Below are 118,505 nucleotides of genomic sequence, written 5' to 3' on the forward strand. Positions count from 1 at the left end.
ATTAGGTATACGTTCTACTCTTGATATACGGCAAGCTCTTCTTAGGTAGTCCATTTCAACCGTGTCAACTTTTTTCTTTCCTTTTGCTGTCATTTGCCAACATTCTGCTCCATATGTAAGAATTGGCTCTACAATTACTTTGTAGATAGTCATTTTAGTTTTCATAGTAGCTTTGTTGGACCAAAGTATCGAATTCAGAATTTGAACACTCTTCCTGCCTTGTTGCACTCTATAGTCTATATCTCGTTCCGTTGTTCCTTTACTGCAGATAATACTTCCCAAATATTTGTATTCGTAGCACCTTTTCATTTGTCTAATTTCCAAATCCGGGTCTTCGTCTTCACTGCCTATTCGCATATATTCTGTTTTAGACATATTCATACTCATCCCCCATTTTTCGTATTCATCTTTGAGCTTTCTAAGCATATAATCTGCATCTTCTTCACAGCTTGCAATTAGTACTTGATCATCTGCAAAGAACAGCGTTGTCAGATAATGGTTGTTAAGCTTCAACCCCATTCCCGCACATTTTTGTCTCCACTGGTGCAGTGCTTCTTGGATATATATTTTGAATAGGGTGGGGGAAAGACAACATCCTTGTCTCAAGCCTTTCGTTACTGTAAATACCCTTGAGAAAGTATTTCCTGTTTTTACAGTGCTTTGAGGACATTTATAGATGTTCAGTATTGCTTTTAGATATGTTTTACTAAGGTCCGTTTTCGTCAAGACACTAAATAAGAGTTTTAAAGGAACTGTATCATAAGCCTTCTCCAGATCTATAAATACCAGATGCGTAGGGAGGTTTCGAGCTGTTCGTTTTTCAATTACTTGTTGAAGGGTAAATGTGTTGTCCACGCACGATCTTCCTGCTCTGAAGCCGCTTTGTTCTTCAATTTCTTTATACTCCTCTTCTATTCTTCTTTTCAATATACGACCATATAACCTTCCCAGCGAGCTAGTTACGCTAATGCCTCTATAATTTCCGCATTCTTTTCTGTCTCCCTTTTTATAAATGGGGCTAATGTGGGCCAAATTCCAATCGTCTGGAATCGTTTGGCCTTCAATTAAGCATTTATTAAAAATATTCACTAAGCTTTCCAAAAGAGCATCCGGTCCATGTTTCACCAACTCGATGGGAATGTCTCCAGGCCCGGGTGTTTTTCCATTTTTCATTTGTTTCAATTCTTTTTTCAGTTCTTCTTTGTTTATCTTATGCACCTCTGAGTTTTCTGTCATTGAGATATGGTCAGGTCTTTCCATAAATTCGTGCCTACTTTCTGTTAATAGCGTTTCGTAATATTTTTCCCACTTTTTATTTTGAATCAGGTTTATATTTCCCTCATCTTTTCTTTCTTTTCTAATACTTTTTATGAATTTCCAAGCTTGTGTCACTTTGGTTCCTCCTAAGCATCGGTCCATCTCTTCGCATTTCTCTTCCCACATTTCGTTTTTTCTTTTAGTGACTTCCTTCTTTGCTTCCCTGTTGAGTCTGCTGTAAATTCTGCGGTCTTCTGAGTCTTTCGTGGATAGCCATGTTTGATAAGCTTTTTTTTTGTCTTTAATTAATTTTCCTACTTCTTCGTTCCACCACTCAGGATTTTTTCTTTTGTCAGCTTCTTCGTACCCCAATGCCTCTTTGGCCGCCTGATGAATGCAATTTTTTATATCTTGATATTCTTTTTCGGCTGTTTCTCTTCGAGTTAAGTGAGTTAGTTTTGAGGCTAGTCTAAGTTTGTAGAGGAATTGTACTGATTCGTGTTTGAGGCTATCAATATTATATCTTATCTTTGTGGAAGCTACTACCTTCTCCTGTTCAATTTTGTTCTTGTTTACTTTCCTGTAGTGTATGGTTATTTTTGCGACCACCATATAGTGGTCAGATCCGCATTCGGCACCACGATACACCCTTACGTCATTTGTTTGGAGCCTTTTGTTTTCTGGTTGGATGAGATAGTCGATTATAGATTTTATCTTTTTCTTTGGTTGTTCCCAGGTAAATTTATGTATCTCTTTGTGCTGATAAAATCCATTCATTATTTTAAGCTGTAATGTTTCACAAAGATCGATGAGTCGCTCTCCGTTGTTGTTTATTTTGTCTTCACCATATCTTCCTACCACATTGTCTTGTAATTTTTTGCCTACCCGAGCATTGAAATCTCCTAATAGGCATATTTCTTTGGATCGGTTTACATGGGTCAACACGTCAAGCAATTTGTCATAGAATTCATCCTTAACTTTTGTATCAGAATCGTCACTAGGAGCATATACTCCTATTATAACTATCGTCTCCCCATGTTTCTCAAGATCCATCATAATGATCTGCTCGTCTATCTCTTCCCAACTCTTGATATTGTTTTTGAGTTTTGTATGCACGGCTATAGACACACCTCTTTTTGCTCTTAATGATTTTTCAACTCCACTGTATAAATGAATATAGTCGTTCTTGATTTCATTTCCCTTTCCTTTCTTTTTTGTTTCTGTAAGAACGCATATGTCTATTTGTTGTCGTTCTAATTCTTGAAAAACTTCAGTTTCCTTGGTTCTTAGACCTTGTACATTCCATGTGGCCAATCTCATAGTCCTTTTTCGTAGCAGTCGTCGTCTTTTGTTTCCGTCCTTATTCCGAGGCTCTTGATCGAAATTTTTAGCAAATAACTTTTTTCTAGAAGAAGGGGTGCTGGCCCATCGTTCAAACCCCCAGACTTGGAGGACCAGGATTTGTGAAGAGTATGTAGTAGGAGTAAATGTAGTGACCCGTCTGCCCTCGGAAACCTAATAGCCATTCGGGGTCGGAAAAAAACGAGAGTTAGCCAAGAGAGGCTGATAGGAAAGATTAAAGACATTTTACTCAAGACAAGTTGAAACAGAGTAAAATGTGAAGGCCCTTATGATCCGCCAGGTGCGTTTCATAAGCGTATGAGTATTGATACAATTTGTGTTCCCGCTCACACCTCGGGGTGTTGACTACAGACTGTATGGCTCGTCCAGCATGCCATAGCATAGAGGATAGGGTACACGTCATTTATACAATGCAGATACCCCAGCTCCATGGCCTGACCTCTATATAAATGGGAAACGTTATATAAAAGTATTACTAATGCTCATAACATTCACTATTATTCAATCCATCCAACTCTGCCCAATAGCATTCCTCGACTAACCTTTTCTCCTTCCAAATCATATGCTTCCAGTATTATTAGAATTAAAATTCATGATGGTTGCTTTCCACCCATCTATTTAAAATAGCCCCTTTTGCTAGTAAAATAGTATTTCAAAGCCTCTTTTGTGAGTGTGGCAACACTTCAGTGGGACTTAATTCACATATTTTTCGAATGTCCAGACACATGGGATCATCCAAAGACTTATTATCCAAATTGTACAAACGACGGGTCCAGTTAATATATCATGTTTAATTGCCCCATTCAACAAATCAGTGTAATTGATTTTCTCAGGAAAACAAAAATAAATATTTAGCATAAATAGCTTAAAAAGTTTTGAGGTAGTCACTAAAATACAATTGATACGCACAAGTATATACTATTTAAAAATAGGTATATTACAATACATTTAATTTTAAATCAGTAATATTCAATTCATCTGTGGCTAATGAACATAGTTCGAAGCCAAACCTCTCCGCGCATACATAACTGCGAACAGGCTAATATTTTGGCTTTGGTGTGTTCTAGCCTTAAAAAAAGCTATAATCAATCCTACACTTTTTAAATCCTGTTTTAGGCCATAAAATTTTTGAATTGTGGCGTTCTTTAAAAAATGGTGTTTGGAGATAATTAATTTCTTTATTAAAATTGTTTTACGTGATTTTTTACAAATGTATATTTGTCACAAAATAAGAACAAAGACGCCATAGTGTAACAACTAAAAAATACAGTCATTCTGCAGTAAATTATAGTTAAAAAAATACTTGCCTTCATTTGAAAAATCATTCTTTAACTTTCCATTAGACACTCTTCATTGTTTTTGACAGAAATCAACTTTAGCATGACACTACCCTAAATCCTTGAGACATATTTATAATCTGCAATAACTCCAACTGATTGATTATGGCGCTATTTACCTCTATTCTCTCGAAAAAACTGACGGAACAAAGGTTTTTAGCCATCGACACGGTTAGAGGAAATCGTTTACAAGAAGTATCATTACAATATCTGAAAATTATGAGGAAAGGAAGCAGAGGGACATGATTACAGAAAAATTGATGATCAAAATATAATAGCAGTAAAATGGAATGACAATCATAATTTAGTAATGATCTGTTAACTCTACAGGACTGCAACCAATCCGTCCTGTAAAAGCGGTATTCCCCCTAGGAGAAAAAAATGATCCAGGTATGAAAAAAATAGACAATGTACCTCTGTGATACATTTAGAAAACGCATTGGAACATCATTGTTACAAATTTCCTATTCTCGAGGTCGTCCATCAGCCAATGAAAATACCTATATTCGCTATGACCGACTAGACCATTTTTTAGTGATTCCACAGGAAAAACGAACTCAATGTAGTTTGTGCCATGATAGAGTAAAAATGAGTTTGCAAAGAGTAAATTATATTGTTTACTATATTTTGCACAGTATTTTTTTACTTATTTTACATAAATATATAAGAAAGAATAAATGGAAATCTGAGGATTCAGAGCCAATTTATGTCCATAATGAAGACATAATAAAGAAATTAATATAGGTCAGTGACAATTATGGTAAAGTTTTTAAATCAAAAATGGCTAATGAATGTAAATTACAAATTTAATTTAGGTTAGATAAAGTTTTAAATAGTAAACTATTTGTAGAGGAAGAAGAATTTGCAACACTAAATAAGTTCTTCAAACTACCACCAAGACGTTTGTATACTTGGATCTCTCCACAAGATCAACCAGGAAACATAATAAGGAATCAAATTGATTACATAATGGTAAACGAGAGATTCCGTAATGGATGCCTATCGGTTAAAAGTTACGCCGGTGCTGACGTGTCGTCAGATCATATTCCTGTTATTGGTAAATTTAGGTTTAGATTTAAAGAGGTTACAAAAAAGAATAGTAACAAAAAATGTAATATGAGAAGACAAAAAGATATTGAAACAAAGGAGACAGTCGCACGGATTCTTTCAGAAAGGCTAAGTAGCATGGCATGGAGGAAACATATGATCCAGAAGAATCACTCCAGAATATATGTAAAACCTTTAACAAGATCAGAGAAGAACATCTAAAAGAAAATAAAGAGAAGAGGAAAAGTTGGATGAATGACAATATACTGCAACTCATGGAAGAAAGCAGCGGCGGCTCGTGGTCTAAAAAAGTGGTGAAGATGAGGAAAGCTTGCCAGCGCCAAAAGGAGTTTTGGTACCTACTTCGCGCCCAAATCTCATTAAAAATTCGTTAAAAAAAATGTATAGAGTTTAGGGCACTTATACTAGATACGATTCGGTCTGCTTGCCTGGGCTATTTTAGTTCTGAACCTTGACATTTCATTGAGGGTTTTTGGCGATCAAAACACCACGCCTGCTAAAACGGGTTGGTGAGTTTCAATTCAGCCGCCCACTCTGAGTCAGATGCTGATTGCAACCGACCACTCTGGATCAGACGCAGATGTTTAAAATACTGGTTGGTCGACCATGTAAAAGAACATCCATTTTATCTTTATTTTTCCAATGCCTAAACGGAGTCTAATATATTACACACCAAGTCATTAATTTAGCCACCATTTAATATAGTCTTCTGCAGATCATCATGCAGGGTAGAGTCGATGGCAAAAAGGGAATAGCTAGAATTGGGAAATCATGGCTGCGAAATATTCGAGACTGGACAAACATGACTGTAGACGAATTATTCCACGTTGCAAAAGACAGAGAAGCTTTTAGAAATGTGGTCGCCAACCTTCGTTAATAGAGACGACATAGGAAGAAGAAGAAGTCATTAATGGGATTCATGTCTGTCTAAAATTATTTTTGTCCAAACGAAATCCACGAGAACACTTTATATCCGAAAACCGAAACAAACCACAGAGAAATGTATTAATAAAGTGCACTAAACAAATAAAATTAATACTGTGACTAAACTAAACTAATAAATACTATACTATACATTATATGATATAAAAAATATCTGTATAATAGACTAAATTTCAAAATATTGTCGCTGAGAGAAATTTTCGAAAAATAGGAATACCAAATACACATCCAACAGTGGGTGAAGGGGGATAATATATTTTTAGACGGAATTGCACTCACCAGTTTTCTCAGCTATCACTACGGATAGGCTAACGTCACGTTGCCATGGCAACCGTGAACGTTTATGCAGATGGCTTTCGCATTTCAAAAATGATATTCACCTATTCCGGAATCCTACACGGCTAGTGACACACGTCAGGACTTGACCGTCAAGTACGTACCGCTAATAAAGCTAGTTGTCTTTTTTAATTTTTAGATTAATTAAAAGAGAATAAATAATTGATTTCAGAATTTAGATATAATAATGTTGCTTTCATTTTTTATTTATTTGTCTCAATTTAATTATATTTTTTTGGTGAACCTCACCTTCACCTACTTCACCTGGCCTGTCGCCGCTGGAAGAAAGAAGAAAATCGAATAACAAAAGAATGTACAAAAATATTCAAAAACAAATAAGAACCGAAATACGAAAGGCCAAAGAAAATTGGTTAAAAACACAGTGTGAAGAGATGGAGTTGTTGGAACAAAAATACGATACATTTAATATGCATAAAAAGGTAAAACAAGCAGCTGGTCTTCAAAAATCCAACACAGCTAGCAAACTGCAAGATCAACAGGGGAACATCAATTCTGGGTCCACAAATTCGTTTGAATGCAGAAACAGCGGTTGCGGAGTTACGAGTAATTTTGTTTCCATCGAGGTTAACGGTGTCAGTTCGTCTGTTGTTTCTTGGTCACACACACGGATTCTGATTTGGTCAGAAATTTTTACCATCATGGGTTTGAACTTTGTAGCTTAACGGTCCAGTGGTTTCAATCATTTTGGAAGGAAGCCACTTTTGACCACCTGGAGCAAATGACCTTGCAAATACAGTCTCGTTTTCTGGAAAACATCTGGGTACTGTTTTGTGAGGATCTTTCATCTCTTGCTTAGATAACATCTCTTTTCTAGGTCGGGTTGTAAACGATCAAATAATGAGCCCAATTTTCGCCCCATTAATATTTCTGATGGGCATCTCCCCGTTGTACAATGGGGTGTAATGTGCTGAGTAAGGAGATATCTGTGCAATGCTAAGTGTTTGTTAGTTTCTGCATTCCTGTCTGTCATTTTTTTAGTGCATTTTTTACATTTTGTACCATGCGTTCCGCTTGCCCATTACTACTTGGATGGTACGGTGCAGCCAATGCTTGTCTAATAAGGTTTTTCTTTAAAAAATCTTGAAACTCAGCTGACGTAAAACAAGTTCCGTTATCTGATACGACGACATCTGGGAATGAGTGGCAAATAAACCCCGTAATACATCATACATCTATAGTTACAACACTAGAGGTATTTGGAACGATTTTAACCTCCAACCACTTCGAGTACGAGTCTATGATAATCAGAAACATTTTTCCTTTAAATGGACCGGCAAAATCGAGGTGTATTCTTGTCCATGGAGCTCTGGCCCACTCCCACGGATGGATTGGAGCCCTTTTTGGCATGTTTCTAGAATCATGCCACTCGCTGCAATTATTTACTAGGTGTTCGATTTGTTTGTCTTGATTTGGCCACCAAACATATGAGCGTGCCAGTGACTTCATTTTTACGATTCCAGGGTGTGCTGAGTGTAGCAAATTCAGTATTATTTTCCTTCCTCCAAGTGAAATTATTACCCTTGTACTCCATAACAGGCAGTCTTGATAACAGCTAATTTCGTTTGTACGTAGTCGATAAGGAGTATATTCGTCTGAAAATTTAATTTTCTCATCAGGCCAACCTTTCCAAGCCCACTGCAAAACTTTAGATAACACTGGGTCTTTCTTAGTCTCATTGACAATGTCTTTGGCACAGATTACTTTTTCTGGGATGTTCTCAAGCATCAAAACGTCATCTGAGTTTGGTGGTTCTGGCGCACGTCCTTTTTGTGGCAATCTGCTAAGATCATCTACATTCTGAATTTTTGAACCTGGTACGTAACATAATTCGTAATCATAAGCAGATAACATAAGAGCCCATCTAAGCATTCTGGGTGACAGTATCTCTGGCACACCTTTTTTCGGATTAAAAATACCCAACAATGGTTAATGGTCCATTCTTATGCCTATTTTCCTACCATATACATATTCATGGAATTTTTTAATGCCGATATTATGGCCAGTGCTTCTTTGTCGATTTGGAAGAAATTTCTTTCAGTAGACGATAGAGTACGGCTATGGTACGCCATTGGATATTCACGTCCCTCATCATCACGTTGACTAAGCACACAACCTACCCTGTAAGGGCTGGCATCACACGTCAAAAATAAATCTTTTTGTTCACTGTAATGTTCTAACACAGGTTCTTTCGCTAAAATTTCTTTTAATAAATCGAAAGCTTTTTGTTCTATGAAACGCCACTGCCGGGAACATCCTTTCGGAGCAGTGCATGTAACGGATTCGCAATTGTTGCCTTGTCCTTTGGAAAAACATGATAAAAATTTAAAAGTCCAACAATAGCTTGCAACTCGGTTTTATTGGTTGGCGCAGGCGCATCAGTTATGGCCGCGATTTTGTCTTTAGTGGGACGTAAATCGCCTTCACTAATTTGAAAACCAAGAAACTCTATAGTTTTTGTTCGAAAAACGCACTTTTCTTTGCGCAAATGCAGTCAGTCTTCCTGGAAACGCGATAATACCACGCTCACTTTTGAATCACAAGTCTATTTCTGTGCTACCGACTATTAGCAAGTTTAGCAATTTATCGACAAATGTTTTTGAACACGCTTGGTATCAATTACAAAATGGTTCAGAGATGGTGTCAACAAAGTTCATATAACATCCCTCGTCTAACAGATCAGCGCAATAAACAAGTAAGTGACCCACTCGAACTAGCAAGGAGAATCAAGTTCGTCCAAATTTTTTTAAATGATCTGTCTAAAATACCGTCACACTACGCTCGAAAACATTCGTCTAAACTATATTTGGAACCCATATTTCATACAATTTCTGATGTTTTTAATTGTACCTTTGTAGAAAGCGTTCCCTCTCTTAGCAGAAAGAAGTTTTCAGCAATTATTAGTCAACAAAATATTTCAGTTTTTCCCAATAAGAAGGACCAGTGTAACACGTGTTGTAACTGCAGAACTGGGAACATAACAGAATAAGCATGGCAAGGTCATCAAAAACGTAAACAGGACTCGAGAGATGAAATGGAAAAAAGACAAACGTGAAGCTGTTAGGAAATCAGTTCACAATACAATTAGATTTCCAGGCCGTAAAATTAGCTCCCTTTACACATGCAAACGCGTTTTATTACAAGACCAAGCTTGCCTGGCACAACTTGACAGTGTACAATTTGGCTACAAAACATGTCAATTGCTATTGGTTTTCTGAAGACCAGAATAATCAGCTTGTTGCATCAACATTTACTTCTTGTTTACTAGATTTTCTTTCAAGATATTGTGTAACAGAGAATAAAAAACCTATAACAATTTTTTCGGATGGGTGCACATCTCAGAATCGGAATGCAGTTATGGCCAATGCCCTTTTAAATCTCAGTATGTTACATAACGTAACAATATACCAGAAATTTTTGAAGTTGGGCATACACAGATGGAGGTGGATTCTGTACATGCATGCATTGAAAGAAAATTAAAAAATAGAGAAATTAAAATTCCAAGTGATTACATATCTATCACAAAAGAAGCTAGAAAACTTCCAAACCCATATGAGGCTATTAATTGTGATTTCCGTTTTTTCAAGGATTATAGCAAAACTTTAAAGTATTCTTTTATTCGCCCAGGATGAATAGTAAACGATCCAACTGTTATGGATCTATTGTCTACAGTCAGTTAGGACATATTAAGGTAAAACTTGATCACACGGAATCAAATTGGACTGATCTTCCTGTAAGACCAAAAAACATCCCACCAATATCCAAATATCCTTCATTACTTACCGAACGATGTAAAATTTCCAAGGTAAAGTGGCAACATCTACAAGAATTAAAAAGTGCCATTCGATCGAACTTTGTCACTTTTTCTATGACAATTTGCCACATACTGTTTAGATCCATTTAAAACTTTTTATTGTTTAAGTTTATCTGTTACAAAAAGGTTCTTTTTTATTTAATTTGTATTATATTATAATCATAATACATAGAGTCCTATGTAACAAAATATTTTATTTCAAATTGTCCTAACTAACTCACTAAATGTTTAATGCGAGTAAATCAATTTTTGTTAACATTCACTTTTACGTAATAAAATTTAAGTAATTACGTATTTTTTAACCGTCCCTATATAAATATTTTTCAAATAAAATCTTGATCTTGTATAATAAACTGCCTAGTAATATGTAGGAAAGTCAACTAGGAAGATTTAAATTTGAACTAAAACAATTACTTATTGAAAGACCAATCAGATTTGAATGATTTAAATTTATGTTTGTATATTTTGAATTAATGAAAAAAAACCTTTCTGTATTAACATAGATTACTTAATGAAATTTTGTAACTAAAAATATCTTATTTAAACTTTGTAAAACCATTGTTAATATCGCACTCATAAAACCAACATAGCCACGGCTCTTGGTTTATTAATGTGTATTTGAATTAAACTTTTATATTGTGAAATTAATAAACTGAAAAAAAAATTAATCCAACAAACTAAACTAACAATATAGAGAACACTCATCCTACCAGTGCTCACATATAGACCAGGAACATGGACTATCTTCAAAACAGATGCAAATCATCTGCTTGACTTCGAAAGGAAGAAACTAAAAAAAATTCTCACAATCTGTGAGAATTGTATTTGGAGATGGCGATATAATTTCGAATTGTACGAGAAGTATAAAGAAATAGTTATAATTGGTTTCAAATGAGTGTAGAGTAATAAATCATGAAGTGTCATAAAATTTGCCTGAATTTCGGTGTCGTCATGGGCGTAGGCAAATGGACGGATGTCAACTTCGTCGTCAAAAATTGATGTACCTCAAAATATCATATTTTGGATATTTTGTGATAACCAATTTTATTTAATTTTTCGATTAACTTATTCTTCAAACTCGTATTCCATTATATGGTCATTAAAGCTAATTACATTTTTATTTATAAAAACAAATTCACTTCCTTACTGAACGAATAAAAGCATTAGAAGAAACTGATAAGGGTATGACGCACCTCCTAATATTACTAAGAACTAAAATAAATCAACATGAAGACTAATAACGCGTAATGAGGTTTTACTTACACTTTCATTATAATCCCTCTTTTATTTTATTATTATCATTCGACATTCGACATTCGAGTTAGTAATTGTTACTACACCAATTAAACGTACAGTAATATTGTGATATAGAAATAGTGAAAAAGTTATAAAATGGCGACATTTACTCCAAAGAAAAGAGGTGTAAAAAATTCTCCGCTATCTGTTAGTGAAAAAGTTATAATTTTAAATGTATATGATTGCATAAAACACGATCACCCTAGTTTGTCTGTGCAAGAAAGTGTTGAGCGATGTGCCCGAATAACTGGAATTGGACAGTCCACGATTTTTAAATTATTGCGAGAAAGAAAGATATCAGGCCAGTTAAGTCCATGCAAGAGAAAATCAGGAAGACCAATAAAAATCTTAGGTGAAGACACCAAACGTGACATTCGAAGAAAAGTTCATTCGTTTTATTTTAAAAAGGAAATACCCACCCTTGACAAAATACTAATGGAGATAAGCCAAGATAACGATATTCCTTTGATATCCAGAAAACTTTTATGGAAAACTTTAAAAAGTATGAATTTTTCCTGGGAAAAGCACAATCGAAAGGCAGTATTACTGGAAAGTGATGAAATCATTTGCTGGAGACGAAAATATTTGAGAACTATAAAACAGTACCGCAGAGAGCACAAGAAAATTTTTTATCTTGATGAGACGTGGATAAACGAAGGTTATATAGTCCAAAAAATGTGGCAAGATAAAAATGTAACAAGTGCTCGCCAAGCTTTCATAGAAGGCCTTTCGACGGGTATTAAAGTGCCTTCGGGAAAAGGGAAGAGGCTTATAATTGCTCACATTGGAAGCGAAGAAGGATTTTTAAAAGAAGGTTTGTTAAGCTTTGAGTCGTGTCGGACGGGAGATTATCATGAGGACATGAATTCGGATGTCTTCGAAGACTACTTCGGGGAAATGTTAAAATTTCTTCCAGCTGATTCGGTCGTGGTTATGGATAATGCAAGCTACCATTCAAGGCGCATAGAGAAGGTACCAACTTCAGCTTGGAGAAAGCAAGAAATTATTAACTGGCTGTCAAATAAAGGTATTCAGTTTGAGACGAATTCAATAAAGAAGGAACTACTAGCCGTAGTAAAACAACATAAATCTCGCTTCATAAAATATGCCGTAGAAGATGTAGCAGAAAAGTATAAAGTAACTGTGCTACGCCTACCGCCATATCATTGCGAATTAAATCCCATAGAACTTATATGGGCACAAGTTAAAGGATATGTTGCAAGGCACAATACCACATTTAAAATGAAAGATGTCAAGGTATTGTTTGATCAAGCCATTATGGAAATCACATCAGAAAACTGGCAAAAAGCAATCCAGCATGTTTTAAAAGAGGAAGATAAAATGTGGGAACTGGACAACTTGGTCGATCAGGTGGTTGACCCTATAATTATAACACCAGGGGATGATGACAGTTCTTCGGATGAAGACTATAGTGATGTAGAATTGTAATAACGTATCCAGTAAAGTTTTTGTAGTTTTTGTGAATAAATTGATTTAAACTCCCCACAAGTGTTTCAATATGTAAAGTTCATTCGTGTGTGTTTGTGAGTATTTCCCGATTTCGGTTCGTATATATTTTATTGTTACATTTTATATTTTTTTAATAACACTGTTCTGCTGTATTACATTTTTATTTCCTTTAATATGATTTTTAAGAATGCATATTCTTTTGTCAATTAACCCACTAGCGCGCCTCTGGCTCAGTGTTTATCTGTCGATAACAATGGACTAATCCCTTAAAACAGGGTGATACCTACCTGCTCTTTATGAAACGACAGAATTTTGCAATTCGGACGGAATTTATTGACGGATTACCCTGTAGCGCTTTTGAATACTTCATGAGATTTTATTACTCTACACTCATTAGAAATAGATTATAATAGTAGAGATGTAATATCTTTCATAAAAATAGGTAGGTTTAGATGGGCTGGAAATGTGTCAAGAGCAAATTAAAATTACCCACGACGAACCCTATTAGCGGTACCAGTAGGAAACAGGAGTAGAGTAGACCAAGACAGATAGAGGGTCTGGACGAGGTCGCGAGGAAGATCGGCGCAGGAAACTGTTAAGGCTTATCCTCGAAAATACTAACGGTAAAATTCAGTGCGATATCTATTTCAAAAATATCTTTCTTTACGAAACAAAATCCATTCACGAAGAATATTTTACACGTCATCTTTTACTAAAGTTGGGCTTTTTACCTACTTACAACCGGACACCCACCCCCTGTAGTGAAAAGTCTTGGGTCTATACAATAAAGCGAGCGGGAGGTCTTCTATTCAGTGCAATTATGGGGTAATTAAAATAATACGAGTATACCAGAGTAATATTATTTATTAAATAATTAATTCACAACTTAGCAAAGGTACATACAGGTATGTATAACAAGATATTTTGAGGTCACAGTATTGCCGAATTCGTTTTTTTATGTCTTATATTTTCTTTTGTTTTTTTTTTTGTTACTTTTTTACTGACAAATTGGCTTTTAACGTAGAATTACAGTTTGATGATAAATATTCTGAAATGGAAAATGTTGAGATGTGGCGAATAAAAACATTTATGAAATTAAAATGAAAGGATTTACGCCTATTAATAGTGCGATTTATAAAATTAGTACTTGAAGCCCAAATCGCGGGAGGAATATGTGCATCAGTTTTCAAATATTTATTATTTACTATATAATTTCTAAATTGAACCACTTTCACTTCTTTAGGTAATAATGTATCTGTTTTGACAACTAAATAGGTAATTAGACAAAATAATGAGTATTATTTTGAAATTATTAATTTCAAAACAGGAGTTTTAAGAATTAGAAGGAGGTAGTCCGGGCCCAGTTGAACGGTCAAGCTTATTCCAGTGGAAGCAATAAGGAGGATTATTTTTCATTTTGGCTCAGCTAACATGCTCTCTCTAGCACTACAACCCATGAAACTGTGGGAAAAAGCATGCTTTTATTTACACGGTTGTGAAATGAGACGATTAACAGAGACATCGAAGAAAGATATGAAGCCGAACTGGATGCAATAAAATATGAGAATAGTAGGTACAGTCATGGATGGCATACAACGAAAGCAGCTCAAATGGTACGGACATGTCCAATGAATGAAAGACAGTACCTGTATGAACACATACAGGAATTCAGAAGAGACGACTACCTTAGAAAACACGGATGGAAGGAATAAGAAACTCAATGAGCTCGAAAGAACTTAAAGAACAATGGAACAACCGAATTAAATGAAAAATGGACGTCGGAAGACGTTTTATAGGGAGTATATCATATTATAGGTACATTATTATTACAGCAGGACTGCCACAAAGAAGTGTCTTTACCTTTTGTATACGTGTTATATTATTGTTCTAGAAAATAATACAATTGCAACATTTACCGATGATACTGCTATCATAGCAATATGCAAAACCAGCGAGCAAGCGACAGAAAAATTACACAGATGTTAATCAAATATATACTCCAGGGAAATAAGCAAAAAATAGACCATGTTCGTGACACTTAATAATCCAGGTCGCTGACAACTTTTTTAGTTATTGTAGACCTTATAGGAAGAAAACCTACTTGTTTCCTGCCTTGAATTTGGAGCCGTTTTCTAATTATTAACAATTTAATGCAAAAAACGCGAGTTTTTCTATGATTATTAATGATACTAGTATTAAAAAATTGATTTTTGGAAGAAAATTATTTTTTCACGAATTGTTTAAACAAACTAGACCATTTATTAATTAATTAATATATAAACAAATTACATATTTGTAATTTACGTAGAAATTACATACAAATTAAAAAAAGAGTGATCAAAATCCATTGAGTAGATCCGGAGATATAGAAAATTTTATTAGTTTAAAATTGTTTGTTCGGTATTTAAACGCCATGGATTTGTGGGTTCTTCCTAGTCACTATTTGAACTACATTTTCGAAAATTCGTAGAAGGTCCTGTAAAGGTACAATGTTTGTGCAAATTTTTTAACAAAAAATACAAATCCCATTCTTTAACATGGCGTCAATGAGGTTCCTTAATTATTATAATCAAATTAGCTGTGAATTAACAAAAAAGCATGGCTAACTTTGGCCCAAATTAACCTAGGCCAAATTTTTTTATTTGAAAGTTCGGGTGAAAATACTAGCTTTTCGAATGTAAAAAAGATTTTTTCTAGGGACAATGTTTTTAAAGTTATTCTAAATGTTTATAAACTACATACTTTCAAAAATTTGACATCAGGATTTTTGACTATAATAAATTATTTTTTTATTTTTTTTTTAATGCTTATTGATAGTATGAGTCTTTTGCTTTCATTTGTCACCCACAGAATTACCCTATCTTTATTATTTTCTATCTTATGTTATTGTAAAAAAAAGGTCTCTGAGATAAACAAATACAATAACTTTTAAACTAATTAATATATCGGTCCCACATTTTGAGGGGTTGTTAAGTACCCCAATACCCAACTTTGGGTGGAACTCTAAAGTTTAAAGTTTAAGTTTACTAAAAGTTTTTAACAAATATGAATTGTCACTTATTTTGCAGTTTGCGAAGCAACAAATTGACTTTTCAACTTTCAAAAATCTTATCAATATTCTAAAAAATAAAATTTTGTAATTCTATGTCAAGTATTTAGCTTTCTAATGGAGTGCAAAAAATAGAAAAAATCGCGTTTTTTGCATTAAATTGTTAATCATTAAAAAACGGCTCCGAACTTTAGGCAGGAAACAGATAGGTTTTCTTCTTATAGGTCTACAATAACTAAAAAAGTTGTCAGCTACCTGGATTATTGAGTGTCACGAGAAAATCCTTATTACCCTGGACTAATATGACTGGACAAGCAAGTGACGAAACAAACTTCATATATTATGTAAACTTTACTAACAAAAACGTTTAAAATAAATATTCCAATAACTATAAATAATCAAATTCCATATTAAAATACTTCAAAATATTTGGGTATTACTCTTTAATAAGCCCTAATAATGTTATTCAACATTATTTATGAGAGGGTGTATATTTCTTACCTACCTGTCGGCGAGAATCCAGAAGCTATCGACAAAGACAGCCTGTACTGACCGAGAGAGAGAGTAACATTTAGCAGAACTTTGAGATTTTTTAAAAAGTTTATACCAAATAGCTGCTTTGTGTTACACTTTATGTTAAAAATAAAAACAGATTCGGAAAGTGGGTTAAATTCTGTAGTGCCCTATTTCAAAAAATAAATTTTTACGTTTATTTTAACCAAAAATATTTGAAAAAAAAATATTGTTTAAACAATTTATTAATTTACAACCAAATAGTGCACTAGAACTTTTTAAGACCTTTCATATAAAAAAAGAATCATCTCAATATCTGCCATAGTTTTTGCGTTATTTGATATAAACTTTTACATTGGATTTTAGCTATGCCCAGAATCGCGAGGAACGGCCTTAACGCTTGGCGATAAACAGACGCGACTGGGGAAGGTCGAGACTTAACCAGGCTGTAGCACCACTGATTATGAAAGGAATGACATTTTGACCCATTATTAAGTTACGTCGTCGAAAGTCAGAAATCGAAGTTTAAGTCAGCCTAACAAAAGCCAAAAAGGCGATTAACAGTTAACACAGAAATATTTATGTGGTAAATTAAGCGATTTAATATTTACGTTCCATTTTTAAATGTGATACGTATCCTACTGGCGATCAAATAACGGTAAACTCTCTCTTTCTTCCCTAATGTTCATTACAGCACGGCGATAACCCTACCTACCAAAACAAAGTATCTCCTGTATGTTAATTTTTTAGACTTCCAACACTGTATGAATATAAATATTGGCTTAATACTAGAGACAACTTTGAATGGATTCAATTTTCAAAAACAAAAAATTGGATGAGGAGTTATTAAATTATCAATAAATAAATAATACTACAGGTAGTCGATTATCTAAACGGCTATGATTCATGCATGCACAAAGTACAAAATGCTTCGACGTTATACTGTATCCAGAAATTTAGTGTCTCATTATAAAAGTTATTTTAATAACAGCTGTAAAACTGAATAATCCCTTGTAAATACTCTATTGTTGTAATTATCACAGCTACCAAAGCTGCCAGGACCGGCATAATAGCCAAGCATAGCACGACTGTATATAGGTATATATAATCAGATCAAATATTATCAATAAAGCATAATGTCAAAAAACTCTTTTTATAAACATACAAATTTCCCATAATTATTGTTATTAATCATTATTTTAAGTCTCAACGAAGAAAATGTTTTGTGTGTGTTTTGTGTTTTATTGGCACTAGTTTTCACACTGGCCAGTCAATTTCATAATGATTTTTTTAGACTATAACTAACTTAGGAGAGTAGTGTCTGTGTTAAGTAAATGTCTTGTTACTTAAGTAAAGTCGACTTCATTGTCTTTACAAAGACACGCTAATTGTATCTGAACGTCTGAGGTCCCTTCGGTGAGTACCGATTTACTCGTTTTAAAAGGTTCATATTTATTCATGTTGACTTGTTATGTTTAAGTTTTCCGTTTCATGTCTGAAAAAGTTGGCAAAAAATGGGAAATATTCTTTATTAATAATTTTACGAAAAAAAATTATTCTTCATTAAAGGTTATGCATCACATAGAAATCATTAACAGATAATCTTATAAAATATTAAGTGGTAGATAGGTAAAATCAAAATTATTAATTAATACTGAAGAGGAAAGTGATTTTAAATTTAGATATGCAAGAAAATGTAATTTTAAAATGTTTGTAGCTATTAAAAATTATGTCCAAGTTTAGATTCATGGCCTTCTAATAATTAAATAATACATTTAAAGTAAAATGTAAATAAAAAAATACTTTTACATTTGTTGATTTTGTATATTGAATAAGGTAAATTAGAAATAAAATTAAAAATTAATGCACCTACTGATACATCATTAAAAGGCCATGAATCTAAATTTAAAAATAATTTTTAAATCCTACAACCAAATTAATAACATTTTATGCTGCACCTAAATTTAAAATCACTTCACTTTTAAGCATAAATCAATATTTTTGATTTTCGGTGTATACCATTTAAACTTTTATAAATTTGATTATTGATTTCTATGAAATGCAGAAATGTTTATGAAGAATAGTTTTTTTCATGAAATTAATAATAAATAAATTTCCCATTTGTTGCCAACTTTTTCAGACATACTTTATACCTTACTAACAATTAAAACACTTCTTTCCTTACATGAAGTATAAAATATAATCATATTTAGTTATATGTATATATCTACATTAATTCATTTTAATTTTCACTTCACCATTTTATTATTTCACTTGCAATTTTTTTAACAAAACAAAAATTGTTTGACTTTCAAAATTTGGATATATTTAATAAAGAATCGAGACAGAAAATATAATAATTAATTAATTCTAATACTCCATCAGTTTATGTATTGTTTTCCTTAATAATCTAGATATTTATTTAAATTAAATATGTAATGTAAATGACAAATAAAATATAAAATTCGTTAAGCCGGCCCTTTTTACTATTTACCTAAAGAGGCAAATCCCTTTATGGCTTCGACTTTATCAGCGGGATACTTTTAAATTCTGCATAAGTCAATTCTTATAATTGTGAATGAAGTTAATAATTTTGGAAGACCGGACGTGCAGATAGTTTCAAGGTCATAACCGTTTAGAAAATTCACAAGCTCTATATACATTACTGAAAAAATATTTGTACCCATACAATGAAAGCATACTTTTCATACCTTTATTAAAAAATATTTGTTACAAATTACATATAAGTATTTTATGAACTTAACGCCTTTGTACAAAGATTGCTTTTAATTTCCAAACTTACCTACTTTAAAAGTATCAAAAATGTTTACCTAATTCAATTATTAAGTAATGACAATAATACATGTAAATGTTATTAATATGACTTTCATGAATTCTATGTTGGAACAGCTTCAGTAGTTTCAATTGTTTTAAATTACATAAGGTGGCCCATGTTTCATCTGAATGTGACATAATTTTTAAAATAAATAAATTTGGAATTGACATAACTGCTAAAAAAAATATTCACTAAATCACGTAAACATAATCATAGAACTATCTTGTTGAATGGTGTCCACAATACTCAACAGCACTTCAATGTCATTACAACTATCAACTTTTCCAGGTGAACCAAGCAGAAGTGCCGGTTTATTATTGATAACTATATGATATTTATCATCGTCGGAATTAAAACATACACTTCTCTCAAGTTCGGCTTTATTTGTGAAAATGATAGATGCTATCTTATTGTGTCGTATTATGACTTTTATCTTCCAAGAGGGTGTAGGCAACTGCATGTTTTTAACGTCATTAACAAGCTGATGAAATTTGTAATTAAGCTTGCCCTCTCCAGCTGGTGGAGATTTAGCTACTTTTAAGTAAAATATTTTATGTTTTGTCTTAAGTTTTTTCATGAAATATTCTTCAGGGTTGCATTTTGTTACTTTACCATTACTTACAACCATTGCTTTATTGTTTTCTTTTTGTTGAATTGGTAAATTGATTTTAAATGAGTTTTTATCCAATTTTAATGAAGACTTTTTGCTTCTAATGGAATTTGGGAAAGACTTTGTTTTATTTAATGGGTTTATTTTAATGGGTTTTTGACCAGATTTGTTGATTGTATTTTGAGATCTAAGAGCACTATTATGTTTTTCTGAATTTAACTTCTTAACTTCAGATAAAGAGTTTTTGTCTTTTGGTTTTGTCTTTTTTTGATTTTTGACGGCCTTGATAGTTCCAAAACCTAAAAAAGAATACATAAAATTAAATAAATCTATAAAGGATATGACCTAAAAAGCCAAGATAAACTGAATACAGCTAAACTGCAAGAGATGGGGCGCCAATAAATCTTAACCTGAGATTTATAAAGGACTCAAAAAAGTCAGAAAAAATATCAAAGAATTACATAAGCAAAACTACTAAAACTAATATGCTTACCAAAAAGTTATATCCCCAATAAAATAATGCAAAAAAGTTATATCGCTAACAAAATGAAATCATCAAAAAAAATAGTGTAAGTACTTCAAAAAATCTATTAATTTATTGTTTATTTTGAAATGACCTTATTTTGCTTCAACACAAGCGGCAAACCGTCTAAGCAGTTCACGTGTACATGCCGCATGTATCATCTCCGGCGTAATCAGGGTACCTGCTTGTCTAATTTTAGTTTTTGAATCTTCTACACGTAGGTTATTCGTTATAAATGATACCTTTTAAATAGCTCTATACAAAAAAATCTAAGGGTAATAGTAATCTTGGATGCTATCGGACAGGTCGGTAATTCCAATCCATCTATTTGGAAATGTGGCATTAAGGTAATCGATTACAATATCGCTGATGTGGGGGTGCGCCATCTTGTTGTCTTACCGTAACTGCTCTTTAGCGTAAATGAATATTTTCCAGTAACAAAGGTAGCTCATGTTTTAGAAAATTCAGATTCCCTATCTAGTTTGAAAGCGAGTTTCCCGTAACCAGTACGGATTTTCCACTGACCAATAATGGGAGTTATAGCGATTTACAAACCCATTATTATGGAAACGAGCTTCGTCACTTAACAAAATTCTAGTTAAAAAGTCATGAATTACTTAAGCAAGCTCAGAGGGAATACAAGTCTCTGATTAAGAGGTCAAAAAGGAGCTCTTGGAGAGCCTACTGTGACAATGTGGAACATATGCAGCTAATCTCCATCATGCCCTCTCTAAAGATCCGACTCTGGGAGTGATTCAGGTGCGTCTTCCCAGTGGAAGTCTATCTCCCACTCACGAGGATGCTCTAAGGACACTCTTAGACACTTACTTTTCAGAGGGCACGGATGATGATACTGCTATAGCTACGATTAGGTTCCCGCGAATTGAGGATGGAGAAGGAGGTAGTATCGTACACGAAGGTGTGCTGAGCTTTTAGGGGTTTCGCCCCCTCTAAGTCACCAAGCGGGGACTGCATTATGCCGGCTCTACTTCAGCAGGGTCTGGACCTTATTGCCCCGCACTGGTCAGGATATTTAGGGCCTGTCTTGCAATAGGGTGTATTCCTTTACTCTGGCGAAGGACTAGGGTCGTATTTATTATTAAACCGGGTAAAACCGATTTTACCCCTGCTAAATCTCTTGGCTTGTTAGACGGCCTTGCATCATCTTGTCTACAGGGTAGAGCGGGTGCTAGATCGGAAGCAATACTACCTGGGTATCTTTATGGATATTGAGGACGCCTATAATTGCGCTACTTTTGATTTCATGTGTGATATTACGGAAAGGCATAGGGTTGGCTGCAGCTTGGTCACAGATAGCTGCCTACCGAAACGGTTGTCCCGTTCCAGTGTCGGCATCTCGTGGTTGCTCTCATGGAGATTTGTCTCACCCTGCTGTGATACGGCAGATAATACGTAATATTTTCTTGGGAAAAATTACCTACTTTTAACTCACAGCCAGACAAAATTCATGACATGGGAACTTAAGTATGGGGTACTTAGACGTAATAAAAACAGTTTACAAGATAGTGTAGTCGCTTCTTGGTACAACAACACTAACAAAAATTTTAAGGCCTAGAAAAATTAAATGCCACAGAATGTCTCAGTCTGATATAATAAAAACAGATGAACGTCAACATCCCATATCGAGCACTAAGAAGGCTTAGCTCACACTGCAGTTATGCTAATGTGTATGTATAAATTAAATCTTAACTATTTTTTAACATAATTGTAATAATTAAAGTTGTGCTCTGTAGACTAAATAAGAGATATGACTATTAAATAAAGACACTGACAGTGTAAAATACACCCTCCTATATCCCTATCATATTCCATGTGAATTATTCATTATTCGGAAGATTCAAATGGCAGTCTTCTTTACGAAAAGAAACTTACTGTTTTCTCTTTCACCCGTTTAACTAACTTATTTTAATTTAATCGCCAATCTACAGATAAGAAGGCTGTACAGAAGTTTCACAAAACTTTTATTACTTAGATGGTTATGAAAGTTAAATAAAAGTTTTATTAATTACAGCTTGATTATAGAAATAAATTCAAATTACGAAAGAGTTCTCAGTAACGACATTTAAAATTTAAAAAACAACTTTTTAAGGGAAGTCTGACATTTGTTGGGATAAATAGAGTAGATAGTTTGTCACCTACATGAGATAATACAATCCGAACCGTTGATTGCTACTTTATCTCCAAAGATCTAAAAAGATTTGGAAATTTAACAAATCCTGCTACCTGGTAAAGATCTAGTATACGTATTTTAGGAAAACGTAAACGAAAAAAAGTTAGTGTAGATGTAGTTAAATGAATTATGTCGAAAAAGTATAGTCGCGGTAGCATATATTGTAGAACACTTTAAATGCGGCGACGTTTAATCCATTCTTTGTTACAACCGACCAGATGCCGTTTTAGTAAGATAAGCATTTTAGTTGGGAACCAGTTTGTTAGTAGAGTGTAGAGTTTTGTTTGCTACTATTTAATTATTTTGAATAGTGATGTGGCGTCAGTGGGACAATGTGTTTGAAAAAATTGCGTACGATAATAACACTCATTTTAGTAAATTTTGCTACATACGAAATTTGGCTTCGATGAAAAACTGTTGGTACAATCTTATGATTTAACAGAAATACAACTTTCAACTATATACAAAAGAGTGAACCCTATCATCGCAAAAAGCGATGTAACTATAAATGTGCAAGATCTATAGATGTTTCGCTTATAAAACTATTAAAAATCAAAATATACAATTGCTACATAGTCCAGTCAGAGAGTTGACCCCTAAAAATCATACGAACAAGCTGAATTTTTCAGAGAATATTAATTTTGGAACCCCAAAAAAGATGCAAAAAAGTTTACCACTTTTACCCCCGGGCTTCCCCCTAAAACCCCCCTCGCAGGGTGGTAAAAATGCAAAAAAATCGATTTACCAAGAATCTGTAAAAAATGTAGCTGAGATAATTTTAAACAAAAATGTTTATAACCATTTTTTGTGTAGCATGAACCGTTCTCTTAGAAACAACGCTTGAAGCGACCGCCGATTTTCCATGTCAGTTACGCGCGCGAAATCAATGTTCAATAAAATATGTATCAGCGGGACAGTAAAAATTCGATATCTTTTGATCCAAAAATCAAATCGACAAAAATCAAGATGCGTTTTAAAGTCAAAAAGTGCAGCTTTCGTATGTAGTTTTTGTATTTTGCCGAGAATAAACTCAGTTTTTATAAAGGTGTTAAATAAATTAATGTGGCGCGATTTTTGCCATTTTTTACCATTCTCGTGAGATCAATAAAATTAATAACTGTCATTGACGACCAGTTGTAGTAAAATTTCCATTTTTAGAGATCAATCTTTAAAACGTATGGCACGAAATTTTAATTTTAAGTTGTGGTAACAAATATGAGGCATTTGAAATATGAATAAAAAAGGCAGAATTTAATGTTTTACATTACAAACGATCACACGTCAGGGAAAATGCATTTAAGAAGACTGTTTTGGGTGTAGTTTATCGCAGAAGTTTTGTTCTTTTGAAAAGCGTACTAGTGTAATTAAAAAAAAGTTTTAAATGTTTTAGATCGTTTGTTTCTAACTAAAACTTCATGCTATAGGTTTTAAAGGTTAGGCTATAGTAATCGAAACTTTATACTGACCAGTCAATGAAAGGGATATATTGTATTGACCTCGTAAGAATTATAAAAAATGGCAAAAATCGCGCCACGTTTATTTATTTAACAAATGTATAGAATCTGAGTTTGTTTGTGCATAGAATTGCATAGAAAGCTAAACTCACTTGAGGTCACTCGAATCAAAAGATATCGAATTTTTAACGCCGAGCAGATACAAACTTTATTGAACATTTATTTCGCGCGCCTAACTGACATGGCAATGTTGAAATTGAATTAGGAAGAGTGTTGGACCGAGTATCAACCCTTGAGAACTCCAAAATCAGTATTGGACAATTGACTATTCACCCTGTTAATAAAATTATGTTCTTCCTGATAGGTAATCATTAAACCACTTCAGTAATATACCTCTTATGCCTAAAGTATCCAATGCTGTTGTTGTGCTGCTACTCTGTCTAAATTGATACTAGCCTTTATATAAGAAATTTTCATTGTCTAAATGGTGCATGAATCTATTATTTACACATGTTTCCAGAATCTTGGATAAGGCTGTTAAAAGTGATCATTTATATCACTAGACATATCAAAGAACTAAAATACAAATCTACAAGACCATAATATGACAGCAGATAGTCAGCTATAGATGTGAAACTTATTTGGCTCTATAAAATGAGAACAACAGGTGGCGAATCAGATACAATTATGAAATATATAATATATATAAAGACATAATATTAGTATTCAGTGACCTAAAAAACCCTGAGTAATAACTTGTAACTGATAATAACATAAAATTCTAAGAGAAAAGGTCCACCCTGGACACCAGGTAGCTTGAGGACCAACATCATTATCACATTCGTCTTGAGTAACCTCGAAAACCCCTGAGTAATGACTGTTGACTGATTTGGAATGAAATTAGCCTACTCCAGGAGACGAGGTCCATCCTAAGCACAAAGTAGCTCGAGGACCATTGTCATTATCATATTTGTATTCAGCAACCTCAAAAACCTTTAAGTTAAATTGAACTCATTCCTATAGATATTTATTGAGTTGCAAATTTTTCATTTCTGTGTACTTTGAAAATACATTTTTTTTATATACAAAATGCTATTTTCATTTTATCACTATGAATTTTGTTTACAAACTTTCCTGACACTTTCCAGAATTGAATGCAAAAAGTTGCACAGTGATTCATCTTGCTGTAGAAAACTCATTTCCTCACCTATATATGCAGTTGTTTAATTTTAAAATTCTTGCCCCCTATTTTTTCAGGAAAAACAGCATCCTCTAAACAGCTTCAATTCTGTTTAATACAATCATAGGGAGTTCGACCTCCAGGTTATTTAATAGAACTCTGTAGTTAGGATAAAGATTTATACCATAATGAGATACACAGTGGGTTAGAGATTCATATTCCATTAGTAGAGTGGGTTCCAACAAACTTATTTACAATTTTGCAGACATATTTTCAGGGACATAGCTGGAGGAACAAATTCAAATATAAAGAATTCAGCTCCCAGAACAGTACATTTTAACCTCACAAATACTAATACATACCAATAAAAGTATATTTTTCATTTCAAATTTGCTCTTTTCACACCAGTTGCAATGAAAAAATTGTAAATTGTTTGCTATAGTGAAACTGACTAAAAAATTGATTTTTGTTTCATATGTCTTAGAACTGCCTTGCTGATTTTTATGAAGAAAAACATGACAATTTCAAAGTGGCTGTAAGTAATTAAAAAGAACTCCACAGAAATAAAATGAATAGGTTTGGACAATTAACACCTGTAGAAAATCACACATATAATTACCTTCTAAACTGGATCTATGTAAAGGTATTCGTAAAAGTTTATTATCAACAGCAACCTCCTTGAGGGTTACGTTCTTAACAGTGAACTTTCCTTTTTTTATGGATGGTTTTTGAACACGTTTTTTCTTAGGGATAGTTAAATCCCAGCTCTTAACATCAAAACGTTTTGAAGCAACTTTTTGTCTTTTATCTTTTCTCAGTTTCATATCCTAAAAGTAATCATAATTATTATATTTATCAACTCAACATTATAATACATACCGTAACATTAACTGATAGTAAGAAGTGTTATACATAATTTTCATGCTATTTTCCGGAATTGTTAAGAATAATGATTTAAAAATAATATTAAATGACAATTTTTAAGCGTTTTATTTGGTTTTATTTTGGCTTTCTTCTACGTCAATGTCAAATATAGCTTGGTTTGGTTTTTGGTTTGAATGATGCACAGGACGTAAAATTTTTATTTTATTCAAAGAACATTATATTCACTTTATACAGGGTGGAAACTATTTATGGAATAAATTATTTCTGTTGTTTTAAAAAGTTATAAAATACGCTGAGACCCGTCGATTTTTATATATAAATTTGCGCTTTTTATACATAATATTTTAAATTTATAATTTTTGTTTAAACAGTAATAGAGTTAATGAAATGTACTGTTAAAAAAAATCAGCAATATTTTATTCAGGTAATAGTACGAGCACTGTCAGGTCTTTATTTGGCGTAGATATTTTAATAGGCCAATTCCAGGTTATACAACAATTCAATGGATTTTCTAAAAGATTGAAACAGTGGTTCCTAATTGTAAAAGTACATTTGTATTATTTAAGAAACATAACAAATATGTGATGAAAATTTCTAAACAAATAACTATAACAAATGTTCAAACTATTCTCTATTTTGTACTAATCAATATCCAAATCGATTGTACAATTCCCGTCTAACATTAGCCAGAAAGAAGGCGTGGCGCAATTTTTGCACACTCTGTATTACCTTCATTTTTGGACAGAAAAAATTTTGCAGTTTTTTCGCAAGGGGTGGTTTTTATAAAGGTAGAAATTGGTAAAAAATTAAATCACAATTTAATGTAACTGTGTAATTAAATAATTCCAAATTGCTTGAATATACAATAATTATATGATTTTTTTTCTAATAGGGTCGTTTTCACCCCTAAAAAATTAAAAACAACCAACGGCATATATCCAGTTAACTTAAGACCAAATGTTCATGCAAATCAGTGGAGACAAGATATTCAATGACATTGTTTTAATTATAACTGATATACGAGGTGAGATTTAGGGGTTAAACTATAATAAAATCTTAAAATATATTGTGTATTGTTAATGTTACAGTTAGGTCCAATCAAACAATTATTAAAACTGTTTTTGAAACCAAATTTTTTCTTCATCTGGAGTTGGAGAAAAGTGGAAATTAATGCTTCGATTCTTTGTGTTTCGGTTAATGGAGTCATTATTTATTTATTTGATGCAATAAACCACGCTTTATAAAAAAACTCAACTCGATTTTTAAAAACTAGACTTTTTGCTATAGTTCTTTTAGTTTTTATTATTTTGGTGGCTAATATGGGAATTTATTTTTGTTTTTTCATACTAAAAGAACATCAGTACCTACTAAACATGTACTTATTGAAAAACTTCTTTTAAAAGTATTTTAAGAATATATAATGATAATATACAATGAGGATGATATGAACACAGAATAATAAACAATCAGAATGCCCACTCTGCTTGTCAAGATAAGTACGCGCAGACGGAATCAGCCACGAATCAGCCATGTTTTAAACGGAACCAGTGCTGTGCAGTGAAATTTTTTCTTGTGTGCATAGAAAAATTAACCCGGTTTAATTTATTTACGGCAACCATAGACATAATATATGCACTATTTTATACGTACTTTTAGTCGAAGAATAGATTAAATTATTTTAAATTTACTAAATTATTAATCTCTAAAAATTTAAATTAACAGTTCTCTCATAACTTGTCACACATTTCTCAATCCGAGTCTTGTTTCCGTTTAAAACATGGCGATCGCGTGCTGACACACTTCAAAAGCGGCATCTGAAAGTGGGCATTCTGATTGTTATTTTTATTCTGTGATATGGATCCCCGATCATCCGCAAAATATACAATATTTAAAAAATAGAATCAGATATAAATAGAGTATATTATAATAAATGAAAAGTATGAAAAATGAAGAATGAAAAATCGTAATTTAACTCCAGAAATGATCAATAATGTTCAAGAAGATTGACGTCATTGTTTCAATTATTGTAAAGAAGCAGGTGGGTGAACATTTAATTTAAGCGAAAAGCAATGTTTATTTTTATTAAATAAACTTTTTTTTGTTTTTTGACAGTAGTAAATTGTATTTTGAAAGGCAATCAGCAATTGTTGAAAATTCTCGATATTTCGTAGAATTCATCGGTGCGGGACCAGCAACCAATCGAATTTAGCGATAACTATTAGTACTCGATTTCGAAACAATCGAAACCCAACCAGTAGTAAAAGTCAAACTCAAAATGGAGGCAGCTGTAAGAAATGTTAGGGATAAAGATAGTAATAATGTGATATATAGTTAAATATACTTAAATCTATTTCAAAATGAACTTTAATAATTGTATAAATAAGTGATCGAAAGATTTTGAAAATGTTCCAAAACTGTTCTTATATGTGTTATTCCAAGTTCATTGTAATATTAGTGATTGCTTCTGTGTTGACATCTATACAAAGCTTAATACAAGGTACATGATGTTCTTTTATTCATATTTTACACCTCTAAATCATTATATTAAAAGAGATTTTAGACACAGGACTATACCGTAGGGCTAAAAGTTTGACTAAAAATTAATAAAAACAATATAGGTTGTCTACTACTTATTTGTCTATTTTTATTTGTTTTAAAAAATGTTGTTATGATCTAATAATAATAATTTTTATTGTTTCCTAGAGTGCGTTAAAATGTTTGAAAAATAAAATCTATTAACATTAGGGTTGGAAATTCAGTTTATTTATCACTAAAAAAATATTAGGTAATCATGAACTTTATTAATTTGAGTTTTTGACATATTCCATCCCATTAGTAATCCTATTAGGAGTAATTTCTATTGTTTAAAATATTGCAAAATCAAGATTTAGGTGACAATTTTGTTTGTATAATCAATGGAGATAAAATAAACATATGATAATGAATATTCAGTGCCCATTTAGATAAAATGCTGTATAGATAACATATAATTGTGTAGGTATTTACTTTATGTTCTATTGGTAGGTACAAATTAGATTAAATATACCTATCTCTTAACTCTCTATATATATATATATATATATATATATATATATATATATATATATATATATTCACTCTAGGTGTAATCTATAATGAAATTTATTACTTCTTGTTCAAAGTTATTCTTTGAAAACTGTACAATGCTTTGCTTTTTATCAAATATTTTAATATTTTTTGGTGCAGTAAGGTCACAATTTCAGCACAAATACAGGTAGTCTAGGCACAGAAGAACATTGGGAAGAAATCAAAACAAAAGTGCTTGAAGTAGCAAGAAAGATCATAGCAATGGGTATAGACGCATATAGTAACACACTTCACTATCATTTTTTAGTAAATGCTGTTCGGGACTAGTTCAGGAATTAGATTTTTCTTAAATTCCCATACCACTAGGGAGCGCTTATGTGATCTCCCCTTCACCACTATGTCTACAACATTGCTTGTCCATAAACTACTGCTGCTTCTGAAATATGAAAGAGTGGGACTGGAAATGCTTAGCATTAAATTTTTGGATTTTATAAAATTAGAGATCAAGTCCTACTAATGCACAATTTTTTTTTGTAGAAAATAAAATATTTTTTAACTTTTAATACCTTTTAATAACTGAATCTTTTTAGAACTCTAAACAATATTGTGATTCAATTTTTTAATATAAATCTGTAGCAATCTATAAATAATATATAGAAATTTCTGCAGTCACCATCTACAGGAGTATTTTCACCATCTAGTAAAGTATACTAGCTGTCACCATTTCTCCTATTTGAAATGTTCTTCTATATTCGTTGATCATTGGCACAAAAAAAGAAAAAAAACAAATAGAATGGTTCAATGACAAGTGTAAAAAGCCCAAGAACACAAGATCTATATGGAAAGAAGACCCATAAAAGAAGAGCAATCTTCTTTCTGTGGTTCTGGATAAATTATGCCTAACAGAGAAAAGAAAATATAAAATTAAGAATCTTAAATATTTGCTATTTGGTTAGGTTAGCTTAAAACAAATGTAATTATTGTAAAATTTAGTTTGGTTAGGTAAATATCATAATAAATTATTAAAGTTTCAACAAAAAAGTTTGAATGTGAAATACAATTAATTTTCTGTAAAACATTTTTCTAGGTAGTACTTCACCCACCACTCACCAGGTAGTGTAAGCTAGATTGACATCAAACTCTGATTTTTTTATGCTCACTGTTAGTTATGTGTTATAATATTCATAAATTATAAATAACTAGCTGACTCGACAAACTTCCTACCACCTTAAAATTAAATAATGTATCAAAGCTTTTCTTTCGAATCTGTTCTCTGGAGTAACTGAAATTTCTGGATAATGAAATGAATCCGGTCCATGTTGCAATCTGGTTTTTCATTGGTTTGTATGTTCAATGGTGGCTTCAAGGCCAAATGTGCACAGATTGTGTGCCTTCTAATAAAGTTGCAGATATTCCAGATGAAGCCAAAACTAGGCCTACTGCGATCAGATTCTTGTCAATAACAATACAATTAGTAATGTTTTTTTCCCTCCAGGAGCATCAAGGAAGTTAATTTCACTAGATCCAATGTTCACAGCTCCTATAAAAGTATTATATGCCATCCTTTGTTATTACTTGAAATGCTTCAGTGTTGAACTGTTGTTCTCTTTGTAACTGTTGGTCTCTTTCATATAAAGTCACAAAGGAAAGTGAATATCATTTATTTACTGTCAAATCAGGATGACGTATCACTAAACTTAAAATCTACCATGTTGTCAAGTCTCTCTTTAAGAAAAGGTACATAAAAAAACTATGTCTTGAAAATAAACCTATTTTTATTGCGAATAACCCGCATCAACCATAGAAGGTTATTAGCGGTGGTACACTTCCCGTCATATAAAACTGGTACACTTTTTTTCCCCAATGTAAACCTGTGTTCAGACTGGACACAATGGTTCGTGAATCAATTCATTGTTGCCATCACAGATAAAGGAATTTCAGTAAATTTAAATAAAACGTAAAAAATAATGTTAAAAAAAGTATAAAGTTTTTAGATAGGTATTATTTTTATTATTAACAACAAAAAAACCGTATCGAATACATTTAATAACCACAGAGAGGATTGAGTTAATGTCCAAAATGTTGAACGATATTTAAACTTAGTGTATTGGCACAGGGAACATCGGAATGCATCTACTGTAATTTTATACTTCAATTACTTACAGAAGACAAACTGTTGACTGTATGTTATGCCAATTAGTTTAGTAACAGGCAAACTACCTAAATTAATTTATTATTTATTACATAAACGATAAATGTGAAAAACTAACATTATACTTTATCCTACATAGATTATAAACTGATGTTATCAGTACGTGAAAACTTTCCGAACATATCCGAACAATTAAACATAAAAAATATTGCTTGCCATCAGTCAGATTTGACAAGTTTGTCAAAGTGAACTTTTAAAGATGCCACGTCAATTAAGTCAGTTTGATAAAACGAGAATAATTTCAAAAATAGAAGATGGTTGGTCTATTTGACAACTGGCTCAAGACTTAAATAGAAGCAAAACCACAATCCACAACATTAAAAAAAATGGGAATACGAGCAGACTTTGGATAGGAGAGGGAGTGTTGGCGACCAGTTATTACTACAGTCCAACAAGATGAAACATTAACTAATTATTTAAGAGCGTATCCCTTCCATACGGCAAGGCAAGCAAAAGTTAATACAAACTTTAATGCTTCTAACTACAGCATTAAGGAGAATTATAAGAACAGATTTAAAAAATTGTGGAAAACAAATTTAGCGAGGAACATAAACAAAGTAGACTCCTATTTGCTTTAAATTACGTTTTAAATGATCCAGTAAATTTTTGGGACCGTGTAATTTCTACTGATGAAAAAGTATTCCAGTCTCATTATAATGGCCATATTACAGTTTATAGACCGCCTCGTAATAGGTTTAAAGAAAACTATATTTTATCAAGTGATAAGTCCGGACGGTTCTCTGTAAATGTTTGAGCTTAGATGTATAGAGGAGGTTTAGGAATGTGTTGGAGAATTAAAGGATGATTCAATACTGAAACCTATTTACATATACTAGATAATGTAATGTTGCCATCGGTTAGGGAAATTTTCCCCAACAATAATTTTATTTTCCAGCATGACAACTGTTCAATCCACAGAGCCCACCGTGTACGGGATTACCTTATGGAAAATAGCATTGAAGCTCTTCCATGGCCCTCTAAAAGTCCAGATATTAATACAATAGAGAACGTTTGGGAACTTATGATCAACAAAATATAAAAATTAAATGTAGTTCCCCAAAACAGGGATCATTTATGGACCATCATTGAAGAAACATGGGAAGGCTTGGCCGAAGATGAAAATTTGTCACTAAATTTAATAAAATCAGTTCACAGAAGATTACAAGAAGTGACATATATTTAAATTCCACACTTGTTCACTGCAAAAATTATTCATTTTTTATTAATTTCAAATTAAATTTTAAATTTTTCCAGTGGGTTTTATTTACTGTAGTATTCCACAACTCAATACAGATTTGTGCTACATTTTACGAGAAACCAATCACACCTCTCGATTTGAAATTAAACATAATAATTTAAAGTCATGTCTAGATTTATTATCTATTATTATTTTTGAATTGAAATGTTTTCATAATTTATAATAAAACATGAATCAATGTATGGGTACTGAGATAATGGAAAATTTCAAAATTAATAGAATTTTTTAAGATTTATGTTTAAATAAATGTTTAAATATAAATGTTACTGACTGATCGAGAATGCTTGATATTGTTTTAGAATATACTAAAAACTTGCGACCTGCCGCACAGCCCTGCTTTTAGCTGGTTTTATTTAATATTTTCGTTGAACTGGCAACGTTGCCTTCGAAATTAGAATGACACATGTGAAAAGCTCAACTTACACAACTTGAAAAACACGATTTTCGGTTATAAGAGTTGTACCAGTTTTTTATGACGCGAACGGTACAATATAGACTATAATATATTATAATGGTTAATATAAAATTTATACTATTAAGTTTTTACAAAGTTGATTATAATTTAGAATTTTTCTTGAAGTATCACTTATATTTGATTATACAATTTTGTTTTCTTTAAAAACTTAATGATTTTGTCACAATCTGCACTGTCTAAAGTGCACTTTATATCACTTAGTAGTCTAGTAGCTTGTCTTTCCATTTGATATAATGGACAGCCTATAACAATGTGGCCTATATTATAACAGTTATATTGGTGTCACAGGCGTAGCATATTCTAGGAGGTTCCTTCCTTAGTAGGTGTTCGTGTGTCAGTCTGGTATGTCCTATTTGGATACAATGTAGTACGACCTGGTCCATTCGCTTTACTAAATTTGGAGTTTGATACTATTTATATTATTTTATTTATTGAATTCTATTTTATTCTACTTTATTTTAATTTAATTTTATATTATTTTACTCTATTTTATTCTACTTCATTCTAGTTTATTCCATTTTATTCTATTTTATTCTACTTTCTTCCATATTATTCTAATGTATTTTTTTTGTAATAATTTTATTTTATTGTAATAAACACTTTCTGACTTATCGCTAAACTTAAAATCTATCTAACAATATATTATACAATGTTGTCGTCTCCCTCGAATAAAAGGTAGCTGTTCAATGTTGTTATTGGTGGTCGTTCAGCTTTTTGCGTTACATTTTCCCGCGTGAAATAAAGTTGTCCATAACTGGGTGGACAGCTAAATTAACTACAGTGTATGGAAAATGAAGAGATTCTCTAAACCGCCTATCCATATGATATGTTGAAATTTCATCGTTATTATTTGGAACCACAATACCAAATACAGCTATGTCGTTATGTCAATTTATCAATACTGACATTTATTTTTTTAATCATAGTTTCCTTTGTTAATCATATGGCGCTATCTATTAGCTATATTGCGATTTAAAATGACGGAGAACAGAAAAACTATATTTAACATCTTTCCATACAATTTTTGAAATTATCTTTTACACAGACCTTCTCCTCATAATAAAAAACACGACAAAAAAAGAATTATCTAATTTAGTGCAGTCGTTCTGAAGTTATGCTCATACAAACATTTCAGCGATTCATTTTTATTTATATAGATTATAGATGTACCCTGATGTGTAATAACCTTATTAGTGTTGATATTTTCTTATTACTCAATACTGTTAACGGCACACAACTCTTTCTAGAAAAATGATCAGAAGTAAACTTCAACCCTAACAATAGTTTGCCTAGTTTTACAAATGTGGCACTAGAAAAAATTTTAATAATAATAACCAAACTAGAGAAGTATGAGACATTGACAACCAAGAACACGACTGAATATTAATAACTGAGTTATTAACATTATGTGCTTTACATACAGTTTTATGAAAGAACTTTGGCACAATTTGTTCTCGATATGGCTTCATGGATTAGAATCATTAGAGAGATTGTTTTTCATCAACTACAAAGAAGAATATATAAACTTTACAATGGGAAAAGAAAATGGATGGAGAAGGCAGGAGCATACAGAAGGCGGATAAGAGGCAAGGAAGCAGGGTGAAAGGATACCGGGAAAAAAACCTGGAGAGATAATAACAGATAATCTAAAGTTGGAAATGGTACCAGATGAAATGCAACCTAAATATAATTTCCAAATGCAGGAACTAATAAAGAGAAATTGCAGAGATATGTATTTAAAAATTATATCAGATAACCAGGTAGTATTAAAGGAATTGAATCGGATTGACTCACAAGTTAGTTTGGAACTGTCTTTAGAATCCAATTCGGATCAGAGTAAGTAACAAAGTAAGTTTACTCTGGGTGCCTGGACATATTGGTAGTGAAGGGAATGAAGTCTAAGCTTCCTGTTGTAACATAGTCAACTTCATTTTCATTGTCAGAGTCGTCATACTCTATTTTTTTTGTTCATTATCAATCCAAACATTCTTCCATTGCTGATGAAGATTGTAATCTGTAATATTACCTAAATAATTTTTATTTTAAAATGTAGGGTATATAACACATATTACTCTAAATAAAATTACACACTTATAATGCCACTCAAATAAGAACAGTACATTAATAGTCGCTGTGGACTCATTAAAGTTTCAATACACACTAAAGCGACACAATACCAACGCCAGAAGATACCTAGACTCGCTAACTGGTACAGAATTTGCTCTGGCCCTTTTAAATTCCAGTTTTTCCTGTATTCCAACTTTTCAAGGTATTTTTATTCTTTCTCATTATATGGCCACAATATTTACTAATGTTCCAACTAATTTTGCTTAGTCATTCAGTGATGTTGAGTTTGACAAGGATTAAGACATTGGTACTTTGTTGTATGTTGATTTCATCATCCATGACTCTGCAGTGGTGACAATGAGACATATGAGTGTCCTGGAGTCTTTTCTTATTTCTTCTTCACAATTATTGTTGTTAGTTATTTTTGAATCTAGGTATATAAATTCCTTCACGATCTCAATTCCACCAACACTTGCCAGGGCAAGATATCTTCTTTTGATCTACTAATTGCAATCAGTTTACTCTTTAATGTGGTGATTTTTAAACTGAGTTTATTGCTTATTTCACTTAGCTTTGAGATTAATTCATAAATTTCGTCTCCTATCACTCCTGTGTTACCTAGGAGAAAGAATGCAACCTTTTCGTAATCCCTTATGTATCCAGAAACATTCACTCAAGTATATGCTACTCTTATTTTGGCTTACGCAGATGTGTACAAATTGCCAATAAGGTAGACAGACAATGAGGAAGTCTCATCATCTCAAGAGAAGGCTGAATAGTAGAGGATGAATTAATCTGGTAGCTGGCAATGCCGGCTGCAGTCCATTAACATATGCATCTAAATTAATCTACTGACGTTTAAAGTTAAACAAGTTCAATTTATATTTACAACGATCAAATACTAACATACAAATATTTACATTTCATATAGAATGTTCATAAAATATCATATGCAATCGTGCAACATATGATTATTTTTTATTTTTATTTATTTAATACAGGGGATAACCCCACTAACAGTTTAAATTACAATATGGATTAGCTAAAGAATTAAAATTAAAATCGATTATATCTTTTAAGAAATCTCTTAAATCTAAATTGCTAAGTGAGTAACACATGTGCAACTATTTGATGACCTGTTATGAAGTATGTATAAACTGTGCGATAGTTTTTGGACAATATTTAAATGTTAAATGTTTCTATTGGTTATGGTTTTTAATTGATTCTTACATAACATGCAAAAAAATATATTATATTTTTTTTCTCTCTTGCTTAAGATGAAAAGCAGAGGTACTGATTTCTTGAAATCAGCACCAACTGATCTTCGGCATTTTTTCTTTCTTGTATTTTATGCATATATAAATTATATATTTTGTGTATTGTATGAATTTGAAGGAAAAATAAAGACCTTTATTATATACAATATCACAGTTAGGATTCAAAACTTGAAATTACTTATAATATAAAATCAATATTAAAAAGTTTAATATTGATCAATGTAAAAAAATGATTTTTAAAATCTTACATACTAAAAAAAAACAAAGTATAACAAGAACAAAATTCAACAATCCCAATATCCATATCACAAAGCAAGAGATCTTTTTAACTGAGTTAAAGTTATATTGAAAATATAAAAATCGCGATCATTTAATAGCCCCATGTAACTATCCAATGGGTTGTGAATACCATAGGTTGTTCTGTGGAAAGGAATATTGAAAACATTATGGTACCATAGAGCTTGATGGGGAACATTGAAGTTAATCTGGCTTAACAGGTTTGGACAATCAATAAATCTATGTATGATCTTATATATGGTGGTTCTTGAGTGAGGGTAAAGATAATTGTTGTTCGAAAAGGAAATAATCATGATTTTCAATAGTAATGTGGATCTCAAAAATTTATGCTGGACTCTTTCTATGGTTTCAATATTGTTATGAAAATAGGGTGGCCAAATAACTGAACAGTATTCCAAAATAGTTGTAACTAAGCAACTATACACTAATCTTGTTGAATTAATGGAGAAATACTTGCAATTCCTAGTAACGAACCAAGAAGTTTAGATGCCTTTATTGAAATATTTATGTGGTCACAGAAAGTAAGCTACTCATCGAAAATAACACCCAAATCCTGAATGGAAGAAACATAATTCAGTGGCTGATTATTAATAGTTTAGCTTGTTCAAATTCTATTGACTTTACGAGAAAAACTTATAAAACAACATTCTTTTACATTTAAGTGGAGTTTGTTCTGATTGCACCAATTTTGTAGTCTGTCATCTTGTAGTGTAGTAAGGCTTGATCTTTTAAACTGTCTACAACTTTCCAAAATTTTAAGTCATCTGCCAACATTAGACATTTGCTATTTAGGAAACAGGAAGTGATGTCATTAACGAAGATATTAAAAAGAAGTGGAGAAGTGTGGCCTCCTTGAGGAACTCCAGATGTTACTGTGATACTGTCAGATAGATGACATCCTATCTTGACCCTTTGACTTCTCTCAGATGTAGAGTTTTTAAACCATTCAACAAACCTGCCATGAAAACCTACATTTATTAATTTGCCTAAAAGTATTTGGTGATCTACACGATCAAATGCTTTGGAAAAATCTGTGTATATTGCATCTACCTGTTTACGGTCTTCCATATGAGATAATATATCAGATTGATAGCAAACCAAATTTGTTACAGTGGATTTTTTGCTATGAAAACCATGTTGTGATTGAGATATTAAGCCTTTACATAACCAAGAAAGTTGCTTTGCTATAAGACTGTCGAAGAGCTTAGGGATTGCAGATTGGTGCTTGGCTTTCATGATTGGTTCTTCAACATAATCTTCAACTTAACTCTCCATGAAATAGTCCTCATCATGTGCAGGTGTGCTTTGACTGGCGCATCTCCAATAAGCAAACCTTTTATGATTCTGAACTGAGTCTAATATGTTTTCTGCAGTATTTTATTTCAGTGGTATAGGAAATATTTTTCCATTCTTCAATTTCTGTGTCCACCATTTGATTATGAATTGAAGTCTTTTGGGTGTTTAAATTTCTGTGCAACCTCTAAATATCACTGGATAATAGTTTAATGTGTCCCTAAACACCTATGCCAATTAACATAGAGTGCTCTGAAAGAGTACTTATTATTAGGCATTTGCAATATCTGCTACAACAGCAGATAATATTTGGAAGAAATCGATTTGAAAGTATTGACTACTGGGCTTACATTATTTGATTTTATATATATACACACATTTTATTACACATGACTTAAATATATGTGTTGTAACAAATCTATATTGGTTTTATTTTTTCAGCACATATTTTGGAATTCACAGTGGAACCATCAGATACAGTTGTAGAATCAGGTCAATCAACGGTCCTTGACTGTGTTGTAAGAGCTTCCCACCATCAATCCAGTGTACTTATCCAGTGGTTGGATCAGGATGGATCAAAACTGACTTTTATTGGTGATTCATACAGGTAATGTATTATGAAAATGTAATAAACTTTATCTTTGACTCATCTGATTTGTTATTTTTTGAAGTATATCATTACATAAATGTCATTTGTAAAAATCATTTGCATCCAGTAATTGATAAACTATACATCATGTAAGGCAATAAATACAGGACAATGTGTATAAAATTGTTTTTATGCTGACCTACTACTAGACAATATGTCATTTGCCTAATAATGTGTATATTCATTTTTAAATAGGGCATAGGTAGGGAAGTTTATTTTTTATGACACTGTTGACATACATCTGAATTGTGCCTGCTTAACACTTTATCATATTTTATTAATGATTAATGAAATTAATTTTCATTCTAATTTTTTCTTCAATTTCTTGGGAATTTAAGTTCAAAAAAGGTAGACTAATCATACAGCATGTCATACATACCATAAGAGTATCTATTATATTAATACTCACCTGTTAGGAGTTCCATTGTAATATGTATTTTTTTAAGAAGGTTGAAATATTAAATAAAAATAAATTTTTACAAGTAATGTGTTATTATTACCAAATAAAATTAGAAGCATGTAATAATGATATATTTAATTATATTATCACAAGGTAAAATTATTGTAAATATTACTTATTTTTTTTTATTCTTGTTTTATAGATCTCAACTTACCAATGGATCATTATATATAACTAGTGTGATAGAGGAACAAAGATTGACTGGCAAATACCAATGTATTGCAACTTTGCCAAATGTAGGATCCATAGTAAGCAGGATAGCCAAATTGAGCATAGCCAGTAAGTTATTTTATATTTATTTTGTATCCCTGTGCAAAAAATTTTTCAAGTAATCAACAATATATACTAGCTAACAGAGTTTCATTTCAGGGTCTTTTTTAATTTGGTATAAAAGGAACTAGCAGATGATTGCCTAGATTACAGTGTCCTAGTGTTGTTTTTAATTTAATGTTTATGATTAACTTCTATGAAATCTTTTTAATTTCTAAGATTTCTCATTCTTTATGCATCAAAAAGGATGAATTCAATGGCTCTCATATAAACTTTTGTACTGAACATCAAACAACCTATCGTTAAGGGACGGCTCATTGATATTTGAGTTTGGGGGAGCCAAAACTAATACAAAATTTTTTTGATGCCTTGAAAATTTGTTTTATTCCAAATAATGATCTCTAGTGACCTATTGTGATTTTTGAGTAGGATCAAGGACGATTGGGAGTTATACCTACCGTACAGCCAATAAATCGAATTAAAAATATTATTTTGGACAAACACTCCTTTGAACTCAAATCAGATGCAAATCGATATTATTATAAGACGTTTTAAAACAGAAAATCCAGTTTTGATCGTTAGGACGATTATTTGTTCGGATTGCGTCATAAAGGGTCTTCCAATAGGGATTTCCGAACTTTAAAAGTTGGTAGCGGACATATTGTTGAGCCTACATATATGTGAAATTTGCTCTCATTTATCCAGTCTGTTTTGCTAAATCACTATGGATAGATCCAGAAAATCCCCTTTTGGACGTTAGGAGGATTCTTTGTTTGGATTGCATCATAAATAAGGACCTTCGAACTTTGACAGTTGGTAATGGCCATATTGTTGAAGCTACATTGGTCAAATTATTATTACTTATTACAAGAATAGCAGAGGAAAGTGGAAGATTTTGGTTTAGATTTTAATATTAATAAGACTAAGAATATGATCATCAGTAAAAGCAAAATTACACCTGGACAACTGTTAGTCAACCAATAACCAATTACTGCTATCTGGGCACAAATTCGAATGCTCGGTGGGAACACTCGACGGAGATAAAAGTACGGATTCAGAAGGCAAGATCTGCGTTCATTAAACAAAATGAAAAAGATTTTCAGTAGTCACGATCTACAACTCCCAATTAAGGTTCATCTGCTGAGATATGTTTTCCCAAATGGTTTTTTTTACAACCATATTGAGTATAAGAATAAAAGATTTTCCTTAAATTGTAATTAATGTAGTTTCTTTCTATTAGCTATGTCTAAAATATATTTTCCTATTATTTTGCTAGATCTAGTAGGATTTCAAGAAGAACCACGTGATTTAAGTGTATATGTCAACCAACGTGCATATTTTGCTTGCCACGTCATTGGAAATCCATCTCCGAAAATTAGATGGCTCAAAGATGAAAGGCCTCTTATTATAGATGATGTAAGAATGGCCATATTGCCTTCAGGTGCTCTGGAAATTGACGAAGTTGTTGAATCAGATCAAGGATCTTACAGGTAATGTTTAAAATTTTTTCAGCAATCAAATAACTTTATATTAATTAACTGCTTCACATGTTGCTTGGACCTTTCTGTAAATATCGGATTGTGCATTATTAAAAGTGAATGTAACTTTCAGAATTTATATATTTTTTTTCAAAATTCATGACATAATTTACACAACTTTAAAAAAAAAACGGAAAAAAAAATAATTAAATGTTTGGGCCTGACCATGCTCAATTTGGTTGTCGATAGTTTTTCATTCTATAGACATTAATCATTCCAACTATTTTTTAGAAGTATTTCTATCTCTAGTTTTTTTTATATCTTAGTTCTTGTGTTATCTCTTCATGTTTTTCCGATTTAATTATTTGGATTTAACTTTAAAGTCCAGATATTACTTACAAATGTTTATACTCGGATTTACCTATTAATACAAAACTAATGTTGAATGCCACTTCTCTTCTTCTCTAGATTAATAGTTTGTATGTTAATTTTCGAAACATTTTAAAATTGTAAATTTGAATTCATTATCAGCATCATTTTAATCAAATTTATAGTTAATCCAGATTATCTTTCATAATTTTATTTGAATATTTTCAATACCTTCATGTTTCAAGAATACAAAAATTGTTCCTTAAATATTAGTAACATTATTTTTAGTTCTACCTGTTATAATTATTATTCAATAAATTGTGGTAGATTTATAGTTGCATACATGAATAATAATAAATAATTACTTGTTGCCTAAGGCTATGTATGCAAATGGGAAATTCCAGTTATAACATTGTATTTTACAAATGGAATGCAAATAAAAACAATATAAGCACAATTTCTCCTTTGTTTATTTTTTGCTTAATCTATCAAATTTATAGGCTATCCTACAAAATAGTGTAACATGAACATTGCCTCAAATGAACCTCAATGGAACAAAATATTAGTGTTTGACAATGTTGCCACGTCCTTATAATGTAAATGTTAAATGCGTCAAATATAAAGAAAGAAAGCTTTTAAAAAGTACATTTACAATATATATATATATATATATATATATATATATATATATATATATATATATATATATATATATATATATATATATATATATATATATATATATATATATATTATTTTATGGATTCAGAAAATTTTTAATTTATATAAAACACGAACGATTAATTATTTGTTTCTTTCGATATTAATTGCAGTTAATTATTACATTTTTTTTTTGGAGTTTCCCCTTCGATATTTTATGGATAGATTTGGCACTAGAGTCAGATCCCTCCAACCCACTAGTTGTCAGATTGTAACAAATGTTTATCAGATGAAAATAATTACTTGCCGTTTTGGAGTGTGCGTGTCCACATAATTTACCTCTTAATTAATCAATTAATTAATATATATCTGAAGAATACTGGCAGAATAGACAGGCTTGGCGAACGGGAACCACCCAAAGGTGGATTATGCTATGAACGGGATATATATATTGTGACGATCAGGGTTTATAGAAAATAATTTATAAGTTATATACTACATAATATTAGATATTTGGTTGTTTTAAATAAGTTATATACTAGAGAATTTAATAAAAATATATTTATGTGAGGGTATTTTTAATAAATTAGCATATAATAAGTGTAAAAAGTTGTATTTTAATATTGTAAATATATATAAGTGAGCCATGTGCTTAGGCAACCAAAAATACTCTCGGAGATTGACAGATATTTATACTCTGAAGTGACGTTTAAGAATATTTACGAATATAAAGTGGGTTATAATAATATATTGTTTGAAATGTGTATTTTATTAAATTAGAATGTTAAGTTACTAATTTAATTATATATTCTGATCTGAAAAGCCTAAATGTAAACAAAATTATTAATAGAAAAGAATGGAATTCTCTGGATCTCCGGAGATGGCCATGTTTGCGAAATGGTTTGTTCCAGAAAATTCATACAAGTATGAAATAGAACAAATTGGAACATGATCTCTTACGAGATGGTTCTAGAATGTCCAAAAGATATAAATACCCGTGATTTGGATTCAAGATGGAGTTTTTGGCAGTTTTAGAAGTTTTTAGTCAGAAGTCAAGCAGTTTATTATGAAAGTTAGTTGGAGTCAGTGAATCAAATACAAATAGTCAAAATGTTTAATATAGTGAGTTAAATGAAGATTAAAAATTATGCATATAATTTAATGCACATTTATAATTATACACAAATAATTATTGAAGATAAAAAAAGGTATATTGGAAGAAATTAAATTACATTATGGTTGGAGATTAGTATAAATCAACTTATAATAATTGGATATTGGTATATTGAAAAGAAGAATAAATATAAATGCTGTTTGCTGGTTTGGTTGGTGGTGTATAAATGCTGGAACTATATCTTAAATTAGTAGAAGCTGATAATTGGAAAAAGAAATTTCACAAAAACAAGGATAACCGAAGTACGAAGACTTTCAGTGGTGATTAGAATATATATAGTGGAAAACAGTTCATTTAGGCATTCAGTGAAAGAAAGGTACAAAATTTTGTTAATATAATTTAGTTAATATCATAACAATTTCAATTTTGAAGATAGTTTGTTTAAATTTAACATTGTCTATAGAATTTAATTAGTTTTATAAGAATATCAAATTAAAGATAGTTTATTTTAAATTTACATTGGCTAGGTTAGATATATATGTGTGTTTCATAATAGTTATAATAAAGATAATTTAAAAAAGTACTTACAAACTAATTCTTTGAGAACCGCGATAAAAACCCTATATATTATATTATTAAAATTACTCATTGCTCATCATTCAAACAAAAAACACATCATAACAATTTGGCACCCAACGCGGTGGCTCTCTATTTAAAAGAATTAGTTTGGGAAGATAAGTGCTCTCATATAATTAAATTAATTATCAGTAGAAAGGAAAAATTATAGATTTTATTTTTAATTATATTTGAACAAGTAAAGTCTCAAAATGTCTCAAGGAAAGAAAGGTACAAGAAGCAAAAAGAATGAAGAAGATGTGGAAGTAGAAACACAACCTATACAAGAGGAGAGTTTAGTTCAAGTTCCACAAGATACTGCAGAAATGAATCCAGAAAGAGAGGAAAATGTCAATATGGCAGCTTTGATGTCATTAATGATGCAGATGAACAAGACAATGGAAGAGAATACAAAAGAAATCAAAGAACACATAAAAAAATTGGAAGAGAATTCAAAAGAAGTCAAAGAAGACATGAAAAAAATGGAACAGAAATTGGAAGAGAATTATAGAAAATTAGAAAAGAAAATAGAAGATAATAATAATAAAATTATAAAACAAATAGAAAAACAAATGGATAAAAAACTGGAAGCTGCAGAGAAAAAAGTAGCAAATGAAATAAAAAATATACGGAATGACTACAAGAAAAGAATAGAAAATGAGAGGACAGAAGTAAAGAGGATTATTCAAGATAATAAGATAGATATAGAACAGAAAATAGAGTTACAGAAATGTAACTTAGAAGTAAAAATTAACGAAGACAGGAGAAACGCAGAAGAAAAATTAGACGATATACAACAAAATATCCAAATAAATAGTAATCAAATAAGAAATGTGGAACAGAGAATAGATGATATTTCACAAATGAGAGACATAGGGAGACCTTACTTAAATTTAACAAATGAGACTGGGATTAAATTCTCTGGTAATATAAAAAATTTGCATCCTAGAGTATACATAAATAGTTTAAAACATAAATTAAGATTTGTGAATAATATTAATGATATTAAAGATTATATTAGAATGACATTAAATGACAATGCAGCAACTTGGTTTGCTAGTATTGAAAATGATTTAGATAACTTTCAAACATTTGAAAATAAATTTTTAAATTATTATTGGGGTGAATTAGAGCAAGCAAAGTTTAGAGAAATTCTATATTTTGGAAAGTATAATCAAAATTTAAAATCAAATATGGTAGATTATGCATTGAAATTGATAACAGTTGCAAAATATTTAGAACCACCACTTAGAGAGGATGAAACAGTCTTAAATGTATCTAGACATTTTGATGCTGATGTTGTGCAAACCGTAACTGTACAAAATATTCAAACAATAGATAGTTTTATTAATTTTATTCAAAGAATACAAAGAGGCAATATGACAAGTAATAATAACAACAGAAAAAACAATAATAACTTTCAATATAATAAAAATGATAATCAACAATCATATAACATTAATACTAGGTATGGTAATAATTTACAAAATTTTAATAATAATAACAGTAATCCAAATAGACAGAACTTTAATAATAATACTAGTTATAATAGACAAAATTTTAATAATAATACTAATTATAATAGACAACATTTTAATGACAGTACTAATAATAATAGACAAGATTTTAATAATAGAAGAAATACAGAGCGACCTAACTATAACAGACAGGTAAATTGTGTTCGAAGGAATAGAAGCTGTGAAGACAGGAAACAAAATAGTACAAGGCAGGAAAATGTGAGTAGAAGTCATAGTAGGGAAAGACATAGGACATCAGATCCAAGTGGTCAGATACAATCTGACAATTCTAATAATCAAAATTTTGTGCAGTAAACTTTCTGAATTACAAGTTAGGCCATTGCTATTATGAAAAACCTTCTGAATTTATTTTTTTAGATGAAGAGAAAATTATTGAATCTATTAATTTAATTTATATAAATGCTTTGGCCAAAAATAAAATGATTAAAATTATGATAGATACTGGTTCAGAAAGTACATTAGTCTCGGAGAATTTTATTTTTAATACATTAAAACTATCAGATATAATAAAGATTCCAAAAATTAAAATTATTGGTGCAAATAATAAGAAGTTGGGTGAAATTGATAAACTAGCCAATTTTAAAATTAATATTCTTAATAAAGAAATTAATATGCAAGGATTTATTGTCAAGGATTTATGTGTTGATATATTAATGGGAAATGATGAATTGGAAAAGAAGAAAGTAAAGATAGATTTTGAAGAAAAAATGGTAACTTTGGAAGGGCAAATAATTAAATTTATGCAGAAAGATGAGGTGGAAGAAGGAATAAGAGTTGATAGGATATTATTAAAAGAAAATAATGATGTTTATGAAGAAGAAATGTATTTTGATGATAGGGAAATGTCCCAAAAGAATGTAAAGAATAATTATTGTAGTGAATATTTAAGGAATGGAAATTTTAAGCAGATGGATGCCTACGAGGCGGAGTGCGTAAAATTGGAAGCAAGGAATAATGAGTACATAATGAAGAATAATGTTATTTGTAAAAAAGAAGATATGATGAAAGTTTTAAATTGCCCTGAAGAATATAAATCAATAGTCATTTCCATATTGCAGCAACACAAGGGACTTGTCAATAAAGAAAATAGAATTGCACAGAATTATATCCATAGTATAAAAGTTAAAGAAGAAAAAGATTTTAAAACAAAATCATACCCAATACCATATAAATACAGAGAAGAAGTAAACAAAACAATTAATAATATGTTAGAAGATGGGATCATTGAGAAGGCAGACACACGTTTTATTAACCCCATAGTAGTAGTACGAAAAAGATCAGGTGAAATCAGGTTATGTTTGGATGCAAGGAATATTAACAAGATTACTGAAAAGCAATTTGAAGCACCAATGAGTATAGATGGAATATTAGGAAGAATTACAGGAATGTCATTTTTCACTAAAATCGATTTACAGCATAGTTTCTGGTTAATACCTCTAGAAAGAAAAAGTAGACATTATACAGGATTTCAGATAGATGGAGTAGTATATCAATTCAAACTAGTACCATTTGGACTTCAATCATCTTGCAGTGTTCTATGTAGATGTCTTCATGATATTTTGGATCAATATGAACATTTTATAATTCACTACATTGGTGATATATTAATTGTTTCTAAAACGGCTGAAGATCATGAGAAACACCTAAAAATTATAATAAACAGATTAGATAAAGTTGGACTTAAAATAAATCAAGAAAAATGTACATTTTTTCAAAAAGTAGTGATATATCTAGGTTATAAACTTAATACTAACAGCTTACTGATATATCCATTTTATTCAATAGACTTGATTTGTTAAATAGAGGGTAGATTTCATTATTTTGAATCAATTTGACATCATACTTGTTGAATTTTGTATATATGGAAATTAATTTGTACCCTAAAAATCATAATTTGGGGTTAGATACTATAATTGCTATAAAAAATGTCTTTCTAATATAATAAAGTGGAAAAACTTACCAATTTATATTGATGAAGTTATTTTGAATGGAAATAATTCCTAGATTTTGTCTATAAATAAACAGAACACAATATAGATTATATTTTTAATTAAGGTTATATTTTATTCTCTGATAAAATCCATTCTCCATTTGACATGACAGTTTGACCATAGAATAGCCGAACTGTGCAGCGTTGTTCTCTGTTTTGATATAGACAGCGAACAGGGATGTATTTAACACACTTTAAATAATAAAAAAAAATTGAATTATTAATTTATTAAATTTAATAAGGTATGAGAAAATTAATATTTAAAAAAATAATAAGTAAATTATTTATTTTAAATATTATTTTTGGGGTATTGTGACGATCAGGGTTTATAGAAAATAATTTATAAGTTATATACTACATAATATTAGATATTTGGTTGTTTTAAATAAGTTATATACTAGAGAATTTAATAAAAATATATTTATGTGAGGGTATTTTTAATAAATTAGCATATAATAAGTGTAAAAAGTTGTATTTTAATATTGTAAATATATATAAGTGAGCCATGTGCTTAGGCAACCAAAAATACTCTCGGAGATTGACAGATATTTATACTCTGAAGTGACGTTTAAGAATATTTACGAATATAAAGTGGGTTATAATAATATATTGTTTGAAATGTGTATTTTATTAAATTAGAATGTTAAGTTACTAATTTAATTATATATTCTGATCTGAAAAGCCTAAATGTAAACAAAATTATTAATAGAAAAGAATGGAATTCTCTGGATCTCCGGAGATGGCCATGTTTGCGAAATGGTTTGTTCCAGAAAATTCATACAAGTATGAAATAGAACAAATTGGAACATGATCTCTTACGAGATGGTTCTAGAATGTCCAAAAGATATAAATACCCGTGATTTGGATTCAAGATGGAGTTTTTGGCAGTTTTAGAAGTTTTTAGTCAGAAGTCAAGCAGTTTATTATGAAAGTTAGTTGGAGTCAGTGAATCAAATACAAATAGTCAAAATGTTTAATATAGTGAGTTAAATGAAGATTAAAAATTATGCATATAATTTAATGCACATTTATAATTATACACAAATAATTATTGAAGATAAAAAAAGGTATATTGGAAGAAATTAAATTACATTATGGTTGGAGATTAGTATAAATCAACTTATAATAATTGGATATTGGTATATTGAAAAGAAGAATAAATATAAATGCTGTTTGCTGGTTTGGTTGGTGGTGTATAAATGCTGGAACTATATCTTAAATTAGTAGAAGCTGATAATTGGAAAAAGAAATTTCACAAAAACAAGGATAACCGAAGTACGAAGACTTTCAGTGGTGATTAGAATATATATAGTGGAAAACAGTTCATTTAGGCATTCAGTGAAAGAAAGGTACAAAATTTTGTTAATATAATTTAGTTAATATCATAACAATTTCAATTTTGAAGATAGTTTGTTTAAATTTAACATTGTCTATAGAATTTAATTAGTTTTATAAGAATATCAAATTAAAGATAGTTTATTTTAAATTTACATTGGCTAGGTTAGATATATATGTGTGTTTCATAATAGTTATAATAAAGATAATTTAAAAAAGTACTTACAAACTAATTCTTTGAGAACCGCGATAAAAACCCTATATATTATATTATTAAAATTACTCATTGCTCATCATTCAAACAAAAAACACATCATAACAATATATATATATATATATATATATATATATATATATATATATATATATATATATATATATCATATGCTCTTACCCGATTTTGAATATATCGAAGCATACAACATATACATTATAAGGACATGGTAAAACTATAAACACCAATATTTTGTTCTGTGGAGGTTTATTCGAGGCTATGTTCATGTTGTACTGTTTTGTTGGATAACCAATGTATAGCAATTTAAACATTCAGATCAACATGGCGCCAAACATCTTTAACATTAGGTTATCTCTGAACATAACAATTTGATTTTGTCTTAGTGTTAGTTATTTAAGATATTTGTTTTTTTTTAGATGTAATGCTTCTGGACTGAGCTCATATAAATTGAGCAATAAAGCTATTTTGCACATAAATAGGGACCAAGAAGAAGCACTACATGTAACGCCTCCTACTTTTATTGCAAAACCTTTGCCAGGAACATTTGTTGAAGGGCAAAACGTTTCTTTAGACTGTGCAGCTAACAGTTTTCCAGTACCTACAATTACTTGGTTGAAAGATGGTTATCCCATCGATATGAAGTAAGTTTTTAGACGTCTTATGAAATATGTGACTAAAAATGAAAATTTCTTATGGTATTACCCACACCAATGATTTCTATGTTTTACTATATCTAGCTATAAAAGCGGACATATTTTCTTATATATTTGCGTAAATTGTAGGTAAATATAAGGGAACTTATATTTATTTTATTGCGAAACTCTAATTATCTTTTAATGTTGTACCTGCCTGGTGTTTATTTTGGTTATTTAGGGAAATATCTCTATCAACATATTAAAACAGTTGTTTGTTAGAATTATGTTTTATGCGTAGAAGCTGTACAAAACAAATAAAATAATAAAAAAAATATTAAGTAGATAAAAAGTACATAAAAATAACCATATACAATACGGTCGCATTAATCCGAACCCAAGGGCGTCCGAACGACGCGGTAGTCCCAACAGGCTCGCGCTACTCCTGCCTCCCCCACGATTGAATCGGCATGAATCAACATGACGAACGTCAGTTTTTACTTTCCTTGCCCATCTACGTATTATTTAGTTCTGTTAGTGCTTTCGTATCATGACGGCTCCACGTAAACACGTGACTTTGACTATCGAACAAAAGACCAAAATTCTCAAGTTGATACAGCAAGGAACTAGCTACAGTTTCATTTCAAAACAGTTCGGTATTGGCAAATCTACCATTACGAACATTAAGAAGAATAAAGAAAATATCGAAAACTTCGTCAGCGAAACGGAAAGCGGTCCAGGGAAGAGGAAAACCATGTAGAAGAAGAGGTAGAAAGTGCATTATTCATGTGGTTCAGACAACAGCGGAGAAAACATGTTCCGGTGAGTGATGAAATGTTGTGTAAAAAGCCCGTCATTTCCATCGTGAAATGTCACCAAATCATCAAGCTTTTAGCGCATGTAAAGGTTGGTTGGACAACTTCAAACGACGTCATGGAGTTAAAGATCTCAAAATTACTGGTGAGATACTTTCGAGTAATGCCGACGGCATCGAACCCTTCCGAACTGCGTTTGAAGAACTTGTGATTAAAAACAATTTGACACCTGAGCAAATTTACAATGCAGATGAAAGTGGGTTATTTTGACCCATGTTACCAGACCACACATTGGTTTCATCTTAAGAAAAGAACGCTTTTGGTCAAAAAATTATGAAAGAAATGATCACCTTTATGCCTTGTGCAAATGCTTCAGGGACTCACAACCTTCGTTTGCTTGTTGTGGGGATAGCTAACAAGCCTCGTGCATTCAAATCTGTTGATCTTCCCGTATGGTATCGAAGGCAAAAAAATGCATGGGTGACAAGAGATTTGTTCTTGGATCGGTTCAAAACTGAATTCGTCCCTGATGTTCTCATGTGTCATCTTACACGTGTGAACCTCCCTCAGGAGACAGAGTTGCTGCTGGACAACTGCCCTGGTCATCCATCCGCTGATGAACTTCGTTGTGAAGATGGTAAAATGTTTGCCATGTTCTTACCACCCAACACGATAGCTATGATTCAACCAATGGACCAGAATGTCACCCAGAACACAAAATTGCGCTATCGAAAAGCTTCACTCTCCAACATTCTTGCTGACGAGCGAAGTGGAACGGATCTGGTAGTAGCTTTGAAGAAAGTTAATCTCAAAGACGTCGTTTTCAATTTGGCAAATTGTTGGTCATCCATTTCACAACGTTTGATTCAACTTTCTTGGGAAAACTTGAGCCCAAACTTAGTGGATGTTGACCACTCTTTATCCAACGAAAAGTACATCATTTTAAGCCCTCTTATCGCTCAGCTGGCTCAAGACAACACGACAATAATTACTGAATCTGAGGTTCGAGAATGGGCATCAGGTGGCTTTGACAAAGAAATTGACACACAAGAAAAGCTCACGGATAAAGAAATTGTAAGGGCCATTCAAAATGAAGAAACGGAAGAGTAGGATGTCATTGATGAACTACATGCTTCAAAACCTTCTACTGCTGAAGCTGTCAAAGCCCTGAACACGGCCATCAGTTGGACAGAAGACAACCTCAACAGCAGCGAGGAGATCATGATACTGAGGCGTATAAGAGACAGAGCGTTTGGTGAGCACGTCGAGACTGGCGTCAACACTTTCATTGTGTTTTTGCAGTTTTTCTTCTCCCAATAAAAAAAGTCATAGGTAATCCGAACGATGCGATCATCAGAACAACCTGTTTCCTCGATTCTGTTCGGATTAACGGGACCGTACTGTAATCAAATTATGTATTTGTCTTGTAATTGATTAAGCCAAAACCAAGGGAAAAAATCCATTCAATAAAGGTTTATTATTTTCATGGAAATAAACCACAATTGAAAGTTAAAGTAAGTTTATTGACGTTTCAATTTCCACTTCGGAAATCGTTCTCAAAATACAAACATTAGCACTACGTTAACCTTAAATTGTGGTTTATTCCCATTAAAATAGTAATTACTTTAAAATGCCACAAGAAAATAGCTTCAAAACAATATAAAGTTTTAAATGTACAGGTTGGTATCAGCGAATGTCTTATTCTTAATATATTAGGACTTAGGTCTCTTATTTTCTAATCTTAAGGCTGTACTAATATTTGTGACGTTGATGTTCAATGCCTTGCGTTACAGGCTAATCCTTCACTATGCATTCGTGTAACATGCTTATTCCATTCTCGTCTTACTCAGTGTACATCCTGTATTATACAGAGATCTCTCATTTGTCTCTTAATGTTTTCCCAGCAATAGATCTCTCTGTAGTAATAATATAATAATACAGATTCTGCTCTCGTTTCTATTGCATAGCGAAAGTCCTTAAAATACTTCACTAACCACTGCACATATTAAAGTTAAGAAAATTTCAGCTTTTTTATTGGATTTACTGTAGCAGAGTCTTCAAAAAAGAAGGATAAAACATTACAGTGAATTTTTCTTTGTTTCACTATACTTTGAATGCAGACTTTGCGGGTTCTTTTACTAAAGAATGACTGGAGGAACTGTTTCCCCGCGAACAAGTTAATGATTTACGGACACTACTTCATCTCCACTTCCATAAGCAGGCAGCTGAACATGTTTTATCTCTTGTGAACAAGACATAAATCGAAAGTTAATGAAACCATACTAGATTTTCTTAAAAATGAAATCACAAAAACTTCTAATTCCACTCCTATATCTGGCGAACAAAGACCAAAATTTCCACTTGATTCACAGACATGTAAATGGGACTCTTTCGCTATCTTATACAACCATATCGGGCAAAGTGTAACCAGCATCGTAGCGGTATCGTTAGTACTGGCGTAACTGGCTGCTAGTGCTAGGTCACGACTGAATTTCTTATTCTCACGCATTGATGTTTTCCCCGGTAAAATTCTTTCAATCCGCTTTGCTTAGAGGCATATGGCTGGACAAACAAACAATTGGAGTATGTTTATTTTTGAGACGCAATTCTAAAAGTGCTAAATAGGGTGAGATTTACAGAGAAAACAATTTAAAAAGAATAACGCGATTGCTTTTATTATATGCAATTGAGAATGTATAAATAAACATTTAGATTATGCCTTCACGTTCGAAGATTTTAATTGTTTCTTTTTCGAATATTTCTAAGAATCGAATTAAAACCTTATACAGGATGGTAAAAAGTTCTACAATTTCATCTATTTCTGTCATTACTTTTTTTAATTAATTATACCATTTTATCAAATATGCATTTAATACATGCTTTTATTCATTTGTTTAAATTTATTTTTTCACTTATTACTTAATATATTATTTTCTATAAATTCTGTTTAAGATTCATAAAAGCCTTTTATGTGAGTTAAACATGTTACTATATTTAACATATTTAGTTTAATATACTGTGCACATTTTAGCGACTTGGATAGCCGGTTTAAGCTGGTTGGCACAACTAACTCTTTAAGAATAACAAAAATCCAAGAGGGGGATGGGGGCACATACCAGTGTCGAGCTGAAAACCATGAAGACAGTTTGGATGCATCTGCTTTAATCCATATTCAAGTAAGTTTAAACAGATTTTAACACAATTTTAACTTTTTAATTAATATTGTTCATTTTTATAAGACAAAAGTTGTTTTGATATACCTTAGCAGCTGGCAGCTATTTACCGATAAACTTTGGAATGAGCTACTTTATTAATACATTAATATTTTATGTTCACAGGTGCCTCCCAAATTTTTAAAGAAACCGCAAGATAAAATTGAACATCATAATAATGATGTTGAATTGGAATGTGCCGTGTATGGTGTACCAGAGCCAGAAGTACAATGGTTCAAAAATGGGGAATTGGTGAAATATTCCAATTACTATAAATTAGTCAATGGGTAAGTAAAAAATGTGGATCATTATTATTTAGTCACTTATATCCACTATTTGACACAACTTTTCGATGTATTGTTATGCCCCCATTAAGGTTTTTATTGGATAAAATCTAATCTAACTAATTGAATGGGATTTTTGAAAACAATAATTTAGGTATGAACCCGTCAACACTATCAGATGTAGATGGATTTCATAGAGGTGCAAATTGGACACTTGGTGATTATCGAGTTGCTTGTTCTATTTATAGATGGGTACATGTACCAGTAGGCTGATGTTTGTTATATATATATATATATATATATATATATATATATATATATATATATATATATATATATATATATATTTCTGTCCTTGTTTAAAATTATAAAAAAAAAACTGAAACTCGTCGATTGTTATATACAGTACGTAAATCTTTCAGCTGGACATAGGTAATATACTTTGAGTCGAGTGTGGCAGCTACGTTTTTTCGAGTCTATGCCAATATCCTACCACACTAAGCGCTAGCCTACAATTCGCTGGATAACTCGACAATCGGCACCTTTAGAATTATGTTAGCTGTATTATCAAGGCAATTCTTTGTCAGAATGTGTAGATCTATTTGCTAATACTTTCGAAAATAGACCCATACGTCGTAGACGAATAATTGCAAATATTTTGAAACGCATTATTGTTTATAAGATTGTTCAAAATGCCACAAAAGAAAAGAGATGTCCGTGGAAAGACAGCAGAAAATCGAAAGGAGAGATGAAAGTATTTGTGCTGCCATTGAGGTGGGTAACTCCAGAACCACTAGAAGTGTTGCCGAAGAGTTGTAGGTCCGCATACCACAGTTAATAAAATTTTTAAAAAATATGACTTTAAGAGCTTCAAATATTCGAAAACTCAAGAGTTATTTCCCGGAGATCAATTTCGTAGAATGGAGTTTTGTTAAGCTGCAATGAATGCATCTCACGAAAATCATAGTTTTATAAAAAATATCCTTTTCACCGATGAATCATCGTTTTCAGTATGGGGTCATCACAATCCTTCCAGAACGCGGTATTGGTCTTAGGAGAGTAAACATCGAAATATTGTACATCGGACCCACCGTCCTCAAAAACTTAATGTGTGGACCAGCATTTTACATAGCCATGTAATTGGGCAATTTTTCCTTAAGGGAGTTCTGAAGTCAGCTAAATGTTTTGTTCTTTTACAAGATAACATTATTTCAGCTGTTCAGAATCTCTCAGATGTACGTTTAGAAGGTGTCTGGTACCAACAGGATGGCTGTTCCGTTCGTAATGGGCGTATCGTGAGAACTTATTTAAACACATTTCAGGATTGCATTATAAGCGGAACAAACCAAATAAAATGGCCTGCAAGATCTCACGATTTGGCTCCCATTTATTTCTTTTTCTGGGGACATATTAAATCCACAGTTTATGGCGTCGAACTCTAGAAGGCTAAGTTTGATTTAGAAAATAAAATAAATGCTTGTGCTACTATTACGCCACAACAGCTTGCAAACGTAAGACAAGCATTTTATAATACAGTAGTCTCTCTCTATAACGATTCCCTATATAACGATAATTCCTCTATAACGATAATTCCTCTATAACGATGAAAATAGTAAACGTTGGTTGGTTCGTCATAAGAACAATGTATTAATTCTTTCTCTATACCGATATCGTTCTCTCTTTATAGCGATAACTTTTTAGCGTTCAATAGTTGATGACAAATGTGTTATTGTGTTTAAAGTTCAGACTACCTGAGTCACGAGTGGCAAGGTCATTGTCCAGCGGTTGTTTTGTTTTACGCTTAAGGAATACGGCCACCCATTCTACTCTTTCTTATCAAAGAATTAAGTGACTCAAGTTTATTGTTCGGGCGGCTTACCTAACTTATCACACAGATGTTGTCATCTATTGACGACTTTTCATTTCCAGTTTGAGTTGTGTCTTAGTATGTCAACAGTCAACATGTTTTCGAAAAAGCGTAAAGTGCTCTCGGTGGAGGAAAAGTTATCGATAACTTGAGCAATAGAGAAAGGTGAAAAGCAATCGGATGTTGTTCGCCGGACGGGACTGTCTCAGTCAACTGTGTTTACGATATGGAAGGACAGAAAAAAGTGGCTTAAAGCGGAGATGGAGGGCGGTAGCAGGAAGAAGTTGCGGAAACCTCAGCACAAAGATTTAGATCGCGCTATGCTTCAGTGGTTCCAGCAGCAGCGTATGAACCATATTCCACTTTCTGGGCCTGTGGTCAGGACAAAAGCTGAGTTTTTTGCAACTGAACTTGGAATTGAGAATTTCAAGGCATCTGAGGGTTGGCTGAGCAAGTGGAAGCTGCGGCACAAGATCAACTACAGCCAAATCAGCTGAGAGGCTCGCGATGTTAACAAAAATGTAACGGATGATTGGCTAGAAAACGTGTGGCCTGGACTAAAGGCACGATATGCGTCAGACGACATTTTCAATGCGGATGAGACTGGATTGTTTTTTAAAATGACACCAAACAGAACTTTAAAATTTAAATTGGAAAAATGCGTTGGTGGAAAGCTCTCTAAGGAACGTATTACAGTTTTAGTGGCCGCCAACATGACAGGTTCGGTTAAGCGAAAATTGTTAGTGATAGGGAAGTCGAAAAACTCGCGTTGCTTTAAAAACATAAAAAATCTAGCGGTGACCTATAAAGCAAACAAAAGTGCGTGGATGACCTCGGAAATTTTTGAAGAAGCGATAAGAATAGAAAGAAAGGAAGTGGGATATCGAGCTTAAAGGGAAAAAAATTCTTTTGCTTGTAGACAATTGTCCTGCTCATCCTGTATTGCGCGACCTTCAAAACATCTAACTCTGTTTTCTGCCAGCAAACACAAAGAGTGTCCTTCAGCCCATGGACCAAAGTGTCATCAAGAGTTTGAAAAGCCATTACAGGAGAAGACTTTTGATGGAATTGGTTGAGAATAATGGAGATCTTAAACTAAACATTCTTGGCGCCATCCTAATGATTAGTAAATCCTGGGACGAGGTGACGAGCAATACAATAAAACATTCCTTCAAACACGCAGGATGGCTGGAAGATCAAGGATTGACTGATGATGAAGATGACCTGCCATTAGATGTTTGGGCCAGACAGTTTGAACTTACTGTCACCTACGGACCGGAAGAGCTAACAGATTTTGAAGAAGTTGATGAAAATGTAGCTACAACATCTGGACTTTCTGAGGAGGACATCCTGCAAGCAGTTCGTGTAGAAGAAGAAGAAAACAGTGACTCGGAAGTGGAAGCAGAGCCAGAACCAGCTCCGACCCCTCAGCAGGCATTGGATGCGGCAAAAGTACTGCATCGATTCTTCATCCACCAGGAAGAGGATATGAGTGCTGTGGAAGATTTGATGCGTCTTCAGGACAAGGTCAGGTCAGTTCTGTGGAAAGGGAAAAAAGACAGACCAAGGTGACAGTCTTTTTTGGTAATGTAGGCTTAATATATTTTACAGTAGCATATTATTTTTTTTTATTGTACAGTACACATCTTTTAATTGTACAGTCATTTTTTATACTGTATTGCTTATATTATTCGTTAATAAATCTATGAGGAATACAATGTTAATTCATTTATATTCGTTTTGATAATTTTTTAAAATTAAAATAGGTTATTTAGTACAGTATTATTAATATTACAGTACCGAATTTTGTCTCACTCTGTATAACGATCTCTCCTTATAACGATGAAAATTCCCGGTCCCTTGCATATCGTTATAGAGAGAGAGGACTGTAGACTAGGTTATTGTCTTGCAAAAGAAGGTGGTATATTCGAACCTTATATTTAGTTTACTTGTTATTTTGTTTGGTAGAACGTATTGTTTGTTTTTCAAATTCTTTAAATAAATTATTTATTTGTGTTTAACTACTTTTAGAATATTTGATCAACTAAAAGGCATATATCGAGCACAGTTTAATTTAATCTTGCCCAAGTACTTTCGATCCCTAGATCATCTTCAGGGGCATTTCGTCAATTGCGGCCTATCCGACAAGAATAAAATGTCATAAACATATAATTGTACAACACACTACACTACACAAGGACGAACAAACACTTTAAAATTATTGGAAAATAGCTACATTGCGTACAGAAGCCGGAGACAGAATGATTCAGAAGCCGGAGACAGAAAATTCTGTCTCCGGCTTCTGTACGCAATGTAGCTATTTTCCAATAATTTTAAAGTGTTTGTTCGTCCTTGTGTAGTGTAGTGTGTTGTACAATTATATGTTTATGACATTTTATTCTTGTCGGATAGGCCGCAATTGACGAAATGCCCCTGAAGATGATCTAGGGATCGAAAGTACTTGGGCAAGATTAAATTAAACTGTTCTCGATATATGCCTTTTAGTTGATCAAAGTTCATTTATCCGAGCATTCAACCTTACATTTATTTACTGTTAGAATATTTTTTCGTTTTTCGGTGGGAATAGCCCACAATAAAAATTTTCAAAGGTTTTTAACTGCATTGTTGAATCGTCTGCGACCTTGACGACAGCAGTGGGCTCGAGAAAGCGCAGTTGCCATACTTATCTCAATGTATATTACCTACGTCCAGCTGAAAGATTTAGGTACTGTATAAATGTGCGCTTGTTAAACATAAATTTAAATGTACAGGATGAGTCACGCAAGCCTAGCATAGTCCAAAAGCTTTATTTTTAATGGAATACCCTGTATATATTTATATTTTAAAATGACCCTTAACAAACTGAACTCAATGAACTATATCATGTAGGGTCTATTATGAATTTTACAGGGTGAAATTTTGAAATTATACGGCGTGGAGACCACTTATAGAATAAAATTGTTTGTGTCCATATTTTAGAAAATTATAAAATCACGTCAACTTTTAAATTCAAATTTGCGCTTTTAAACATAAATTTAAATTTACAGGGTGATACACGCAAGTCTAGCATAGTTCATTATTTTTGTTTTTAATGGAACACCCTGTATATTTGTATGTTTTTTAAATCTCCTTAACAACCTTAACTGAACAAATTATTTTATTTAGGGTCTATTATGAATAATACAAGGTGAAATTTTGAAATTTTGTTTGATAATGTACACCTAAGTACACAGGCGTGTGTCAAATAGTGGGTAATATCTCGGTAATTATCTTTAAAATGTTTAAATATATTAAAAATTGTAATTTTTTTAAGCTACAATTTAAAAATTATGGGACTGATCCCTTTAGACTCTGGCCTTTTTCAATGTTTCGCAACAAATCAAGCAGGGAATATTCAGGCTGTTGCTAGTTTGAAAGTTACATCTGCTTCAGGTATGTATGTGTTTAGTTATTATAATGTTAATGTTATTTATAAATTTAATGCATTAATCTATCTTTTCCGAAGCAATATTGTCGTCTTCTCCTAATGTAAACGAATACGTTGAGTTACTTGATCGGGCAGTTCAGATTAATCTGAAATATTAGCACATCGAGTTGGTTATACAGTAAGGAAAGATTTACGAACAGTTTTATAAATATTAAATTTTCTTACTTTCCCATCCTTAAGATTGGGATTCTTATCCTTGCTGTTGCCTTTTTTTCCTAATTGTGGTAATCTCTTGTTCATAATTTATTTATTCTAATGTTTCCTTGTCTTCATTCCTATTCCATCTTTTTGATTGATATGCTTCTCTTTTTTATTCAATAATATATCCACTTTATGGCAATTCAATTAAAAATTTAACATATCTTAACACTAATTTGAACACAAATCGGTGTGGTTATTAAAATTGACAAAAAAGAAGTTATATAAATTCATATTGTTAATAAGAAATATGTCAAAATAGTGTACAGACATTAATAATCTAATATATAAAAATCTACTGTAACAGTGTTTGTTATCGAACTCTTTCGAAACGACTTTATGAATTTTTTTAGGCCTGAGAATAGGTCGTAGGCTGCTTTTTATACCCCTAGGTGATAAGGGTGAATCTCTCCAGAATATATTTTTTATTTCTTGTACACAATTTTTTTTTAATCTTTTTATGCTTTGGCATCAAAAAATACATATAACCCTAAATTTTCACAATTCTACCACCAGCTCCCATTTTTTAATAACGGTATTAGTATTTTTACTTTCATCCACGGGATGGAATCGCTTAATCATTGTCGTATGATAATTTTTTATGTATTTAACACAGTGAAAGTCCAAAGTTTTATTTTTAATCTTTCAGTTTGGACTGATTTGCTATATCATACCTAAAATAAGAATATATTTATCCAAAACTACTGATTTAGATAACTACTAAAATAATTTGAACATAAAAGCTATCACTTGGTCATATTGTGGTGAAATGTAGAAGTTCTTATTCATTCTAATTAACCCAGGTGTTTCTAAATAAACATATAACTTCTACAATAATATAATGAGAATAACTCACAATTTTAACATTCAGATCAAACGTCGGTGTTCAAATACATTTTTTTAATGTAATATTTTTTAAATTATTTAATTAATTTGTGTCTTAAAATTTGTATTTTTAAGGCTCTCAATTTGAGATCAAATATAGTACAAATTTTTATATCACTTCACTGCCTCGTCTCATTTACGCACGTGATTTTTTCCTAATAAATCCGTTGGCGTCATTAATAAGATTTATATGTTGTCAAAGTCCATCCAACTAATTAACCATCTAACCGTTTTGTTTTTAATTGGTACAACATATCTGAAAATTTCTAATTAGAGTAGTTTGGGTGGTACAATTTTCATGTCCATGTTTTAATTAATTTAATCTTTATAGTTTGGCCTCCAGATGGAAAAAAAAGGAGACTGCCTCTAGACAGTTATAACGGTTTAGATGTAGAAAATTAGAACAGGTATAATTTGAATGGCATAACCAAAAAAATGGTTTTTATTGTTGAAACAAAAACGTAGCTTAACGAACAAAATATAAAAATAAGAAAGTAAAACATTCTTCTTCTATTTATGGTACCTGTCCGTTACCGATGTTGGACACTAACATGGCTATTCTGACTTTGTTGATTGCTGCCCTGAAAAGTCCGGTAGTGGTTAAGTTAACCATTTTCGCAGGTTATGCAGCCAGGATATTCTTCTTCGTCCTGGACATCTTTTCCCATGCACTTCACCTTGAAGTATGGTCCGAAGTAGGTCATATCGTTGTTCATTGCACATTATATGTCCCAGGTATTCTAGTTTGCGACGTTTTATGCGTCAACATGAAATCCTCAACATGCGTTCATAGCACCACATCTCAAATGCTTCGAGTCTCTTCAGTGATGCTTCAGTTAAGGTCCATGACTCCACACCATATAAAAGAACGGAGAATACGTAGCATTTTAGTAAACGAACTTTTATTTCCAATTTTATATCGTGGCTGTTAAAGATTTTTTTCATTTTAACGAAAGCTGATCTTGTTTTCTCGATCCTTATCGTAATTTCCGTCGATTGGTCCCACTGTTCATTTAAGTTTGCACCCAGATAACAGAAGTTGGTGATTTGTGTTATAGATTGTTGGTTAACTAGTAATTGACCAGGTGGTATCCTATTTTTGCTTATAACCTTGTATTTGGTTTTTTTATGTTAAAATCAAACCCAAACCTGCTACTTACTTCTGCCACCCTGGAGACAAGTGTCTGCAGACCTTCAAGACTGTCTGCAAAAAGGACAGTATCATCAGCGTATCTTATGTTGTTTAATCGTTCTTCGTTTATAAGTATTCCCTCGTCTATGTCCGTTAGCGCTAGGTTCATAATGTGCTCTGAATATGTATTGAACAATAATGGGGACAGTATACATCCCTGTCGCACACCTCTTTTTATTATTAGTAAAACATTACAAAAAATAAAAAATCTGAAAAATAGTGAACTATCTATGAATGAGAAGTGATCAGTTTTTCCTGGTTTAATGCATAAATTCAGATTGCAATTTATGTAATGCACCCGAGTATTAGACTTCTAAAAATGTTTGCACCTTCTTTTTCCGGTTTTGTCATGCTTACCTTTATCTGTATTCGGTATCTGTCCATTAGACCATCCATAAAATCAACACCACCCATATAACTGTTATATTCTTTGATTTATTCTTTGATGATGTGGACAGTCCACGTCAATGTACTGCTTTTTTTTCTTTCATAACGATCTGCTTTGTTTGCTTGTTGATAGTTTCCATAGCTGTTATCCTACATAAATGAAAGCTAGACTTTTTTGTATTTTTCCTACGCACTGTAATTAGTTAAACCTTCTTCTTGTGCCACTCCTATCGGAGATTGAAAATCATCAAGGCTATCCTGACCTTGTTTACAGCTGACCTAAAGAGTTCATTAGTGGTACAGCCAAACCACTCTCTCAAATTACGCAACCATGACATTCTTCTACGGCCTGGATTCTGTTTTCCTTTTATTTTTCCTTGCATTATATTTTGAAGTAATGCATATTTATGTCCTCTCATCAGGTGACCCAAATATTCCAGTTTTCTTCGTTTGATCGTTGACAAAATTTCTGGGTCTTTTCCTATCCTTCGCATTACTTCAAAGTTTGTAACTCTTTCAACCCAACTTATTTCAGCATTCGACGGTAGCACCACATCTCGAAACTTTCAATATTTTTTATATTGTTCTGCTTGAGAGTCCAGGCCTCTACACCGTATAATAGCGTGTTAAATACGTAGCCCCTTAGCATTCTTAATCGAAGAGGGATGCTTATATCTCTGTTGCAGAAGAATTTCCTCATCTTTATGAAAGTGGCCCTGACAATTTTGATACGTCTTTTTATTTCATTGTTTTGGTCTCCAGTTTCGTTAATTGAAGTACCCAAATATTTTTAACTTGATACTTTTTCAATTTGAATACCTTTTATACTAATATGTGCTGGTTGTGTCATGTTCTTACTGAAGACCATATACTTGTTTTTTTTTATATTGATACTTATGCCATAATTGTTGCAGGCAATATTTATATTTGTAATCGTTGTAACTCTTCTACTGTTCTTGCGACTAGCACAGTGTCGTCTGCGTATCGAATATTATTTACAACCTCTCCATTCGTTTGCTTGCAAAAGGGTTTCCTGGCAGATGCTTTCACTATAAACATTAAATAGCAGCGGTGACAAAATGCATCCCTGTCTTACTCCTCTACGTATTTCTATTGCTTGTGATATCTCATTTTCTATTTTGATTTTAGCTTTCTGATTCCAATATAGATTGAGAATTATTCGCAGGTCTTTATTATCTATGTCCTTTCTTTCAAGAATGTCTCTTAGCTTATCATGGCGTTCTCTGTCAAACGCTTTTTCAAAATCGATAAAACATGCATGTACTTCCTGATTAACGTCTAGGCATCTTTGTGTAAGAACATTCAAACCGAAGAGAGCTTCTCGAGTACCTAATCCCTTTCTGAACCCCATCTGTGTATCACTAATATCTGAATCCAACTTTTGATAAACTAGGTTGTGGATGACTTTTAGAAATATCTTTAATAGATGGCTCATTAAAGATATTGTTCGATGTTCTGAACTAGTTCTGAATTAGTTCAATACCATATGCCATCCCTGTATATTCCACAGCATGTATATCCCCTTTCTTCTATGGTTAGTTGCTTATCTTTTTCAGCTGACAATTTATAGTTACTAATTCGATTGGCTCGAATAGTTTCCAATGAATAAATATCTCTTGTGCGAAGATACACTAGCAGTGACAACGATGTGTAAAAATGATCAATGTAGATAATATAGTTTTTTAAATAAGGGATAGTCTGAGACAAACAAGTAGCTATATTTACGCTGCACCAAGATCAGGATTTTCTGGTAGGATGTCATCATTACTAGCTAAATTGTAAATTTCGAATCTGTAAAAGTATCCGTAGATCCGTAGAAATCGTATAGGACAAATAATTTTATTCCCGATTTATAATATTTATCAGGCATGTATTACCGTAAATGGAGTTGCATTTTTGAACAACACTATCTCTGTCGGATAATCATTTTCTACTGAATCTAATATTTATCATACTTCTTCATTGGTCATTTTAGAAAGATCATATGCTTTACGACTTTTACAAAGTAGTTTCATTTTTTTTTATTTTATACACTGTCGATCCATACTTATCGTAAAATAAGTCAGGCAATATTTATCTGAAAAAAAAACAAAATTATTAATATTTTTCCGGTGGGTATATTTTGTATAATTTTTTCCCATAATTACCTAAATTCTTTAATATCGCTTCTAAACGGCTAGACAAATTGGGGTTAGATGCCCAATTTGTTGATAAATATAATGGTCTCAATGGCCTTTGTGGACCGTAATTATTCACCAATGCTTTTGTTCAATATCACATCCCATAAAGAGTTGGTAAAAAGTTTATCTAATCCTTTAAGTAAGATTAATATAATAAATGAGTTGATTAAATACGGGTTTAATTATCCCAAAACAGCAAACATACAAAATTAAAACAATTAAATTAAAAAAAATTAAAAGTCTATTGATTATCAGATAAATTGAGTCAATCGATTATCAGATAAATCGAAAGTCTATGGATATAAAACTCTTTGAGAATGTTTATTAAAAAGTTCAGTTTTATCTACCAGTCATATTGTACACCACGATGGCTGGTCATCACTGGCTATTCCTCGAACTTCTAACAACTCGAACTCGAAGCAAATTTGCTTGTCTTGAAATTTTGAGCCACGGCTCACTGGCCCGAACTACACAAATCAGCAATCTCCTTAGCACTTATTGCAATTTAGCGGTGCCAACACTAAACAAATAGACTCCAATGATCTATGCTAAATTATACACTTGGGGTAACAATTTTCTAACTCACTCCTAAATAAATCAATAGGTACAATTATTTTAACAAACACATATTCAAATCAAATTACAAATTTTTTACATAAGGTTGACAAATTTTACAACACACGTATGTACAGCTGGTTCCTAAAAAAACTGATATGACTCTTAGTAAGATTTGATCATTTTGAGCAGTGTATTTGATTGGTCTGACATTATATTATATTTATTATGACAGACAAATAATAAAATAAACAAACAAACAACAAACAATTGATTACATATGTTAATTCATAAATTGTAATATTAAGATTATTTTTAACAAACTCAGTGCCACAAAGACAATTTCCAATGGCAGTTAATCTGAAAAGCTCAACGTAGGTGGCGCTTGTGTAGTTGGAGGTCACGTCAACTCTTCAAATCAATTTACTTAGTAAGTAAATATTGCGTTTATTTGGCTGTGTGAATTTAATTTGTGAAAATAAAATGCCTCAATATTGTGTTGTGCCTTTGTGCTCATCGAGAACATCAGGACACAGGTTTCCCAAAGATATTCTGATGACAAAAAAGTGGATTCTACAATAAGAAGGAATAAATATGTGCCGACAATAAATGCATGTATTTGTTAAACATACTTATGTTTTTCTGGAATATTTAGTTGCAGCCATATTTACTAAGAATTTAACAGGGAAAACCCTGTAGTTGGCTGTATGCCATAGGTATCACATATTAAAATGAAGTAAAGACTTCTGTTGTATGTTTTTATATTAAATTAATTTAATATACTAACATACAAAAGAAGTCACCACTGTTACGTTACATGACTGTATTAGCTCAAACCCAAATAAAAAAAAACTCACTATAAAACTCAGATGGAACATAAATATTTTTATTTTGGTCTGAGCTATAGAAATAAAACATTAAAAAGATGATTAATATAGTTTACCTTTCGATAAAGGCTTCCTTTTTTCCAGTAACTTTGGCATTCCTTCTCCTTAATTCGTTTTTTAACGCACAAACAGTCCATTATCTGTATTTTTCTGCCATAATTTATTATTTATTAAATCGTAAACAAAACACCATATACAAACTTCACGAACTGTCATAACGTTAACCATAGATAAATAATATTATATGACGTTGACCCCCAACTACACTAGCTCTGCCAAGCGGGAGCAACGGCGTACATAGTTGCCATTGTAAGATTGGACAACTATGATGGGGCTATCTTATACTAGACCACATGCAACAGATTTACTAGGAAAATACACACAACTTTTAGCAGTGCTGGTTAATGATGTTTTGTAAAATAAGGTTAATTTTAAATAAGGCAATTTAAAATTAATTAAAATATAACCACACTTAATGTGACGCACATCCGCCTGGTTCGGGTTTTCCCATGGAACGGATTAAATAAGATTTTTGCATTAAGTCTAAATATATGCCTATTTTTAATATTTTCTTAAATAAAACTATAAAATTTGAATGATCTATCTATATTATTTAATAAATTTAAAATAAGCTTTTAGATACGTCTTTTAGTAAAATAAAAATAATAATAAGAAGCAAAACATATTTTCTAAAAGTTTTTTTTAATGTTTTGATATATTTTTTTATTTATGCATTGTGAGTATTTATTTTAATTTTATTTTTTTTTGTTTACCTTCCGTTCGTTCCTACCTGAAAACTATTAACCCGCACGTTTTGCATGTGGCATGTATCAATACATAGAGAGAAGGAAACCCAAGAATCCACATCCGAAGAAAGTCCCCTCGCAACAATCCATATCCCTCTTTTCCTCTTTGAAGTCAGACTCTGGCGCTTCGCTCAGTGATATTGACTTCACGCACTTATCTTCGAAAAATCCAGACACCCATAAGTTCGATCCACATACCGCTTTTAATTCCCTCAAAAGTAGTGAGTCGAACGATACTAATATCAACCTAGGAGATATTCAATATGCTTTTACTCCTTCCCCCCAAAAACCCATCGTAGCTGCCAATTCGGAAAAGAAACTGGAAGACGGATTACCAGGACCACCTCGGGATTTGAAGGCACCAATGGTAAAGGCCAGGTTCGTCATTTTGAGCTGGAAGCCGCCGCTGGAAAATGGAGAAAACATCCTCTCTTATTCCATCTATTATCGACATGACGGCAGTGCCAGGTATGTTCAGTATTCAGTATTCTTTAAGTAACTAATAATAATTTAGAGACGTGCAAATTAAAGATATTTTTTGTAACGTTTTTCATTCCATTTATTGTGGTACAGTGAAACTTTTCAATAGTCACCATTCTCGGGGATCAAAAGCTGGTCGTTAAAGAGGAGTAGTCGTTTGAGAGAGAACATAGAAAAATTAAAGCAACTGATGTGCAGTTTATGTTGTTTATTTACATATAAAATATAATTTTAATTAATTGTAATTTCAATTTATCAGAAACAAACAATGACATCAATTTAAGAATAGGTTGCATACTTAGGGATTAGTTTCATTTATTTCTAGTATTTCTTCAATACAGTCGTTGATGGTCAATTCTCCACTTTCTGTTGGCACATCACTGTCAATCAAGGAAAATTGTTATAAATCCGCAAATGTGTCTTTGATGGTGGAAAATAGTTGTGCAAGTGAAATATTATCCTCTTCAAAATCATTCGCATCTACATTACACATAAATCCGGAATTAGCAACGAATTTTTTATTGACATCGACGACAAAGTACGCCAAACCACTGTAACCCTTATCAAGGCGTTGGTTATGGTAATGTTTTTCTCTATTTCTTGAAGAGGACAACCACTGTCTATACATTGTATGGATAATGTCTTGGTCTATAGAAAATGTCACACTGAGAGTGCAGTACGGGTAAGATACGGCAATGCTTTTCTTATGGAGAATAAACGCGCAGGGTTGTCGGTTTTCTCCAGCTGTTGATTGCTCATTGTCTCACAGGACCGGCTTGGATAAAATGCATCTGCCGGCAGTACGAGTAAAATATTTTATATCATGTATACGTATACAGTAGAATAAAAAGGCATTAAGAGTAACATTTGAACACCTCTTTACAAGAACAACATACAATAACTGTAGTTTTAATGTTTTACATAAAATAGAAAAAACCTACATAATTTCTAGGAAAGAATTTGGAAACTTGGAAATGATATTATTTATAGATATTATAAATATATAATATTCAAATTTCCAATTCTTTCATAGAAATTAGATTTTTTCTATTGTATGTAAAATATTAAAAATACAGTTATGCTGTTTCTATAAATAGGTCTTCATTTCTTTTGTAAAACTTGTGCTACAAATTACCATCATTAGCATAATCACCTAAATATGGCCATAAACTTGTTTGTCATAATTAGTATTTGATAAACTCCAAGCTTTCCCTATTTCACCCCCAACCCATCCTTAGGGTGAAAGTGCTTTTGAAAACGAAACTACACTTCAAAATTTAGTCACGAGTTTCAACAGAGAGCATGGAGTCCTATAAGTTTAAATCCGGTGAATTATTTAACGGTTGCGCTAAACTCGTAGTGTTAAATGTATTGTGTTTTTTACAAAATACAGAACAACTTAATGTAAGTGCTGCTGTAAGACGTACTTCGTTGATGATTGGTGTTAGCGAAAGAAGCATTTACAATTTCAAAAAAGAAAAAGAACAGAGTGGAACGTTGAAATCGCCAAAAACGTAAAAAACGAGTGTGTCAATCAAATTCTAGAATATTCACATATGACAAGGGTGTTAGAAGTATTCTAGAGAATTGTTCATTGTGAATTTTTTATGAAAAATTTGCCGCCATTCTTAAAGCATATACATAACTTTATACAAGGTAATGAGAATATACAGCCGTTGTCTCTTTCTACTTTATACAGACTTCTGAAAGATATTGGATTTGTTTATAAGAAACGTGGCCAAAGAAGCATCATGGTGGAGCGAGAGGATATTATTCATTGGCGCCATAATTATTTGAGAACTATACGACGTTTGCGAAAAGACCATTGCAATATCATATATTTGGACGAATCGTGGGTTAATGTTGGCCAATCTATAAATTACGAATGGTGCGATACTACGATACAAAACAGTCGTGATGCTTTTCTCAAAGGTTTAAGTACTGGCTTAAAAGCACCTACTAAACGAGGTCCACGATATGTTTTATTGCATGCAGGTGTTTCAGGAGGTTTCCTTCCTAGCACACAGCGTGTTTTTCTGGCAAAGAAAAATGATGGCGACTATCACGATGAAATGGATGCCGCATATTTTGAGTCGTGGTTTAAGGAGACATTAATATCAAATTTACCAAATAATGGTCGCAAGAATGTCATTGTAATGGACAATGCATCGTACCACTCCCGTAAAGAGAGATTCCCTAACAATTCCTGGAATAAAGCTGCAATCAAGGAATGGCTAGTGGAAAAAGACATTTTTTTCGAGGAGTGTTATTTGAAATCCGAGCTATTAGAAGCAGTGCGTGCTTTTAAAGATCAATACGATAAGTATCATCTTGATGAGTATGCTTCACAATAATGTTTATATTTTAAGGCTTCCTCCATATCACTGCGAATTGAATCCTATAGAAATGGTGTGGAACCAAGTTAAGCGATATGTAGGTACCCATAATACCACTTTTAAAAACGACGAGGTACGCCAGTTGATCGACGACGCGTCACAGTGCAAAATTGGCGCAATTATGTCACTCATGTTGTTGAGAAAACGGAAACTGAGATGTGGACTGCGGACAACCTGCAAGATGACGTAGACCAATTGATAATACACGCGAACACAGGGGAGAGTAGCGAAAGCGAATCCGACATCTCGGATGTAGAGGACGACTTTAGTATAATTAATTGAATATCTGTGAGTAACCTCAATTATTTTACACTGTATAACCAATAAAATGCATTTACCAGTCCAATCAGAGTATGGGCTTTTCGGATATTGGGCTGGGTGCACGGAAATCGAGTTCCCGGAGGTTCCACCCTGTATATTTATAGCTATCAAGAAATGTAATTTAAAATATATTTGTTAGTTTAATAAAGTATACAGTTTTATAATAAAATTCTCGCTAAAAGCTTAAGGTCTTTTTATTCAAATTCATGCCTCTTATTTGGCTACTTGAAGGCAATTATTTTATCAATATATATATTTTATAATAAATAACAGAGCCCGGCGTAGAGATCTGGGTACGGTTCTGTGACTACCACTTGGACCTGTTTGTATCGCCAAGCACAAGGCGTGAAATCCAGCAATTGTGCATTCCTATATTAGCCGTACTGCACTTCCGATGTGACATTTTCTATAGGGTAGTATTGGGTGAAAGAAAAATAAATTTAACATTATCCAATGCAATCTTGGAGTTAGATGTAGCATTATCTAGAAACAATCTATTTTTTTATTCTGCTTTTTCATCTTCGTGTCAAATTTGTGGAGCTATGTCGTCATAATATCTACTTCCCATGCCTTTTTTTGTAGATCTATTCAAAAAACAACTTATCGATGTCTTCTTCTTTTTATGTAGAAATGACTGTCTGTTTATCAATGTGCCTCCAGTAAGTTGTCGTTCCATCGTTTTCGTGGTCTTCCTATTGAGGAACTGTCTCTTACCGTCTTTACTACTCTATTTGTTGTCATTAGGCTTATATGATCGTTCCATTCTACTCTTCTATTTCTTACCCAGTCCTTGATGATTCTCCACTTATCGATGTGTGCCCCCTTAAAACATCGAAGATTGTTGCGTTTGAGTATGATAAGTTGTTCCTTCTTTTCACCTTTCTTATTTGCACAGAACAAAATTGTAATTCGTTGTTTTGCAGTTTTTCTTCCAAGAAACTTCCAATGCCTGTTCTTATTTTGGCACAATAGTAGAAACCCGGCTAGTCTGCATTAAACACATCTTTATAAAGAGACATAATCCTTAAAAATAGCAAACAGCTTTTCTTTTTAAGATTTTACGTTTTCGCCGTTAACATCAGCGGATTCGCCACATATTGTCTTGAAAGTATTATCTTGTCGACCAATCATTTGATGCGTTAAAGTCACATAATCCTAGGAATTGCGCAACTTCGAGGGCTTTGACTTGAATTATAGGTCCAGATATTGGCAAGTTTATGTTTCGAGCCTTACAAAACCAATTGAACACAGCAAGTTTCTTGGTTTTAGTAAATTTTCTTTTTTGGTTAGTGTTACGACCTTCTTGAAACAAATTGCCAACCCCTTCTTTATTTTGTAGCAATATGGTCACTCGGCTCTTACTTACTTTAAATTTTTCGGCCAACTGGTACACTTTTTCACTTTCGCTAATTATATCCATTTTTTTTATTTGATAAAGAGTCGTTTCCTTTTCCCCGCCATACTCGTTAGTTCCAAAACGACACTAATACCAAAGTAAAAAAACTGTCAACTATTACGCTCCATTCAAAAAAAAATTATAAGCATTAAGCAATACTAGTTAACACAAAAGTTTAAAACCGAACTGAATGTTAGAACCAGATCTTAAAACATTGGGATATAAATTTCATAGATCTGTCTAGCATTAAGGAATTTGTACCCTATTTATATTTCTTAAGAATGGTTTAGTGTCTTTTATTGAGGCTGTTTTTATCATTGACGGGTCTTAGGAAATTCCCGTGATGAATTCACGGAATTATTAATTACGTCCCGTCATTGCTATGTATTTTCTGTATAATCGAAAGTTCTCATTTTAATTGAAGATCTACACTGAATATTGTCTAAAAAAGGGCATTTTTCAGTCCTGGCCGTTCGAAAATTAATCAGATCTTTACACCAAATTTTTGAAAAAGCGCAAGAGTTCAACATTGATTTATACTATCTGTTAGTAGCCTTAAAAGCAGCATATGATAGTATTCTGATATCAAACCTGTACAACACTAAGACGAAGACGAAGAGATTAAGACAAGACTCATATCTTCAACATTTTGTTAGAAAAGTTCATTTGGCAATTTAACGCCATAAATGTCAATTTAGATACATAGTAGGGAAACTGTGCCTGTGTCTGATTGACCTAAAGAAAGCGTTGAGTACAGACATAAAGCGACAGAGTAAAACTCAAATATGTAATCCATCTTCTGTATAATAGAGAAGTTCCCCGAAATATTATAAAAACTATCTAAAACATGTACCAAAACAAAAAAATGGAAGTCAGAATAGATGGACAACTTACAGAACCCATAGAAATAGGCAGCGGAATAAGACAAGGGGATTAATTGAGCCCCATGCTCTTCAATTTGATCATGGATGAATTCATCAAAAGCGTTAACAAAGGAAGAGGATACAGAATGGGAAACAAAGAAATAAAAATACTGTTTGTTACGGAGACGACGCAATATTGATAGCCCAAGATGAAGATAGTCTGCAAAGACTAGTCCACAGATTTAACATAAGAGCAAAAGAATTTAATATGACAATCTCATCTCAGAAAACTAAAACAATAGTACTCAGCAAAGAACCCACCAGATGTAAAATAGAAATCGATGGCATCAGTATTGAACAAGTATTGGAAATAAAATACCTGGGAATTACACTGCCTAGCTATGGAGACCTGGACAAAGAAGTGAGAGATCAAGTACAAAAAGCAAATAGACTGACAGGATGCCTTAATAACACTATATGGCGAAACAGACATATTAACACTGAGATGAAGTCAAGAATTTATAAATGACATATGCCTCAGAAACAAGACCCGACACAGCCACAACGCAAAGGTTACTGGAAACTACAGAGATGAGAGTACTGAGAAGAATTACAGGAAATACATTGAGAGATCGAAAGAGAAGTGAAGACATTAGAAGAAAATGTAACGTACAGTGTATAAATGAATGGATACAAAATAGAAAAAGAATGGAATAACCACATAAGTAGAATGGAGTAGACCCTTGTCGTCAAAATAGCAAGAGATAAGTCACAAATGAGACAAAAAATGTGACCACACTCAAACCAAAGTAAAACTAATTTTACTAATACCCACACATATAGTGGACAAAATAAATCACAACACTTCATAATCGCAAATAAAAATACTTATTTAACAAACGTTTATACCACAAACATTATTAAGACATTACAAGTTACTAATGTGCCAGTTCTCACATGTGGAACATAGGAAGGAGCCCTAACCAAATTCGATGTGTTCCCTTTATCGTCTTTGAAAGAAAGATGTACAGATATATTCTGGGTTTCTAGTTATGAGACAATTCAAACCCACAGATCCATTGTGGATTTCACACTTCTACTTGTTAAAAAAAATGTTCTTGCTGGCATGTGATTTGAACCACGAATTTCGTAAACTAGACTCATTTACATTCTGTCAGCACACTCAGCCATTGAGTTACACAAGAGGTCGATAGCTGAAAGAAAGATCTATGTATTTATATACCGGTCTCAATGAAATTACGATAAGGGCCAATAAATGAGCTACACCGAGATGTAAGTTCTCATCTCTTATCGTACTACTCATCAATCGACAGACTCGGCCCAATTGAAATAGGAAATTAAAAGTTGCAGATACATTTTAGATTTTAAACTACAACGTTTATATTTTTGTTTTTTGGGCTAGCGCGTGGTTTAAACCATAAACCCACTAAACTACTCACATCGAATGAGCTCCGGTGGTTATGAAAGACGCCGAGAAGATTGGTGTACCTAACCGGAAAACACAAACATAAAAATGCTTTTAATTGTTAATCATTGTTTTGCTTAACAAAATTTCAGACAATCTATTGACTGTTTGCATTGAAGATGTAGTAATTCTTTAGTTATCTAACACCGAATATTATATTTCTATTGTTCTAGTTTTTATTATAACATTGTGAGGCTTATATTATTCTCGTATCTCTGAAGATACAATTTATTTTATTATAGTGAATATTTATCATTTACATTTACTGAAAGGAAATACTCAATAGATGAACAAATATACTAAAGGTATTTATTTACAAATTTATTTATTAGGGAACGACATCAAAATACAAATAGATCAAAATTGGAAGACCGCATTGGTGGTCTTCAACCAGGAGGAGTGTATCATTTTAGAATAGTTCCGAATAATGCGTTAGGACCAGGAGAATCTTCAGAAACTTTAACGGTTACCCTTCAATCCGAAGAACATGTCCCTAGCTCTCCTTTAAACTTCAACGTATACGCTACGAGCCCCAGAAATATTCACATCAGTTGGCAACCACCTGAGACTGCAAACGGACACATTTCCAAGTATACCATATATTATATGGAGGTAAGTTTATTTTGCGTTAACCTAATAGAAACGATGTTTCTTTTTTTTACTAAATAATCCCGCTTTTTGACTTTTTCTGCTTTTCCTATTTTCTAAGTAGTTGAAGATAATTCCTTGAGAATTCCAAAATACAGTTGCAGCATTTTTTTCTGATGAAAAAGGGGATTTTGTCTTTCAAAATTTGAAAGTCTTTTGTTCAAGTAGTATATGCCTAGAAAAAAGAAATAGTTATTCTTTCAATTTGAGTCAAATGAGATCATTTTCGCCTTGTCCGAAATTATTATTATAAATTATAAATAACTATTCAGTTATGACCTGTTCAATTAATCCTCTTCATTCCTTTCCAGGTTTAAATTTAAAAAGGTTACAAAAAAGAATAGTAACAACAAATTGATATGAGAAGACTAAAAGATAAGGAAACAAAGGAGGCAGTCGCATGGATTCTTTCAGAAAAGCTAAGTAATATGGAGCAAACATATGATCCAGAAGAATCACTTTAGAATATATGTGAAACCTTTACAACAAGATCAGAGAAGAACATCTAATAGAAAATAAAGAGAAGAGGAAAAGTTGGATGAATGACAATATACTGCAACTGATGGAAGAAAGAAGAAAATCAAAGAATAACAAAAGAATGTACAAAAATATTCAGAGAAAAATAACCGAAATACGAAAGGCAAAAGAAAATTGGTTAAAAACACAGTGTATATAGATAGAGTTGTTGAAACAAAAACATGATACATTTAATATGCATAAAAAGGTAAAACAAGCAGCTGGTCTTCAAAAATTCAACACAGCTAGCAAACTGCAAGATCAACAGGGGAACATCATCACAGATAAAAATCAAGAAACATGCATATGGACCAAATACATACAAGAACTCTTTGATGATAATAGGTCCGAACAACCTCCGTCCTACATATGTAATAACCACTTACCAATCACATCAGATGAAGTGGAAAAAGCAATATCACAACTAAAAGATGGCTCCGCTCCTGGACCTGACAATGCATATGCTGAACTCATAAATTCAATAACATATATTTAAACGGAGTAATACCAAGATCGTGGCTGAAGTTTCTAGTTTGTAGTTCTCTCGGATCCTCCTGTACTTAGACTATTTATCATATTTTTGGCCATTCTTTTATCGATTGCACCATGTGTTGTTGGGTTATGATTTTTGCTGGTGCAAAACGTTCCATACGCTTCTCATGAGCTCATGACCAAACTCAGTCTTCCAAGCTTAATCAGCTTTACCACATTAGGTTCTCCGTTTAAATATTGCCAGTTAGGATTCGTTCGATTTTGTCATTAACTTGTTTTGTTTGTGGCTGAAAGCAGCATACATTGTATTTGTTTATTTATTTTCATTACGTGATTTCTATTCAATTATTAAAACAAACTTGATTTTGCAGACAAGTTCTTCAATAGAACACAATGTCGACGTGACTGACCTGAATGACTTAAATTATGACTTAAATGGGTTGGCACCATTCACAGAATACACTGTTTGGGTAGTTGCCCAAAACGAAAACGGAGCTGGAGGAGCGACTGAAGAAAAAATGGTCAGGACTTTCAGCGCGCCGCCATCTGAGGCCCCGATTAATATTACTACCGAACCTTCCAGTATGGTAAGCAAATACTCGTTTTTGACAATAGGAAGAGTAATTTGTACAGTTATAAAATTTCTAAGACAAAGTAACTTTACTGGATATCACAGTAAAAAATTTTAGTGTTTCATTGAAAAATACCTAAGTTACTTAAATCTGTGTAATTTTAACCTGTGTGTTTTAGCATGCATAATCATTGCCAATATCTAATGAATTTTTCTTTTTATAACAGAGTATTACAGTACGGTGGGAGCCACCTCCGCCAGAAAACCAAAACGGTGTGATCTTAGGATATAAGATAAAATGGAGACGAGTTGGTAGGGGAAAGGCTCTGACTCATACCACACAACCAAGCGAACGGCATTACGTTATTAACGATTTGGAGAAAGGCGAACCATATCAAATTCGATTATGGGCGATGAACGTCAATGGAAGTGGTCCTGGGTCCGAATGGGTCGAAGTTGAAACTTTTGAAAATGAATTCGACGAGAATAATGTTCCCGATAAACCTGAAAAAATTAAAGGTATTATTTAATAATCAACTTAGATTGTATTTTAGTATTGTATAAATATCTCTTTAACATTTATTAATGATTAATTGTTTTAGTAATATTTTATTACAAAAATAGGTGGTTAAAAAATACAAATTTTTTAGTGCGTCCAACGTTTGATAAATTGTATGTAATGTGGTATCCTCCACTCAACCAAAAGACCAGGGTACGTCATTATTTGCTTGGTTGGGGTAAAGGAATACCAGATATGTACTCCCAGGAATTAGATGAAAGAAATAGGACGTACGTAATAGACCGATTGGGTACGTAGTTTTCTCCTTTTTAATATTTTCTTGTGATACTGTTTAAAAATATATCTATTGAAAATAGTTCTAGAAGCACACAATCAAAATACCTGATTTAATAATATTCAATTAAAATCTTTTTAGAGCCCAACTCTGAGTATGTACTCAGCTTGAGAGCTAGCAACCAAGTTGGTGCGGGTGCCCCCATTTATGTTCAAGTGAGAACTCAAGATGAGCCACCTCCAGAGCCTGCTGTTACCCTATACCCACCTATGGGATTGAAAGCGCAAGTTTTGAGTACTAGTTCAGTGGTTTTATATTGGACGGATCCCACTTTGAAGCAGAGTCAAGTAAGGATTTTTTTGTTTAATATACATAATTCAAATAAAATAATTTGTTATTAAAAAGAAAATAATTTAATAATTTAAACTTACAAACGGTTGCCTCTAATTTTTTTCAGTACGTTGGAGACAACAGGTATTACATAGTTAAAATCGACGACAAAACTGCGAAGAAACCTAGATTTATTAATGTCACTGATTTAAATGTAATGGTTGACGAGCTTAGACCTAATACTCTTTATGAATTTTCTGTAAAACTGGTTAAAGGTAAGTACCAAGATGGATGATTTTTATTGGCTTTGTTTTGTGTTGTTTTTATAAGTAGTTACTGTAAGTGCCAGTTTCGAAGCTCCAGTGCAGATCCTAATTGTCGTACCTATTCGACCTGAGCACTCTGTTAACATAATTATCCACTCCGTCAGTTGCGCAGCGGTAACCGTTAGGCACTTCGTATAGTCAATTATTGTTACTTAGTATTATTCTATTATAACTTTTATTTAAAGTGCTTTAGACGTTTTAACCTGAAATATTTTTTAAAGTTTATAATTCTTTCAACAATACAAAAGGTGAACTGGACACTTTATTATTATGTGAAATAGTAGTAGTGTGATTGTGAAAAATAAAACATCTGAAGAAACATGTGAGATATAGACGGCAAAGGCTGACAACGCTATTTCTTGATGAGATATATGTGCACAGGGGCCACATGGTGGTGGAATGGAATTCATTAAAAATACCTCATTAATATTTAAGTCTGTGGTTTGTTTCTAAAAAGACAGAGTCACACCCAAGAAATTTACTAGAAAAGTCAGCAAATACATCTTCTTTTTTGGTTGATTATCTCGGCCTCGCGGTAATCCAGTAATCAGTATCTGACAACCTCACACGTCGATTCTAACCTAACTTTGTTTATGTTTGAATAATAATTTTTTCCAATTAACTTCCAATATATATTTTTTTGTTTTTCTAATTACAATAAAAAAATGTTGGATTGTTATGAAGAAGTTGAAGAATCAAATTAATTAAACAAAGATTGTTTAAATAATTATACAGCTTTCAAATGAGACAATTTACATTTAGAGCGTTAAAAGGTCTATAACATAGCAAAAAATAAGTAGTTATATTTTGTTAATTTATTTTTAACAACATTAAATCATCTTTGGGATTAATTGTATTAATGGATTAATGGAAATTATTAATGGATTAATGGTATTTATTGCTATTTTGCAGCAAGGGTAATAAATTAAGATATTTTTAACCTCTATTCGTATATCATAGGAAATTTAATCATTATCTTTATTTTATTTTTGTACAACTTTGCTCCAAAATGAATAGTTTTAAAGTTATAAGCAAAGAAAATAGAAAAAAATCGATATTTTAGTAATTTTTAAAGATTTTAATTTTTTTATTAATGTTCTGGGCATATTTGAGAGGAAGCATAAGTCAATTATTATCCGAAAAATCCGAATGCCACCTTTCACGGCTTATCGATTGGTAACATCGGAATTCTCGAAATAAAAATTTCGTCTTCCTTAAATTTTCCTATGAATGAGTATCATTGTGTGTTTTATACACTATAAATTTGAAGGAATGCAGTGGACTAACGATTCGATTTTGAATTATAAGTGCATGTCATCTATATCCGTGTTCTTTGCTCTGTAAAATTCACTCAAACAATTGTGATTTTTGTGGTTAGTCATGATGTTTGGGAATACTTTATTATTAATGAGCTCGTCATTCGTTGAGACGAAATATTAAAAATGTCTTCTTCTTCAGATGCAAATCCATTAATGGATGTTAGCGATCACATTTTCCATTAATTCTCTATTTCTTGCAATATGTATCAGAGATTGTATGTCGTTAATCCCTGTCCATTGCCTTATGTTTCGGAGCCAGGACATTTTCTTGCGTCCAATTCCTCTCTTGCCTTCAATTTGACCCTCGATTATAAGTTGGAGGAACTCTTATTTTTCATTTCGCATGATGTGACCTAGATACGCCGTTTTCCTTTTCTTGATGGTTTCAAAAAGTTGGCGTTCTTCGTTTATTCTTTTAAGGACATCTATATTTGTGATTTTCGCTGTCCATGGTATTTTTAGGATACGGCGATAGAGCCACATTTCGAAAGCTTCTAATCTGTTCATCTCCCTCGTTTTGAGTGTCCAGCCTTCTACGCCATATAGCAGCACTGACCACGCGTAGCACTTAGTAAACCTTAGTCTCAGTTGAAGATCGAACTCTGAACAAGTCAGTACCTTCTTGAATTTTACGAAAGCTTGTCGAGCTTGCTCAATGCGACATTTTACTTCCCTGTCCGATGCCCAGTCTTCAAAAAGCCACGATCCCAGGTATTTAAATTTACTCACTCTTTCAATGGACTTGTATTCAGTGTTATGGTGGAGTTTTCAAGTGCATCCAAGTTTAAAAAATTATTTTAAAAGTATTAAAAATTTAGTGGAAACGAAATAAAACCATTGGATTCGTCGACAGGAATAATGCCATTACCGATAGCCATCTGGAGAATTCTTTGACAGAAAGATAATTGGGCAATGCAACTTACTTGTTGCTCGTTAGTTAATGTCATTAACTTAAGCCCATTTCCTTCTATTGTGGATTCAGCTTAGGTACATTTGTTAGAACTAATTGCTTCACTGCATCCCGATCATATTAAATTTCACGTTCCAATTCTCGATTGAAAACGTCGCTCAATTCACGATTTGGTGATCTTTTATTTATGGCGATTATTTCAATTTGACTAAGTGCTGCATATGACGTAATACATGACTTCGGTCAAAAGCAAAGCCTGAGTATATATCTCCTCATTCGTCTCTAGATTGTGATTCCTTAAACTGACACGAATTCCATGTCTGGCATGTCATCTTTGTAGCCAACCAAAAATTATACAAAGGTTACAATTTAAAGAAAAATAATGTGATGTTATCTGGTAACAATTTTTAAACTTTATTATAGTTAAACTAATAAATAATTATTTTGAGATAATTAACTATTTTATTTTAACTATCTTGTATTTATTTCAAATATTTAAGAGAGTATTATTAAAGTGTTTAAATTATATTAATAATTTTATTTCATAAACAAAAACTCTGATTTTAAATAATTAACTGGATTTTGTTTTATATCTATAGTTTTTTAACGAGACTATCGTTATCAATTGCATTAACAATTTTGTGGACAATTCTTTTATGGTAATAATGCCTTATATTTTTTATGATACTCTGGTTCATGGGTTTGGAAGTTATTTAAAAAAAAATGAAAAAAAAATTAATTCAATTTTTCGGAAATCTCCAAAGTCATCCATGCTTTTTGATTATATATTAACATAATTCACTTCTAGAGATTTAACTGCTTTAAACAACGTGGATTTTTTTCTTCCCGATGAGGAGTAATTTCAATTTTTCTGAATCATTCATCTTTGCTCCAATCAGAAGTTTCATCCTTTCTTTACTAGTTTTAACACAACAAAATTTATCAACTTAAAAGTTTTGAGAGTTTTGTTTGACAAAAAATTTGAAGAACAATCTTGTTTCATCGCAATTAAAAACGTTTTTTGAATGATATTCTTTTCAATACATTTTTCATATAATTTCAGTCCAAATGTTAAGAGTTCTCCTGCCTAACACTTGCACTTTCATCAGACACCGTTTTGAAATTAATTCCATTGCGGGTTTTCCAGGAACACAACCATCCTTCACTAGATTGAAAATGATTTTAATTAAATCTTTGGGCAAATTGTCTTTTTGCCCTTTGCATTATTAAATTTCCTGATATTGGTATGTTTTGGTGCATACGAACCGCTTTAAACCATCGAAGAACTGCTTCATTTAGTACGTTCCTCTTACAAACAAACCCGTACTCTTTTTCTACTGCTTGGAATGTCTCTCTCTCTCTCTCTCTCTCTCTAAGGGTACTACAACCTAAATTGAATCTTGGCCTCCTCCAAACTGTGCTTCCAACCTTGCCGCTCCCGCTCCGATCTTCACCAGGCTCTCACCTCTAGCAAATTTTGCCTGTCTACTGCCACTTCATCCTCCCACCTTCTCCGATATGACCAGCCTATCGAATTCTCGGAAGTTTAAATAATTCTGAGATCGGTGCCTCTTTGAACAGTCGATAGAGTTTATAGTTGTACCTGCATCGCCATACTCCGTTTTCTGTTAATAGGTGCAAATATCTTCCTGACTAATGACTTTTCTTTCAAAGACTTTCAGCTTTCTTTTTATATTTTCTGTCATCGGCCATGTCTCGCATCCTTAACATACTATTAGTCTGGTAATAGTTTTGTAGACCCTGACTTTCGATGTTCAGTGTGTGTTTTTGGAGCAGAACACATGGGCGAGTGACCAAGGCACTTCACTCTCTGCTTATCTTAGTTTGGCTGCTTTAATCATTGTCAGATTCTCCATACATCATGACCAAATCTTTGTTATTTACAGGTTAACGCCCTCGTAGACCGCTTAAAATCTTTTTCTCTATCTGCGTAGTTGACCTTCATTCTTCTTTGTAAGAATCCAAGTTTTTTAGTCCCATAGGGTACCACAATGTCCTACTACTTTGTAAACCTTGATTTTTTTATGTTCGCTCAGCAGCCGACTTCTAAATATTTTACTTAGAAAAAACACATATTCACATCTGCTATCCTTGGCTTTATTTGTTCTTTGATTGAATTGTTGTTGCATACCTAGATTCCTAAGAATTTGAAACTGGAATAGTGTTTGAACCTTCGTCGTCCAGTGTGATATTTGTGTAATTGCTCTTTTATCTCTCTTCTGTTACGACTGTTTTCAAGATGTTGGTTTTATCAACGTTTATCTTCAGCTCCATACACTCAGCAGCTATGTTATCGACATAAATAATATTGAATTAGTCTGTTCAATAATTTTTTTACCATTTACTTCATTTTAATATAAGAGCTGCAAAATTTATCATTGTGTTTGACTGCATGTATATTTTAATAATGAATATGAATTTATTTTAATTATATAACAAATAATTTTAGGTCGAAAAGAGAGTTCATGGAGTATGGTTGCTCACAACCGAACTTGGGAACTACCATTAAACGTAGCCCCCAGAGAAGTCGATGCCCATTTCAAAGACGAAGAATCACAACTTGTTGAATTAACGTGGCAACCGCCAAAGACTTACATGGGACGAATTACCGGCTATGTAATTTTGTATACAGATAATAAAAGTCTGTCGGATACAGAATGGAACGCATCGGCAGTAAAGGGCGACACTCATTCCAGCGTTTTGTATAATTTAAAACCGTTTACTCAGTATCACTTTAAGATACAAGCCAGAAATAGTAGAGGCTATGGACCATTCTCAGAAATTGTTTCTTTTAGAACCGGACAAAGTAAGTTTCTGATCCATTATTGAAATAAAAAAGTAAAATGTACTAGTTTGTTCTATAATTTGATCCTTAAGACTGTAATCAACATGCTACTGCAATTAGCTTTATTGCAAGTATTATAAGAGTACTCGGGAAAATACATAAAACATTATATGAAAAAAGCGCTTAGAACTATTGTTTTTTATTTCTGCTATTGACACGTCTTCCTCAAGTGATATATTTCAACTGTATTCGACTATTTGTGGATTCTTAGAAATTCAGCCTAAAGCCCTTGTCTTGTATGTGAAAATGTTCATCGTTGTTTACAGTATATGTCCATAATATGAATTGCATATGGGAAGTGTGTGAATAATGGACACACAACGATCAGATGCGTTAAGTCACTTCTTGTGCTACAGTCCTTAATGAATCTTGACTTCCCTTAAAATATCTTACCAGTGTTCCCTATTTCACATATCTGGGCTGCAACCTGAACGAAGATTGGGATCACTCGCGTGAAATCCATATTAGAATCACTCTTCAACTTTTTTTGCGTGTCGTGGAAGTTTGGATCGTTTCAGAGGCCACCGGTAAGAAAATCACATTTTTCGAAATGTGGTGCTACCGTAGAATGTTACGTGTTAGTGTAGTATCGTGGACACATTATGTCATCAATGAAGCTGTCTTGCAAAGGATAGGTCAACAACAACTACTTTTAACGGTAAAACAAAGAAACTTGTCATTTGGTCACACAATGCGAAACGAAAAATTCAATATCCTTCATTATTATGCAGGGCAAAGTGAAATGAAAAAGAAGACCAGGTATACGACTTATTTCGTGGCTTAAGAACTTGAAACAGTGAACCGGAAAAACTATGTTGGAATTATTTAGAGAAACCATGAATAAGGTTTTGTGGTCTAGAGTGATTACCAACGTCCAATGGGTACCCAGTTCAGTTCAGATTCAGACCAATAGTTTCCTATTCAGGACCAGTCTCTCCATGTCTTTATTCCCAGTACATGTAGATCTGCTTCCACATCATCCACGGAGCATTTTTCTGTCTTCGGCATTGTAATTTGTACTCTCTCATTTTCATCTGTGATGCTCAATCTTGTTTTCAAGTTTTATCAAAATCGTTCTAAGGCATTTGTGTTTTTTAATGTATCAATTCTCTATTTAACTTGTATGTCTTATTATTTTTTCTGTGATATATATATATATATATATATATATATATATATATATATATATATATATATATATATATATATATATTAAGAATATCCTTATGTTTGAAATATGTGCCAGCTAGAGTCATGTTTAAATATCCTGCAATGTTTACGGTTCTTATTCCATTATCATTCATTTCTTCATGTAGGCTATACGGTGCTATGGTGGGACGATACATAGGCTCTCTTTGGACTTTCGCATTCATAATATAACCAACGATATTTTTATGTCATTTATGGGGCACTTTCTGTAAGCCTCTCCATACAATTCTTCCTTTTCTGCGAAAACCTGCAATCATTTATACTTTCAGTTCTGTTTATATTTTACCAATAAATTCTGGCGCCTATTAAAAATAAATGATGAATTTATGAATTTGTTAGAACGTTATCCTAATAACGTCCAATATCAATCAAATCATCATATTTGCATAGAAAGTTACTAATCGAAATGCTTACTAAATAAATACTCAATAGAAGTTAAAATATAAGGGAATGGGCAAGAAGGCCTGTTAAAAGTAAAAAAAAATAAAACATTTACCTTTTTATTTTCTTTTTATAAATTATAATCTTAATATTACTTTTTTTATTTTTATTTATTTTTTATCTTTATTATCACTTTATTTATTTTTTTATTATTTATTTTAATAGGTGTAACATCGTCTTCACCTCAAGGCCAGCAGTTAGGTTAGGATTTGTTTTATTTTTCATTATACTTAGTTAAAATTGCAAAAGCACTATAGATAATAATGTAAATATGTAAGATAAACTATATGAATGGCACTACATTTATTAATGTTTTAGATACCAAAGGAGTCTTTTCTAAAGACATACTTCTATATACAACTATAGCTGGATGCTTATTAGCAGTTGTGACCATAACTGGTGTTGTTATTTTCATTTGCTGCAGACGAACCGATAGTAACACTTCTCCAGACAGAACAAAACAGGTAAAATATATTTGAAAATGGAAATTTCAGTTTCGTCTGTTTTATAGAACCGTTATGCTTTAATTGATCAAAATACAAAATGACGTTTAGAGAGGTTTATTTAGTATTCTACTATCTCTCATAGTACGGACGTCTATGACACAGTTTAGTCTCAGAAATTTCTGTAGATGTTTGCAGAAAGTTTTGTGTTTCTTGTAAAAGCAATTTTTACATTAGTTACGTAGCTAGGACAAACGGCTTTATATAAACTTAACCTCAAAAGTTTTGCACCACCAAAAATTATGCTGATTTTAATAGTTGATTTTCTCGCAAACGGATTTCCTTAATTTTTTTTATTATTTTAGACTTTCTTTAGTATTGAGGTAGTATTTCTTTATTACTGAGGGGCAAAGATTTACTCAAACTTCTCTTTTTGGCTTATACCGAGTGGAAGAAAAAAATTTTTTTCTTACGTTAAGTTTGAGGCACCCTGTAGGGAGTACAGGGTTTTTTAATTTCCCTGATATCTTTAAAACCAAAGAAAATATACGGTTTTATTCTTTAACATGTGTTTTAACTGAAACAATACTAAATTAACAATTAAAGATAACAACACTTAAAAACAGAAAGCAAAAACGTGTTTCCCCTCTACTTTTAATAATAGCTTCACATCCCCTACGCTTGCTGGATATTAAGCTGGCTATTTGATTTTGGTCTATAGAGTTTCAGATATCAATAACCCTAGTTTCTACATCTAACAGGAAAGCAGGAAGTGGGAGACGAAGTCTTAATCGTCTACCGACAATATTCCATAAGTAAAAAAAAAGAGGTTAATCTTTGTAAATGGGTATATTTTATAAAAACCGTTAAAAGGGCTGCATTAAAAACACGAACGTTTTCGGAACAACAGTTCCATCATCAGGTTAAAAATATAGGTTACCATGCCTGAGCCACCAAAATATTAAGGTAAAAACCCTTTAAAATATATAATGTTACCAAAGATTGTACATGATGTTGTTAATATTATTTGATGTTTAATATTTTAATTAAATTTTACTTCAGGTAACATACACCCATGCTTTAAGTGAGTTCCAGTGTCCGGAGAGTAAACCTCTTCAAACGGACTTCAGCTGGTAACTGAAGAGGTTTGTAACAGGTTGGTAACTCCGTTTGAATAGGTTTACTCTCCGGACACTGGAACTCACTTAAAGCATGGGTGTATGTTACCTGAAGTAAAATTTAATTAAAATATTAAACATCAAATAATATTAACAACATCATGTACAATCTTTGGTAACATTATATATTTTAAAGGGTTTTTACCTTAATATTTTGGTGGCTCAGGCATGGTAACCTGTATTTTTAACCTGATGATGGAACTGTTGTTCCGAAAACATTCGTGTTTTTAATGTAGCCCTTTTAAGGGTTTTTATAAAATATACCCATTTACAAAGATTAACCTCTTTTTGTGATACGTGGTATACAGCCAGCTGCAGGAATTATTTTCCTTGTGGATTAAATAAGTGTTCAATAGAATTCATTTCGAGACTGTGAGGGGGTCAATTCAATCTCTGAATATTTACCTCGTAAATATATGCTCCTAAAGGAACAACGTGTTCAAAGAAACAAAAGTTAATGTACTTTTTGCCCTTTAAGAGTTTCCACGTAAATGGAATCCATCCTTTCTGTCAAGGAAATTGCACACCAAAAAATCACAGAACCTCCATTAAACAATCTCATCTCTCTTATGTTGCATCGTGCATATGCAAACCACTTACCTGGTCGATGCTATTGTTTTTATTTTACCATATTGTATCATTTAGACATACTATGTATGTATGTGTGCAGAGGTTTGGCTTCAAACTATGTTCATTAGCTACAGTCTTATTAGTGAAATATTACTGACTTACAATTAAATGTATTGTAATATACCTATTTTTAAATAGTATGTACTTGTGTTTCCCTGAGAAAATCAATTAAGAGATCATACATTGATTTGTTGAATGAGCTAATTAAACATGATATATTAACTGGATCCGCAATGTGTAGTTTGTGCAATTTGGATAATAACTCTTTGGATGATCCCGTGTGTTTGGTACATTCGAAAAATATGTGATTTAAGTCTCCCACTGAAGTGTTTCTACACTCACAAGAGGGGCTTTAAAATACTCCCTTTTTAAATAGATGGGCTGGAAAGCAATCATGATGAATTTTAATTCTAGTAATAGTGGAAGCATATGATTTGCTATTTTTATTGCTCCTATTGTTTGTTTTCGTACTTCAGGCCCAACATCACCAAAGCCTGATATTTCTATATCAAAATATTTGAATTTCAGTTCTTGCTTGATAATTACATCTACTTCAAGCTTGTATCTCAGAGGTATCTTTGATATTATCGAGAATTTTTTTTTAGAGTTAGAAATCGTCGAATTAAAAAATTTGGCTATTCTATTAAATTGGTGTAAAAGTCTTTGCAGATCGTTTTAGTTGTCTACTACTAGCAATGCATCGTTGCTCTAGTATAAAATGTTAATCTCGTTTTCTTCCATTTTATATCCATTTATTTAATTTTCTTTTTATTTCGTCCATGGTTATATCGAATAAAAAAGAGCTCAATGCATCTCCCTTAATGTAAATGTTATAAATGTGAGATACTTTGTTAAATTTAATAAAATTTATAAAAAAATATTTTTTGAGTCTATATCTCAATTCAGGTCAGCAGTATAAAAAATATTTTGTGCTTTAGGGTTACCAAAAAGGATCGAAGAATGGTCAGAATATTCCACCCGACCTCTGGATTCATCATGATCAGATGGAACTAAAGGCTATGGAGAAAAGACACTCACAAAACGACGGTGCTAGTAGCAGTGGAGCCATGACGCTACCTAGAAGTATAGGTGGTAACGATTATGATCATCACGAGTCAGTGAATACAAATTCTTTGGATAAAAGCACTTATGTGCCAAATTATGTATGTAAGTATTTGTTTCGATATAATTAATTGTATTATAATTAATAAATTTACAATATTGTAAATTCCTAGTAAAGGTAGATATTTTTACTACCATTTGTAACATCAAATAGTGTTTATAAAGTATTGTTCTGTCTCTCGTAGTCCTGTTACATTCGAAAAAAATATGTAATAATAAGTTTTAATAAGTTTTTCTTTGTAATAAGACGTACTGATGACGTATACAGGACATATCGTGGATTATATTACAGTGGTAATTTTAATAAAAGAATAACTATTTTCAATGTTAAATAGTATTATCACTCACTCCAACGGATGTGCTTGACGAATGCTCGACGAGAACTTACTCGGTGTTACTCATTGATCCCTACCATAATGCATTGAGACGAAAGAAAATCGGACGAATTGTTAAATAATAAAGCTGACAAAATCAAGCAGCTATTGGCGAAGGCAAATAAAAGTACAAAAGAAAGAATTAAAGATGCCTCAAACCTTGTAATTACTTGGTATCGAAAAAAAGATTAAGTAAATCCTAATAAAACGACCCTTTCATTCACTAATAGGAAATAAACAATTCCACCCCGACCATGAATATAATACCACTATCCTTGTCAAGAAATTGAATATCGTGAAGTATCTTTGATCAGTGTGCTCTCCGCAGATATCAGCTCTAATGCAACAAAGGCTCTCTGACCCGTAGGTTTAATATCCTGCCTTAATGTCATTATATAGAATAAAAATATCACAAAGAAAATTTGACATATATGAAACTTAGTTTAGGCTGGATAGCTTAGACACGAGTTGCTTGACTTCTACGCAGAAGGTCGGGAATCGAATCCCTGCGCCGCGCCGGCTAGAGCATCTGGATATTATCAAATATTTACAGGCTCCAGGTCGACTCAGTATGAATAAAATGAGTACCTTGGGTATAACCATTCGTAATAATAGGCGGTTAAAGCTTTGGCCCTGTTACCTTCCATGTATACCGTAAGCCCAAGAGATAGAGACTATTATTATGAAACATTAGTAAACAGTGGTTTGTTGTACAGATCCGAGAATTAAGACTAACCAAAGTATATAAAAATAAGATTAGAAGCTGTTGAAATGGATGCAGAGAAGATCACAAAGGATTACAAGAACAGACAGAATCAGAAATGATATTAAGAAATGATGGGTATTGAAGCAACCATTACCATAAGTAATGAACTGAAAACCGACAAAACGTCGGAGAAGAAGAAGGCCAAAGACCAGTGACTAAAGCCATAGGTGCCAGAAGCCTACGGAAGACAGAAAAAGATTTGCCTGGGAGGCAAAGTGTTGGGACAACGTCAATTTTAATAATTCGTAAATAATAGTCCGATTACTTTTTCTTAATAGCAGCAGCTTTTCTAGGTTTTGGTGAACTTGCGGCAGCCTTGGCGACGATCCTTGGCTTAGTGGCTGTGGTTTTTTCGCAAATCTGCTTTTATTTGATTTCTTCGCTTTGGTTGGTGTTTTTACTTTGGCCTCTGCGTCGGAACTGACTTTTGATAAACAAGATAAAACTGTTCTTAGCATATAATTATATTAATTGTTATCACAACTAATACGAAACATTTAATTGTTCATTTGTTTCCACAGCTGACGAAGTACATAGAAACTCCTTACGTTCGAAACCAATTTCATTTCCTGTGGACAGTAAACCTCCCAGGGAACGTAAGTATATGTTGTGTATTATGTCATAATCAAATACTACACAAATAAGTGTACAAAAGAGTATTTATTAAAATTGAATCTCAATGAACCAGTGAAATTGAATATGAATATTTTTTTATTTACATTAAACACTGAATTACAAGATCTACAACTGTTATATTATTTACAGCCATAGCAACCCCCATAAATACGGCGACGTTAAGTCAATCTAGCACAGATTCAACTCCTTCCAGCAGACAGCCCTATGGCCGGTCTCAGTATTCATTGCCTTCAAGACCTCAGGTGCCTTTCGATTCTACGATGCCACATACTCAAGCAACTGAAAATGTGTATATTAGTCACCCGATAGCGCACAGCGCACAAGAAGCCAATACACCTCTCAGCTCAGGATACATTGGGTAAGTTAGTTGTGAATTTTACAAGGTACTGCATTGAATATTTGAATGTGGCAATAGTTATGGTAGCCGATACGATAGGTGTGGGAGCTAGCACACTCACTTCAATTTAAGTAATCTAGACTAGAGTTTTAGTAAGTAAAATCTCGGTGCTTTCTATAAACAAAATACATATTGTTCGTTGCAAGATATTTCGGATTTAATCTTCTAGGTATAGTTGTATACAGGGTGGAACTTATATACTGATACATTTTATCAAAATTACGGCAATCCCACAAAGTAAAAGAAAAATACATATAAGTAATACTTTTATATTAAAATATATAATATATTTAACATAGTGAAAAAATACAAAAAAAAAATAATTTTAAACTTAACTATCGTCTACATTTAAATCGGTGTCACTATCATCGCTATCGTTTAAATCTATAACTACTCTATTTATAATGTTTTGGAACTGTAAGTATTTTTCTTCTAGTTTTTTGACATGCTCTATACATTTTTTATAATTATCTGCTGTATTATTAAATTCGGTCTTAATTAAATTTACAACATTCGAAAACGATTTAGGAGAATTATTATTTTTCCTCACATTACTTTTTAATCGAGACCACAACAATTCTATTGGATTCAGTACACAATAGTAAGGAGGTAATCTTAATACTTTATGGCCATAATTCTCAGCTGGCCTAGCTATTCTTCTGCAAGTTGTTTTAGTTTAGTTCTAGCCTAGCTTAGCTATTCTTCTGTAAGTTGTTTTTTTGTGTAAGAATCCATAAAATATATTTCATGTTTTGATAAAGATTCTTGAATTTCAGCTTTATTTGAATTAGTGTTTGGAATTTTACTCTTTAATCTACAATGATACGGAGCATTATCCAAAATAATAACGCTATTTATTTTTAATTTAGCTAGTAATTGCTGCTCAAACCACTTTTCAAACAAAGTACTGTCCATATCTTGATGATAATCTAAGCGACAATCACTTACACTCTTAGCAGAGAGTAATAAAGCATCTTCTACCCATCCTGATTCTCCCCCACAATGTAAAATACAAATTATCTTCCCTCTAGAGGAAGGAACATTGGTGACGCAATGTTTACTACCATCGGTTCAACATTTTTTAACTATATCGTGGATGTCGAACCAAGTTTCATCCAAATAATCGAACCTCCACTTTATTAAACGGCTGGATTCCATAACTGCCTGCCGTTTATTCGTTGTTTTAAACATAAAACCATTAGATTTTAAAAACCTCCAAAAAGTAGTTTTATGACACTCGGGGATTATTTCTTTGTTTCTTAATTCACTCAAAAGTTTGTTTAAAGTTGGTAAGTTATTCACTGAATACATATGATATATTGTTTCCCGTATAGCTGATAAATAAAAATTCGGTAATACTCGATGGGCACCAGAATCCTTTCTTTTTTTTCGCAACACTGGACCGTCTTTTAAGTTCGTACACAATGGATCGTGGCACTTGTGTCAAAAAACCGTCTTTTTGATCGCTTCTGATTTAACCATCGTCGAAAGAAGACATAATAAAAAATATGTAATTTTACTTTTTAAGGAATTCTGCTCGCAATTCTGTGTTTTTTATGAATTACTTAATCAGAAAATAAATTTTCTAATTTCTTATAAACATTGACATTTCGATTTCCTCTCCGGAAATCGTTTTCAAACAAGATTATTATACAAATTCTGACAAATGTATGCATACATACATGGTACAATGGCAACTAGAAGCTTTTGGCGACGATTCATAATGACTTAATAGGGTGAACTGGATTCCGGGGTTCGGGCCTCTACTTGCGGCTCAATGCTGATGCATGGCGTGGCCGGGCTGACGAATGCCTCCTTCTCCCTCGGACCCGCATGCTCATTCGGGGCGAATGCTTAAGACGGACGGACTCAATGTTCATTTTGCGGGATAGGTAAGGGAATTTTTTATTACGAAAAGGATGAACATGTGTGTGCCCGTTTAGGATCTTTCGATCCTCTTTGGGCTAGCTTTGAATATGTTGTTTGTTGTCGTCGAAAGCAAAACAGTCCGAAAAATACAACTGTGGCAGCGGTGTGTGTGGTGGAGCTTCTTGGAGGCTGTTGAGATGGAATCACTACTTGAATCAGAGGCGAGAGGTTTGTCTGGATGTGATGTTCTTTCCAGAATGTAGTGTATATGTTTTGAGCTAAATGCGACAGGACCGTGTCTCTAGTTACTATTGTTCCTGCAGCCGTTTTTACGTCTATACCCAACTTCAAAACTAGTGTATTGCACTAAAATTTGTCATTGGGTATTTTCGTTAACGGCCAGGCCTCGTCAGATTTCGGGAGGCGACCTGCCGCAGATAGCCCAATGAATGTGTGTGTTAGCATGACAGTGATGGACCCATTTCGATGTAAGTTTAGTTTCGTCAGTCGCCTAGACAGACTCTTCCGACCTCAGAAATTCGTATCATGCACAGGATTACGTTGTCGGCCGGGGGTCTCAGCGGCGAGGATACTTCAGTAGCAGAAAGAGGACCCCTTTCACTGTCATGCTAGTGTGAGTGTTGAGTGTGTGAATATGTTTGAGTGTGAATGTGTATGAGTCTGAATCGACAGAGACGAAAACCGTGTTCTCTAGTGACCATTGTTTCTGCAAGCCGTTTGTACGTCTGCCACAAACTTCAGAACTAGTGTATTGCAGTAAAATTCGTGTTATTAATCGCTTGCGTTAACGGCCAGGCCTCGTCCGCATTCGATAGACGGTTTCGGCATCTGCCGCTTCAAGTGAGAAAATAGTTGCGGCTATTTTCTCAGGGACGGACAGGTATCGTTGAGTAGTGAGATTGGGAAACTGCAAAAACCAATCTTCCCCTGTCCGGGCTAAGGAAAAAAATTGGGCTATAGGTAGGTGCGGTAAGCTAACGGTGTAGCTTTAAGGATGTCAGCGTATTCACCCGGGAGTTCGTCAATGCAAGCCTGCATTAGAACGGACGGAATATGAAGTTTTTTGATTTTGGCCTTCCGGGATCCTTACGTGACCTAGATGAGAACAGGAACTTTTTAGGGTGTTATGAGTGATAGATGGGGGGTCGTTGATTGGTCTGAGTTTTAATTCTCTCGATAATTGTGGCAACATTTGCGGTCTTGTGGATTTCACGGGATGAGAAGTCCCAGGGTTTCCTGCATACACTACGCAGAATTCTGCGCTTCGCAGCGAGCAGTCTTTTCTTTTGATAATTTCTTAGAAGGCAGTATAAGTTGGACTTATGTATACTCCAAAACGGACCGAATGAATGTTTTGTAAGTGTGTACGAGAGTCTTTGAGTGTGTTTTTCCAATTACCCCTGTAAGTGGTGTGAGAAGACGGGCTCGGTTTCTGGCCCTATCTTAAGTTGCCTTTAGATCAGGTTCTCAGTTGAGTGTCCTAGTGAATCTTCTTCTTCTTCTTCCTTTGCCCTATCCGTTTCGGACGTTGGCTATTAACAAGGCTATTTTGACTTTGTTTACGGCACCTCTGAACAGTTCGGTCGATGTTAGTCCGAACCATTGTCGCAGGTTATGCATCCATGAGTGTCGTCTTCTTCCCGGTCCCCTCCTACTGTCGATTCTTCCTTGGACTATTAACTGTAGCAGCCGGTACTTAGTATGCCTCATGACATGTCCGAAGTACTCAAGTACCTAGTGAATAGGACGCCCAAATAGGAAGCTGTCGGGCTGATAACGAGCCTTTGTCCCATCAGATTCAGGGGGAATTGGTCATCGCCGTAGCGATTGATTTTCACAGTTGTGTGACTCTCCACTAATCACATCATTCTTCGACGGCGTTTAAAAGAGTTTGTGCTCTTCTGAAAGTTCTCTCAGGAAAATAATCGTTCGTTGTTATGAGGAGGGCAGTGTCATCTAGATAGAGATACAGTTGGGTGCCTGGGATGTTTTGATTGGAAAAGCTTCTATTATATATTATGTACAATAAGGGTGCTAGCCCTGAGCCTTGGGGGACTCCAGCTTGTGGAGTGAAAGGGGTGGACAGTTGATCGCTTATTCTCAGTCTAACAGTTCGATTCATAAGGTAAGAATGTATGATTTTTATGAATTGTAGAGGTAGCCTGATGTCAATTAGCCTCCGAACTAGCCCGTCGTGCCAGACTTGATCGAAGGCCTTTTGTATATCTAGAAAAGTGGCAATGGCGATAGCATTGTCGTTTATTGATTGGGTGACTTCTGATGTGAAATCTATTAATGCATTTTGAGTAGATTTATTAGTTTGGGTATCATGATGGTGTTAGCCACCTTCCATGGAGTAGGAAAGTGGCTATTTTTGAGACGTGCATTAATAGTTTTTGTTAGAAGTGGGGTAGTACTCTCTGGAAGTTGTTTTAGGCACCGTCTACTGATATTGACAGGTAAATGCTTAAGTGTGTACGCGGCTTTAAAACTGACCAAAGACATAACCGTCACTTGTAAAAATGTTTGTTGTGTTAGCTGGGTATTTTTATTCTTGTATTGTCTTGACAGGAAGAATGATCAATAGCGAATATTATATGGAGTTATATGTGGGTTTAAACCCACATTAAAAAAAACGAACAAATAGAGAAGAGAAAATGTTCTGTCGAGATACCAATGCGCCAACGTACAAGAATTGTATTTTACATTACTTTCATATCCACCATATACTTCAGATCTGACTCCCAGCAATTACTCACCTTAGCAAACCTTCAAAAAATGCTCCAAATGGGGAAATTGTTGTGGAAACCTTATTTGGAGATCAAAGAAATGGTTCTACAAAAAGGGCATCGAATTGTTAGAGAAGCGTTGAATTCAGTGTATTACTCAAGATACAGACTTTCGTATATTAATGAATAAGCTTGAATTTTCAACTGTATTTTAGAACTTTTATGAATATCATAATTTTAATGTTAACAGTGTGTATAAATTTTGGTAATAATATGAACCACACATTAAATCGAATGTGCTCAATATTAAGTAGGATTAAGTTAAAATGTATGATTCCTTTTTTAGCCATCCTCAGCCAACGCCCACTGGAGGCGGATATGGAACGCCCCCGCCCTCCGGTTGGTCGGTGGATTCAACGAAAAGACTGCAGGCCCAAGGCCACCCACTTAAGAGCTTTACTGTACCGGCTCCTCCGCCAATATCAGCACCTAGTACTCCCCAACCTAAACATATTGGTAAGTAATAGGTAAAAATAGTATTTTGTCTATAAAACTACACTTTACGTGGTATTGAGAGACAAACTCCAATTAGGTATACAAAACGTATGTTTTTTGCATACGTAAGTTTGCAAAATTTTCTTTTTTGTCTTTTTCTGAAATTTTGATAAATCAGCCTTTCTTTATGATCTTCTGAAATCAAAAAATTCCTCTGCGTTCTTCAATTTTACCCGTATAATCCGTTGCAGAATATTATACTGTTTTCTCTGTATTAAGTTTAGCTGTGGGTTTATAGTACCATAATTAACAAAACTACAAATTGGGGATCGAATTATTTGTTATTACCTGCACGGAGAGGAATTTAGGACCGCCTAAATATTTGTACATTATTTGTAGGCCATTTTAATAAATTATAACCATTTTTATAGGAAATATTTTTTTTGGCACTTTTATGCTGAAATATTTAGTTTATTATTAATACTACAGTTATAGTGCATATTGGTAATTAAAAATTTACGAGCCCTTCCCATATCTGTAGACCCAACGTTAGATTGATAAGAAAATTAAATTTTAGAGAACAAAAATAAAAGGCAAGCGTAAATTTTAGCATCGAACTTAGCAAATTAATGCATCGAACATTTTTGAATTTTCCTAATTATAGAAAATATTTTATAACGTAATAAAAACTATTGATTAAACAGAATAATAATAAATTTAAAAAAACGCATAGCATATGTAATATTAACAAAAAAAAATGTGAAAGTTTCCCCTTTATTTTTAATGATATCCACAATTCTTCGAAACATAGTTTTTACCTAGTTCTGACAAAATTGTAATGTAAACAAATCCCATATTTCTTGCAATTCTTCCTTCAATTCGTTGACGGACCTGGCAGGATGTTTTCTCAAAGCTTTTTTCATTTCGCTCCATAAAGTCTTTATCGGAGACAAGTCGGGACTGTTAGAAACCCATTCCAGAAGTGGTATAACATGGTCTTCAATCCATTTTAAACTCTTTTTGAGGTATGACAACCTGCGCCGTCCTGTTGGAAGACAAAATCTTCCGCTTGTGATGGGTAGCTCTTTCGGGGCGACAGACGCGGTAGCTCGGACAGACACAGGTTGAAATAAAAAAATAAATCTATTAATTTCGCATATATACAATAAATAAAATAAAATGAATTCTACGCCGTATATACAATAAATAAAAATGAAACGAATTCTACGTCTCCGTCTGGGTCCCGCGATGAATGAACTCCCCGGCGAACGTCTATAAAAGAAAAGAAATTAATTATTACTAATAAAGAAATGAAATAGGTGAAGTCGATCATACGCAGACTTATGCTCGCTTCCGCTTCAATTCAGCGGGAGCTCCAAACGCACTCGCAAATAAAATATTCGGCTGTGCAGACCCGCGGTAATGTTCAATACACAATACCGATGGGTTCCGCTTGGTTAAGGACAGAGTATGATCCTCAATTCGGATTTGATCCTCAAATCTCTCTGTCCGGGCTGGCTCGCAGGTTCACTACACCGGCGAGTCAGGGAGCCTAGAGCGCTAGCTACAAGACTGTCTAATTCCGCTACTCACACGCCTTACATAGCCGTTGCGAATCCCACTTCGTCGTCTCGTTGTAGAAGTGGATGCGCAAATATTGACACTCCCACGGTTCGAACTGTTAAACGATCAGAACATCATTATACGCTGATGTTAAACGGTGTTCCATAATCAGTAAAAGAGATTCTTTTAAAATATTCAAATATTTATCCGTGTTTACCATTTCACCGATAAAATGTCCACTTTTCACACCTTTAGACGACATGCTGCCCCAGATCATGACAGATGTACGAAATTTAACTTTTCTCTTCAGGCAGTTGGGATGGAAAGCTTCATTTTTGCTGCGAATGACACAACTCCTACTGTCTCGAACACACACCTCAAACCTGGACTCATCACTCCATTGTATTGAATCCCATTGCGACCAATATTTATGCTCTTTTGACCATCTTAGTCTATTTTTCTTTTGTTGTAATGTTAAAACTGGCTTTTCCTTAGACTAAAATAAAATGAAATTTATTAAAAACAATTCGTACAATTTTTTTAACTATAAAACTTACTTTGTAAGTACCAAATCCTAATTTGTGGGCCTCTCGGTGACATGTTGATCTAGAGTGTCATCCAATAACGTAAACTGCAAATTCTATAAGTGGGCCAACTGATATGGGAAGGGGCTCGTATATATTAAACTGTACATGCGTATAATTAGGTACGCCTAAGGTCACAATTAGAGTGATTTTACTCTCTCTCAATACCATACAAAGTTGAAATAGTGGAAAGAGGTTGTTGATTAAATTGTATATTTTTAGTGACTGTGAGACCTACAACCTCCCCTTTCAAGAAACCCTTGGCAGGGGGAAGTCCACCGGCGAACCCTGTGATCTCAGCCTCTAGAATAAACTCGTCCAATCCACCTCCGCATACGGCCGAAGAAGTACAACGATTAAAACCGTCTCATTCGACAGAGGAACTCAATCAAGAGATGGCCAATTTAGAAGGACTGATGTTGACTTTGAACGCCATAACAGCAAACGAATTCGAATGTTGATTGGTGTTCAAGAGATCGAAATTTTTTTAGTCCTGTGATTGAATTTTGTAAATTCACGGTTTTCTCCATCACTGGATTTTTGAAAACGGGTGATATAAAACGCAAGGTGTGTATTAATACATCAGATATATACAGTTATCCCGTCTTATTTTTTTCAAGGATAATTCGATGTATAAACAATTCTTAATTACCTACTTTCTTTGATGCAGATATTTCATTACTTAAGAGGAAAAGAACTTTTTATAACTATTTTAGGAAAAATACACGCATTACAAAGACACATGCCAAAAATAACTGTATATGACCAGTGCAATGTCCCAGTTTTGACATATGGAAAAATTAAAAAAAAAATGCCGCCCTCATTGGACGCCGGGTAGATATGAAACATCGAAATTAACGATTAATATTAAAAATAATGTTATTGTGTATACAAATGACGAACGCCTTAAGTACACTGTAGTCGAGTAGAAAAGCGCACGCAGTACTTACACAGAAAAGCAACATAAGAGATCATGCTGTTTGTGGTCTTGGATACGAGTCGATCTTACACCCGCAAGACGCACCAATAGATGTTTCTCATCAAAAATCAAACGGTTTGATAAACAAGAGACTAAAAATGGACAATACGTCATTGAAAGGTCAATAAAATGTTGATTTAAACGGCACCTCGGGAGACGTTGGGGAAACGTGTATGAAATACAACAGGGGTTAACAAAGTTAAGGTACAAAACATGAAGAGTCAGAGTTTAGATGATTCTTTATCATTTTAATCTTACATTCTGGTGAATAATATATATGGCTATTACCACAACATATGGTTTGAACATTCTTTTATAATAGATGTAATAAAGGCCTAATTTCTCTTGTATCAAGACCACTTAAAGCTGTGATTATTCTTTTCATCCATAATTTTTCTCCACACATGATCTACATACGTTTTGTATTGGGTTAACAATGTATGTAATTAAGCTCATTAAATGAACAAAAACGTCTCTTATATGTTTCAGTTTGTTATAAAATAATTTGTAAATTATAGAAAACCGTGAATTTCATATTCTAATATGGTTTTGGTAGCTATGTATACTACGGGAAACATTTAAATGATTTTTTAATATGTACTAATATATTTTTTATTATACAACTGTATTTAACGAATTTCGGCAGTTATTTCGAGATTATACTATTTATTTATTTGAGATTATTTGTGGTAATCACACTTTTAAAATGTACATCACAGTATTTCATGTAAGAAAATGTAATTGTTACGTTGAAAATTTTATTTGAATTTTAACATTCAATGAAGACATTGTATTTTAAAATCGTTGTACAAATATTAATTAATTTTAAATATTCAAAAATTAACACTCTTAATCAACTTCACTTATCTTTAATATTGCTTTTTTTCGTGCCTATTCCGTTGCTTGAATCGACGAATAGACGAAAACTTCACAGGGGACTAAAAATCTTGATGTAGTTCGACGCTGTTCAACCATTTTACATATCTTTAAAATATTCCACATCTCTTTCTGTTCGGACCTATAGATAATAGTGATTCTTACCTATAAATCATGACAGTACCTGTAATAGCAGGTATAGATGAAGGGATGTACTAGATGTAAGGATATGCCTTGAAATAAGTAAGAAAAAACTGCAAAGCCCTCCAATTATTATCAAAATAAGATTTGCATATTGTTCTATGTGATCACTGTTTATCCTATTATGTTTGGTCTCGTCTTCACTCACACTTCCTTTCTTCCATTTTTATTTGTTAGTTCCTTTATAATCTTACTTTATATAAGTGCTTTTATGCATACAAAGACTTAATGAAAAGTAAGTTACTGAATCGTGAGTCTAAGCTGAGAATCTACAAAACAGTAATTAGACCAGTGGTCACATATGGATGTGAAACGTGGACCCTCTCAACCACTGATGAAAATCAACTGAGAATATTTGAGCGCAAAATACTAAGGAAGATATTTGGACCAACCCAATGCAGCGATGGTTCGTGGAGAATTAAAATGAATCACGAGCTGGATAAACTAATGCAGAGCGCAGATATTGTTAGATTTGTAAAATTACAAAGACTAAACTGGCTTGGTCACCTAGAAAGAATGCCAGATAATCGAGCTGTAAAAGTAGTCCAGAGATGGAAGCCCCAAGGAAACAGAACAAGAGGAAGGCCCCGTAAAAGATGGATAGACGACGTAGAGAGGGATCTTAAAACCATGAACATCAGGCAGTGGCGAAGAAAAGTATCCGACAGGGCAGAATGGAAGAACATTGTTAAGCAGGCCAAGACTCACAAAGGGTTGTAGCGCCATTAGAAGAAGAAGAAGTTCCTGTATAATCAGTGCAGATGCTATTACAATATTTCTTCTAAATGTTCTCTGGGATTTCCACTAATTTTTTTGTCATGTTTGTACTTTACTTTGTTACTTTATTGATAATAGTTAAATAGTTTAATGTTTTTTTTATCATTGATTATTTATTAATTACCTTTATTACTATTATAGTGCCGTAAATCTCAGGGAATTTCAACCATAAGTTAACTACGTCGTTCTTTTGGATTTTGGACTCGTATCTTCGAATTGCAAAGAATTTATCTTTGTTTTATCATAAACTCTCATATCTCTAAAGTTTGGCTTTCTAATTTCCACAAGTTACAAATCATCAAATTTGTTAATATTGTTCTGAAGCTATTTTCTTGTGGCATTTTAAAGTAATTACTATTTAAATGGGAATAAGCCACAATTAAAGGTTAAAGTACGTTTATTGACGTTTCAATTTCCACTTCGGAAATCGTTCTCAAAATACAAACATTAAATAAAATACGCCAATAAACGTACTTTAACCTTTAATTGTGACTTATTCCCATTTAAATAGTAATTTCATCAAATTTGATTTTGATTTCGCAGTGTTGTGTCTACGTACTTTAATAATCTACTTGAAAAAAAAAACTGACAATTTTAAATGTTAATCCAGTTTTTTATTCCATTCAAAATTATATACCCCATTTAGTTGACTATGAAATTATTTGCTTATTTTTATATTATGTTTTTTTAACAGTTGACTCGTTTTACAGTGCTATGTAATGCAATATATCATCATCATCATTCTCAGCTTATTCTACCAATTATGGCGCAGCCTCCATTACATAATCGTTTTTCTTTCTGTCCACGTTTGTCTAATACTTTACCTGCCTGTTTCCTTATGTCATAGTCCCATCTTAAGTTTGGACTTCCTCTTGACTGCCGTTTTAAAGATTTAATTCTGTGAATTACATCAGTGAGCTCGGTTTTCTGTCTGATCCATTCTATTCTTTTACGATCTCTCTTTGTTATGCCTAGCATGCATCGCTCCATTGAACTTTGAGTGACTTTGAGTTTCGCTATGATCTTTTCTTTAGTGTCCAAGTTTCCCAGCCGTATGTCATAATTGGTAGTATACATTGATCGAGCTTTTTTCTTTAGGTGTAGTGGCATACTGGATTTGAATATAAATGCATTTTTACCGAAAGATGCTTAAGCCAATTTCATTCTTCTGTTGATTTCTGGGAGTAAGGAGCCAGATTTATGTATTCATTGTCCCAGGTATACATACTCGTCTACTGTCTCAAGTGCAGTGTTGTTTATTATTACATCTTGGACATCCACTAGCTCGTTGTACATGGTTTTTGTTTTCGTAAGTTAACTTTTAGGTCAACTTCATTGCTAGCTTCATTTAGACCGCTTATAAGTTCTTGCAGTTCTGCTGGATTATTAGCAATCAGAATTATGTCGTCTGCAAATCTTAGATGGCTGAGGTATTCTCCATTAATGGATAGGCCTTTATTCTGTCAGTTCATTTTGCTAAAAATATTTTCAAGGTTTGCGGTGAAAAGCTTTGGGGATATTGCGTCTCATTGTCGGACACCTCTGGTAGTGGGAAGTTCTGGAGTATTTCCATAAATTTTTACATTAGCTGTTGCTTTTATTTATATATTTGCGGTCTCTATGTACGGTTTGTCAATGCGGTGGTTGGTCAAATCTCCTATTATTGCGAAAATATATATATAAAATGGAAATCTATGAAGGTTAAAGCTAGCGGTATTTCATATTCTTGAGCTCTACTCATTATTTCTCGAAACGTATGGATATGATCCAGGCTACTAAATACACTTTTGTAGCCAAATTGATCTCTTGGCTTTGCAGCATCAAATACATTTGTTAATCTGTTATTGATGATATTTGTGAATATCTTTTATATGATTGGTAGTAAACTTATGGGTCTGTAGTTTTTGATATCCTCTTTGCTACCGTTCTTATGAATGAGAATTATGTTTGCTGTATTCCAGTGGTCTAATATGCATCTTGATCTTAAACAGTTCGTAAATGTGTCTGCTAAGATTTTCCAAGTTTTTTACCAGCCTATTTAAGCAGCTCCACGGGTATGCCATCTATACCAGCTACTGTATACCGTTTTTCATTTTTGTAATTGTCGATTCTGGTACATCTTCTGGGTCACTAGTTGATTTTTAAAGTGTTTCAGGAGCTCTGTATCGTTCGCTGTAGAATTTAGTCACTAGTTGTGTTATTTTATTTCTGTCTGTAATTCTGGTGTTTTCCTTTGTTAGAGCCACGACTTTTTTCTTCCCTTGAATTAATGCTTTTCTTGTTTCCTTATAGTTTTTTCTGTCTTACTAAATATTTATCCTTATTGCCACAAAGTTCTGTGTATTGTATTCTTTGTATGATGCTACTTACTTTCATTTCCCTTCTTTGTTTTAGCATTATTCTGGTCTTATCAGATAGGTTTCTATGTTCATTTTGTTGTTGCGGACCTCTGATTTCTTTGGCACTATCTGTGATCTGAGTTTTCTTTTAGATTGTTAATATTTATACCGTTTACAGTTACCGTGGTTCCATTTGGTGCTACCCAAATACATTTCCTGTTCGAGTTTTTCTTGAATAATGTATTTGCAATAGGCATGTTTTGTGCATACTGAACCAGTCTTTCTCCCCTTTCATTTCTCTCACCAACTCCATACTTTCCCATGACTTGTTCCTTGTCTCTTCTCTTTCCCACTTTTTCACCAACTAAATACTTGAAATGACTTTTATTTTTATTTAATGCTTCAGTTACGTTACTGTAGTGTTCCTCTATTTCTTTGTCAGTGTGGGTAATCGTTGGAACGTACATTTGTACGATTTGTATATTGTATCTCTTTGATAGTTGCAAGGTTAAGCTAGCTACTCTATCCGAGATACTAGTTATTTCTACTACTCTTTGTTTCCATTTCTTATTGATTAGGAATCAAATACCGCCTGTTTTGTCCGTTGATATTCCCCGGTAGTAGAATGTGTTTCCTGACGCTAATTCCAATAGCTCTTCATCTTTCCGTCTTACTTCGTTGATTCCTATGACATCCCATTTTATATTTTCAGTTTCTTTTTCCAGTTCTACAAGTCTGGATTCGTTTGATAGCAAGCGGCAGTTATATGTCAGTATATAAAGCGTTGTTGTTTTGTTTGGGTAGTTGTTTAGACTCCGTATATTCTTAGCAAACTCTACTCTCCTGGATTGATCCCGAAAGCTACCCAGTTCAGGGCCATTTGGGCGTCGGAGAATGAGGGCCATGATTTGAGCTGTTGCCAATGCGGGTTGGTAAGGGTTCGCTGGTGTGTTTCGGTTGTAAGGCGTCGAATGGCTGCTTTTCACCCTCATCCTTCTGATATATACAAACTGCCTTAGTACGCCATATATTGCCTAGGGATTACGCGACTTATGTCTTCGTGGACGTAGGCGGTAGGATTCGTTGACAGATCTAATGGATTTTTTATATCAGCTGTGATCCAGTCATCACTATCAATTAGGTATTTACCTGAGACTTTAATGCTTTACTCTTACCAGCAGAAGAATAACAGTAAATTGTCGTTTCATCGTTTTTGTGGTCTTTCCACTGATCGTTTTCCTATTGGGGAACCGTCTCGCGCCGTCTCTACTACTCTATTTGTTGTCATTCTACTCTTCTCTTTCTTACAAAGTCTTTGATGTTCTCCAATTTGCATCTCCGTCGTATATCTACACTTCTAGCTCTGTCCCATAGTTTGTTACCATGACTCTCTCCCATAGTGGCTTAACTCTGTTTGCTCTATTCACTTGATATTTCACTGTTTCTATTTTTTTTTTATTTTAGAATAATATTGAGAGCCGAATTATAGTTAGCAACGTGATAAAATCAGTTTAGCGTTTAATGATGTATTAATTTTAAAATTAATCCGATATTTGTATAGAGATTTTAAACAAATTTTACATTATAAATCCAAATGTTTTTTCCTTTATATATATAAAGGGCAAATTTATACAAACAAATTTAAGACAAGATAATAAATGTATTATCAACCCTATCATCACTTTCTAAACTCTTTTTATATTCAATGAAAATTTAAGACTGATTTTTTGAATGATGTTTGTTACCAAATTTTTTATAATTATGTTAAATTTTTTGATTCAAACACAAAACTACAAATTGTACAAATTATCTTAAGATCCACAAAAATCTATTTGTTTCATGGTTAATTTTCACTTCTGATTTGTTGGAAACTCATAATCAACTCCAATGATTTGATCACACGGCCAATTTATCAGAGCAGAAAGGCGGTTAAGATTTAATTTCAATGCAGCGCCACTGCCATCCGCCTATACGTATTTCGACCTTCTTAAGTCTCCTCAGAGACATATGCAGAAGCTTTAATTTATGTTGTGAAATGGGTCACGTTTATTAGAAGATTTTATTACCTGTTTCATGTATGTGCCATTTTTTCAGTTCTCTGTGCTTTAATTCACTTTGGGACAAGGACCCTCTTTTATTTGTAGATCTTTTTTATATCTTTGCTTAAGGTCTGTTATTTGAAACATTTATTTCTGAAAATTGAAAATAGTACATTCCGTAAGAGATACATAATAAAGTTTTAGTTTACATAATAATTAACTACACTTCATCTAATTTAGTTAACGATGTACGTCATCGGCGTCATAGCGTGTGACGTCAGATGATACCAACACGAAATATTTAGGGTGTAGGTGTGTTCTTTTTTAGAATCACTTTACCGAGTACACTGGCATTACAGCCACTAGACATATTTTATTATATACGCGTAGAACTAATATTTAAAAGTTTCTATTAATGTTAACTTAAAGAAATACACAATAATATGTTTCATTTAATTTGTATAAATGCATTATAAAGCGTTTTTATCAAAAACATTTGTTCGGAACACACTGTAACTGTAATTGAACGAAGGTAAAATTTTGGCATAAATTGGTAACACCTATTTGACAGTTGCGGTGTTGACACTTTTTGTACTTTATTATTTTAAATATTAAAGTGAATACCTCTTGTTTTATATTTTTACTATTTAATAAAATCTGTTCTTTTTAGAACAAAATTAGTGTGTTTTATTTCAAAAATGTCATGTAAGAATTTAAATAGTCGTTGTAAAGAGTATATTAATAATTATGTGACCTATTTGATTTAAAATGGATTCAGGATTTTTTTATACTTTGGCAACTATGTCAACTTCAATCTCTGACGTATATAATGACGTAAATCGTTATCTAAATTAGATGGACTGTATGTAACTGCAGAAATAATAGTTCTTCGGTTTAATCAAGTTAATCCTGAATTTCTTGCGAAGCGTGGTTACATTTCTTGATTACATTTCATATGTAATTTATTACATTATAAATATATTCACAGCAAATAAAAGTGTACGAAATGCGTGCACATCTTTCCGGCGAAATATTCATTCGCTGAAAGATCGTAAAATAGTCGCAGAGAGGGAAAAAGGCGGATTGTACCTCGAGACAGAGTTTGTGTTTAATTGCGGTAGGATGTTTTAAATCAGGATCTATTCACGTTTTATTTTTTAGGTGCGCTCTGAAAAAATTATAGTGGTCACATTTGTTTATGAAGATATTCTTCGACATTTTCCAACTGTTTTCCCTTCTATGTTTGTAATTTCTCAATTTTCCTGCTAATGTTCGTTTACAATTTTCTAACAGGAATTAATAATACCTTAAAGATTAACATAGCTGATCCTTCCATTAACAAGTTAACTATGTATTATTAATCAGAAGTGATTATGACAAGTTGAAATAATTAGATCAAACTTTTTATTCCTATTTTCGAAGAGTTTTAGGATGCTCAATTTTTTAGGTCTACTCACTTGTTGCAATAACAATTTTTATATATACCTACAGGGCAGTCAGGCTTGGACGAAAATCTAGTTACTTTTTTTGTTGGTGGGAACTTAAATTCGGGCACAGAATGTCTTTATTGATTCCTCAAAATCTGTAATTATTTGTACATAGTCTAATTAGTTATAATGAAAAAAGTAACTAGATAATTGTTTACGATCGTATATTAAGTGCAGAATCTTTAACGCCTCAAAAATTCACAATTAACTATAACAAACGTCATTTATGGTGAGGTGCCCGTATTTTCTTCTTGGGTTACCAGATTCATCCGACCGACAAAACTAGCGCAAACTTTGCATTTAGTCGGTGGCGTGTCGGCGTGAAGTTACTACTAAGTGTTATTGTTTTCTGCTACTCAGGCAGACTTGCACCCGCCTCTGTTTCGTCGCCACGATTTACTTAACCTTTGCCGCGAAAACAGGTCGTTTTAAAATATGCGAGACGAAACTTAACCATAATTGGCGTTTGCTGTACTATAGGCATCATAATATCATAAATTACTTTATAATACTAAACTTGCCAGAACCAACTAGCTGCAGATGAATAAGATTTCGCACTTGGTATAACGTTGTTCAGCTTTGATAAACCAGACTACTAATTGATAAGCCTAGATAATGTGATATTGTTTATTTTGAAATAATTTTTAGTAACTAGTTGACGATAATCGACTTAACATTTTCTTAAAATGTAAGTAGTTAATTTAGAAAATAAGTTTTAGTCAGAAATTCTGATTTTTGTTACCCTAGTGTCCATTATTTAATCTTGCCTTGATTGTTCACGGTGATATTTAGTTCTATAATTTCATTCTTAATACTTGGTATATATTTCGAGAAGATATAAAAAATATATTTCTAGTAAAATCATGGTAGATGTGCACATTGATATTTTAAATTAGATTGAGTAATCCAGCAAGTCTCTTTATATAATAATACCTCTCCTAGATTAACCTAGCGAGATATTATTGTGACATTCTATCAAAATTCTAGAATGCCGATACTTGGTACGAGAGGATAAGAAAAACTGTGTCCATGAAACTAGAAACATGTAGGTGTTCATGCTGGTTGAAGTATGTACGAGATATGAGTTCAGTTCAGGATCACTATGGGATAGTGTTTCATCCTCTTCATCATCACCCAGCCCTTTTGCGTGCACTACTGGATATAAGCCTCCCTCATTTTTTCCATGGTGCTCTATCTTGAACACTTTCCATCCAATTTCTTGACATTTTCTTGAGATCGTCAGTCCAACGAGTAGGGGGCCTTCCTCTACTTCTTTTGTCTAATGTCGGCCTCCACTCAAACAGTCTCTTCTTCCACCTTTCATCACTGATTCGGGCGACGTGTCCGGTCCAGTTCCATTTCAGTGTGGCAATTCGGGAAATTACATCGGTAACTCCTGTTCTTCGTCTTAAGTCTTCATTTCTAACTCAGCCACGAGGCGATATACTCAGCACTGATCTTTCTGTTTTCCTCTGAGCCATTTGCAGCGTTTTAGAAGTTGTAGCTGTCAATGTCAAAGTTTCGGCACCACAGGTCATCACAGGCAACACACATTGGTCAAATGTTTTGCGTTTTAAAGAAATTGGTATCGCTTTTAAAAATGTCTTTGAGTTTTCCATAGGCTGCCCATTGCTAGTTTTATTCTTCTTCGTAGTTCGCATGTTTGATTGTCTCTTGTGATCTTTATTTCGTGTCCAAGGTATATGTATTTTTCCACCAGCTCTACTTCGTTGTCTCCAATATTGATATTTCCGCTAGGTACTAGGTTTGCCATGAATTTTGTTTTGTAGCATTGTACATGTCTCCTTGAGGTTATCCGAAGATAAAACTATGTCGTCTGCGAATTTCAAATTTGTTAATCTTCTACCGCCAACGTTCAGGCCTTTCTTCTCCCAGTTAAGTTTTTTACAAGCATATTCTAGTACTGCGGTAAACAGTTTAGGCGATAAGGTATCACCCTATGGGCTCCTCTGCCGATTGGGATATGATCCGTGTTTTTATGTAATTTCACTACATAAAAATCTACAAAAGCCAGAACGAGTGGTCGATTGTATTTGATAGTCTTTTCTATTACCGTTTTAATGCTCTGGAGGTGATCATTTGTTCCAAATCCGGTACGAAATCCCGCTTGCTCTATTGGCTGGTAGAAATCAAGTTTTTTCTCAAGACGATTCGTTATTATACGAAGAAGTAAGGAGTTTGTATAGGTGACTAAGAAGACTTATAGGTCTGTAGTTTCTAATTCATGGGGATCTCTTTTTTGGAAAATAGAATTACCTCAGCATTGTGCCATTGGGATACTGTTTGCTATGTTGCAATTGTATTTTAAAAAAAGCAATTTTAGAGACTTTAAAATGTGTAATAGAGACCTGTGCTATACACGTTGGCTAATGGATCTTCAGTATATGGACTTACTCTGAATATTGTTAACTTCTGCCTAAATTTTGAATCGAATGACACATACACCACTAAAAATGAATTATTGCAAATGTACTTTTTATATCCAAGTACTGTATATCAGATATAAGAAATGTTTATTTATTATAATATTAATTTATTAATGTTGGTGCAAAACATTGTTGTTTAATAACAGCTAATTGTATATAAAAATTGTACATATATATTACAAAACTATGTATTAAACATTTTGTATTATTGTATATCAGCTATTTTCTACACATATAAAATATTTTTGCTACAGTAGTACAAAATAAAATGGTAATTTTTAATAAATGCAAAGCAGTATTTTATTAAACAGGGTTAGGCAAACTTTTAGATTATTTTGAAATTAGCGGTAATATGAATATATGTTTTGTATACATTGCTTCTTGTTTTTACTGCATATTATACATTTTTGTATCACAAACATCATTTGTGGTGAGCTGCGCGCAATGACGTATTTTCTCCAAGTTACTTAAAAGTTCCGACCGGTGAAACAATCGAAAAGTTTGACATTCATTCATTGACGAATCTACTAGGTGTTTATTACTACGAACTGTTAGTGTTACCTGCTATTTAGTTAGACTTGTACCCGCCACTATTTCGTTGTCATGATTTAATTAATCAAGGAGTGTTCTTTTAAAATCTTATCGACGAAACTAATTGATATTTCCTGTGCATGTTTTTATTGCTTACTTTTGTTAAATCCAACAAAGCTGGATAGAATAGGAAACGAGTACATAATCCGATCGGTGTTTTTGTCGCGACTTCCAAGATGGTCTCAGTCTTGCTCAGGGGTCGCCGTAGCATTACAATAAAAATACAATAACTATAGCGGGAAAGCTGATCCTGTTATTCTTTAATATTTTTTCTAATCTTGGTTCTATGTTTGACAAAGAATTAAATTATTTTTCAACTGGAGTCCCTTTCTAATAGTTTTCGTGTTAACCATTTGGGAAAAAACTAGTTCACAAAAGTAAGAATCGGCAAAAGGAACTAATAATTGGCAATATTACCCTGTCAGCTCAGAATAGCCTTTTTTCTTCATCCAGAAGACAATCGTTTACGAACTAATTGCATGTTAAGCACACCGTCTCATTTACTATATTTTTGTTATGCATGACTTCTAGAACAGGCTAAACAATGTGGTTTGTTAAACCAGTAGTCCTCTATTCCTTACATTTTTTCAACTTTTTCTTTGTTGGTATTTGAACAAATATTAAAGAACAATGCAAATAGATATCTAATAAAAGATCAGGTTTCTTCATTTTTCTTTTATTGGAATGTTGAATCGTGTATTGAAGAATGTATGTTGAAGAGGAAGTACTGTAAAAATTGCATTTTACATTTCGATTTCTACTCTGGAAATCTTTTCCAAAAAGATTATTTTAAAATAAGGAGTTACTATAACCTGTCGTTAAATAAATTATAATTTTGAATTTTTAAATGTAGCAGAAAAATATCGTTAAGTGTGTCTAACCCTGTAAAAACTTAATGCTATATATATTTTTGTTTGGTTTATTTATTTTAGTTGATTATTTATTGTTTGAATGTCCATTTAATTTTGTAAAGTGTGATAGTTTTGGGCTAGAGAATTGAATGGCAGAAAATGTAAGCCTTAAGAAATATTTAAACTATGTAACTAAGGATATTTTATGGAAAGTTTTTTCACTGTATGTAGTACTTTTTAAGTGTCGCTAAAATAAATGAAAATTTATTATCTAATTATTGTTTTATTGGAAAATAATTCGTACAAGATTTGGGAGGAAGTCACATGATAAAATTTGACTGAAAAAAAAAACTGAAAGCCAATATACTATTTATCGACAAAAAAAATTAATAGGAAAACAATTTAATTATAACAGGAAATAAAGAGAGATGGAAAATAATTTACTATTAAAAATATTTATAATTTTTTAAAATTCGAACATTTGAGATGAAGCAAAATTTAATTTACATATTTACAGTAGTCTCTCTTTATAACGATTCCCTATATAATGATAATTCCCCTATAACGATGAAAATAGTAAACGTTGTTTGGTTCGTCATAAGGACAATGTATTAATTCTTTATCTATACCAATATCGTTCTCTCTTTATAGCGATGACTTTTCGACGTTTAATAGTCGATGACAAATGTGTTATAGTGTTTAAAGCCCATGTGCCAATACTACCTGAGTCACGAGTGGCAAGGTCATTGTCCAGCGGTTGTTTTGTTTCGCGCTTAAGAAATGCGGCCACCCCTCCTACTCATTGTTATCCAAGGGTTGAGTGACAGGCTTTTATTGTTCGCGAGGCGTGTCTAACTGTTTTCACACAAATGTCATCTATTGACGACTTCTCACTTCCAGTTTCAGTTGTGTCTCAGAGGGCGGTAGCAGGAAGAAGCTGCGGAAACCTTAGCACAAAGATTTAGATCGCGCTATGCTTCAGTGGTTCCAGCAGCAGCGTATGAACCATATTCCACTTTCTGGGCCTGTGATCAGAACAAAAGCTGAGTCTTTTACAACTGAGCTTAGAATTGAGAATTTTAACATCTGATAGTTGGCTGAGCAAGTGGAACCTGCGGCAGAAGATCAACTACGGGTAGATCAGCAGATAGGCTCGCGATCTTAGCAAAAACGTAACGGATGATAGGCTAGAAAACGTATGGTCTGGACTGAAGGCACGATATGCGTCAGACGACATTTTCAATTCCGATGAGACTGGATTGTTTTTTAAAATGACACCAAACAGAACTGAAAAATTCAAATCGGAAAAGTGCATTGGTGAAAGCCTCCTCTCTACGGTTTTAGTGGCCGCTAACATGACAGGTTCAGTGAAGAGAAAATTGTTAGTAATAGTGAAGTCGAAAAAACCACGTTGCTTTTGACATCAAAAATCTACCCGGGCCTACATACCAAACAAGAGTGCGTGGATTACTTCGGAAATTTTTGAAGAAGTAAATGAGATGTCGAGCGTAAAGGGAAAAAATTCTTCTGCTTGTAGACAATTGTCCTGCTCATCCTGTACTGTGTGACCTTCAAAACATTGAACTTTGTTTCCTGCCAGCAAACACAATAAGTGTCCTTCAGCCCATGGGCCAAAGGGTCATCAAGAGTTTGAAAAGCCATTGCATTCCATTTTTAATGGAATCAGTTGAGAACAATGGCGATTTCAAACTAAACGTTCTTGACGCCATCCTTCTTCTTCTTCGTCTAGCCATTCACGTCCACATCTGAACATAAGCCTCTTCAAGTCTTCCTTTCCATTGTTTTTTATTGTACGCTACTTGTAGCAAATTTTTCCCGGCAGTCCGGGATCATTTGTCCATCTCATAGGAGGTCTGCCTCTGGGTCTTTTGTGTTGGTATGGTCTCCAGGTTAAAATTGATCTGTGCCATTTGTTTAGATCGCTCCTAGCTACATGTCCAGCGTATTCCCATTTCAACTTTAATGATTTTTGCACCACATCGGTGACTTTGGTTTTCTGTCTTATCCATGTGATTGTTTTCTTATCCTTAAGGGATATACCTAGCATTGCTCTTTCCATCGCGTGTTGAGTGACTCTAAGTATATTCATATTCTTTTTTGTGATTGTCCATGTTTGTGCCGCATAAGTTAATATCGGAATAATGCATGCATCAAAAACTTTAGATCTAAGATGTAATTGAATTTGTTGATTTCTGAGTATATAGTTCAGTTTACCGAATGTTGCCCAAGCTAACTTTCTTCTTCTTTTTATTTCTTCGGAGTGCATGACTTTTGTTTGACTTTGCATGACGCCATCCTAATGATTAGTAAATCCTGGGACGAGGTGACGAGCTAACTGTATTGCTTATATCATTTTAATAAATCTATGTTGTGTGCACTATATAGTGCGAATTCATTTATAATCGTTTTACCACTTATTACACACTTTACAGTCAATCGATATCATGAAAGCGATCCTTCGACAATACATTTTTTGCATTACTTTCATTTAATTTACCTACATAATTTTTCGTCATGTTACATACAATTCTTTAAATTGATTTCTTACTTTTAAAATTTTTAATATAAGTACTTTTAACATATATTTTGTTATTACATATTTTGATATTTTTTTTGATATATATATATATATATATATATATATATATATATATATATATATATATATATATAATATATATATATATATAATATATATATATATATATATATATATATATTATATCAAATTACTGAAAATAATCCTTCAAGGCAAAGTATTCGGAAAGCGAGGAATTGGCAGAAGAATATTGTACTGTTTTTAAATAAAACGAGCGGTTCTAATTTATATAAATATATTTATTTATAGGTTTACAGCACGAGTATATCTTATCAACTAAACTTAGCTAATATCGGAGCTACTTATAATTGAAAGTTATTATGTACTATAATATTCTGGAATAGTCCATCTCTATTCTTCTCATCTCGAAAGCGCATCGAAGACGGGCGCTATTGAAATGCCAACTCTTGAGTATTCTAGATTTATCCTTCTAAAAATTGTGACACATACCCATATAAAAGTTATTATGTACTAGAATATTCTGGAGTAGTCCATCTCCAATTCGCCTGTTTGACGGGTCGATCTCTCCCGCGCTCGGTACATCTCTGGAAGCTTCTCGTCGCTTCGAGATGCAACCGTTACATGGGCCATGCATGTTCGTAACAATATCATGGTTAAAAAACCTGAGGAAATGGTTCTCTACAACAACTAATCTATTTAAAGCATCAGTTAATAAAATAATTATAACCAGAATGATCGCCAATATTCGAAACGAATAGGCACCAAAAGAAGAATATATATATATATATATATATATATATATATATATATATATATATATATATATATATATATATATATATATATATATATATTTAGTTTTTTGATTATATATTTTGTGTTAACTGATTTTTGGGTTTTGTTAAACTTTTATCATACTTTTCAACGCATGCTGTACCTATTTCGTTAACAATTTAACTAATTTCTTTTGGTTTACTATCTCTACTTACCTTTATTGGCAATATTTTCACTTGTTTGCGATTGATTTTGCTTAAAACCAAATAGCGCATTCTCTTCTTTAAATCTAGATCATTTCTTCTATGTGATTTGTTTAATTTCTGTTTGCATTGTCTTCTTTTTCGTTTGTTTTTACTTCTTTCTCCTTACAATGTCCAACAAAATAAACAAAGCCAACTTTTCGCGTCACTTGGCATACTACAATACTACTCTAGATTGAAGGAGGCCTATGAAACGCATTCAAGCATATTAACCATACTCTTTAATTATTATTTGTAGCCAGGTCAGATAAAAATTGAAGCAATTTATTGAGATTTTCATACATCTCACAACCTCGTCGCAATTTAATTCATTGACTTCTGCTACTCATTCTATGCAATCTCGATCATCTTTTTATCATTCCAATAAAATACCCTTTACCTCTAGTTTCGTCAGTGCAGCAAGGCAAAAATTAGTTTTCGGTAATGAATCAAGGTGTTAAATGTGTTGATTGTGTTCTGTTTCATCCTTTATTCGCTCCGTGCGTGACTGACGCGACACCTACCGCCTTCATCTGACAGTTTTGGATCTACCAATTTTCAGGTTAAACATATGACATATGTTTGACATTGTTAAATACATGCGAAATTGACAATTATTAATAATTAACTTTTTAATTATATTTTTTCACTTTATGTACAAAATAAATGTATTAAAAACTGGGTTTCTCAAAATTCATCATAATATATCTTTTCAACCATAAACGGAAGAGAAAGGGAAAAATCTAGTACTGGCAAATCAAGTTTTTCACGTGAAAGAGCATATATTTAAAAATAGTAATAGTAAAAGTTAGGATATAAAACCTAAAGTCATCAGGCACTCTGCTAACTGCTTGAAACCTTATAAAATATCATTTAAGGTAAATTATTTAAATTTTTCCTATTTCAATTGCATAAAAATGAAGTTATGTGATATTTACTTTTTCATATTAATAGCACGGATCCATCTTTTTCTTTTCTCTAATTTATATGTAATCTTTGGGAACCTATAAAAACTACACTTACTATTTTTGCTATTATTAGCACAATTAAATACGCAATATGTATTTGCACACATTTTTGATAAAATTTATGCGTAAAAAGGTAGGTCCAATTTTGTCATATTTCGCCGCTACGCACGCTGGCATCGTTTCAAAGTACCCCTACCATGGTCACGCACGGAGCGAATATAAATGTCAAACTTTTTAGGGCTCAAAATCCTCAAGAACTTTTCTCGTTGGTCAAACAACATAATTCTTGTGTACATTGTTTAATTTCACCTCATTTTCAAATCAACACAACCACATCAGTCAACAACTTCTTCAAATACCAACATCAAGTCAAAACCTCCACCCTGCATTACCTCTCGTCTCAAACCTCGTGACAGAGACAGCTTGTGATCAGCATTTAGGACTTTCTCGTAATAAGGTATCAATCCCTGTGGAAGGTCTGAATATAATTTCGACAGGTACCACTCAGAGGGTACTACTTTCTGTCTCATTAAACCGTGTGATCGTGACGGTCTGATTTTATCGTTGAACGAAATTATTGTAAGCGATCTCACTCATATTTATGATCTGAAACTACCAGATCACACAGTTTATCAACCAGGTCCTATCTAAACCTGTTAGTTTTGTCCCGCCACGACCAAGCTAATATATCTAAACCTGCTAGTTTTGTCCTGCTACGACAAAGCTCGTGAAGGATACCTATTTATAAGTCAGTAATTTTCAACATATCTAAACCTGTTAGTTTTGTCCCACCACGACCAAGCTCGTGATTTAAATTTTTAAGTCGGTAATTTTCAACATATCTAAATATGTTAGTTTAGTCCCGCCACAACCAAGCTCGTGAAGGATACCTGTTTCTAGGTCCGTAATTTTCAACATTTCTAAACGTGGCAATTTTGTCCCACCACGACCAAGCTCGTGAGGATATTTCTAAGTCTTTAATTTTCCGAGAGTCAACAGGCAGATTTTCTGTTATTGTACTGTTTCGACAACCCAATCCTTTTTATTTATTTATATTTTTTCTGTTCTTTTCGATACTTATTCTCATGCATATCGTTATTTCGTATGCTAGAAAATTGTTTCAGAAAAATCCCGAATCTCAAAGAGACATATGTTGAATTCATGGAGTACTTTATTGCTTTCCAACATATGATGACGGTTCCTGAATCTGATTTTAAATCGACTATCTCCTATTACTCTCACGCAGTTAAAAAACATCCAAAAAACTAGAAAACTACACCCACACGAGGAACATTGATAACGACCAAAGCAACGGAAAGGATCTGACAATGACGACCAGGGCGACGAATAGGCATACCGATAGGAAAAAGCACGATGCAAAGGTAAACAAGGATGAGAATAGAAAGAAGATGAAAGATATACCGCAGAAAAAAGGACAGATAAAAATGGGAACATGGAACGTAAGAAGCATCAATGGAAAAGAGGTAGAACTTGTAGAAGAAATGATCAGACAAAAAATAGAAATATTAGGAATAACGGAAACGAAAATGAAAGGAAGAGGTTTTAAGAAGATACACAAATGATATTGGTTATTTTGGGTAGGAGCTGATGCAAAGGAGAGAGCAAAAGAAGGCGTAGGGATAATAATTGCACCGAATTGACTACAATACGTTATAGGAGAAACATATGTTAACCAGAGAATATTATCGCTGAAAATGAAACTGATAGACGAGGAAATATGGATAATAATAACAGCCTACGGAGTAAATAAAGATGCAAAAAAGGAAGAGAAGGATAAATTTTTCGAGGAGCTCCAAATGCAAATTGAAAATGGGGAAGAAAATATAATTGTAATGGGAGATCTAAACGGTAGAGTTGGAAATAATAACAATGGAATTGAGGAATGCATGGGAAAAGAAGGAGAAGAAATACTAAACAAAAATGGTGAAAGAATAATAGAAATATGTATGGAGAATAAACTTTTTATAACAAATACAAAATTTAAACATAAAAAAGTACACAAATACACGAGAGTACAAGAAAGTAGAAATGAAAAATCAATCATAGATTACTTTTTGGTAAGTAGCAACAAATGGAAAAGAGTACAAGACACGAAAGTCAAAAGAGGCTCAGAGATTGGCAGTGATCATCATCTAGTAATAATGAGAATGAGAACAGCAAAAGAAAATGAAGAAAAGAGGAGAAAGGCAGTAAATTAAAAAGTAAAAAGCTACAAATTAAAAGAAGAAGATATTCCAAGAAAAATTAGACAATATTTTGAAAGGTAGGGCAAAAACTGCAAGTATAGAAGAAAAGTGGGAAAATCTCAAGACCAGCTTAATCATAGCTGCTGAGGAAACTTGCGGGAAGACAAAAATAGCAAATAATAGCATGAGGAGAACTGAATGGTGGACGGACGAAATACGAAGGAAAGTAAAGAACAAAAAAGAAAAATGGAAGAGATATCTAAGTATAAAGCGCCCTGAAGATTATGAGGCATATAAAGAAAAAAGAAAAGAGGTTAAAATAGCTGTGAAAGCAGAAAAAGAAAGGTCATGGGAAAAGTTTGGACTAAAAATGACAAATAATTATAGAGAAAACCAAAAACTCTTCTATGGCGCATTAAAACAGCTCAGACAAAAGAAAGAACACATGATGCCGAATATAAAAGACAAGAATGGAAAGGTAATAACAGAAGAAAACCAAATAATGGAAAGATGGAGAGAACATTTCAAAGAGCTAACTCATACAGACGTAGACAACATAGTGGAGATACAAGAAATTAATGAAGAACAAAAAGTAGAACCCATAACAACAGAGGAACTAGAAAAGGCAATTGAAAGAGTTAAATTAGGCAAAGCACCAGGCAAGGATGATATCACCCCGGAAATGATAAAATTCATGGGAATAGAGGGAGTGGACAGCATGAAAGAACTAATGAATGATATCATAAAAAGAGCAGAAATACCGCAGGACTGGAAGAAAGACATTATACTACCAATACACAAAAAGGGCGACAAGAGAAACTAATAATTAGGTACCGAGGTATTACTATATCAAGTATTCCTGGGAAGGTATTCGCAAGAATAAAAACCCAAATAGAACCAACTATGGAAGATACACAATGTGGATTCAGGAAGGACAGAAGCACGCAAGACCACATATTCACAATAAGACAAATAAGTGAGAAAGTAATCAATAAAAATAGAGAAATACATATATGCTTTATTGATCTGGAAAAGGCGTTTGACAGAATACAAAGAAAGGACGTATGGAGGACATTAAAGGAAAGAGGAGTTGACAGGATAACAATTGATGTAATAAAGGATATGTACAATAATAATACAAATACGGTGAGAACCAACAACGAGGAATCCGAAGAATTTACTACAAGTCAAGGCGTCAAACAGGGATGCGTGTTGAGCCCACTGCTGTTCTCAGTGGTACTGGATGAAGCAATAAAGAAAGCCAAGAGAAGAATGAGAAAACTAACATTAGGATACTGGCAAATGAAACAGACTCAACTATCAGAGCTTCTATTTGCAGACGACATGGTGTTGATAGCAGAAAACAGAGAAGACCTACAGAACAACCTTGAAATCCTAGAAGAAGAACTGTCAAACATAAATATGAAAATAAATACAGAGAAAACAAAAACAATGATAATTTCAAATAAGAGAAAGACACACGCAATACAATTAAAAGGAAAACAACTAGAACAAGTGGAACATTTTAAATACCTAGGAGCAATTATTGAATCAAACGGTAAACAAGACATGGAAATAAATAAGAGAATGGGACGAACAGGAAGCTTATTTAACACTATGAAAACAACATTTTAGAGGAAAAAAGAAATACCGGAGAAGGTAAAAACGGCAGTCGTTAAATCAGTAGTTAGACCTACAATCATCTATAATAGCGAGTCATGGACATTGACTGGGAGACAAAAATCTCGAGTCAATGCTATGGAAATGAGGTTCCTGAGGAAAATAGCAAACAGAAAGAGGACAGACAAAATACGAAACGAAACAATCAGACAAAACCTAAAACTAGAACCAATAAACGAAAACATAGTAGAGGGGCAACTAAGATGGTTCGGGCACGTGTGTAGAATATCGAATGAAAGATTAAAAAAACGAGTGTTTGAAACGAGAATGCAAGGGAAAAACAAACGAAGAAGACCAAGAGTTAGGTGGGTAGACGAAATCAGAAAAGAAGTTGAGAAGAAAGGATTGACATGGGAAAGTGCACGAAATCTAACACAAGACCGGATAGCATGGAGACAACAGTGCAAATCTTAACCCCACCAGCCTTACACTTAACGGTAGAAAGGCTTAGGACTAAGTAAGTAAGTAATTTTCCGAGAGTCAACAGGCAGATTTTCTGTTATTGTACTGTTTCGACAACCCAATCCTTTTTATGTATTTATATTTTTTCTGTTCTTTTCGATACTTATTCTCATGCATATCGTTATTTCGTATGCTAGAAAATTGTTTCAGAAAAATCTCGAATCTCAAAGAGACATATGTTGAATTCATGGAGGACTTTATTGCTTTCCAACATATGATGACGGTTCCTGAATCCGATTTTAAATCGAATATCTCCTATTACTCTCACGCAGTTTTCAAAAAACAAATTTTTTAATTTGTTTCTTGTCTCCAAAATTTATACTTACTAGTTTCAACGCCAGTACACAATTAATAATTATACTACGCTTTTCTCGCCTTCTTGTTTTTCACACCCCACATCTAAATTATTTCCTTTCAAAAGAGCATTTTATATGCAATACAAAATCAATTCAGTAGCTAAACAAACGTCAAGATGATCACATGTACGATCTAGTGCCAAAGATAACACTTCTACTCATTGAAATGTTTTATTTACTTCTATAAATGTTTGCTTATTTTCAGTAATTGCTAATTTCAATTACATGTACAGTCTATTCAATTATTTATTATTTTTTAATATTGAACCA

The 118,505-nt window shown here is 32.9% G+C and overlaps 2 protein-coding genes across 3 annotated transcripts; one reads left to right on the top strand and one right to left on the bottom strand.

The window, feature by feature from the left end:
* Positions 1–19,161: 19,161 nt before the first annotated feature.
* On the bottom strand, positions 19,162–26,304 carry LOC140437193 (uncharacterized). Its single transcript, XM_072526550.1, has 3 exons — positions 26,136–26,304; positions 25,876–26,083; positions 19,162–20,207 (listed from the first exon to the last, which is right to left on the bottom strand). Exons 2-3 carry the CDS (start codon positions 26,078–26,080, stop codon positions 19,495–19,497), a joined length of 918 nt encoding a protein of 305 aa, XP_072382651.1. The 5' UTR covers positions 26,081–26,083; positions 26,136–26,304; the 3' UTR covers positions 19,162–19,494.
* Positions 26,305–28,404: 2,100 nt separating this feature from the next.
* fra (neogenin protein frazzled) lies at positions 28,405–109,234 on the top strand. 2 transcript variants are annotated; one of them, XM_072526551.1, is made up of 23 exons: positions 28,405–28,638; positions 38,528–38,693; positions 39,338–39,474; positions 40,742–40,955; positions 49,216–49,440; positions 53,278–53,422; positions 53,585–53,745; positions 58,923–59,041; positions 66,243–66,675; positions 73,482–73,761; positions 75,177–75,392; positions 75,604–75,895; positions 76,027–76,185; positions 76,312–76,517; positions 76,628–76,775; positions 81,526–81,882; positions 83,737–83,772; positions 83,890–84,035; positions 86,761–86,989; positions 88,606–88,680; positions 88,850–89,078; positions 94,083–94,252; positions 96,601–109,234. In XM_072526551.1, the coding sequence occupies exons 1-23, from the start codon at positions 28,545–28,547 to the stop codon at positions 96,837–96,839; spliced, it is 4,476 nt and encodes a 1,491-aa protein (XP_072382652.1). In that variant the 5' UTR covers positions 28,405–28,544; the 3' UTR covers positions 96,840–109,234. The 2 variants fall into 2 exon arrangements, with proteins under 2 accessions (XP_072382652.1, XP_072382653.1); XM_072526552.1 differs by lacking the exon at positions 83,737–83,772.
* Positions 109,235–118,505: the final 9,271 nt, after the last annotated feature.

Source organism: Diabrotica undecimpunctata, chromosome 3 (assembly GCF_040954645.1).
Source record: "Diabrotica undecimpunctata isolate CICGRU chromosome 3, icDiaUnde3, whole genome shotgun sequence".
NCBI classification, from domain to species: domain Eukaryota; kingdom Metazoa; phylum Arthropoda; class Insecta; order Coleoptera; family Chrysomelidae; genus Diabrotica; species Diabrotica undecimpunctata.

What these genes read in the sequence shown, in the direction of transcription:
- LOC140437193 (XM_072526550.1), bottom strand. Translation starts at nt 26,080, where the DNA reads ATGAAACTGAGAAAAGATAAAAGACAAAAAGTTGCTTCAAAACGTTTT. An exon ending in ACATAGATCCAGTTTAGAAG is followed by an intron (nt 20,208 to 25,875) that starts GTAATTATATGT and finishes ATTCTTTTTTAG; the next exon opens with GTTTTGGAACTATCAAGGCC.
- fra (XM_072526551.1), top strand. Translation starts at nt 28,545, where the DNA reads ATGTTCCAAAACTGTTCTTATATGTGTTATTCCAAGTTCATTGTAATA. An exon ending in TCAGATCAAGGATCTTACAG is followed by an intron (nt 40,956 to 49,215) that starts GTAATGTTTAAA and finishes GTTTTTTTTTAG; the next exon opens with ATGTAATGCTTCTGGACTGA. An exon ending in TTATGTGCCAAATTATGTAT is followed by an intron (nt 86,990 to 88,605) that starts GTAAGTATTTGT and finishes TTGTTTCCACAG; the next exon opens with CTGACGAAGTACATAGAAAC.